Source organism: Chiloscyllium plagiosum, unplaced genomic scaffold, assembly GCF_037043375.1.
Source record: "Chiloscyllium plagiosum isolate Xiang-an unplaced genomic scaffold, Cpla_swu_hap1 HiC_scaffold_29, whole genome shotgun sequence".
Taxonomy (NCBI): Eukaryota; Metazoa; Chordata; class Chondrichthyes; order Orectolobiformes; family Hemiscylliidae; genus Chiloscyllium; species Chiloscyllium plagiosum.
In genome coordinates this window covers 95,788,623-95,914,526 of record NW_028270167.1, presented here as the reverse complement: position 1 = coordinate 95,914,526, position 125,904 = coordinate 95,788,623, and the positions used below count along the sequence as shown (strand labels likewise).

General features: G+C 42.1%; 2 protein-coding genes across 2 annotated transcripts; both read left to right on the top strand.

The window, feature by feature from the left end:
- The first annotated feature begins 4,530 nt into the window (after positions 1–4,530).
- LOC122547008 (uncharacterized) lies at positions 4,531–62,269 on the top strand. Its single transcript, XM_087976554.1, has 15 exons — positions 4,531–4,638; positions 13,057–13,106; positions 19,170–19,314; positions 21,475–21,551; positions 21,637–21,798; positions 30,345–30,489; positions 34,173–34,249; positions 34,338–34,499; positions 39,495–39,590; positions 44,636–44,731; positions 48,746–48,841; positions 52,415–52,447; positions 60,221–60,289; positions 61,592–61,707; positions 62,119–62,269. The coding sequence occupies exons 2-15, from the start codon at positions 13,073–13,075 to the stop codon at positions 62,200–62,202; spliced, it is 1,392 nt and encodes a 463-aa protein (XP_087832680.1). The 5' UTR covers positions 4,531–4,638; positions 13,057–13,072; the 3' UTR covers positions 62,203–62,269.
- A 44,840-nt stretch (positions 62,270–107,109) lies between these two features.
- LOC148142450 (putative G protein-coupled receptor 139) lies at positions 107,110–108,299 on the top strand. The gene is made up of 2 exons (XM_087976588.1): positions 107,110–107,179; positions 107,371–108,299. The coding sequence occupies exons 1-2, from the start codon at positions 107,110–107,112 to the stop codon at positions 108,297–108,299; spliced, it is 999 nt and encodes a 332-aa protein (XP_087832714.1).
- Positions 108,300–125,904: the final 17,605 nt, after the last annotated feature.

The following is a 125,904-nucleotide window of genomic DNA, read 5'->3' as shown; positions in this document are numbered from 1 at the left end:
GCCTGGTATGGTAGAAAGATCGTATGAGGAAAGGCTGAGGCACTTGGGGTTGTTTGCATTGGAGAAAAGAAGGTTTAGGGGTGACTTGATAGAGGTGTACAAGATGATTAGGGGTTTAGATAGGGTCGACAGCGAGAATTGTTTTCCTCGTATGTAGTCAGATATTATAAGGGGGCATAGCTTTAAATTAAGGGGGCGGGGGGAGGTATAGGACAGATGTTAGGGGTAGGTTCTTTTCTCAGCGAGTCGTGAATTCATGGAATGCCCTGCCAGTAGCAGTGGTGGACTCTCCCTCATTATGGGCATTTCAGCAAGCATTGGATAGGCATATGGAGGATAGTGGGCTAGTGTAGGTTAAGTGGGCTTGGATCGGCGCAACATCGAGGGCCGAAGGGCCTGTACTGCGCTGTATTCTTCTATGTTCTATGTTCTATGGTGACTGAGGGGATTGTGATGTATTGACTATGGGGGTGGGACACAGACATTGAAGTGGCTGAGACATGGTGACTTCAGGGAATTGTGATGTAATGACTAAGGGGGTGTGACACAGACATTGAAGTGACTGAGACATGGTGACTGAGGGGATTGTGATGTATCGACTAAGGGGGTGGGACACAGACATTGAAGTGGCTGAGACATGGTGACTGAGGGGATTGTGATGTATTGACTAAGGGGGTTGGACACAGACATTGAAGTGACTGAGACATGGTGACTGAGGGGATTGTTATGTATCGACTAAGGGGGTGGGACGCAGACATTGAAGTGACTGAGACATGGTGACTGAGGGCATTGTGATGTATTGACTAAGGGGATGGGACACAGACATTGAAGTGGTTGCGACATGGTGACTGAGAGGATTGTGATGTATTGACTAAGGGGATGGGACACAGACATTGAAGTGGTTGAGACATGGTGACTGAGGGGATTGTGATGTATTGACTAAGGGGGTGGGACACAGACATTGAAGTGGCTGAGACATGGTGACTGAGGGGATTGTGATGTATTGACTAAGCGGGTGGGACACAGACATTGAAGTGGCTGAGACATGGTGACTGAGGGGATTGTGATGTATTGACCAAGGGGATTGGACACAGACATTGAAGTGGCTGAGACATGGTGACTGAGGGGATTGTGATGTATTGACCAAGGGGGTGTGACACAGACATTGAAGCGACTGAGACATGGTGTCTGAGGGGATTGTGATGTATCGATTAAGGGGGTGGGACACAGACATTGAAGTGGCTGAGACATGGTGACTGAGGGGATTGTGATGTATTGACTAAGGGGGTGGGACATGGACATTGAAGAGACTGAGACATGGTGACTGAGGGGATTGTGATGTATTGACTAAGGGGGTGGGACACAGACATTGAACTGGCTGAGACATGGTGACTGAGGGGATTGTGATGTATCGACTAAGTGGGTGGGACACAGACATTGAAGTGACTGAGACATGGTGACTGAGGGCATTGTGATGTATTGACTAAGGGGATGGGACACAGACATTGAAGTGGCTGAGACATGGTGACTGAGGGGATTGTGATGTATTGACTAAGGGGGTGGGACACAGACATTGAAGTGACTGAGACATGGTGACTGAGGGGATTGTGATGTATTGACTAAGGGGGTGGGACACAGACATTGAAGTGACTGAGACATGGTGACTGAGGGGATTGTGATGTATTGACTAAGGGGATGGGACACAGACATTGAAGTGGTTGCGACATGGTGACTGAGAGGATTGTGATGTATTGACTAAGGGGATGGGACACAGACATTGAAGTGGTTGCGACATGGTGACTGAGAGGATTGTGATGTATTGACGAAGGGGATGGGACACAGACATTGAAGTGGTTGAGACATGGTGACTGAGGGGATTGTGATGTATTGACTAAGGGGGTGGGACACAGACATTGAAGTGGCTGAGACATGGTGACTGAGGGGATTGTGATGTATTGACTAAGGGGGTGGGACACAGACATTGAAGTGGTTGAGACAGAGTGACTGAGAGGATTGTGATGTATTGACTAAGGGGGTGGGACACAGACATTGAAGTGGCTGAGACATAGTGACTGAGAGGAGAGGCATATTGTGAATGTTGGGAGTGTGATGTGGTGAAGTACGCAAGTGAGATTGAATTACTGACTCTAGTGAGATGTCTGAAACTAATACAGATTCTGAAATTATGGAAAATAGATACAAAGATTGTTAGATATTAATAACGCAGAAAAAAATATTCTTTGGCTGATCAGACTCCGTTATTCACTTCATTATTCTGATCCCATTACGAGCTTTTGGTTCAGAGCGCTGCATCCCTTGGTAACCAAAGTTCACACCGAAATACTTCTGTAAAGTTTTGTAGGTTTCTATTTCTAACACCCTTACATTCATTGAGTTCCAGATTCCCACCAACCACTTGGTGAAATGATCCTGACAGTACCTTAGGCGACAAATTAATACCGCCCCTTAAACTAACACATACTCTAAAAAAAAATCATTACCATGAGTGACGACACTGAAATTAAAGCAAACCCTGAAACCAGCACAGATACAGAGACAATATATTTATCCAAATTAATGCAGCTCTTGTAAAGTTAATTGCACTACAGCTGGCGAATTGAATGTTGATACTGAACCTACATTGTGGAGGGATTTGATTGCAGCAGTTAGGGTGCAGAGACGATTTACTGCAATCTTCCCTGGGCTGAAGATTCTCACATATGAAGAGGATTTGAACAGATTAGGTGTATTTTACTCATAGCTGAGGATATTGAGATGGGAAAATTGTGTAAATGAATAAAATTATGGAGGATACAGACAGAGTAAACAGAATAATTAAATTGTCATTGGATAGGCATATGAACGAGAATGGAAGAGTATAGCTTAGATGGGCTTCAGATTGTTCTCACAGGTCGGCACATCATCCAGGGCCGAAGGGCCTGTGCTGCGATGTCTTGTTCTACGTTCTAAAGAGGAAAAGCAACTTTTCACGTTGATGGAGGCATCAAAATCACGGATGGGAACATAGATTTGAGGTAATGGACAGAAGATGTGGAGGATGTGTGAGGCAAAATTTCTTAAAGAATTGAGGTGGGATTCTGAATCCCTCATATAATTGGAAACAAATAGTTAGATATGCCTTTGAACTACGAAGGCAAACAAGGTTCTGGGTTAAATTTTGTAAAATGGGTTTCGAATTATTCGGCTTTTGTTTTTGTCTGGCCGTAAGTTGATCAGTTGAAGGTCCTTTTCTTTGCGGCAGGTTTTCTATGACTCAGTAACTGCATGGTTTCTGTGTTACCTGTGTATTAAACAAGGTAAACATTGTGGTTGATCGTTCACTTGGTATGATTGTCGATTTGCAGTGGGGTCTCAGCCGAATGGCTTCACTTCCCACAACGGCATAGATTGCCAGGACGGCACTTTTCTCACCCTCTTCCTCCAGCTGAGGTGTATTGACCCTCCAGTGAAACTGCCACTAATTGTCTCTTTCATCGCCTCCTGCAGTTGGAAGCGAACCTTCAAACTGTGGAGTCTCTCCTGCAAACAATACACGATATGCAAAACACCTACTATCCCGGAAGAGACGCATAACATTGGATACTATGTGACTTCAACTGTTTTTCCAAGTGTTGTCTAAAGATTGTGACATTTCCCGTGTCAACATCCCTCCAAGACTGTGCAATCCAGACTGTTACTATTCATTTCTCTCAAATCTTCCCCAAATGTCCTGTCTCTCACTTTAAAACGATGCTGCACTATTTCGACCCTTGCTGACTTACAGCCTTCTGGCCTTAGTAGAAGAACATGCCTGTGGTCCTGCATGACTTTGGCGATTTTACGTATCTTAATACAACAAAGCTTGACATTTCCATTGTATCACAATCTTTAGACTGTCATACAATAGAAAAAGAAGCGAAGGAAACAAAGGATTGTGGACGCTCGGAATCTGAAACAAAAACTGAAATGTCTGGATAAATTGCAACAGGACTGACAGAATCCATGGAGATTTAACGTTTCAGGTTTTAAATTGTGAAGAAGATTCTCTGGACCCGAAATGCCAGCTCTGTTTCTCTTTCCACAGATGGTGCAAGATCTGCTGAATGTTTATTTTGCCTTATAATAGCATTGTTTTCATGTCCATCTTCCCATTCTGTCCAATTTGCATTTAAATTGAGATAATATCACATTTTGTCCCATTATATTCTATGTTCCAAATTTCTATCCTGCAAATAAAACCTGCCCATATCTCTTCTCAGGTTATTTCTGTCGCTTATTCTGAAGCTAATCTCAGTTACCATGCATCCTTCATCATGGAAGACTGTTACGAGACTAAAAATCAAACTCGTGAGATGTTTCTTTGTTTCAGGTATGTAAATTCTTCCAATGCAAACTCCTTATGCTATTTTTATAAGCCAAAGATTTACATTAATGTACGTTCCATGCAAACTCCTACATTGATGTAAATCTTTGGCTTATAAAAATAGCATAAATAACCATTGTCATTGCATGTGTAACATAGTGAGCAGTGCTGAATGTGCCATTCGGAATATCAAGACATTCTGCCTGACTGAAGATGAATGACGTGAACATATAACCCGCTGTATCTCAACAGCAGCATCACCTTTGGAGACTCTGGTAAGCGTCCCCATGTGAACTAATGATCGAAGTCAGCTCATCAATGATTGACTTGGTGATTATTCTACCGATGCAATGCTCCTTTCATGGACATTTTGTTTCGAATATTGACAGCGTTTCAAAACATCAGGACTGGAAGTGGAGCCGAAGAAGAGAATGCCTGTACCAGGAATGCATAGGTTTTAATGATTGGGTGTTTGGGGATTGTTCATGTGGAAAAATAATTGTTGGGCACAAAGGTTTACCCGTCGAAAATGGCGTTTGTAATTAATGCATAGTGTTTTGTTGGTTTGGGTCTCTTTCAAGGAAAGAGCCGGATATGACTCTATCTGGTTCACAGTGAACGAGAAACATAGACGTAAAGTCAATTGGGTTGTCATTAACAGGACGAGTTGAATTGCCCTCTGCCTCTCAACGCACCATTTGAAGTTGGGAGGTCGATGTCAATCTTGTGGGGACGGAAAGAGAGAAATTGGTTGATCCCACGCTGCATTTTGTGACCACAGTGACGACGAATTGTAAATATCATGCTGGCACTTTAGATTGGAATGAGTGAGTGAGGGAAAGCTCAATCTGTGTCTGTGGAGAGGAAGTCTGTATGGGGAAAGAATGGCCTATTATTTGTGCTCTACAAACTCTAGAACAATAAGTAGCATGTGTTACTTGAAATACCAAACGAAATGTTGGATGTATGTGACAATACAAAGGCAACGATCATGAATATCCTCAATCTGCAAATTATTTCGAGAAAAGAAATCAGATCCTTTTCAGAAACCTATGTTTTAAAGTCCTGAGATTTTTCTCAGACTAGTTTGTCCAGCAAACCTGACATTTTTGTTTTTTATTCATTTTTGTTTGCTTTCTGGAGCTACCGAGTAATGCATTATTCTCCATTGGAGCAGTTGACTGAAATGTAGACACAGAGAAGGTGATAGACGTTGAAAAAAGAATACTAAATATTTCATAACGATGTCTGATTTAATCCTGCACAGTTATAACACGACCAAAAACACAGTAATATCAACACTCATCCCAATTTCCTGCACTGGGCCTATAGACTTGAAGATTGCAATACGTGAAATGCCCACGCAATTGACGTGTTTTAAACGTTTGTCTTGATTCCCGACTCAAGCATTTTTTTTAATGGTCGCAGTGCAGGAGAGAGATAACGTTCCCACTATGAACGTGCATGTATACTACATTTTCTGGGAATGTTTCTGAGTGCAAAGATGTAAGTAAATCTGTGCGTTGTGTTTCCAGTGAGTGAGAGAGACAGAGCATTACCAGTGTAAGGTGAAATCCTCTCTGCGCATTACATTTCCCTTCTATTACCGCTAAAATTTGTTTTCTCGAAACTAAATTCTGTTTTTCACTTTCTCTCATATTGTGCATGGGGACGGTCCTCTGTTGCTGTTTCTCAGTTTCCTATGAAGTCATTTTCATATCATTCAAAATGTATGAGACTTTTAAAAATCACTATGGTCGGAAAAGAAAACTCGCTAGTGATTGTCATTTGAGACCATATGGGGGTTGACAACACTGGTATGACCTGGCCAAAAAGATAAACTCCATTTTAATGAATACATAAAATGAAACGTTACAAAGCGAGATTTTGTTAAAAAAAGTGAATGACAGACCTGTGACAAACAGGCCTCCTTTTCCCCAAATGATAAACTAATTGTCTTTGGACTGGACAAAGGACTGAAACAGGCTACTTTTTTTTATTCTGGAAGCTAAAACTGTTGGAATCAGTGGGGGCAGGTCAAAGTGACGGAGGCTCCCATCTGACAAATTACAGTAATTTACAGAGTGACAACAGCAGTGAGTAACGTCATTCCACCCTGCATATTCATGAGGATTATCAAAAGGTGCATCTCGCCTAATCCACCAAATTGTCCTCGTTTCACTGTCGTTTCTGTTCAACTTCAGTTGCAAATGTACCTACGTGCACAGTGTTAATTGTTTCAATGGAAACACTTTCTGACTGTCCTCTCAGGAAAACCACTAGATGATTCTGAACTGGTCTGCAGATTTTCCTCTGAACGCTGTTTACAAGACTGATAAACGTACTAAATTCACCAGTCTTTATAAATGTTCTATCAAAAGAGTTAGGACACTCAGCCCATCATGCCTGATCAGAACTTCAGTGAGATGATCATAGAACTCAAGATTGAAAGCTTCCCTCATTCACTTATGTTAATGCTGAAGCCAGCTCCCTTCTGTCACATTGAATATCCTGGTCAATGTCCTGTGCACACTCTGCAGGACAGTTATATCCCTCCTGTAATATGCGGTTTCCAGAACAACATACGGTAGTCTGGGTGTGGCACAAAATATGCAACAGAAGGGAGAATTATTTAGAAATCACCCATAGTTTGATTAACGGGTTTTGCATGACCAACAGAATTTAATGTTTCACAAACCATTAATGCTCATCCGTGAAGAAAGTAGTAAATGTCAGAAACACATTGTGACCTTTTCACTACAATGAAATCGATACCAATCGTGTCCTGTTTTCACTGTTATTCATACTCTGTCTGCGAGAGTGGTAACAGTAGTGCGGCAGCCCAAAGGTGTTCCGGGGAAGAGTAGATGGAGAAGGACATGGGCGGGACATGTGGGATTAAGAAATCACTGACTCGTGTGATACAGTAACTGAGTGGAAGGGGCTGTATTGACTGAGTGGAATGAGAAGTAGTGACTGAGGTGAATGGGATAGTCTGACTTAAGGGAATCGGATGCAGTGACTGAGGTGAATGGGTTGAACTGATAGTGGGGTGCACTGACTGAATGGAGTGGCATGTGGTGACTGAGGCAAATAAGGTACAGTGACTGAAAGTAGTGGGAGGGAATTACTGAGGTGGGGTTGGATTTATGAGTGAGGGGAATGGAACATAGTGAGTGGGATGCAGTCACTGAGGACAATGGTAATCATTGACTGAGGGGATGGAATTTAGCTTCTGATGGGAATTAGATATTGTGACTGACGCGAGTGGGATGTAGCGATTGATGAAAATCGAAATTGGAGACTGAGGGCAGAAGGGTTACAAGACTGATGGTAGTGGAACGTGGTGGCTGGCAGGTGTAGGATGCTGCGACTGAGGAAGGGTTGTATGTTGGAGCAACATTCGTAAAACTAATAGGGATCACAAATTAATACAGGCAGAGTCATACAGCATTTGATGTTAACAACAGAGAAAATTAAAATCCTTTGGCTTACTGCACCATGCCATGCAACTTACTATTCTAACCAATTTCGACATCTTGTGTGCCCTGTAGTCTGAAGTCGACACCTGACTATTTCTTCAAAGTTATGAGGATTTCTGCTTCTCTCAGTCTTCGAGACAGTGAGTTCCAGGTTCCCACCACTCTCTCGATGAAAAAGATCCCAACAGTACAGTCAGCATAGACGAATACAGGCCCTAACATTAAGAGATAACCTGCAAGCAATGCAGGAACTGAAATTAATGAAGAGACTTAAAGTAGGAAAAAATCTGACTTCAAGACAGACCCTGAAGACAGTACAATTCTCCAAGTTAAATAGCTGTTGTCACATTGTTTGTGCTGCACCCAGACAATTGCATGTTGTTAAGGAAGCCGCACATTATAGGATGGACATAATTGCCCAGCAGTGGGTGCAGAGGAGATTTGCCAGGATACTATGTGACTGCAAATTTTCAGTGATGAAGAAAGCTTGAACAGGCTGTGCTTTTTATCCTATGAGCATAGCATGTGGACACAGGTGGCTGCGGGCATTGGGTAAAGGTGGGGAAAGTCAGGAGAGTGGGACCGATGCAGATGCAACAAAACTAAGAGAGGTATGGACAAAGAACGTTTCCAGATTTAAGTTTGTTCACTGAATTGGAAGGTTCATTTTCAGACGTTTCGTCAGCATACGAGGTAACATTGTAGGATTGCTTGTACAATGCCATGCTTGTAGGATTTCTCGTGCATGTCTCTGTTTGGCTTGTCCGAGGATGGATGTGTTGCCCCAATCGAAGTGGTGTCCTTCCTCATCCATATATAGAACATAGAACATAGAACAACTCAACGTAGAACAGGCCCTTCAGCCCTCGATGTTGCACCAACCTGTGAACTATTCTCAGCCCTTCCCCTACTCTCTCCCAAAATCATCCATGTGCTTATCTAAGGATTGTTTAAATCTCCCTAATGTGGCTGAGTTGACTACATTAGCAGGTAGGGCATTCTACACCCTTACCACTGTCTGTGTAAAGAACCTGCCTCTGACATCTGTCTTAAATCTATAACCCCTCAATTTGTAGTTATGCCACCTCGTACAAGCTGACATCATTGTCATAGGAGAAAGACTTTCACGGTCTGCCTATCTGATCCTCTGATCAGCTTGTTTGTCTCTACCAAATCCCCTCTTAGCCTTCTTCTTTCCAATGAGAACAGACTCAAGTCTTTCAGCCTTTCCTCATAAGACCTTCACTCCAGACCAGGCAACAAACTGGCAAATCTCCTCTGCACCTATTTCACTGTTTCCACGTCCTTCCCAAAATTTTCAGGGGACCAGACCTGTACACAATATTCCAAGTGTGGCCACACCAGCGTTTTGTATAGTTGCAACATGATATTGCAGCTCCGGAACTCAATCCCTCTACCAATGAAATCTAACACACCTTATGCCTTCTTAACGGCACTATCCACCTTTCAGGGATCTATGTAGATGGACTCCTAGGTCCCTCTGCACATCTACGCTACCAAGAATCTTTCCATTACCCAGTACTCTGCCATCCTGTTATTCTTCCCAAAGTGCATCACCTCATATTTAGCTGCATTGAACTCCATTTGCCACCTCTAAGCCCAATTCTGCAGTTTATCCAAAGTCCCCCTGCAACCTGTAACATTCTACAAAACTGTCCACTACTCCACCGACTTTAGTGTCGCCTGCAAACTTACTAATCCATCCGCCTACGCCTGAGTCGAAGTCATTTCGAAATATGACAAACAGCAGTGTTCCCAAATCAGATCCTTGCGGCACACCACTAGTAACTGGACACCAGGCTGAATATTTTTCATCAACCACCACTCGCTGCCTTCTTTCAGAAAGCTAATTTCTAATCCAAACTGCTAAATCACCCTCAATTCCATGCCTCTGTCAGGATACTCGTGAGAGGGTTGCGAAGAAGTATTTAGATGCACCTTAGCGATGTCAAGTGATGTCAGTGTACGTGTCACTGTGAAAGTATTGGAATTGTTAGTGTTGGATTCTGTGTAGCGGAGGGTTTTGTGATGTTGATAGTTACATCTCAATGTCTGTGGTTCACCTTTGACTTCCATGTGATATACAAACCAAATGGACTCCGACAGCTCAACTGGTAGATTGGCTGATTTGTGATGAAGAATGATCCAAACAGAGGAGATTCCTTTCCCACAACGGCTGGCTTCGCCATGGAGGACTCTTCTTTTCAATCCTACAATCCTACAATCCACCCGTGGTTTGTTGACTCTCAGGGTAATCCACCAATTGTCTACTTCACAGAATCCTCTAATATATAAGAGACACTTTCAACCTATTGACTCTGAACCATTAAAATACTCTGGTCATGTCAAATTGACGTCCTCAGCCCATAACCTTGAATAATAAGGCACAACTGTTCATCCAAGTATTCAGTAAACGATTCGACTTTCGCCACCTCCAACTTCCTTGTTGACAGTGCAATCCCTACCACCACTACAATTTGCATGGATTTTCTTTTTACTTCGCCACCCCCCCGCCCCCAAATGCCCATAAATGTCTGCCTCTCATCGTAAAATGCTGTCATCTTGTTATTCCACCTGATGCTTCCTTTCTGGAAAGTGAGACCAGCCCAACTGCGAATGTTGGCAATCTGAAAAAGAAACAAAACGCTGTGTCGACCTCAGCAGGTCTGGCGTGATCTGAGGAGAGAGAAACAGATGTAACATTTCTGGTTTCATGATGAACGGTTTCGAGAGCTCAAACAGAAACTGATTATTCCTCCACAGATACTTACATGACCTGTAGAGCTACAGCAATCTCTGATTTTGGTTTAAACTGTCATCACAGTTCATTTCATAAAATATTTTCTTCCACTCCCTCTCCAAAAGTCGATAATGTCGCACATTGCCTCACTATACCGCATCTATAACCTGATAGCCTTCACATAAAACCTGCTAAGATCTATGCTCAACTTCACGTCATCCCAGATGTTTCCAGGGGCATGGATAAAAGGTCAGTATGTCGGCCAAGGTTAATTACACAGCACTCTTCATGACAGACTAATCATTCTGGGATATGTTAATCAATGCCATCAAAACAATGCAGTTTGCAACAACAACATGAAAAAATGGAGAAATAAATATTTCTTAATTTGGTTCTGTGGATTATTCAATTAGAATGGCACAGTTTACCATAGTCATTACGTGTGTCATATTGTAGACAGTCCTACATACGTCACTGTAGACATTTCAAGTTTAAAACAAGTGTAAACAATTCAATTGTAGTTCGTTCGTTTGGGCCCATTTGAAGAATGAAACACAGAGTTGATGTTAATCTGTCTGGATCCCAGATTGAGGGATGAACATGAACGTTAAATGTCCATTGGGGTATCAGTGAGAAAAGCAGACGTAGCTCATTCTGTCTTTCGATGTCTTATTGAAAGTGGATACTAAATTTCAAGTCAAACGAGAGATAGCGGGATATAGCAATCAATGTTTCACAGCTCCAATAATGGAGAGAGATTGCTTCGGGTCTGGGTGAGTGAGTGAGCAAGGGAGATTTTGATCTGTCTCCCTGAAGAGGTAAAATTGTAGGCAAAGTAATGGAGTATTAGCTGTGGCTGGCAGCTTCTTGAACAATAAGCTCATTGCGGCTGGTGATATATGAACCAAATTTGCCGATGCTTGGGATAATACAAAATAAGTGGTCATGGAGATCTTTAATCTACACATGATTTCGAAAACAAAAATAGAGAATGCTTTTAATAGCCACCATGAAGAGTTCATGGGAAAATCTTGCGATATTTTCTTAGACCAATATTGTCATGAAAATATGACATCTTCATTGTATAACTTCCTTTTTGCCTTATGGAACCACCAAGGAAAATGTCGTTCTCTCCAGAGCAGTGGAGGTCATGAGTGATGAAAAAGATGATAGGGATACTAAATTTCAAGTCAAACGAGAGATAGTGTGATACAGCAATCAATATTTCACAGCTCCAATAATGGAGAGAGATTGATTCGGGTCTGGGTGAGTGAGTGAGCAAGGGAGGAGAGGAGAGGTTGACTGAGCTCGGACTTTTTTCATTGTAGAAAAGGAGGATAAGAGTGGACATAATTGAGGAATACAAGATAATGAGAGGCATAGATAGAGTCGATAGCCAGGGCAGAAATGACTACCACAAGGGGTCATAGTTTTAAGCTGGTTGGCGGAAAGTATAAAGGGGATGTCAGAGGCGGGTTCTTTGCACAGAGAGTTGTGAGAGATTGGAATGCATTGCCAGCAGCAGTTGTGGAGGCAAGGTCATTGGGGACATTTAAGAGACTGCTGGACATGCATATGGTCACAGAAATTTGAGGGTGCATACATGAGGATCAGTTGTCGGCACAACATCGTGGGCTGAAGGGCCTGTTCTGTGCTGTACTGTTCTATGTTCTATGTTCTATGAGCAAATGTCTGACATCGTTTTGATTGACTCCTGAACAGAAGCAATCATACAGAACAGAAAAAGAAGCTAATGGCTGCACTCAAAGCAGTTTCTCAATTGATGCTCACAGCCTTCAATGTTATGAAACGCGATCCAAACACTTTTCAGTGTTTCCAGCGTCAACATTTACAAATATTGCAGTGCAGGAGACAGATAAACTTCCGTCCGCTGGGTCCCCAGTGAGGAAAGTGTGTAGATTACACTCCATAGGTGAATTATTGAGTTAAAGTGATGGGGTGAGATCATAGAAATAGAGAAACCCAACAGTGTTAAAGAAGCCTATTCGGCCCATTGAGTCCATAGAGACCATCCAAAGAGCATCTCACCCACACCCTCGCCCCGACCATATTCCTCTAAGCCCGCATTGCCCCTAACTAACCCACCGAACCTGCATATCCATATATAGTATGTGCAATTCCGCATAAGTAATTCACCTAATTTGCACATCTTTGAACAGTAGGAGAAAACCAGAGCACTCAGAGTAAACCATGCAGACAAGGGGAAATTCCACACAGGAATTTATCCAACAGTGGAATCGACCCGAGCACTGTGAGGCAGCAGTGCTAACTATTATGTCTCTGTGTCACACTGACAGACGTCAACAGCTGTAAAATTAAATTCTCTGCAGTTAATACCCCACCCCCCGCCGCCCCTACCACGATACATTTCCTCCTATTCTCGCTTGAACTCCCCTTCTCTCACATAAATTTTCTGTTTCACTTTCTAGAATATCACATATTGAGATGAGGACACTGCTGCTGATCCTCGGGTTGCTGAGTAAGTCATTTGCATAGTAGTCAAACCTCATTGTGGTTTATTTAAATTTAAATTAAATGGGAGCAACAGCTCACCTGGTACCATTCATCCGTGACTTTATGGATATTCCTGCGATTTGCGTGTTGCAAAGAATGATGCCATTTTTGCAGTAAACACAGAACATAAATGGAAATTTTAAAACTAAGTTGAATGGTAGGTCTTTGTTAAATCGACTTCCTCGTTCCCATGGTGAGCTCATTCCTACTGGACTGATAAAGGATTAACCAGCCTTTTTTTTTCAAATGGGGAATATCTGGAATCAGTAGAAGCTGAAGTGACTGATTTTCTACCCACAGTTCTTACCACATTAGAGTGGCAACAACAGTTAGAAATGCCACTAAAGCCATCTGCTGATTATTGAATGGAGCAAGTCACCAAATTCAGTTTGGAACCTCTTCATCACTATTTTAATTGATACTGTACCGAGTCGGATTCTTGTTGCTCCAGTGTACACACAATGCAGCATTCATATGATTCTTAATTCGTCTGTGAAATCTGTTATTAACCCCGCCTATAGCATGGGGGAGAAATGAACCAGACCTCTCCAGTCTTTCATTGCAACATTCAGGCCCTCAAGCCCTTTTGAGCATTCAATGAGATCGTGGCTGATCTGTGATCATAGAAATCAAGATTTCTTTCCTTTTAATTATTTGTTTCATTTCTACATAAGGCAAGGGTGGCTGTCCCCACAATATTGCTTATTATACAGGCACAGAGCTGTTTACTAATCACATACAGTGTGATTCTCTGCATCATACATTCTGAACAGATTTGCGATTGTGAGACGTAACCCTCAAATTTGTAAGTGAAGAAGGCGATAAAAGCAGATGTATAATATTAACCGTTCAAGCAGTGAAATAAGTGAACGGCGCTTTCAGCTCTTCCTCTCACTCACACGTTCTGTGAAAGAGATTGCAGTAGTGGGAGAGCATAACAATGAGACTGATAAGAGGACAGACCATGCCAAAGGGGTGGAGGACTTGAGCAGGGTGTGTGGAGTGAGGCTTGTGGGAAGTAATCCCTGAGGTGAGTGTGATATTGTAACTGAGGGGATTAGAACATCGTAACAGGGTTGTCAGATTTAGCGACTATGTGGAATGCATTGAAGTGAATGACCAGAGTGGGAATGCAATAATTGGTGGAGTGTGATATGAAGCCTGAGGTGAGTGGGATGTGTTGACTGAGGTTAGTAGGTTCGTATGAGTGAGATGGCATGGGATTTAGCCATTGTGCGGTTTGGGATACAGTGACTCAGGTAAATGGGAAGCAATGAATGAGAACCGTGAGTATCAGTAACTCAGAGCGGTGAGATTTAGTGACTGAGGGAAATGGGATACAGAAACTGAGGGACGTGGAATATGGAGACTGTTGTGAGCATGGTATGGTGACTGAGGGGAGTTGAGGGGAGTGACCGAGTGACCGAGTGACCGAGAGGAACACGATGGAGTGACTTATTGGAGTGAGATGCAGATACAGAGGGAAGTAAGAAGTGGTGACGGAGGGAAGTGAAATATAGTCACTGAGGGGAGTGGATTGCAGTGATTCCGAAGAGTGGAATGCAATCCCTTCGGATAGTGTTATGCTGTCACTGAGGGGAGTGGAATGCAGTCAATAACTGAAGTTGGATATAGTAATCGAGGCATGAGAAATGCAGAGATTGTGATGAGTCGGGTTCTGTTAAAAATGGGAAAATGATGTTGTGACTTTTCTGAGTGGAGTTTCGTGAACGGGGAAACAGGACACAAAGAGTGAGAATGTGACATAGTGACTGAGGGGAATATATTGAAGTAATAAAATAATGGAGATGTAGTGACTTTGGGGAGTGGGATGTGTTGACTGAAGGTAACAACTGGGATAAATGCGATACAGTGACTGAGGATAATTCCATGTTGCAAGACAGAATAATATCACGCAGTGACCAAAAGGTGTGGAATGAAGTGTCTGATGGGAAAGGATTGTATTAAGTCAGAAGGTCGGTGTGGACTTGTTGGGCTGAAGGCCCTGGTTCTGTACTGTAGGGAGTCTAATCTAATCTAAGGAATGGAGAAATACAAATGCTAGTTTTGGAGAATTAAAGTTTCTGAACAACAGTATTCCACCCCAGAATACAGCACACTGCACTTACTGCACGAACTGGACGCTGATTACAGACCACACTGGGCTTCATCTCGAGTTTCAGGTGGCTGGGAGATCGCTCTGGAATTGCTTCGAGGCCAAGAAACTACGCTGAGACCTTTTCAGGCCAAGGGATTACCACGTACCACAAGAAGACCACCACGCTGATGCAGAAATTGAGGGGTTTGGAGTGTACTGAGTGAGAGAATGGAAGGTGCAGTGACTGAGGGGAGTGGAATGATGTGCCTGAGGTATGCTGTCTTCCCTGAATAAGGAGAGGGAGATGGTGTGACTGAGCCGGGTTGGGTGCTGTGTCGGAGTGGATTATGAATGCATTGACTGAGGAAAGTGCTTTAAGTGACGAAGGGGAATATGATGCGGCTTAGCATTTGTGTGTAGTGACAGAGATGACTGAGATTCCATAACTTAGGGGAGGGGATGTGTGTGATGCAATGAATGAGGACGCGGTCCCGAATGCAGTGACTGAGGTGAGTGTGATACAGTGACTGAGGGGAGTGAGATGGGGTGTGTGAGGACGTGACGTGTGACTGATGGCAGTATCTTCCAATAACACATCAAAGTGAGAGAAGGTAAGTACCAGAGGTCAGGTAAATTAGCTGAATGGTGTGGCTCCTTTTGAAATATCTATCACATCATTTTCAAACTAACTTAATCATAGATTTGGATAGCATAGAAACAGATTCTTTGATTCAATTGGTCCATGCTGACCAGATATCCTAATCGAGTCTAATTTGCCATTACTAGTCCAATATCCCTCTTAACGTTTCCTAATAATATTCCCATCCAGATACCTTTTAAAATTTACAATTGTATTAACCTCCATCACTTCCCCTGGCAAATGAATCCATTCACCCACCATTCTCTGCATGAAAATGTTACTCTTTAGATCCCTTGTAGATGTTTTCGCCTCTCACTCTAAAACTATATCCAGACTCCGCCATTCCAGGGAAAATATCTTGTCGATTTACTCTAACCATGAATCACATCAATTTTTAACCTCTACACAGTCACCCCTCAGCTGCGGATGCACCAGCGAGAACAGCATCAGCTTATTCAGCCTTTCCTTTTAGCTCAAATCCTCCAACCCTGGCAACATGCTTGCAAATCTTTTCTGAATCGTTTAAAGTTTTCAAATCTCCTTCTGCTCGGACGCAGGCCAGAATTGCATAAAATATTCCAAAAGTGGCCTAACTAACGTCCTGTACAGCCACATCATGACCTCCCAACTGCAGTACTCAATGCTCTGTCCAATAAAGGAAAGCATACCAAATGCCTTGTTCACCATTCTATCTACCTGTGACTCCACTTTCAAGGAACTATGAACTGCACTCCACGGTCTCTTCGGTCAGCAACACTCCCTTGAACGTGACCATTAAGTGTATACGTCCTGCTCTGATTCGCCTTTCCGAAATACAGCATCTCACATTTATCTCAATTAAACTCCATCTGACACTCCTCAGCCCATTGGCCCATCTGACTAAGATCCAGTTGTGCTCTGAGGTAACCTCCTTCGTGTACCACGACAGCTCCAATTTTGGTGTCATCTGCAAATGTATTCAGCATTCCTCCTATGCTCACATCCAAATCATTTATATCAGTGACCAAAAGCAGTGGAAAGATCACCCCTCCTTGTGGCACACCACTGTTCACAGGCCTCAAGTTTGAAAAGCAACCTTCCACTAACATCCTCTGTCTTCTATCTTCAAGCCAGTTCCGTATCCAAATGGCTAGTTCTCCCTGCATTCCATGAGATTTATCCTTGCTTACCAGTCGACCATGAGGATACATTTCAAATGTCTTACTGCAGTCCATGTAAAGCATATCCACTGCTGGGCCTTCATCAATGCTCTTTGTTACTTCTGATAAATCAAACTGCATGTATTTCAATGAATGAGGCCTAATATTGAAGGTAGATGTAGTCAGAACATGGTTAGGGACACGGGACTGGGATATGATAGCAATTACAGAGACATGGCTGAGAGATGGATAGGACTGGCACCTTAATTTTCCAGGATGCAAATGCTATAGGAAGCATAAAAAGGGGGGAAGAAACGAGGATGAGCAGCGTATTTGATAAGGGATAGCGTAATGGCTGAACTTTAGAAGGAAATTCCGATGAATGCATCCAGGGAAATTATTTTGTTGGTACTGCGAAATAGAACAAGGATGAACACCTTGCTGAGATTGTATTCTAGATCCCGCCTGATAGTCAACGTGAAATTGCGATGCAAATTTGTAAGGAGATCTCAGTTATCTGTGAGAATAATAGGGTGGTATTGGTAGAGGGCTTTAATTTGACTGGGAATGCCATAGTGTTAAGGTTTTAGATGGAGTCGAAGAGTGTGGTGCTGGAAAAGCCCAGCCAGTCAGGCAGCACTGGAGGAGCAGGAGAATCGATGTTTCAGGCATACGTCCTTCATCAGGGCTTATGCCTGAATCGTCGATTTTCCTGCTTTTCAGTTGCTGCCTGACTGGCTGGGCTTTTCCAGCGCCACATTTTCGACTCTAATTTCCAACATCTGCGGTCCTCAATTTCTCTCGGGTTTGGATGGAGACGAATTTGTTAAGTGTGAAGAAGGACATTTTCTGATTCAGTATGTCGATGTACCTATCAGATAAGCAGCAAAACGTGACCTACTCTTTGGAAATAAGGCGGGGCAGGTGACTGAGATGTCATTGGGGCAGCACTTTGGGGCCAGCGACCATAATTGCTCCCCTGGAACATTGGGGAGACAGGCCGCCTACTTGCGCAATGTTTCAGGGAACACCTCTGGGACACCCGGACCAACCAACCCAACCACCCCGTGGCTGAACACTTTAACTCCCCCTCCCACTCCGCCAATGACATGCAGGTCCTTGGCCTCCTCCATCGTCAGACCCTGACGACACGACGCCTGGAGGAAGAGCGCCTCATCTTCCACCTAGAAACCCTCCAACCACACAGGATGAATGTAGATTTCTCCAGCTTCCTCATCTCCCCCCCACCTTAAGTCAGTCCCAAACCCCGGATTCAGCACCGCCCTCTTGACCTGCAATCTTCTTCCCGACTTCTCCGCCCCCACCCCCTCTCTGGCCTAACACCCTCACCCTCACCGCCTTCCACCTATCGTATTCCCAGCGCCTCTCCCCCAAATTCCCCCCCCACCCCTATCTTTTATCTCAGCCCGCTTGGCACACCAGCCTTTTTCCTGAAGTAGGGCTTATGCCCGAAACGTCGATTCTCCTGCTTCTCGGATGCTGCCTGGTCTGCTGTGTTTTTCCAGCACCACATTTTTCAACTCTGAGGACAAAAAGGTAACCAGGAAGACAATATAGCACCTCAAATATCAGCAAGGCAACCTATGTGTGGAGCCACATGAGATGGTGGATATCAGAAACGAGTATTTTTCATCAGTTTTTTCTGTGGAGAAGGACATGTAAGATACAGTATGTGTCGAAAACATGGTGATATTTTTTTAAAATATCCATATTACAGAAGAGGAGATGTTGGATCTCTTAAATGTGGATGAATCTGTTTCAGTACTTTCCGGCAGTGCTGTTTTGAATTCAAACAACTATTGCGTCAAACTAAATTTGTTATTTTTTCTTAATTTCTTCTTTCACCATCCATCTTTCCACCTTGACCTCTCGTTCTTCGTTCTCTCTTCTCTGAGAACAGTTCATTCAATCCTATACTTTCCAAATGCATTGGAATATCGCTTTCTATGATATAACCTCTATTCCTCAATTTTGTTCCTTTACTCGGGAACTGGCAGTGATGTTTCTTCTTTCCAGGTCGCTATGGCAACTTGAGATTGCAGTTATGGCTGTGTGAATGTATGTGCAGCTCACTTTGTGATATTGGTGATAATTTGCACAATCGTGTTAAAACATCTTTCTATCATATAGGACTCTCGACAGCAGAGACTGGCCCGTGTGTAAATCACAAAGTCCTAAATGATGCTTGGAGGAGCATTGACTGCACTCATACTCAACGTTCCAATGAGGTGAAAGGCGACAATAAACTCGAGAATGGATGGTACAGGTTTAACAGGTAACAGGGAAAGCCGAATCTACGTTCCATAATCTATCAATACAGTATTAGGAGTGTGTTACAGCAGAGTAAACATTTGTAATATCATATGCTTTAGATTTGGACAAGGATGTGGAAACACATGGTTGTGTAAACTAGAGCAGCCAGAGGAAACCAATGCCAATGCGGGAAGTATAAGCAAATTTCATACAGACGCTCCTCCGAGACTGAAACTGAACGTGGAACGCTGGCGATTTGAGGCAGCAGTGGAAACCACTGAGCTACCTTGTCACTAACGCTGTGGATTCGAATATGATGGTAGTGCGCGGGGGGGAGGGGGGGGGAGGGAGAGGGGGAAGATTTTGTCACTGAGGCAAATCAGTGGCAGATGGGAGATAATTCCATTAAGTGCGAGGTAATTCAAACTGGAAAAAGGAACATGTCAAACGAATGTTCAATACCAAGAAAATAGGGAGCTTGGCAAAAAAAAGGGACTTGTGATGATCCTGCGCATATCGCTGAAAGTGGGAAGAGAGTACAATGGGATAGTTAATGAGGTGTGCTTAATTCTTGCCTTTTTCAGTCCAGGCATAAATTATAAGAGCAAGGAGAACAAGTTGGAGGAGTGCAGAACTTTGGTTATTCACTGCGGCAGTATTGTGTGATGCTGTGGTTGCATTGCATTGGATAGGGTGCAAAGGAGGTTCACCAGGTTGTTGCCTATGATACAGCATTTCAGCAATGAAAAAAAAAATGCATCTGTGTGTCTATTTCTTTGAAGCAGAGAACTTTGAAAGAAGACTTGATGGAAGTGTACAATAGTATGAGGAAAATTGTCAAGAGTTTCTCGAAAGTTTTTGCACTGATAATCAAGGGGAACCTTCCCCCTCCAACCTCCGTCCCAACCAGTCGAAATAAGAACAAGGTGGCGTAATTTTTAAGTGGTTTTGATTGAAATCGAGAAAGAACCATTTCACCAAACGGATGAATGATGGTGCTTCCATCAATGCTTAAAATGTCATAACATACAAGGCAGTGGGCCGAGTGTGTGATTGAATGAGTCGAGTCATTCGTGTTTTCTGGCAGTGAAGACGCAATCGCCCGAATGACTCTTCTGGCCTGTTTTATTCCCTGAACCTACAGTTCTATGAACTGGATAAATAATCATCATAAGACTGGCAAGAACACGTCCAGTCTGGAATTTAGCAGAAGCATGTTTGCTCAGACAATGGAAGCAAATAATGTGCAAAAGTTTAAAGCTGGTCATTATAGATGGAAGGACATCAGAACAGAGTACGAGAATGTTGTGAATCTTTGGAAAATTTTGCCCAAAGAATAATAGGGTCCTTGTGTTTATTTAAACTGAGATGACAGATTTCTAATCATGACGGAATTCAAAGATCATGGAAAAAGGCAAGTAAGTGTAATTAGCCAGGATTGTAGTGAGTGGCGGAGCTCGCAAAGCGTCCAAATGGCTGATTGCTGTTCTTCATGTTTGTGTGGTCCTGTCACTTTAATAACTCACTACATAAAATATGGGTCAGGAAAATCACACCTGATTTCCCAATAAAGGAGGAAAGTTGGATTTAAGCATGAGGTAGAAATAAAGAGGTGTGGACTGATCAGAGAGATAGAAGACAGAACATAGAACATTACAGCGCAGGACAGGCCCTTCGGCCCTCGATGTTGCACCGCCCTTTGAAACCAATCTGAATCTCATCTAACCTTTCCTATTCCATTCTTGTCTGTGCGCCTATCTAAAGACCACTTAAATGCCCTTAAATTTGGCGAGTCTACTACTGTTGCCGCCAGTGCGTTCCACCTCTGACTATTCTCTGAGTAAAGAAACTAGCTCTGACATCTGTCCTATATCTGTCACACCTGAGTTTATAACCATGTCCCCTCATGCTAGTCATCGCCATGAATGGCAATACGTGGAGGCTTATGTACAATGCAACTGTCAGTTTATTACTGCTGCATGAATATCATGCAGCATTAGAAGCATTAGAAATATATGTCATGATAGGGAATGGAGACAGAAGATAAAGTGTCAACTCTTGAGAGAAAAGAGCAAGTTGAAGGTGGCCATTGTGAGAAACCGTTGGAACACAGTGTGCATTTCTCTCGAATGGGACAGTCAATTAACAATTGTGATGAGTTCGCTCTTTCTCTTTTGTTCAGTTCCGGTGGATGGAAAATGCCAGAGACTGCTGTTCCAGCACATCATTGCTCCACAGAAGCTTCAGGATGGTTAAATGGTACGTTCACTCTTTCTACAGAACATGTATTTGCATTCGTTGCCCCTAAAAGCAAGATAATCAAATTGTGAACTCGTTATTGCAGCTACTCATCCCACCGAGTCCCAGGGAAAAACGAATGGCACAGTATGTTTCAACTGGGATGGCAAGCTCTGCCATTGGACCAAACAGATAACGATTCAAAACTGTTCCAATTACTTTGTGTATTGTTTGAAGAAAACAATGGCAAAAGGCGCTTACTGCACAGGTACAATTCTGTTATGTTATAGAATGAGTGAAAACGAAGTGTCCATTTAACATCAAAGTCACACCAAAAAATTTACACACATTGTGCTTCGTAAATAAACAATGCAAGGAGTTACAGCAAAGCAAACTGAGCATTATTTTTAGTTCTTCTTCAGTTTGCTGTCTGAAGGGACACCCTATCTCCAGCTGCTTGGTAGGTAGGTGCAGGAATGAAGCACAGAACGACGGCAGTTGAAACAGGGATCGCACTTATGTTGCTCTTCCCTAACCTATAAGCTTTTGGACTTCAAACATTCTGCAAGAATCTGAACACATATTAATAGCCGTCGAAGTAGATGGGAGGGAGATGATGGAATGCACAGAATTGGATGGGGGCTTGGAGCCAAGTGGAAAGTCGTGCTGCAGAATGTTGATGCATGGTACTCATAGGAGCTTCCAGAAGAGATTGAATAAAGCCCCATTTTTAGATTTTAAACTAAATTATAATCCCACAGAATTGAGAGCAAGTTGCTAACATAGCTGTAAAATGTGAGTACAAAGCGACAAAATATGGGGACAACCCACAGTGCTCCGATTGCCAGCATGTGACTAGTGGTGTCCCACAAACACCTGCAATAGGTCTTAATTATTCACATTATTTCTTAACTTGGATGTTGCATCGACAGGATCGCATCCGAGTTTTCTCATGACATTAAGTTACACAGAATAATATACAGTTTGGAAGATTGCATAGAGTTACAAAAGATTTTAAAAGACTAAATAAATGGGAATAACTGTGGCAGATTGACTTCAATACAAGAAAGTGTGTGTTTATCTATTTTGGAACGGAAATGATCAATCAGGTAACTTTCTGACCAATATAAAGATAAATATAGTGGATGTACAGACTGACTCAGGGGATCAGTTACTTGGCCCTTTAAAATATCACAAATGAGTTCAGAAAATAACTAAGAAAGCTAACGCAATGCTACCTTTATATCTATAGGACTGGAGTATAAGTGAGCCAATGTATTCTTGCAGCTATACAAAACCCTAGTTAGACCACTCTGACAGTAATGTGAGTAGATCTGGGATTCACGTCTTTGAAAAGGTATATTGTCTATGGAGGGATAATGATGTAGGGTTAATGGAATGACATATAGACTTCAATGATTACATTTCTGGACTGAATCGACAAATTAGGTCTATTTCTCTGATCGGAGTCTTCAAGATATGAACAGAAGAAAAAAGATATAAACTATTCCCATTGGAAATTCTAGAAATAAGGAGCACATTCTGAGAATTTGGATTGACGGTTCTGGAGAAAAGTTAGGGAGCACTTCCAGTCACTAACCAGCTGGTAGATGTTTTGAAATATTTTCCGTAAGTGGCAGTATATGATGGATCAGTGTTTCTTATTAAATTTGAGACAATGTTTCTTCCGTGCATGCGTGAAGTAAAGGATGAAGGAATTTGGGCTAATGGCTGGTCGATGAGTTTCATGAGGCTGGGAGATCGCTCTGGAATTGCCTCGAGGCCAGGAAAGGGACTATCACGTACCACAAGAAGACCACCACGTTGGTGCAGAAATTGAGGGATGTAGAGTGCACTGAGTTAGGGCAGTGAGGATGCAGTGACTGACGGGAGTGGAATGACATACCTGAGGTATGCCGTCTTCGTAAAATAAGGAGAGGGAGATGCTGTGACTGAGCCGAGTGGGTGCTGTGTCAGAGTGGATTACAGACACATTGACTGAGAAGAGTGTCTTGACGTGACGTAGGGAATGGGATGCGACATGGCATTTAGTTGTAGTGACTGAGGAGACTGCGATTCTGTAACTGAAGAGAGGGGTATGTCGCTATTAAGATGTGTGTGATGTAATGAATGATGACACGGTCACTAATGCAGTAACTGAAGTGAGTGTGACATATTAACTGAAGTGAGATGCGATGATTGTGGGATTTGAGGTATAATGACTCAGGTGAGTGTGACATAGTGACTGAGGGGAGGGAGATGTGGTGTATGATGCCATGAGATACTGTGACTAATGGTAATGGCTTCCAATAACAAAGTAAAGCGAGAGAAGGTGAGTACCAGAGGTGAGATGAAGTAACTGAATGGTGTGACTCACAGCGACTGTATATTTTATTGAGCTTTTCTCCTTTTCAAATTCTATCACATCATATCCGAAATAATGTAGTCACAAAGTCATAGAGTTCTACAGCATGGAAACAGACTCTTTGGTCCAACTCATCCATGCGGACCAGATAGGCTAAGCTAATCTAATCTCATTTGCCAGCACTTGGTCCATATCCCGCTTAACATTTCCTGTTCATTTTTCCATCCAGATATCTTTTAAAAGTTGTAATTGTATTAGCCTCCACCACTTCCCCGGCAGCTCATTGCATACACCCACTGCCCTCTGCATGAAAAAGTTATCCTTGAGATCCCTTGTAAATGTTTTCCCTCACACTCGAAACATATGTTCTCTAGTTCCGGACTCCGCCATCCCAGGGAAAATGTCTTGTTTATTTGCCCTAACCATGCATCTCATCAATTTTAAACCTCTTCATAGTCACTCCTCAGCGTCGGATGCACCAGGAAATACAGCCTCAACTTATTCAGCCTTTCAATGTAGCTCAAATCCTCCAACCCTGGCAACATCCTTGCAAATCTTATCTGAATCCTTCAAAGTTTCCCAATATCCTTCTGCTAGGAGGTAGATCAGAGTTGCATAAAATATTCCAAAAGTGCCCGAACTAATGTCCTGTGCAGCTGCATCATGACCTCCCCACTCCTGTATGCAATGCTCTGTCCAAAAAAGGACAGCATACTAAATGCCGTCTGCAATATCCTGTCTCCCTGCAACTCCACTTTCAAGGAACTATGAACCTGCACTCCAACGTCTCATTTTTCATCAACATGCTCCAGGACCTTACCAGTTGATGAATACGTCCTTCTCTGATTTGCCTTTCTGAAATGCAGCACCTCACATTTATCTAAATTAAACTCCATCTGCCACTCCTCATTTGTACTCTAAGGTAGCCATCTTCACTGTCCACATCAGCTCCAATTTTGGTGTCATCTGCAAACTTAGTAACTATACCTCCTATGTTCACATCGAAATCATTTATATAAGTAACCAAAAACAGTGGACCCATTACCCGTCCTTGTAGCATATCGCTGGTCACAGGCCTCCAGTTTGAAAAGCAATCCTCCACCAACACCTTCCGTGTTCTACTATCAAGCCAGTTCCATATCCAAATGGCCAGTTCTCCCTGCATTCCATGAGATCTAACCTCGCTAACCTGTTGATGATGAGGGCAATTCTCAAACGCCTAAATGCAGTCCATATAGTTCACATGCACCTTTCTGCCTTCATCAATCTCTTTGTTCCCTTTGATAAATTAACCTGCATTTATTTCAATGCAGGATGCTCAACATTGAAGTGTAGTTATTGAAAGCTGTTGCTTGACAGGATCCAGTTGTGCCATGACATACGGCATGGATCAGTACTGACTCCTTGATTGTCTATTATGTTTTTTTTTTAAAATAATCGAATCCCTTCAGTTTGGAAGCATGCCATTCGAGTCCACACTGACACACCAAAGAGTTTCACACCCAGACTCTATTCCTGTAAACTGGCATTTCCCATTACTAACCCAACACTATTGAATACTCTGGAGCAATTTAACAAGGCCAATCCACCTAAAAGACACACCATTAGACCGTTGGAGTAAACCAGAGCACCCAGAGGAAACCCACGCAGTTGTGAGAAGAATGAGCAGACTTCACCAGACAGGTCTCCGAGGCTGAAACTGAACGCGAGTCCCTGGTGCTTTGAGGCAGCAGTGCTAGCTGATGTTGTTGTGGTCGTTGGGGGGTGGGGGTAATGGTTGGATTTGGTCACGTAAACACGTCAGTGGCATATTGGAGATAACTCTGTGAAGCGCAAGGACATTCAAATTGGAAAAAGAAGGGCAATGTCAAACAAATACTGAATGCAAAAAAAGAGATAACTCGGAGAAATAAAGGGACTTATGGTGCTCCTAAGCAGGTCGCTAAAAGTGGAAAGAGAACGCATTGGGATAGTTAAGGAGGTATGCATAATTCTTGCCTTTTTAAATCCTGGCATAGTTTATAAGAGCAAGGGTTGCACATTGGAGAAGGGCAGGACTTTGGTTCGTCACAGCGGGAATATTGCACGACGTTCTGGTTACCACACTTAAAATGCGATGTGATTGTATTGGATAGGGTGCAAAGGAGATTCACCTGCCTGTTGCCTATGGTGCAGCATCTTAGCAATGAATAAAAGCTGCATGTGTTTGTCTATTTCTTTGAAGCAGAGAAATTTGAAAAAAGACCTGATAGAGGTCCAAAAGATTCTGAGGAAAATTGTCAAGAGTTTCGAGTAAGTATTTACGCTGATATACATGGGAAACCTTCCCCCTCCTACCTCCGTCTCCACCAGTCGAAATAATAATGAGATGTCATAATTTTAAAGTGGCTTTGATTGGATTCGAGGAAGAACCATTTCACCAAGATGGTGGATGATGGTGCTTGCATGATCACTTAAAATGTCATAACATTCACGGCGATGAGTCGAGTGTGGGATAGGTGTCATTGGTGTATTGTGGCAATACAATCTCAATGGCCCGAAGGACTCTTCTGGGCTGCTTTATTCCCTGATTATATGGTTCTTTCTTATAATCATAAGATTAGCAAGAACAAATCCAGCCTGGAATTTAGCAGAAAGATCTTTGCTCTGACAGTGGGAGCAGTGTTTGCAAATGGATTCGGTGTGAAAATGTGAAGTTGCTCATTTTAGAATGAAGGACAACAGAACAGAGTACGCGAATCTTGTGCAACTTTGAAAATGTTTGCCCAAAGGATTATAGGGTGCTTGTGTTTATTTAAAGCTGAGATGACAGATTCCTAATCATGAGAGAATACAAGGATCATGGGAAAAAGCAAGTAAGTGGAAATATCTGATCAGCCGAGATTGTAGTGAACGGCAGAGATCGCAAAGTGTCCAATTGGCTGATTGGTGTGCTTCATTTTTTTATGACACTAACATTTTAATGTCTCACTAAATAAGATACGGGTCAGGAGGAAAACTCATTCCAAAAAAGGAGGGAAGCTGGATTTAAGCATGTAATAGAAATAGAGGAGGTGTGGACTGTTCGGAGAGATAGAATATAGAACTTAGAACATAGAAGATTACAGTGCACTACAGGCCCTTCAGCCCTTGATGTGGCGCGGACCTGTGAAACCAGTCTGAAGCCCATCTAACCTACACTAGGTTATCTCTTGCGCATATCTATCCAACGATCCCTTAAAGTTGGCGAATCTGCTCAATTTTCCACGCTCCAACTACTTTCTGAGTAAAGAATCACACACTGACAGTAATATGAGTAGATCTAGGATTCACGTCTTTGTAAAGGTGTACTGTCCTTGGAGGGATAATGATGTCGGTTATAGGTTATAGGAATGACACATAGACTTCTGGAGTGAATGGACAAATTAGGCCTGTTTCTCTGATCCGAGTCTTCAAATATTAACAGAAGAAAGAAAATAAAGAAATATCATTTATTTCCACTGGAGATTCTAGAAATAGGGAGCATAGTCTCAGAATTGGGACTAAACAGTTCTGGCGAAAAGTTAGGAAGCACTTCCAGGCAGAAGGGCTGGTGGATTTTTTGAAATCTTTTCCATAAACAGCAGTATATGCTGGATCAATGTTTTGTTTTTAAATCGGAGACAGCTTTTCTTCCGTGTCTGAATGATGTAAAGGATGAAGGAATTTGAGCAAATGGCTGGTCGATGGATTTATTCCTCAGATCAGCCATGCGTTTATTGTGGGCAATTCACAAGAAAATACCTTTAATTCGGCTACTTGTTCCGAAATCTAGCGGGCAATCAAATACTGAAACAACAGTTCAGAATTTATTCCACGTAGTACCAAATATTAGACCTCTCAAGTAAGTAAGCACAAGCCTGCCACCCAACTTCGCTATTAACTGATTAATGTTAGGACAGGACCTCAACCAACTGACATTTCCAGGATTCGCTGCATCTTCGAAGCTGTCCTATTGTTTGATCTTTTCAGATTTTCATATTTTGGTCTCAGAAGTGACAAACTGATGACTTTTTGTTTTAAAGTCCTTTCATCGAAATGACAGCAAATCTGCAAAGTGCCTTCGTATAAAAAGCATTCTCGTTGTTTCTTGTTACATTTGGCCTTGACTACCTGTTAGCAGGCACAGTTCTCCTGTAATTAACTCTGTAAAGTGGGATTTATGAAATGTTATACGAATTGACTGTGTGCATTGACTGCCTGCAGGTCGTGTGCTTTTTGAGCAAAACCACAATGTATTTGCAGGCACATTGAATTTTTGCTGAAAAATCACATGGCCTGCAGGCAAGAGAAAGTGGACACTGCAGATGCTGGAGATCAGAGACGAGAGTGAGGTGCTGGAAATGCACAGCAGGTCAGGCAGCATCTGAGGAGAAGGAGAATCGATATTTCGGGCATAAGGCTTCACCGAATGTAGTTCGGGGCGGGAGTCTGAGAGATAAACACGGGGGAGGGTCGGCCTGAGGTGAGGAATCTGGGATTGTGACAGGTGGGTGAACGTGGGGAGTGTGAGTGAGAGGTCGGGGAGGAAGCTGGGGCAGACAGATAGGAAGGAAGATGTACAGATCAAGAGGGCAGTGCTGGGTTGGAGGTTTGGGACTTGATTAAGGTGAGGAGAGGGGAACTGAGGAAAATAGTGAAATCTACATTGATCCCGTGCAGCTGCAGTTTCACATTTTGGAAGAGGAGTCGTTCTTCTTTCAGGTGTCGGAAGATTAGGGTTTGGTGATGGAGAATTCCGAGGACCTGCAGTCCTTGGCGGAGTGGGAGGGGAAGTTAAACTATTCAGCCACGGGGCAGTGGGGTTGCTTCGCGTGGGTGTCACAGAGATGTTCTCTGAAACGTTCCGCAAGTGGGTGCAGGGTTTGCACTTCGCAAGGTCACCTCCCCCCACCCCCGCACTTCCATCCAAAGCCTTAAAGGATCCTTACACATCTGTCAGAAATTTATTTGTACTTCCACACACATCATCTACTGTATCCCTAACAGACAATGTTGTTGACTTTCCAATGAGGACACAGGAGGCCAATTTGTGGATCATTTCAGGGAACATCTCTAGGTCACTGGCACCAACCAACCTCATCAACCCGTCGCTGAACACTTTAACTCCCGTCTCACTCCACCACAGACACGTAAGAGCTGGACCTCCTCCATCACCAAACACTCACCACTCTACGTCTCATCTTCCACCTTGAGACACAGCAACCACACTGGATCAATGTGGACATCATCAGTTTCTTCGTTTCCCCTCCCCCACCCTATCCCCGTCCCAAGCTTCCAGCACAGCACCGCCACCTTGACCTGTCCATCTTCCTTCCCACCTGTATGCTTTACCCTCCTCTCCGACTATCACTTTCACTCACAACTTCATCCACCTGAACCTTTCTCATCTACCTTCCTCCCAGCCCCACTTCCCTGCTATTTACCTCTCAGCACTTCCAGCCCATAAGTCTCATTCATGATGACGGGCTTATGCTCGAAATGGCGATTCTCCTGCTCCTTGGATGCTGCCTGACTTGCTGTACTTTTCCAGCAACACACTCACAGCTTGCAGGCAATCAATCCATGTAACAGTTGATAAATTCCTACTTTGGAAATAGAACATCTGACTCAAGAGTGTGGCAGAGATATACTCTAACCTCAGACCTTTAATATATTCTCTGAACTGAGATGCCATATTTTCTTTCGATGAAACATTAGATTATCTCGAGAATATGACTTAATAGAAGTTCTGGGACTTACATATTAACGAACCGAACCAATCAAAGATGAAAATTTTAACAGCAATCTAGGTTTGCTCAATATATCGTTTTAATTGCATGACACTGCGACCTTTTGCTGTAAATTCTGTGTCTTATGATCCTGCCCTACTAGTTTCCTGATAAAGGAGCAGCGCTTTGAAAGCTGGTGCTTTGAAGTAAACCTTTTGGACCATGATTCTAGCACTGTGTGATTTTTACCTTCGTCCACCCCTGTCCTCCAGCGGCACCTACACATCATCTGATGCAACTGTACACAGTTATGAGGGCAATTCCAGTGTGGAATGTAAATCAGTTGTACTCTTGGTTTGACGGCTCAAAAGCAAGGGGACACGCTTTTTAATGCTGAAGTGCAGGAGGTTTCATGGGAACTTCACCCATCGTCTCATGTAGATGGTGTCTGAAATGGACTGTCTGGGAAAGTATTGCAAATGGGTAAACTCACAACTTTCATAAGTTCATTCGATGAACATTTGTGTCGTCATTGAACTCAATGCTTTGGCCTATTCATGGGAAATGGGATCAGTGTTTTCTTCTTTGCCATGCAATTTCACAGACTGAGGGGCCTCTTTGATGCTGAACTATTTTATGATTCTGTGATTCAGAGAATAAAACGTCCCTCTTGTTTTGTAACAGTGCTGAATATCACTATTGAATGTTTTTGTCACACAGTTGCAGAATCTGGAGACACTGACCCGTGTGTGTTTCACAACGTGTTGGTAGAGCCCTGGAGAAGTTTGAATTGCCGTAATTATGAATGTACTGGTAAAGCAGAATGCGATGTGCACCTTAAACACGGATGGTATCGATTCAAAAGGTAATACAGATTTCTACCTGGCAATAATCTATTAAAGATGGATAATGTGCTTTTCATCATGAGACTACCTTTGTTTGTCTGCATGGATGGGAACTGGGTGAAGTCGGAACCATCAGGTGGAAAAATAACTGATTAAACATTGTGACAGGATGGCCTCTAAGAAGGATTTGTTCCATCTTGTTTCTCGAGGAAACAAGTGTTGTTAGCGTTACCACGACAATCTATTCCATGTAAAGAAGACTCAATAGTTTTGGTTCTTTCATAAAAGTGGACAAAAGAAGCATGAGCGTGAGAGTCTGGCTCACACAATAATAGTGTTTTAGTTTTTGCTGTCAGTTGTTGGAGTTGGGCTTTTCGGAATTGGAACTGAAGACACAACCCTCTCTCTGCTGCAGAAAAAAAAAGAATGAGGTCTCATTCTGCTGCTATATTTGTGCTTTGTCCTGCACTGGAAAAATTCACAAACACGGGAAGTCCGCTTCCTGACTTTGCTTTTTTTTCAAGGATGTGTTTCTGAAATGGTACTACGTTGGAACAGTTGATGAGTCATCGTTAATATATAATTATTTTCTCAAGTATTTAGATAGAATTAAAGTCATGCCAAGTTTTTGTATTTTAATGCTGGTGTGGGGAAAAAATGTATATTTTGCTCAAACCATGACAATTTGACCAATATAATCACATCTGCCACGCCACACTTTACACTTACCTTTAAATAAGGTAAAGGATATGTCAAGGCTATCTCATGACAGGTATTGATGGATTTGGTCGGATGTGTAACAATGTAAATAGGCTCCGATCAAGAGGGCTCAGAGAGACACAGGAGAAACGATAACTGCTTCTGGATGTCGAACAAAATAGCGCCATAGTAAGGCCAAGGGTGATAAATCTAGATAGAAGAAGACATTTTAAACAGAAGGAGGTTAACATATTGAGCCTCACAGGTTGTGAAGGGGATGCAACGAGTTTACAGAATGATATTGATAGGTTAATGGGTGGCACGATGGCACAGTGGTTAGCACTGCTGCCTCATAGCGCCAGAAACCTGGGTTCAATTCCCACCTTCGAGCGACTGTCTGTGTGGAGTTTGCACGTTCTACTTGTGTCTGCGTGGGTTTCCTCCGGGTGCTCTGGTTTCCTCCCACTGTCCAAACATGTGCAGGTTAGGTGAATTGGCCGTGCTAAATTGTCCATAGTGTTAGGTACAAGGGTAAATGTAGGGGAATGGGTCTAGGTGGGTTACTCTTCGAAGGGACTTGTTGGGCTGAAGGGCCTGTTTCCACATTGCAAGTAATCTATCTAATCTGTCAGGTTAAAGAAGTGGATAATAATGCATAAATTGAGTGTAATGAGAAGTTGAGCACTTTGGAAGTTAGATCATATAATAATGTAAATGGGGGAGGGATAGGTGCAGTAAGCTGCAACACAATCGGCCTTGCGTTTTCTTATGAACGAGACAAAGAAAGCAAGCAAACAGAGACAGCAGGTAATCAGAAAGTCTGGTCAGAAAGTCTGTCATTATATCAAGGGTTTATCGTATAAATGAAGGAAAGACTTATTGCAATTGTACAAGTTGCTGGTCAGAGAACATCAGTAGTACTGTGAGCAGTTTTGATTCCATTCTTTCTGGAGATGTATCCTTTCATTCGAGGCAGTGTAGAGTCGTTTAACAAGATTATCTGATATGAGGAGGGATTTTCTAATGAGCAAATGTTAAACGAATTGGGACAGGACTCGCCATAGTTTCGAAGATTGAGAGGTAATCTCATTGAAATGCATGTAGTTCTTATTCAGCTTGACAGGGTAAATGCTTTGAGGATATTGCCAACCATGGGCGAATCTAATGTCACAACAAATACAAAAAGATTAAAGGGGAATCCATTTGACACTTAAAACAGGACAGAATTATTTTCTCAGATGTGTGTGAATAGCTTGTTAAAGTGATCTTTGGGGGAAGAGTCTTGTATCATTTTAAAGTTGAGATGGATAGATGTTTAATGAGTATGAGAATCTTGAGTTTCAAGAAAAGGCAGGAAAAGCGGACATGACGAATGTCAAACAAATCATGATCATATTGAATGACGAGGAACGATCCTTGGGAGTGATTACATCTTATCATCCCTTATGGCCACACGCCCTATTTCCTGCACTATGTTTTTTTCAGACTTTCCATTGATCAGCGAGAAACTGCAGTTCGGTAATTGTTTACAAGAACGTAAGAGGGCCGAGGATATCTAACAGCATCCGTGTCAAAAGACATGCAGTGTACAAGAATTCAGACTTACATCCGAATTTGGAAATATGGCAGATTAGCAGACAGATGAAATTTGAAGTAAAGATAGATCGACTGAGGTCTCGATGCTCCTCCCGATGTTGGTTGCCATAAGCATCAGTGGCTGAGGGGTAAACTGATAGAATTTATAACGTTACGAGGGGCATGCAGAGCTTCAATTGTCAAGGTCTTTTTTTTATTTCTGGGGCGAGGAGTCCAAACCTAGACGGCATAGGTTTAAGGTGAAGAGTGAAGAGATTGAAAACAGACCTAATGGGCAACTTCTTCGCGCAGAGGGTGGTATTTGTTTGGAATGAACTGCCAGAGGAAGTAATCGATTCTGGTACAATTACAACATTTCAAAACCATCAGGTTATACAAATGAAAAGGATTTGTCAGAATATGGGCCAAATGTTGGCAAATAGGATTAGATTAGATTAGTATATCTGGTCGGCATGGATGAGTTGGACCAAAGTATCTGTTTCTGACTTGTACATCTCTATGCCACTCCGACTCTATGTCTGATTGTCATCTTTCCCATCCAGACTCTGTATCTTTTGAACTTGTTGTCAGTCACGAGTATATTAAATGCAAACTCAAATAAATCCAAAATGCTTTTCACCACTCCTTCCTGGAACGGACATTTCAAAGGCTAATACAGGCGGGGCAATAGTTGGGCGACATTTTTTACACGCCTCACACCAAGTACTGTGGGAAATTCTGGAATATGCAATATCGAAAGATTGTGATAGTACAGGAGATGGTTTGGAAGAAATTTCCAAGAAAATGTAGCTTGAGTTGGAAAGATTTAAAATGCCGTTGACAGGGCTATAGATTTTAATTTCCGAAAACCGATGTAAACAACCGTTTCAGTTTTCCTTGTAGCAGAGGTGATTGAAAGGCGACATGATTAAAATGCATAAAGAAGTTATGATTTTCAGAGATAGGCTCAAAAGGAATATCCTTTCTTCTTCCCCCTTGATGGAGACATGAATGGCCAGGAGGCATAAAATTAGGGTAATGGGTTTAGACAGCATATGAGGAAAAATGATTTTGCCTAGAGATAATGGTAATCTGGCGCTTACTGTCCATGAGGATGACGAAGTGAAAACCTCTCACGTTATTACAAAGATACTTAGATGGGTACTTACGATGCTAAAGCAAAGAAGGTTGATGGAAAAGCCGTTGAAAATTTGGTTTTCAAACTGTTTTTGACTGGTGTAACACAATGAGATAAAGGACTTTTTTTTACATATGCTCTCAACCTCTATGGGTCCATGACTATGATGAGACTCTGAGGAAGGTTAACCGGCTTTGGGATGGGAAGTATGGTTACATCAAGGAACTTTTCTTGGGTATGATGTTATGGCAGATTGCCATTCATTAGCTTTCTCTGTGATTGCTGTTTCAGCTCCGGTGGATGGAAGATGCCAGAGGTGGTTGTCCAACCATATCACTGCTCGACACGTGGAACAGCGTGGTTACAGGGTAATTTCATAATTTATTAGACAGATGTTCACTGTCCAGCACTGTTCACATTGATTACGTTCTTCAATACTGATAAACCTTATTACAGGTTCTCATCCCACCATGGCCGATGGGGAAGTGACCAGGAGAGTTTGTATAAACTGGAAAAGAAATCAATGTCACTGGGTCCATGAGATAAAGATCAAAAACTGCAGCAGTTACTTTGTTTATGAATTGAAGGCGTTGCATCATTGTGCTGCCTACTGCACAGGTACAGTTCTCTTTTTACGTTACTCACAAGGGCAACTTTGAGGTGTCTCACTCCACCAAGAAAATATCATTCCAATGACTTTGGAAATAGTTTGAACTTCCAATCACTGAGTCATTGAAACTTTTGAAATAAAATATACGAAAGTGAGCCGAGTTAATTGAAAAGAGGAAGAGAACATTATGTAGTTGGGAAGTCACTGCTCTCAGACAAGACGTAAATAAAATGTTACAATCAGCCACTGCAGCACGGAATGATTGGCAATGTGAAAGCTCCTCCCTGTCTTAAGTATGAAAGGAAACAATCCAAAGAAACAGGATGCTGGTTTCCAAGGCATAAAATCCAACTTCTTTCAGTCGAAGCACTCCTCTCCCTTAAGCCATGAAATTCAATTCGCTTTAGTTCCTACATTCTACCACATCTTACTCAATGACTCACACTCCCCTGGTGAACATTTCTAACTTCCCTCAACAACAGTATCATGCTCACTGTAGTAACTACATCACTCTGCAATCTGTTCTGATGTCTCTCTCATGTCAGAAAACACATCCCAGTCCATTAATCACTGCATCCCACTGTCCCAAGATATTATATTACATTTTTCACTGTCACTGCATTGCACTCACTTGAGTCACCATGTTCTACTCCCATCCTCACTGCATCCATTTCATAAATGCAAGTTGGACGTGTTGGGCTGAGCTGTTTCTTTATGTGGTGTTAAATTCATTTTCCCAGTTACAGTACACTGTCAAAGTTTCAGCCTCTCATTTCTTGGTCTTAACACAGTACTGCCATTTACTCAAAGGACACATCGAATCCTAATCTCCGAATCATAGTCTCATTCCCACATTCATTTGAGAACATTTCACAAATGCCACAGAGAATGTAGGATCTGAAAATAAAATGACCGCCTCACAAGCAGGGATTTAAATGAATTTGATCCAATCGTTTAGTACAATTACTGCAGAGGCAAAAGATCTGATGGTGAAGTGTTTTTCTTTCAGTTATAGCGAGCAGCAGCAATCACTGCTGTCAATGTTTCTTCAGGAAAATCACAAAGGACATAGATTCGTATCTGGTATTAAATCCGGGAAAGGCACTGTGCCTCAGCATTATATTTGTATCAGTTATTCGTGGGAAACTGGGTGGCTGACTGAGCCAGCATTTACTGGCCGGGCTTAATTGCCCTTGAGAAAGTGGAGATGCAACAGCTTCTTGATTAGTTCCAGTGTGTATGTAGGTGGATGACCCACAATGTCCACAGCGAGGGACTTCCAGCATTTTGACAGTAAAGGCGCAGTGATACATTTCGAAGTAATGATGGTGATTGTCTGGGACATATTCTTGCACGTTGTCTTGTCCCCATATGTTTGTTCCCCTGGTCGTGTAGATGGAAGCAGCCGTGGGTTTGAAAGGTGCTGTCTGAAGATCTTTAGTGAATTCTGCAGTGCATTTTGTAAGTAGTACAAACCGTGCTCCTGAATGTTGGTGGTGGAGAGACAGATGTTTGTGGATGTAATGCAAATCAAGAGGAATACTTGAGCGTTGTTGATGCTGCTTCCATCCTGTGTACCGCCTTGGAGGTGTTAAGCAGTCTTCTGGGAGTCAGAACGTGAGTCCCTGCCGCAGAATTCCTAGCCTGGATTTACTGTTGCCACCTTTTAGTGACAAATCTATTTGAGTCAAACCAAGGATGCTAATAACGTTAAATTCAGTCATGGTAACGGAATTGAATCACAGGGAAAATGATGACGGTGTTACTTTTTGATGACTATCATTGAATCCCTACGGTGTGGAAGCCCATTGAGTCCACACCGCCTCTCCGAAGGTATCCCACACAAACCACACATCCCCCACCCCCCAACCCAATGCCTCTAGTCCTAAATTTCCCATGGCTACTCTATCTGACCTTCACAGTTTTGGACTGTGGGAGGAAACCACGCAGACAGGGGACAATGCGCAATCACCACGCAAACAATTTCATGAAGCTGGAATTGAATCCAAGTCCCAGGCACTGTGAGGTAGCAGTGCGAAACACTGAACCACCATTCCACCCTGATTCCTTGGTCATCTCTTGTCACTTGTGTGACTGTTACTTACTACATTTCAGTCAAAACAGGGATATTATTTAGATCTTCTTGCATTTGAATATGGGCTGTTTCAATGTCTGAGGGGTCGCAAACAGAGCTGACCATTATGCAGTCATCTGTGAATATCCCAGTTCCTGACCTTAAAACGGTGGGAACGTAATTGATGAACATGTTGAGGATAGTTTTACCGAAAATTCTAACGCCAGGAAGCCCTGCAGTGACGCCATGAAGCTAAGATGTTTGACCCCAAACCATAGTATCAAATTCTATATGAAGGTTTGATTCAAAGCAGTAGAATATTTGACCTTGACACCCATAAATCCCATTTTTGTTCATGCTTCTGATGCCTCACTCATTCGAATGCAGCTTCAGTGTCAAGGTTTGACACTTGCGCCTCATCTCTGGAATTTTCCTCTTGTCCAGTCTTGAACCAAAGCTGTAATGAGTGCAGGAGCTGAGTCTTTGTGGTGGAACTTAACTGGGCGTCACTGAGCGGGTTATTGCTGAGCAGGTGCTGCTTTATCTCTCTGTTGATGACACCTTCTATCACTTTGCTGAAGATCGAGAGTTGACTGGTGCGATAGAAAATGAATATTTTGGATTTGTCCTGCATATCGTGGATGAGACATAGCTAGGAAATTTTGTACACTGCAGTGTTCATGCCAGATTTGGAATTGTTTTGAAAGAGCATGGCTAGAGTACGGCAAGTTCTTCCTTACTATTGCCGGAATAGTCTCAGAGCTCAGTAGCTTTGCAATATCCAATGTCTTCAACAGTATCTTTTCACTGCGCTGAGTAAATAAGAAGCCTGAAAACTTCTGTCTGTGATGCTGGGAATAATTGGAGGAGGCCAAGATGGCTAATTCACTTGGGAATGCTGATATGAGTTTCCCTACAGTATGGAAACAGGCCCTTCTGCCCAACAAATCCACACCAACTCTCCGAAGAGTATCCCACCACAACCCTACATTTACCCCTGATGAATACACCTCACACGATGGACAATCCAACATGGCCAATTCACCTTACCTGTATATGTTTGGATTGTGGGCAGCAACTCACAGTTTCCTGAGAGAATGTGCAAACTCGACACAGACATGAGGCAAGAATTGAACCCAGGTTCCTGGCGCTGTGAAGCAGCAGTGCTAACGACTGAGCCACCACGCCTCAAACGTTTCATACTAGTGTTTTCAACTGTGTTGTGCTTTTCCATCATTTAGGATGGGGGTATTTGTGGCTCCTCCTGCAATGAGTTGTTACATAAAAACACCATTCACTGCATGTGGTACTTCTGATCCATTGTTTATGGGATTGCTTCCCTTGCCACTGTGGTTGCCTCAACCTACCTATACCATTGTTCGTTTTCCTCAGTTTGAATCTCTGCTGTGTCTCCTGAATTACTCCCAGAATCTCTCGCCATTGTTGTTTCACTGCCTTTCATGCTGGGCTCATCTACCAGTCAATTCTACCTCGCTCATCCCTCCCTTGAAGTAGCCGTGTTTTGCAGCTTCATTTTGTTGATGCGGCATTTTTGTGTATGCTTGGTGCTACTCCTGCTGTACACTCCTGCACATTCCACGAAATAAGTTTGATTCCATCATTTTATTATAAGGTTTGAGTGGGGAGTATGCTCAACAATATGTTGCCGATTTTGATGGAAGACAATTTTGTTGCTGTTGGTCTCCGACCGGGCTTCATCGAACCTGGAATTGCTAGATCTGCTTGAAGTCTGTCCCATTTAGCATGGTGACAGTGCCAGATAACACATTTGGATGGTTTTTAAGTTCGTCTCGCCAAGAACTATGCGGTAGTCACTCTTGACAATATTTTCTTGTGCAGATGCATCTGCAGTCGGCATAGTGATAAGGATGAAAGCAAGTGTATTTCACCCCCTCACCACCTGTCATGGCCCCATTCTAGCAGCTTTATGTATAGGACCCGAACAGGTCGATCAACAGTGCTACTGCTGACACACTGTCGGTGATGAATATTGCAATTCCCCACACATCCATTGTACATTTTGCATACTTGCCTGGCTTGATGCTTATCCCATACATTGTGCAGCATGTAGCAGTCCTGATTCCTCAGTTGTGGTAATCAGCATAAGTTTTCTTAACCATGTTTAATCTGACGTCACAAGATGGTAAGGGACTCGTGTCCATGCAGAGGACTTCTAGGTGAACTTCATTCTGATTTTAGTCCACCGTGCCGCCACCTCTGCTAGGACTGTCCTGCAAGTGGGACTGGACATATCTATGATGGCGGTGGTGACATCTGGTTAACTGTCTCCACGGTCGCCGATGTAAGCAAGATTAGACTAATAACGGGCTAATCTGTGAAATAACTTTCGCAAATTTATCACTATTGTCAGGTGTTAGTAAGGAGCACTTTGCAGGGTGACAGGGCTTATTGGACCATCATCTTTCCCAGTGCTTCGTTCGATGCCAGGCGATCCATCTGGATTTGTTTCTTTGTGAAACGCCGAAGCGATTGGTGCAACAGGATAGATTGTTAGGCCATTTCAGAGGGTATGAACGTCAAGAACGTTGCTATAGGTCTGTACTCACTTGCAGTTCAGAGCAGATGAGGTTTCCTTCCCTGAAAGAGATTACCTAGTCAGTGGCGTCATTTTGTTTTCAGCAAATGCACATGGATTCATGGCAATCAGTAGATTCTTCAGGCCAGATATGTTACTTTGCATCGAATTCCAATTTCACCATTTGCAGTTTGAAGATTTGAAAACAGGTCCCCAGAGTGTTCGCTGAGTCTCTGGATTTCTAACTCAGTGAAAATACGACTGGGTTCTTGCCTCCATGAAATACATGGCACGCTGGGAATTATTGGGAAATATCTGAATTAAAGAGTTCCATCTTTGAATCATTCTTATACTATGTCTCCATTCCTTCAGATCCAAACACTGCTGAACATGACAACAACGTGACAAATTCAACTCAGAAACCGACAGAAAGTTCTTCACCAAACAGAGCAGTGACGGCAGAAACAGGTAACAGTGACGCTGAGAAGTATTCTTTACACAAAAGCAATTAATACACGCAGAGTTATGTGCCAGGTGGTTTAGGCGGGACAGGAATGGTGGATAAAATGGAGTGGGATTTGCATTTTTGTATAAGGCGAATATCATCGCAGTAATCAGAGATTAAATAACTGAGGGATCACACAGTGAGGCTTTGTGGGTGGAGTAGAGAAATAAGACGGGGATGGTGACATTACTGGGGTTGTATTTAAGGTCCCCAATTACTCAATGGCAATTAGAGGAACAAATATGCCGGGATATTGTGGTACTTGCAGGAGCAATTGCATTGTTGTAGTAGGAGATTTTAATTTTTCTGACATACACTGGGACTCCCATAGTGTTTAGTGTTAGATGGGGTGGAATTTGTTAAGTGCGTTCAGAAAACATTTCAAAATCTGTATACAGAGGTCAGACTCGGGAAGGGTCAAATCTTGACCGACTCTTGGGAAATAAGGCAGGACAGCGTAACTAAAGTGACAGAGGTGGAACCCTTTGGAACCAGTAACCATCGTTCTATTGACCTTAAAACTGTTTATTAAGAATGATGAAACAGGTCCCCAGAATCAAGTTCTAAATTGGGGCAAGGCGAATTTTGCTGGAATTACACAGGAGTTGCATAATTTAATTCGAGTAGATTGTTTGCGGGGAAAGGCAAGCGGAAGTCCTTTCAAGTGTGATAGTTAGAGTACAAGATCTATACGTTTCTTTGAAGGTGAAGGGCAAGATTTGTAGGAATAGGAACCCTGGAAGCCAAGATACATTGAGGCTTTGACCAGAAAAAAGGAGACATGGCTCAGTTGCAAGCAGCTGGAATCAAGGGAATTCCTAGAAGGATATAGGAGAAACAGGAGTTTACTGAGGAGAGAAATCATGAGGGCGAAAGTGGACACGAAATAGCCGTGGGTGAGTCGGTTACGGAGAAACCAAAGAGGTTCCTTAAGTATATTAAAGGAAAAAGAATAACTAGAGAGAGAATAGGACTCATCGAGGAGCATAGTGGACATGTATATTTGGAAGTGCCAGAGATGGACAACGTCCTCAATGAATACATCTTCTTTATGTTTATGGTGGAGAAAGAGTTTGGAACTGAGCGAAATTAGCGGTCATATCTTGGGGACATTCCTTCTCAGCACAGAGGTAATATTGTACGCGGTATAATGTGTGAAGGCGGATCAAACTTCTGGTACTGACAAAATATACGCAAGAAGAATTCAAGAGACCAGAGAAGAAATTTCGGGCGACCCAGCTGGCAGTCCCAGTCTATGTCAGTCATGGGTGAGGTCACGGATGACTCGAGGGTAACGAATGTCATACTCTGTTTCAACAAGGACTGCAAATAAAAACCTGGGAACTATAGACCAACAATCCTAACATCTGGTGTACATAAGTTACTTGAGAAAATTCTGGGAGGTAATGTATACATGAATTTGGAAAGGCAGGGTTTGATTAGGCGTCATCAGCATGGTGTTATGCGTGGGAGATCATGCCTCACAAATTTGTTAGAGTTCTTTGATAAATTAACCAGGAAGGTTGACGATGATAAGGCATATAACCTTGTCAATATTGATTTCAGTCAGGTCTTTCATAAGGTCTCACTTGCTAGGCTGCTCTGGAAAGTTAGATTGCAAGAACCTCGAGGAAGCTGGCAATTTGATGCACACTTGTCTTCATGATAGGAAGCAGACCATAATAGTGGAAGGATGCCCTTCCGACTGGAGGCCCGTGAATCGTGGAAGGCCTCAGGGGTTGGTGCTGGGCCCAATCCTGACTGTTATCTATATTAATGCTTTGGATGAGAATGTACCAACCATGATTAGTAAGTTTCCAGATGACACTAAAACGGACAATGAGGATGTTTAGCAACAGAACCTGAAACATCCGCGGAAGTGGGCTCAGAAATGGAAAATGGAGTTTAATATAGAGAAGTGTGTGGTGTTGCATTTTGGAAAATCAAATCAATGTTGGATTTTCGTGGTGAATGGTAGGGCCTTAAGGAGTGCAGTGAAACAGAGGGACCTTGGGGTTCAAGTGCACGATTCTCTGAAAGTTTACTCACAGGTAGACAGGGCGTTGAACAATGTTTTGGGCACATTGGTGTTCATCAGTCAGGGTATTGAGTACAGAAGTTGGAAGCTCTGTTGCTGTTGCACGGGACGTTTTCGAGGCTGCACTTTTGGGATTGTGTTTAGTATTGAGCCAAAGTGCACTGTGAGATTCTATTCCAAATCTGCTGCATCTTATGCACCAGGTTGGGGCATCTCTATGACTTATATATCTCTGATAATGCGTCAAATTTCCTTGAAACATTCCCTCTCAGTCGAAAGAGCACGTTAATTCTCCGACTGACACTGTCATGAAGATCAGAGCAATCACACTTTTGGTTAGCTCCACAAGTAGCTGCAGGATTGAAATCAGAGCACTGAGCGTAAGATGCACGCCAGAAAAGGAGTGTGATTTTTTTTAAATGAAGGTTTGAGGTAAAGTTACTTGGAAAGGTTCAATGAAGTCACTGAAATGAATATATTGCACTGACTGCCGAGAATATGTTCTAATGATTACAGTGAATAGAATTTTGTTTGGTGTGACTTGTACAATTTGACTGAAGCAAAATGCATTTGGAGATGTCGCTAATTAGAGTGCCTTGAAACAGAATCCTGTTCCTTTGATGTTCTTATCATGAAGCAGGACTGGGTGATGCTTGCATTTTGTTAGCATGACTGTGATATATTGACAGGGAAAAGACCAATTGTTCAGAATTGGTCTGTATATTGAGACAGACAGCTGTGATGTCTTGACCGCTAATTAGTTTTGTTCTTCTTTCATGTGACTCCGAGATGTATTCGCATTTCTTTCTTGCAGTGGGAAGACTTTCATCAGCTCTGGGACCTGTAGGTATAAAAACTCCAAACTCCCCTGAGAAATCGTCTTCCTTATCCATTCCATATTTATGACATATAGTCCACCATTCTGATCACATCTCTCCAACTATACTTTAAACTTAATTGTTAAATTTCCTTTAAGTCGGAATTACACTTTCCATCTCCGATTGATTCTTTCATGACGTTAAAAATGCAAATACTACTTCAGATACATTCCACAAATATCTGTAACATTACATCAAGGACTGTCTGTGTACTTTAGAAAGGTTTCAGTACAGAGGAAGTGCGGGGTAATGTGACTTTTTTCAATTAATTCTGTGGAAAGATTTTTGTGAGATTCGTAATTAAGGCACCACAGGGAACGGAATGCAAGGATTCAGTTGTATTATCGGCAATGATTATTGGGCGGAGGGGTTTGCATGTTGATTGCTGTGACTTGTACGCGTAGATTGTTTCAATATAAGTTGATGGCACATGTCTAACGTTACGTCCCTTGGAATTTGATCCTATTTTTCTATGATGTCATCATGCAGAAAGGACTTGGTGATGCTTACATTTTGTCATTCTCATTTTGAGGTAGTGACTGGGATTCTTCTCTATATTGAGACTGGTAGATGTCATGCCCTCAATTGTCTGGTTCTCCTCTGTTCCGTCTGTCCGAGACATACTTGCATTATTTTATTGCATTTCCAAAACTTCCAGCAAGTCATGGAACTGTCGGTAAAACAACTCCAACGTCCTCTGAAATATCGTCTTCCAAACCCGTTTCATCTTCTGCACTACAAAGCACTGATATTCAGGTTATGCCTCAATTTTGATTTTTAAATTCTCTCTTAGTCGGGCTGGATGTTTTCTGATCGATATTTTCGTGACATTGAAAACAATAACACCTTCTGATAGGTTTGACAGTTGCTTATAAGATTTAGTCAAGGACTATGTCCTTTAGTAAGTTGCTGTGCAGTGTGGACACTGTGTAAAAGGCGTGATACACTCTGACACCATTTACTGGAACTCTTGCTCTGAATTGTGAACCGCAGCACATACCACTCAGAACAACAGGCCAAACTTAGAGTTCGTGGACTGCAATCGTGTGACGGATGTGACAGAGTGACTGAGGGAAGTGCGATGCATGGACTGAGAGAAGTGAAATGTATTGACTGACGGGCGAGTGATGTATTGATTGAGGGGAGAATGACGTATTGACTAAGAAAAGAGGTATGCATTGACCAGGTTAGTGGTGTTCAGCAGTGTGATGCTGTGATTGAGCGTAATTGGAAACAATGAATGAGGGGAGTGAGATTAAGTGACTGAGGAGTGTGAACTTGAGAAAACGCTGGTGGTGAAATGTAGTCACTGAGAGCAGTGGAAAATTGTGACAGAGGAAGCTGTCATGTCATTTGAGGTGGAGAGTGGGATGTAGTGACTGATGTAAATCGGATTAGTGGCTCATCTGTGTAGAATATCATATCAGAAATGGGTTTTACGATGTTATTGAGCATAATGCCATTTAGAGATTGAGGGAAGCGATATGCAGTGACTGAATGAATTGCGTGTTCGTGAGTGATGGTAGTGTGATTGAATAACTGAAGTGAACAGAAGGTGATGCATCAAGCGAATCGATTAAATTACTGCAGTGAATGTGTTGGTACCGAGAGGAATGGACTTTTATGGGTTAATGCAGTGGGATGTCATAACTAAGCAGACTGAGATACAGTGACTGACACGTGTGTGGACCTTGTGACTGAGAAAAGTGTGATGAAGTGACTGAGCGAAGTGGGATGTCAAGAACTATGCTATAGATCTGAACGCACTTGCAGTTCAGAGCAGATGAGGTTTCTTTCCCTGAAAGAGATTAATTAGCCAGTGGCGTCATTTTTCCAGCAAATTAACATGGTTGCATGACCATCAATAGATTCTTCATGCCAAATATGTTATTTTGCATCGAATTAAAATTCCACAATCTGCAGTTTGAAGGTTTGAAACCAGGTATCCAGAGTATCTGAATTAATAATAGTGAAACTACTACTGGGCTCTTGCCTCCATGAAATACATGGCACGCTAGGAATTATTGAGAAATATCTGAATTAAAGAGTTCCAACTTTGAATCATTCTTATACTGTATCTCCATTCTTTCAGATCCAAACACAGCTGAACATGACAACAACGTGACAAATTCAACTCAGAATCCGACGGAAAGATCTTCATCAAACAGAGCAGTGACGGCAGAAACAGGTAACAGCCAGAGCTGAATCGCTGAAAAATATTCTTTACACAATATCAATGAATAAAAGCAGTGTAATGTGCCAGAGCGCAAATGGTTTAGGCGGGACGGAAGTGGGAAGGGAATGGGATTTGCATTTTTGTATAAGGCGAGTATCATTGCAGTAATCAGAGATGAAATAACTGAGGGATCACACAGTGAGGCTTTGTGGGTGGAGTAGAGAAATAAGAAGGGGATGGTGACATTACTGGGGTTGTATGTTAGGCCCCCAAATAGTCAATGGGAATTAGAGGAACAAATATGCCGGGATATTGGGGAGACTTGCAGAAGCAATTGGATTGTTGTAGTCGGAGATTTTGATTTTTCTGACATAGACTGGGAATCCCATAGTGTTTAGTGTTTGATGGGGTGGAATTTGTTAAGTGCGTTCAGAAAACATTTCAAAATCTGAATATAGAGTTCCGACTCGACGAGGGACAAATCTTGACCGACTCTTGGGAAATAAGGCAGGACAGCGTAACTAAAGTGACAGAGGTGGAACCCTTTGGGATCAGTAACCATCATTCTATTGACCTTAAAACTGCTTATTAAGAAGGACGAAACTGGTCCCCAGAATCTAGTTCTAAATTGGGGGGAGGCGAATTTTGATGGAATTGCACAGGATTTTCAGCAGTTTATTTGCAGGGAACGGCAAGTGGAAGTCCATTAAAAGCCAGCTAGTTAGAGTCTATATGTTTCTTTGAAAGTGAAGGGCAAGATTGGCAGGAATAAGCAACCCTGGAATTCGAGATACATTGAGACGTTGACCAGAAAAAAAGGAGACATGGCTCAGTTGCAGGCAGCTGGAATCAAGGGAATTCCTAGAAGGATATAGGGAAAACAGGAGTTTACTGTGGAGAGAAATCATGAGGGCGAAAAGGGGCACGAAATATCCATGAGGATTATGGAGAATCCAAAGAGGTTCCTTAGGTGTATTAAAGGAAAAAGAATAACTAGAGAAAGAATATGACTCCTCAAGGAGCGGACATGCTTGTTTGGAAGTGCCAGAGACGGGCAGGGCCTCAATGAATACTTCTCTATTTTTACTGTGGAGAAAGAGTTTGGAACTGGGCGAAATTTGCGGTCATATCTTGGGGACATTCCTTCTCAGCGCAGCGGTGATATTGTATTCACTGTAATGTGTGAAGGTGGATAAGTCTTCTGGTCCTGACAAAATATATGCAAGAAGACTTTAGGAGACCGGAGAAGAAATTGCGAAGGACCCAGCTGATACCTTTTGCATCATCATTAGCCACGGGTGAGGACCCGGAAGACTCGAAGATAAAGAATGTCGTACTCTGTTTCAATAAGGAATGCAAAGAAAATCTGGGAAATATAGACCAAAATGCTAACATCTGGAGTCGATAGGTTCCTTCAGAAAATTCTGGGAGATAATGTATACGTGAATTTGGAAAGGCAGGGCTTGATTAGGAGTAGTCAGCATTGTTTTGTGTGTGGGAGATCATGCCTCACAAATTTGTTAGAGTTCTTTGATGAATTGACCAGGAGGATTGACGATGGCAAGACAGTTGAATTCGTCTATATTGATTTCAGTCAGGTCTTTCATAAGGTCCCACTTGGGAGGCTGCTCTGGAAAGTTAGATTGCATGGAACCTCGAGGAAGCTGGCAATTTGATGCACACTTGTCTTCATGATAGGAAGCAGACCATAATAGTGGAAGGATGCTCTTCTGACTGGAGGCCTTTGAATCGCTGAAGGCCTCGGGGTCGGTGCTGGGCCCAATCCTGATTGTTATCTATATTAATGATTTGGATGAGAATGTACAAATCATGATTAGTAAGTTTCCAGATGACACTAAAAGAGTCAGTGAGGATGTTTGGCAGCAGAACCTTAAACATCCGCGGAAGTGGGCTCAGAAATGGAAAATGGAGTTAAATATAGAGAAGTGTGTGGTGTTGCATTTTGGAAAATCAAATCAATGTTGGATTTTCACGGTGAATGGTAGGGCCTTAAGGAGTGCAGTGAAACAGAGGGACCTTGGGGTTCAAATGCACAATTCTCTGAAAGTGTAGTCACAGGTAGACAGGACGTTAAACAATGCTTTGGGCACGTTGGTGTTCATCCGTCAGGGTATTGAGTATAGACGTTGGAAGCTATGTTGCAGTTGCACGGGACGTTTTCGAGTCTGCACTTTTGGGCTTGTGTTCAGTATTGAGCCAAAGTCCACTGTGAGATTCCATTCCAAATCTGCTGCATCTTATGCACCAGGTTGGGGCATCTCTATGATTTATATGTCTCTGAAAATGCCTCAAATTTCCTTGATACATTCCCTCTCAGTCGAAGTACACGTTAATTCTGCGATTGCCACTGTCATGAAGGTCAAAGCAATCACACTTTCAGTTAGATCCAAAAGTAGATGCAGGATTGAATTCAGGGCACTGAGTGTAAGATGCATGCCCGAAAGGGAGTGTGATTTTTTTTAATGAAAGTTTGAGTCAAAGTTACTTTGAAAGGTACAATGAAGTCACTGAAACGAATATATTGCATCGACTGCTGAGAATATGTTCTAATGATTATTGGGAATAGAATTTTCTTTGGTGTGACTTGTGCAGTTTGACTGTTTGAAATGGAATGCAATTGCAGATGTCGCTAATTAGAGTGACTTGAACAGAATTCTGGATCAGTGGTGCTGGAAGAGCACAGCAATTCAGGCAGCATCCGAGGACAGGCAAAATCTGAACAGAGTCCTATTCCTTTGATGTTCTTATCATGTAGTCTGAATGGGTGATGCTTGCATTTTGTTAGCCTGTGATATATTGACAGGGAAAAGACCAATTGTTCAGGATTGGTCTTTATATTGGGTCAGACAGCTGTGATGTCTTGACCGCTAATTTGTTGTGTTTCTCTCTCATGTGACTCCAAGATGTATCAGCATTCCTTTCCTGCAGTGACAAGACTTTCACTGCTCTGGAACCTGTAGGTATAAAAACTCCAAAGTCCACTGAGAAATCGTCTTCCAAATCCATTCCATATTTTTAACATATAGCCCACCATTCTGATCACATCTCTCCAATTACACAGCATGCAGTGACCCAGTTAGTGGTGTTCAGTAGTCTGATGTTGTGACTCAGCATAGTTGGAAACAATGAATAAGGGAGGGTGATTGAGTGTCTGAGGAGAGAGAGGTGGATTAACTGATGCTGTTGAAATATAGTGATGGACAGCAGTGGAATATTGTGACAGTGGAAACTGTCATGTCCTTTGAGAAGGAGAGTGGGAGCCGTGACTGAGGTAAATTAGATTAGTTGTTCCTGTGTCTGGAATCTCATGTCTGAAATTAGTTTTACGATGTGATTGAGGGTAGTGCCATTTAGACATTGGGGGAAGCGTTATGCAGTGTCTGAGGGATGGAAAATGCTGTGACTGAGGGAATTGCGTGTTTGTGAGTAATGGTAGTGTGATTAAATAACTGAGGCGAGTGGAAGGTGGTGTGTCAATTAAATGGATCAAATGATTGCAGCGAATCTCTCGGTTCAGAGGGGGAATAGACTTTCGTGAGCTAATGCAGTGGGATGTAATGACTAAGCAGACTGCGATTCAATGACTGTCACGTGTGGGACGCTGTGACTGAGGTAAGTGTGATAGAGTGACTGAGCGAAGTGGGATGTCAGTAACGTTCCTGTAGATCTGATCTCACTTGTAGGCGAGAGCAGATGAGGGTTTCTTCCCAGAAAGAGATTAAATAGCCAGTAGTGTAATCCTTTTTCCAGCAAATGAACATGGTTTCATGGCCATCAGTTGATTCTTCATTACAAATATATTATTTTTCATTGATTTAAAATTCCACCATCTGCAGTGTGAAGATTGAAAACAGATCTCCAAAGCATTCACAGATTCTCTGGATTAATAACTCAGTGAAGATACTATTGCATTTTTGCCTCCATGTGATACATGGCATGCTGGGAATCATTGAAAAATGTCTGAATTAAAGAGTTCCATCTTTGAATCATTCTCCATTCCTTCAGATCCAAACACTGCTGAACATGGGGACGACACGACATATTCAACTCAGAAGCCGATGGAAAGTTCATCATCAAACAGAGCAGTGACGGCAGAAACAGGTAACAGCATGAGCTGAATCGCTGAAATGTATTCTTTATGCCATAGCAATTAACACAAGCAGCGTATTGTGACAGGGTACAGGTGGTTTGGGCGGAACAGAAGTGGTGGAAAGAAGGGAATGGGATTTGCATTTTTGTTAACATAGAACATAGAACATAGAACATAGAAGAATACAGCGCAGTACAGGCCCTTGGGCCCTCGATGTTGCGCCGATCCAAGCCCACCTAAACTACACTAACCCACTATCCTCCATATACCTATCCAATGCCCTCTTAAATGCCCATAAAGAGGGAGAGTCCACCACTGTTACTGGCAGGGCATTCCATGAACTAACGACTCGCTGAGTGAAGAACCTACCCCTAACATCAGTCCTATATCTACTCCCCCTTAATTTAAAGCTATGCCCCCTTGTAATACCCGACTCAATACGCGGGAAAAGGTTCATACTGTCGACCCTATCTAACCCCCTAATCATCTTGTACACCTCAATCAAGTCACCCCTAAACCTTCTTTTCTCTAGTGAAAACAGCCCCAAGTGCCTCAGTCTTTCCTCATACGATTTTCCTTCCATACCAGGCAACATCCTGGTAAACCTCCTCTGCACCCGTTCCAATGCCTCCACATCCTTCCTATAGTATGGCGACCAAAACTGCACACAATATTCCAGATGCGGCCGTACCAGAGTCTTATACAACTGCATCATGACCTCAGGACTCCGGAACTCAATTCCTCTACCAATAAAAGCCAGTACGCCATATGCCTTCCTCACCGCACTATTTACCTGGGTGGCAACTTTCAGAGATCTGTGTACATGGACACCAAGATCCCTCTGCTCATCCACACTACCAAGTATCCGACCATTAGCCCAGTACCCCATCTTTTTGTTATTCTTCCCAAAGTGAATCACCTCGCACTTAGCTACATTGAATTCCATCTGCCACCTTTCTGCCCAGCTCTGCAGCTTCTCTATATCCTGCTGTAACCTGCCACATGCTTCCTCACTGTCAACAACTCCTCCGACTTTCGTGTCATCCGCAAACTTGCTCACCCAACCTTCTAACCCCTCTTCCAGGTCATTTATAAAAATGACAAACAGCAATGGTCCCAAAACAGATCCTTGCGGAACACCGCTAGTGACGGCACTCCATGAAGAAACTTTGCCATCAACTACTACCCTCTGTCTTCTTCCATCCAGCCAATTCCTAATCCAAACCTCCAACTTCCCCTCAATGCCATATCTCCGTATTTTCTGCAGTAGCCTACCATGGGGAACCTTATCAAACGCCTTACTAAAATCCATATATACCACATCTACCGCTTTCCCCTCATCAACCTCCTTCGTCACCTTTTCAAAGAATTCAATAAGGTTTGTGAGGCACGACTTGCCCTTCACAAAACCATGCTGACTATCCTTGATCACATTATTCCTATCTAGATGTGCATAAATCCTATCCCTTACAATTCTCTCTAAGACTTTGCCCACAACAGAAGTGAGACTCACCGGCCTATAGTTACTAGGGCTATCCCTACTCCCCTTTTTGAACAAGGGAACCACATTTGCTATCCTCCAGTCTTCTGGGACTACTCCTGTAGACAAAGAGGACATAAAAATCAAGACCAATGGCTCTGCAATCTCCTCCCTTGCTTCCCAGAGAATCCTAGGATAAATGCCATCAGGCCCAGGGGACTTATCTATTTTCACCTTTTCCAGGATTTCCAACACCTCTTCTCTACATACCTCAAAGCCATCCATTCTACTTATTTGTGCCTCAGTATTCTCATCGACAACAATGCCCTGTTCCTGAGTGAATACTGAAGAAAAGTATTCATTCAGTGTCTCCCCAATCTCTTCCGCCTCCACACGCAACATCCCCCTACTATCCTTGACTGGACCTATTCCTACCCTAGTCATTCTTTTATTCCTAACATACCTATAGAAAGCCTTAGGGTTTTCCCTAATCCTATCTACTAAGGACCTTTCATGTCCCCTCCTTGCTGCTTTTAGCTCTCTCTTCAGGTCCTTCCTGGCTACCCTATAACTCTCAATCGCCCCAATTGAACCTTCACGTCTCATCTTGAGATAGGCCGCCCTCTTCCATTTAACAAGGGATTCCAATTCCTTATTAAACCACGGCTCCCTCGCACGACCCTTTCCTACCTGCCTGACCGGTACATAATTATCAAGGACACTCAATAGTTGCCCCTTGAACAAGTTCCACATATCATTTACACTCTTGCCTTGGAGTCTACTTTTCCAAGCCACACATCCTAAGTCATGCCTCACCGCATCATAATTTCCCTTACCCCAGCTATAATTCTTGCCCTGTAGTACACACTTATCCCTCTCCATCACGAGTGTAAAAATCACCGAATTATGGTCACTATCCCCAAAGTGCTCACCTACCTCTAATTCTAACACCTGGCCTGGTTCGTTACCCAGAACCAAATCCAGTATGGCCTCACCTCTTGTTGGCCTGTCTACATATTGTGTCAGGAAACTCTCCTGCACACATTGAACAAACACTGACCCATCTAACGAACGTGAGCTATAGCTTTCCCAATCAATATCAGGAAAGTTAAAGTCCCCCATAACAACCACCCTATTACTGTCACTCATCTCCTGAATCACCTTCCCAATCCTTTCTTCAATGATTCTAAGGCAAGTTAAGGCAAGTATCACTGCAGTAATCAGAGATGAAATACCTGAAGGATCACCCAGTGAGGCTTTGTGGGTGAAGCTAAGAAGTAAGAAGGAGATAGTGACATTACTGGAGTTGAAATGTGGGCCCCCAAATAGCCAACGGGCAATAGAGAAACAAATATGCATGGACTCTGGGGAGACTTGCACGAGCAATTGGATTGTTATAGTAGGAGATTTTAAGTTTTATGACATAGACTGGGACTGCCATAGCGTTTAGTGCTTAGATGAGGCGGAATATGTTAAGTGCTGAATCAGGTGGAGAAACCGCATGATTTATATCTTTCTGATAATGCCTCAAATTTCCTTGATATATTCCCTCTCAGTCGAAAGTACACATTAACTCTCTAATTGACACTCTCATGAAGTTAAAAGCAATCTCACTTTCAGTTAGATCCACAAATAGCTGCAGGATTGAATTCAGGGCACTGACTGTAAGATGCATGCCCGAAAGGGATTGTGATTTTTTTTTGAATGAATGTGTGAGGTAAAGTTACTAGGAAGGGTGCAATGAAGTCACTGAAATGAATATGTTGCCCAACTGCCGGAAGTATGATCCAATGACTATTGCGAGTAGAATTTCATTTTGGTGTGACTTGTGAAATTTGACTCTTTGAAATGGGATGCAATTGCAGATGTCATGAATTAGAGTGCCTTAAAACAGAATCCTATTCCTTTTGATGTTCTTATTATGCAGCAGGACTGGGTGATGCTTGCACTTTGTCAGCCAAGATGTGATGTATTGACAGGGAGAAGACATTTTTTTCAGGATTGGTCTTTATATTGAAATGGACAGCTGTGACGTCTTGAGCACTAAATTAATATGTTCGTTTTTCATGTGACTCCTAGATATATTTGCATTTCTTTCTTGCAGTGAGAAGACTTCCAACAACTCTGGGAACTGAAGGTATAAAATCCCCAAAGTTCACTGAGAAATCGTCTTCCAAATTCATTCCATCTTTTGTAACACATAATCCACCACTCTGATCACATCTCTCCGATTACACTTCAAAATTAATTGCTTAATTGCCTCTTAGTTGGAATTACACTATACATCTCCGATTGATACTTTCATGACGTTAAAAATGCAAACACTACTTCAGCTACATTCGACAAATATCTGTAATATTACGTCAAACACTGTCTCTTTTCCTCACGAACATTTCAGTACGGAGTAAGTGCGGGGTATTGTGACTTTTTTCAATGACTTATGTGGATTGTGGTTTCTGGGAGATGCGTAATTAAGGCTTCACAGGGAACGGAATGAAAGGATTCACTGGAATCATCGGCTATGAATATTGTATGTTGATTACTGTGACTTGTCCGCGTTGATTGTTTGAAATAGAAGTTAATGGCACATGTCTAACGTTACGAGCCTTGGAATTTGAACGTTTTGTTTGGATGTTGTCATCATGCAGATAGGACTGGGTGATGCTTGCATTTTGTTGTTCTAATTTTGATGAAGTGCCTGGAATTAGGCCAGGTATCCAGGACACTTCTCTATATTCAGACTGATGCTGCCAGGGCTGGAGGATTTGATCTATAGGGAGAGGCTGAACAGGCTGGGGCTGTTTTTCCTGGAGCGCCGGAGGCTGAGGGGTGACCTTTATAGAGGTTTACAAAATTATGAGATACATGTATAGGATAAATAGACAAAGTCTTTTTCCTGCGGTCGTGGAGTCCTGAACTGGAGGGCATAGGTTTAGTGTGAAAGGGGAAAAGATATAAAAGAGACCTACGGGGTAACCTTTTCATTCAGAGGGTGGTGCGTGTATGGAATAAGCTGCCAGAGGAATTGGTGGAGGCTGTAACATTAAAGAGGCATTTGGATGGGTATATGAATAGGAAGGGTTTGGAGGGATATGGGCCGGGTGCTGGCAGGTGCGACCAGATTGGGTTGGGACATCTTGTCAGTATGGACGGGTTGGACCGAAGGGTCTGTTTCCATGCTGTACATCTCTATGACTCTATGGTAGATATGATATCATGCCCACCATTATGTGGTGCTCCTCTTTTCTGTAACTCCCAGAGATTCTTGCATTCTTTTATTGTAGTTCCAAATTTCCAACAAGTTATGGAACTGCATGTAAAATAATTCCATCATCCTCTGAAAGATTGTCATCCAAACCGTTGCATCTTCTGCACCAGGGAGTACTGATATTCGGATTATACCCCAAATTTGATTTTTAAATCCTCTCTTAGTCGGACTGGATGTTTTCCAATGGGTATTTTTGTGACATTGAAAGCAATATCACCAATAAGTCTGACAGTTGGCTGTAATGTTGTGCCAAGGACTCTGTCTGTCCTTCAGTAAGTTGGTATGCAGTGTGGAAAAGGTGTGATGTACTCTGATACAATGTATGAGAACAAGAGCTCTGAATTGTGAACCACGGCACATATCACTCAGAAGAACAGGTCAGACTGAGAGTTCAAGAACTGCAAACTTGTGACTTCCGTGACGGAAGTGAAATGTATTGACTGAGGGGAGAGTGAGTATTAACTAAGAAGAGAGGTATGCAGTGACTAAGGGAGTGATGTTCAGTAGTGTGAATGAGCGTAGCTGGAAACAATAAATGAGGGGAGAGAGCGATGGATTAACTGATGGTGGTGAAATGTAGTGACTGAGAGCCCTGGAATATTGTGACAGAGGAAGTTGTCATGTCATTTGAGGTGGATATTGGGATTAATGACTGAGGTGTGTAGGATTAGTGGCTCCTGTGTGTAAGATATCATGTCTGAAATTAGTTTTGTGGCGTGATTAAGGGTAGTGCCATTTAGAAATTGAAGGAAGTGATTGCAGTGACTGAGGGATGAAGGATGCAGTGACAGAGGGAATTGCGTGTTCTTGAATGGTGGTAGTGCGATTGAATAACTGTGATGAACAGAAGATGTATCAAGCAAATTGATTAAATTACTGTGGTGAATCGATAGGTACTGAGGGGAATACAATTCATGAGTTATGGCAGTGGGATGTACTAACTGAGCAGACTGTGCTACAGTGTCTGAGACGTGTGGGACATTTTGACTGAGATGTGTAATAGAGTGACTGAGCAAAGTGGGATGTTGTGACAGACGTGAATGGGATTTGGTAGCTGGGACAATGTGATTTAGTGACTGAGGCGATATGGATGTAGAGACTGAGATGTGTAAAACGTAGGGCTGAGGTGCAGTGGATCGGAGTGACTCAGTGTGAATTGAGACATTGTGACTGAAGCATGTAGTGGCTGCAGGCAGTGGGAACATATTAAATGAGATCCCTACTATGCTTTTACTGAGTGAAGGTGATGGCTTTGGTGAGCCTTGTAGTTTCTTGGGAAACTGTGATCCTGTTCTTTCAGAATGCCATATTTGTAATTAGGGCAGCGTGAGTTTTTCACTTTCTCAATCTTGTCTGTGACGTAGTGACTGCGATCAGGCCGATTATTCACAATTGTTCATGTTGAGAACGACCTTCGTGATTTCCCACACTCCTTTATGTTGTGTTTCTCCTTGGTATTGCTTCTAGCCATGTGTTTTCATTCCTTCATTGCACTTTCAAATGTTTCAACAACTCGGGGATCTAAAATTCTAAAAGTTCCAAAGACCACTCAGAAATGTTATTTCAAATCTTCTTCTACGACAGATATTACAACACCATTGTTATCTCTCAGATTATTCCCCAACATTGATTCTTAAGAAAGGAAAGAGAAGTACGTAACAGGAACAGGCCCTTCAGACTTCCAATCCTTTGCCAATCATCATGCCCTCTCTGAACTAAAAAAACAAATCGTCATCCCTTATTTGGTCCGTATTTCTCTATTTCCCTCCAGTTCCTATAACCATCCAAATGCCTCTGAAATGTGGCCCATGTGACTGCTTCAGTAACCTTTTCTGGCAGTGCATAGCCATCTCCTACTTCTCTCTGCATCAAAAACTCCTTCGTACATCTCACCATCTCACATTGAGCCTGTGCCCCCCGCCCTTGTAATTGAACCAAAGAATAAAGAAAATTTGCAGCCCAGGAACAGGGCATTCGGCCCTCCAAGCCTGAGCCTATCCAAATGTACTGTCTAAACCTGTGGGTCAATTCCTAAGCATCTATATCCCTCTGCTCCCCACCTACTCATGCATCTGTCCAGGCACATTTTAAATGAGTCTACCGTACCTGCCTCTACCACCTCTGCTGGCAACGCGTTCCAAACACCCACCACCCTCTGTGTGAAGTACTTGCCCCGTGTATCCCCCTTAAACTTTCCACCTCTCACCTTGAAAGCGTGACCTCTCGTTATGGAATCCTTCATCCTGGGAAAAAGCTTGTCTCTATCAACCTTGTCTATACCCTTCATGATTTTCTTGACCTCAATCAGGTTCCCCATAATCTCCTTTTTTTCTCATGAAAATAAACCTAACCTACTCAAACTCTCTTCATAGCTAGCTCCTTCCATATCAGGCAACATCCTCGTAAACCTTCTCTGCACCCTCTCCAAATCGTTCACATCCTTTTGGTAATGTGGCGACCAGAACTGTAACACAGTATTCCAAATACAGCTGAATGAACGTGCTGTACAATTTTAACATGACTCTGAGGAGAGGAGCATGAATCGTGAGATTAGAGATAGAAGTTTGATTAGTCTGGATCACGTTGACATAAGTCGGAAAGAGATGTTGGGTAGGCTAGAGGCTAGTTGAGCTCTTATACTCAACACACCGCACAATGAAGGAAAGCATACTATATGCCTTCTTGACCACTCTGTCCACCTGTGCAGCAACATTCAAGGTACAATGGACCTGCACTCCCAGATCTCTCTGCCCATCAACTTTTCCCAAGGCTCTTCCATTCATCATATTATTCTCTCTGGAATTAGTCTTGTCTAAATGCATCACCTCACATTTGTCTGGATTGAAATTCATCTGCCATTTTTCGGCCCAACTCTCCAGTCTATCTATATCCTCCTGTATTTTTTCACAGTCCCTTATGCTTTCTGCTTCTCCACCAATCTTCGTGTCATCTGCAAACCTGCTGATAATACCAACAGTGCCCTCTTCCGGATCATCTATGTATATCACAAAAAACAGTGGCTCCAACACTGACCCTGCGGAACAACACTGATGATCTTCCTCCATTTCAAGAAACTCCCTCTAGCTACTACACTCTGTCTCCTGTTGGTCAACCAGTTCTTTATCCTCCTAGCTGGAACACCCTGCACACCATGTGATTTCACTTTCTCCATTAGTCTACCATGGGGAACCTTATCAAATGCCATACTACAATCCATGTATATGACATCAACAGCCCTTCCTTCCTCTATCAATTTGGTCACTTCCTCAAAGAACTCTATTAAGTTGGTAAGGCACGTCCTCCCCCGCACAAAACCATGTTACCTATCACTGATAAGCCCGTTCTTTTCTAAATATAAACAGATCCAATCCCTCAGTACCCTCTCCAGCAACCTTCCCACCACCGAAATTAGGCTCACTGGTCTGTAGCTATATATTCCTACTACCCTACTTGTACAGGGGGAGAACACGCGCAACCTTCCAGTCCTCCGGCACCTCACCTGCATTCACGGATGCCACAAATATATCTGTCAGGGCCCCAGGTATTTCCTCTCTCGCCTCTCCTCAGCAACCTGGGATAGAGCCCATCTGGTCCTGCTAATTTGTCCACATTAATAACCCCTAGCCTACCCAACATCTCTTTCCTACTTATGTCAACGTGATCCAGACTAATCAAACTTCTATCTCTAATCTCAAGATTCATGCTCCTCTCCTCAGTGAACACTGATGCAAAGTAATCATTCAGAATCTGACCCATTCTCTCAGGTTCGACACACAGCCTTCCTTCACTATTCTTTAGTGGACCAATCCTTTCTCTAGTTACACACTTGCTTCTTATATAACAATAAGATGCTTGGGATTTGCCTTAAATTTGTATTTCATGACCGTTTTAGAGCACTTGATTCATCGTTTAAGACCAGTCTTACTCTTCCTATATTCCTGCAGCGCCTGCTCTGTTCTTAGCTGCCCAGATCTTAGAGACGCTTCCCTTTTCCTTTTGGCTAGTCGTGCAATTTTTCCTGTCATCAACGGTTCATGAATCTTGCCCTTCCTATCCTTCAACGGGATATGCCTTTCTGACACTATCTTTAACCTATCTTTGAAAGTCTCCCACATATCAAATGTGGACCGCCCTACAACTAACTGTGTTCAAACCACATTTCAGAGCTCCGGCCTAATTTTGATATAACTCGTCTTGGCCCAGTTTAGTACTCTTCCCTTAGGACCACTCTCATCATTATCTACGAGTATTCTAAAACTTACAGAATTGTGGTCACTGTTCCGAAAGTAATCCCCCATTGAAACTTTTACCACCTGTCTTGGCTCGTTCCGCAGTACCAGGTCCAATATGGCTGTTGAAACTTTATTGCTGGAACAGCACAGCAGGTCAGGCAGCATCCAGGGAACAGGAGATTCGACGTTTCGGGCACAGGCCCTTCTTCAGGAATCAAAACGTCGAATCTCCTGTGCCCGAAACGTCGAATCTCCTGTTCCCTGGATGCTGCCTGACCTGCTGTGCTGTTCCAGCAATAAAGTTTCAACTTTGATCTCCAGCATCTGCAGACCTCACTTTCTCCAGGTCCAATATGGCCCCTTCCCTCATCGGACTATTGACATACTGCTCTAGAAAACTCTCCTACACCCTTACAAATTCTTCTTACAAATTCTACCCCATCCAGACCTCTGACACTAAGTGTTTCCCAGTCAATGTTCAGAAAATTAATATCTCCCATCACCACTAAACTAATGCCTCTACATCTTTCCATAATCTGTTTACTATTTGTTCTTTTATCTCACGCTCACTGTTGGGAGGGCTGTAATATAGGCCCAACAATGTAATTGCACACTTCTTATTTCTCAGTTCCACCCATAATGCCTCGCTACCCACTATCTCCATAGTGTCCTTCTTTAGCACAGCCGTGATATCATCCCTGACCAGCAATGCAACTCCACCGGCCCCTTTTATTTCCCTCCCTGTCCTGTATGAAGCGTCTATAACGTGGAACATTTAGTTACCAATCATCATGCCCTTCCTTCAAACAAGTCTCTGTGTTTGCAATAACGTCATACTTCCAGGCACCAATCCAAGCCCTAAGTTCATCTGCCTTATACACTAGACTTCTTGCATGAAAGTAGATGCATTTCAGGCCACCAGTTCCCTTGAGCTTATCCATTCCCTGGCTACTCTTCCCTTTATTAATGCTATCTTCATGATTCTTCCAGTCTCGAGTTTCCACCTCGCTCCCTACTTGTTTTCTCTTCTCGTTCCCAGGCCCCTGCCACATTTGTTGAAAACCTCCCCAACAGCAGTAGCAAAAACTCCTCCAAGGCATTGGTTCCGAACTGGTTCAGATGTCCGTCCACTTTATAATAGTCCCACATTCCCCAGAACCGGTCCCAATGTCCAACAAATCTGAAGCCCTTCAAAGTGGGGAAAAAAAAACCCTGACTAGTAAATACTCTTTGAATCGAAATTACCTGTTCTTAGTACTGTATAGCAGTCTATCTCTGATAATCACCAGAATTCCATTTAAACTACTCCTCTGATTTAAGTTTTCATGTGATTAAGAGATGAGAAGTGTCACGATAAATCCTCAAAAACTTGAGTGATTGAGACTATGACTCAGTGCAGATTTCACTAAGAGGTCAAAGAGGGTTAGACACTAACAACGTTTACTTGACCTGGTTTTGTGATTCGTATATCATAGGAACAGACCAGTCAGTTGAAATTTAAAACCTGCAAGGGCTTCCTGTTATTCTCCTTCTTCTAGCCCTTATCTTCTGCTCTTTCTCACTCAGGTCCTTAACCGGATTATGCATATTATCAATTATTTCAGATAATTCATAGCTTTAAAGGAGATTCCAGGCTCTGTGTAATGTTTTTATTTTATATGTTGTCAAAATTATACTGATAACGTCAATCTACGTTCTCTCCTCTCTCTCGCCTCTTCTTCACCCACTCCATACTGTTCATGTCCTACTTTGACTCCATTGCACTGACACTTGTTCCTGATTACATGATCGTTTAACGACCTGTTGAATGCTTCAACTGAGCCGAAAGCCTTCATTCTTCTCGACGGTGCATCCCAAGTTCTAACTCCTCCTTTTGTACTTTCTTTGAACCTTTGAAACCATGTTTAAAACAGTGTCCGCTGGTTTTACAGTCAGTTATCAGGAGTAAGAGTTTCACTCCATCTACTTCAACCAAATTGTGATTGTAAAAATCTTTACTCATCCTCTTTTGCAGCTTGTCCTGTTCAATGAAGTACATGGAAGGCTCCAGTTTTACAGTCGTTGCCAGTTGTTTGATTTGAAGTCACATCCACAGTGATGTAATTGGATCATTTGAACTTGTTGCCTCGTGTCATAACCATCTTGTTTTTTTATGGTGTAGATCTCGTTCCTGTATGCGTTTAGGAAACATGATAAACATAACTTTACATTGCTCTGTGCAAAGCTCTAACCCTCTGTTCCATCATATCTAATTCTCCAACACCCTGTTCCAACATGTCATTTTCCTACTCTGTCGGTATTTCTATTCTCTGTCCGTATTCAAAGCTTTACACGCATCATAATCTCGACAGCTCTCCTTACATTAGTTATTTCCTCAATCCACATCTCACATGTTTGACTTTCCTTCCAGAATCGACAAGCCCTGCAACAGAACCAACTACTGAGTGTAAACGAGCAGATGATGAACATTTAACACCAGGTATCCAAAAGCTTCAGAGAGGAGAAATTCAACTTAATTGTTTCAGGCATTAACTTTAGAAAAACTCCGTCTCTCACATAATCATTGGTGCTTCGTGATTGAAACTCTGCTTGCGCCTGCGAAACACATGTCCACTCCAAGGAGGTACACTTAGGTCTCCGAATATAAGACATAGTTGAAGAATTTCTGCAGCACAGCCTTTCGTCCTGTATTGTCTGCATAATTTCTTCGAAAAAACAAATCAATCCAAGACTTCTCTTAAATGTTCTACTTGCCACACTGAATATTTTTATGGATACTTAACAGTCCCCAACAGTGCAAGAAATATGCTCTTGAATCGCTATATTATCCAATGCCATCGATCCCCAACCTACCCTCTTGAATTGCTTTTCGTTCTTTTCCAGTAACTACACGTTTTCAGTTTGAGACTGTTGTGGCATGAGATGGAAAAGTGCTCCTGTCCATTCCCCGGATCAATACTGTCGACATCCATAATGACTTTGAAAGTGTCTTGATCTTCACCTCTCCAAAAAGAACAGTCCTAAATTAACAAAGTTATCTATGTTATTGAAGTCCAATGGCAGCAGATCCATTCTTGCAACTCTTTCCCTGTTCCTATCTAATGTCACGTCTCACTCTGGATGTCCATCACCCACAATTGGATGCAATCATCCACTGAAGGCTGAAAGCATGTCTTACACAGTTTCATCACAACTTCTTTGATCTTCCGCTCTATGCCACCATAGATCAAGTCAAGATAGAATCATAGAACCCCTACAGTGCAGAAACAGGCCAGTTGGCACAACAATTCCACACCAACCCTCTGATGGGTATCACACCCATAATCTATTATTCACATTTCCCCTGAATAGTGCACCTAACCTACACATTCTTGAACAAAATGGGTAATTACCAAGGCCAGTTCACTTAACCGGCACATCTTTGGACTGTGGGAGGAAACGTGACAGGTACAGAGGAAACGCACACAGACAGGGGGTGATTGTGCAAATCGCACACAGACAGTCGCCTGAACCTGGAATTGAACCTGGCACTCTGGCATTATACAGTAGTAGTGCTAACCATTGAACCATTGTGCCATGCAACTAAGCACCTGTGCCAAACAAAGTATGCGAATTGCTCCAGGCATACTTTAGATTTGTGAACTAGCACACATTATTCTCTGTACTTCTGATACTTTTTAAAATGTTTCTGGAGCCTTACGTTGAGAATATTTCTTAGCTATTACTCATATTCGGGGCTTTGACGTGTTGAAGCTGAGTCCATATCCTCTCAACATTTTAGTAATGCTGGATTTGTCAGAGGAAGATTGTGAACATATCAATGCCCATGTTCAAGTGATGTACATTGGCAGGAACAAACTGGACTCTCCTGAGAAGCAAACCGACTATCTTGAAAAGGTAAGGGGTTTGGTCTGCTGTTATACCCAGTTACTTCAACCCCTGATTAAATTATCATAGTCAGCATTAACTGATCATCCGTAGTTGTAAATTATAGCACATCCTGAGCTGCATCATCAACATATCCCGTGATGGTTTTGGTAAAATGACACTGATGAGTCTTCACTTTCTGATTCAGTGATGGAACTGTCATTGATGGATTGGGAGACAGCTCCTCATACCGCAGCATCTTCTGAAGGGATTCCTCAGTCATTGATGGGACAGGAGTTCTCCTTATTTTAGACAAAATGGATATCAATGGTGATAGGGGTTTAGTGATGTGTTCTGAATTCATTCGGTCAGTTGCAATATAACTGCAATTCCTCATTTTCATACCCGACTCCTCACCGAAAAAATTGCATCTCTCCCCAGGTACAGATGATGCTGAAAGATCATCTCCCATGCAAGAATCTGCTGCCAAAACTCGACAAACAAAAGGAAAAAAAGCCCCAATGACCACTAAAATGAAGAATATTCAGTGGTTGCCTGGCAACTGAGAACTAGATCAATGAATAGGATGTTGTCGGGGTAGGGCATTGGTGGACGGAAATTGTTTGGTGAAGGTGTTTTTGATATTGTGTGGTGTGTGTGTGATTGCATTGGTAAAGGGGGGGGGGGTGGGGTTATGTACTGTGAAACATGCATTTTTGTATCCATGAAAACACTTTTCATATAACGTGGAGGGTGGACTGTTGTGTTTGTAAACAGGCTTTTAATATTGTGTGAGGTATGGCTTATTGTATTGGTGAAGGGATATGTGATATGGTGTTGGGTGTGCATCGGTCGTGTTTATTGGAGTATTTCGCTTATTAGGCTATTACAAGGGAAGAAGGAAGATGTGAACAATGTGAAAACTCAGGACCTGCAGAGAAAAACAAAGTCAATCTCGATTCTTTTCTTTTACTTTACCGGCAACAGGGCAATCACAAGGGGTCCCTTCCAATAAAAAAAGACGAATTCTTAATTCATGTTGCCTTTGGATAGTACACAGGAATAGACAAATGTCATTCCTGTCAAAGGACTGTAGAAACAGATTGAAAAGTGGGGTTAAATGGTAGATTATTTTAAAAAGAAACAGTTGTGATTGCACTTAATGTCGTTCTTCAGAGAACGATTTTCTTATCCCTTCTTCCAATTCAAAGAGGAAGAAACTTTATTTTACTAACAGGTTTGAAGGCGTGAATTTAATTCAAGCATTCCGAGAGTTTTTGTTCTGTATGGGCTCACTGAGACTATTAGTATGGAAGATTTGACATGTCTGCATTTGCACGTTGCCAGTATATTGGAAAACGTTCAGTAGGGACTAGGGCTTGCCTCATGAAGAATGCAGGATGGCAGTACACAACTGGAAGGAATAGCTCTGAATGGAGGCTGCAGAAGCCCGTGTTGCTTACTGTGAGCAACCAGGTCGAGCAATATATATGATTGAGAGAGGCATGGTCATGGAGATGAGGAAACAGGTGTCTCCCTTCGACTAAGGGATACCAAAAAATGGGCACATTGTTTTACAGTGAAGTACAGGATAGTCACAGGGGAATTTCTGACAAAAATGAAAACCCAGAAGTGGTGGTATTCTGAAACGCTTTGCCTTGGAGAGTAATCGACTTTTAGCCAATACTTGCATGAACACTAGTGTCATAATTTTCAAGGTTATTGGCTGAGTGCACAAGTGGGACCCCTTTCGATATGGCATAGCTAAGTTAGCAGAGATTCAATTGTTTAAAGTGCCTCTTCTGCATTGTGTTATTCTGAGATTCTATGAAAGAGGTTGGGAGACATGGGACTTTGGCACGAGTAAGGAATCATATAAGATCACCAGAGATTGCAACATATTTGAAGAATGTCTGGTCGCAGCCGTAACGTAAATGATATTTGAATGGAAAATAAAGCAGATTTGAGAGTGAATTAAAAAACAATATGTTTGTAACAGAGGAACGAACATCAACACTTGGGCTCATAGACATTAAAATATTATCACAAAAATGTTGCACACAACAGTCACTTGCGAATTTCTCTTCCATTCAGTTCAATGTTTCATTTGTTAAAAGCTGGTCTCTGGAAATGTAAGTAACCTTATAAAAAAACTATTCTTTTAAAAGTTGCTGAGACAATACACGGCAAAAAAGTCTGAAAAGTCATTCAGAGGAGCAAGCATAATTAATCAGATATTGTATCGATTTTTAAAATTCTTTCCTCAGCATTATCCTTACCAAAACTGTTCATCAATTTGACAACTTCCTGCTGTACGTTTGAAGATTTTACCTGGATTTGATAAATTAACTAAATATCTCTAACATTACTCAGCAAATTAAGTGAACACTCATCGAACCATGTTGAAGTATCAATTCAAATTTCATAGTTTTAAGAGTTTTGGTTTGTTTGTGTATTTCGTTAAGTTTGCTTAATAAATGAATGAAATCTCACCTTCACTTCAGCAACTCACTGTGTTTTGGAACTGCATTATTTGGATCTCGTGTATACTGATTTTGGTAATGCATTTCATAAGTTTTCCCATGGCAGGCTCATTCAGGAAGTAAGAAGAAGGGATGCAGGGAAGCCTGTCTGTGTGGATGGTGAATTCACTGGCCCATAGAACACAAATGTGGTGGTAGATAGAAAATATTCAGGCTGGAGCTCATAGATCAGTGGTGTTACACAGGGATCGGTTCTGGGACCTCTGCTTTTGATGATGTTTTAGAAATGACTTGGGCGAGGAAGTGGAAGGGTGGGTGAGTAAGTTTGTCCATGACACGAATGTTGGTGAATTTGTGACCAGTGTGGAGGGATGTTGTAGGTTGCAACGGGACTTTGACATGATGCAGAAAGGGGCTGATAAGTGGCAGATGGAGTTTGCACTAGAAAAATGTGAAGTCCTTCACTTTGGAAGGTTGAATGTGAATGCAGAATATAGGGTCAAAGGCAGGATGCTTTGCAGTGTGGAGAAACAGAGGGATCTGGGGATCCATGTGCATAGGTCCTCAAAGTTGCCACCCAAGATGATAGAGTTCGGAAGAAGGCATATGGTGTGCTGGCTTTCGTTCGGAGGGAAATTGTCTTTAAGAGCTGCGAAGCTCTGCTGCAGCTCGAAAGATTTCTGGTTAGACTGCATTTGTAATATTGTGTTCAGTTCTGGTCGCCTCATTATAGGAACGATGTGGAAGTTTTAGAGATGGTCCTGGGGAGATTTACCAACATGCTGCCTGCCTGGAACGCATGTCCTATGATGGAAGGTTGATGGCTTTTCTCACTGGAGTGAAGACGGAGGAGCCGTGACTTGATCGAGTTGGACAAGTTGTCGAGAGACTTGGATACAGTGGATGGACAGAGACTTCTTCCAAGGCCAGAAGATTGTAGTATGATAGGGCATAATTATAGGGTTATTGGGAGAAGCTTTATGGAGATGTCAGAGGTAGGTTCTTTACTGGAAGAGTGGTGGGTGTGAGATGCACACCCAGCAGTTGTACTACAGTCAGATACATAAGGGAGAATTAAGCGACTCACGGATAGACACACGGAAGTTAAATACAATGAAGGTATGTAGCTTAGGCTGATCATAGAATAAGATAAAATGTCGGCACCACATCAAGGGCCGATGGACCTGTGCCGTGCTATACTCTTCTGTGTTCTATGTTCTAACAATTTAAAAACAGAAAATAGAAAATCATTCACTGCTTCTCGTTGGCAAGATGCAGATATTGGCATACCAAAGGTTCAGGTCTCAGGAGCCATCTGTTTGCAATCAATATTGCTGAATTGGATGAGCCGCATTAAATAAACAAGACATTTGTAGATGAGTTTGGATTGCTGCAGTGATTGGTCTAAAAACTCGCTGATGGATTATACCACGGATAAATGTGAAGTTATATCTTTATGAAGTCAACGTACTATTTAAATCTGGGAAGAAACAAATTTAAGATTCCTTTCGTGCAGACAAATGAGAGTTATGCCAACCCTTTCTGAGTTGAGACTTGTGGATTCTGGAAAGCCTTCGAGAATCCGGATCCGACGTGTGTATCCTCGTGCATATGTATGCAGGTACAGCAATACATATGTGAGCTAAATATAATTCTGGCATTCGATGCTGAGTTACTTACCCTGGACAATGCTTTAGTGTGGCTGCATCTGAAGTATTAAGTGCAGTTGTGGGAATTGAGGAGTTGTGCAGGTTTATTGGAGGCAAATCAGGGAATGATCACGAAATTGATTCCAGAGATGTGTGGGTTTGTCTTACGAAGAGAGATTTAACAGTTTAGCCAACTACTCTCTGGATGAACAAGGTATGCGTAGAGATGATAGTACTTCATGTACAAAGAGAGGCCATAGATTTTTGATGGGAGCAGTGAAGTTAAAATAAAACCATGTGCAGCAGTGGCTTCTCTCAAAGCAACATGAACATGTGGAATTATGCACAATGTTCATGCCTGTGCAAATGAACGGCGAGAATTGTAAGCCACAGAAATGCAAACTTCCAATAATTATGTTCAATCGCGATTACTGAGATCAATTTGGAGGCTGGTCCAAGTCTTTTCATTTTCGATTTTATTTTTCGATTTTGAAATATCTTACAAATGCTGCAAAAGGACATTTCAGGGCGCTTTTCAATTGTTCTCTGAATTTTGACTGTGTTACAGCTTAACGAGCTATGTTTTTGCAACAACTCATGATTGGTAACATCAAGCCCATTTCTAACACAAAGAAAGGCAACTTTATCGAATGATATTGCTTTCATTTCCTGATATTATGAAATATAATCTCTGACCATAACAGAATGAAATTTCACTAATAACAAATAGCAAAATGATCAATTCCTTAGGTTCTTCATTTCTGAGTCATTTCTATTCTCCCCACTGTAATTTCTTGCAGGATCTACTGGTCACCAAGATGTGTCTGACAGTGAAAACATTTTCCAACAGAATCAGGATAAATCGAGCACACTGTGTTAGAATATGATGTATGAATTCAATTGTTCTTCAGATCACAGATACCTAAATAAGAAATTACATTTTATAAAACCATGGGTTGTTCGTCAAATAATACATATCTCGTTACAAGAAATACCAGAAATTATTCTTCAAAAGACTCAGAACAGTTACTGCCCCCAGAATCAAAATTGTCAACAGGTAACTTTGAGCAAGTAAAACAAAGAGAAAAGTTATGTATGAATGATTGTGGCATTTTCTGTTTAATTCCAATCATCAACACGCACAGCTCTTTACTAACAATATCAAAATTCTTGAGTACTTGTGAGACTTGAAACATTAATTAATATTTTATTACAGTATGGTACTGATGGATTGTTTTTATTTGGTCATGCAATGTAAACTCATGAATACATATTAGAAATTGCAAATGTGTTTCAAGTGGAATAACCTAAGATTATAATCGTTTTAATGGATCAGAAAACAAAACACTTTTAAGATATTACTGTAGAACACGACTAAGAAAATGACATTAATTCAGTTGAACAACTCACAATAAGGAGCAGAAATAAGACAGACCTGCTGATTGTGGAAGTATGAAAGACAAACAGAAGTGGCTGGAGAAACTCAGCAGGTCTAGCAGTATCTGTTGAGAAAAAAACGCTGTTAAGTTTCGAGTATAGTGTCATGTTTTCAAATCAAAGTTGATTAATTAAACTTCAATTAAAACCGTAAGGATGATGAACAGTAGTACGCTTTTTGATTCCACCAGCTTACACTGTCAATGTTGAAGGTCATGACTGGTCAGACAATCCTCACGTCCACATTACAGCCAGTTTCTCATCAGTGTGTATTTCCCCTACTGATTAAGAATCTATCTATCTCAGCCCCATATGGTCTCAAATGACAGTCACTAGCGAGTTTTCTTTTCCGACCATAGTGATTTTTAAAAGTCTCATAAATTTTGAATGATATGAAAATGACTTCATAGGAAACTGAGAAACAGCAACAGAGGACCGTCCCCATGCACAATATTAGAGAAAGTGAAAAACAGAATTTAGTTTCGAGAAAACAAATTTCAGTGGGAATAGAAGTGAAATGTAATGCGCAGAGAGGGCACTTGATTAAAGAGGATTTCACCTTACACTGGTAATGCTCTGTCTCTATCACTCACTGGAAACACAACGGACAGATTTACTTACATCCTTGCACTCAGAAACATTCCCAGAAAATGTAATATACATGCACGTCCATAGTGGGAACGTTATCTCTCTCCTGCACTGCGACCATTAAAAAAAATGCTTGAGTCGGGAATCAAGACAAATGTTTAAAACACGTCAATTGCGTGGGCATTTCAAGTATTGCAATCTTCAAGTCCATCGGCCCAATGCAGGAAATTGGGATGAGTGTTGAGATTACTGTGTTTTTGGTCGTGTTATAACTGTGCAGGATTAAATCAGACATCGTTATGAAATATTTAGTATTCTTTTTTCAACGTCTATCACCTTCTCTGTGTCTACATTTCAGTCAACTGCTCCAATGGAGAATAATGCATTACTCGGTAGCTCCAGAAAGCAAACAAAAATGAATAAAAAACAAAAATGTTAGGTTTGCTGGACAAACTAGTCTGAGAAAAATCTCAGGACTTTAAAACATAGGTTTCTGAAAAATTTCTGATTTCTTTTCTCGAAATAATTTGCAGACTGAGGATATTCATGATCGTTGCCTTTGTATTGTCACATACATCCAACATTTCGTTTGGTATTTAAAGTAACAGATGCTACTTATTGTTCTAGAGTTTGTAGAGCACAAATAATAGGCCATTCTTTCCCCATGCAGACTTCCTCTCCACAGACACAGATTGAGCTTTCCCTCACTCACCCATTCCAATCTAAAGTGCCAGCATGATATTTACAATTTGTCATCACTGTGGTCACAAAATGCAGCGTGGGATCAACCAATTTCTCTCTTTCTGTCCCCACAACATTGACATCGACCTCCAAACTTCAAATGGAGCGTTGAGAGGCAGAGGGCAATTCAAATCGTCCTGTCAATGACAACCTAATTGACTTTACGTCTATGTTTCTCGTTCACTGTGAACCAGATAGAGTCATATCCGAGTCTTTCCTTGAAAGAGACCCAAACCAATTCACTAATGAGAATAAGGATGTGATCAACTCTCGAAATTCTGTTGGTATTGGATGACACAGAGAACTATATTGTAAACGCTATAGAACACAATTTCTATATTTATAAAATAGTCACCGTTAAAGAAAGGAGCAGTCTTCATCTTATGCACAGATAAACGGGAGCAGTTTCTAATCTTGGCTTCTGTGGTGATAGATCAGAAATTATCTCACCGAATGGTGAAATAGGATTGACGGGTTGCATGACCTACCCATTTTCTTAAATTCTTTGAGAGACTGAAGTGGTCTGATCATTTTGTTTTCCGTGTGGTGGGCAGGGGTGAGAGGAGATTAAACAGACGAGTTCGAAATCACGTGGTGGTTTAACGTGCAGACATGGAAAAGCTATCTCCATGGATGTAATGAGGAACCAGCATACTGTTTCAACTCATCGATGACAGAAATAATATTGAAAGTTGACAAACGTGCTAATTTGGAGGACGGTTCCTTTTTTATTATCAGCATAAACGATCGAATCGCCTTCCTTCCTGCTGTTGCCACACTAATTCTCCGGAAACTGTCCTTGGAAACATTAGACCCTTTTCACTCCACTGATACAAGCTTGCCAACCTATTATAAAAGATTCTGCTCAAACCTCTTTCTGGTCCAAATCCAATTAGCTAACAATTGAAGTAACACGGAAGTTCAGTTGTCACAGGCCTGCCATTCTGATTTCTTTTTTTAAGATTTTCGCACTCACATTGCATGCAACCTGTGACCAAATTCTTCTAGCTTTTTGACCCAGTCATGACAGTGACATCAACTGCCTTAATGTTTTAATTGGCAGTGCGGTTTGAGAATTTGCTGCCATACTGAAATAATATATTGCAATGGAGTATGGCCCAAATAACTGATAAGAATTCAGCAGCAGAGTCCTCATCTCTCCGTGGAATTTTCCAGGGAGTGAAACACATTTAAGTTTGAAAAATTGAACTCTTCAAATTATTGGAGAGAAGTTTGACGTGCCAGCAATTGGCCGCTAGCCCTTTGAACCTTTCCTATTCGCACACCTATCCAGATCCCTTTTACATGTTGTAATTGCCACCACCAGCTCATCTGGCATACATGTCCCAACCTCTGCATGAAAACTTTGTACTTAGTTCCCTTTTATATTTTTCCCCTCTCACCCTAAAACTATGTCCTCTTGTTCTGGACAACCCCACCCAAGGGCAAAGACCTTGTCTATTTATCATATGTAGGCCCCTCGTTAAAGTAAACCTCGATAAAGTTATCCCTCAGCCTCTGTCGCTCCAGGGAAAACAGCCTCAGTCTATTCAGCCTCTCCCTATAGCTCAAATCCTCCAACCCTGGCAACATCCTTGTAAATATTTTCTGAAATCTTTCAAGTTTTACAACATCCTTCCGATAGAAAGGAGACAAGAATTGCACGCAATATTCCAAAAGTGGCCTAAACAATGTATTGTACAGTTACAACATGATCTCCAATCTCCTATACTCATTGCTGTGACCAATAAAGGAAAGCATACCAAGCACCTTCTTCACGATCCTCTCTACCTGTGACTCTATTTTGAAGGAGCTATGAACCTGCACTCCAAGGTCTCTTTGTTCAGCAACACTCCCCAGGCCCTCACCATTAAGTGTACAAGTCCTGCTCTGGTTTGTTTTTCCAAAATGCAGCACCTCATTAATATCTAAATTAAACTCCATCTGCGATTACTTGGTCCATTCGCCTATGTAGTAAAAATCTCATTATATTCTGAGTTAAGTGCACCACCAGTTTTGATGTCACCTGCAAATGTTATATACTGTGGTACATAAGACTTATCAATGATCAACTAGCCACAGTTTCAATTAGAACCTTCTTACTGATATGAATCGATTTTATGTCTTCAGTTCCACAAATCCTATTTGATCACCTGACATTTCTCGGAGATTTCCTAGATCTTCCTCCATGAAGATTCGTGCAAAGTAACTGGTTAGTTTCTCTGTCATTTCCTTGTTCTCTACGATAAATTTACCTATCACTTACAAATTTTCACATTTGAATTTGCTTTGATTTTCTTTGATATACAGATCATAGATTTAGGAAGTCTTCGTGTTTCCTGTTTGCTTGTAATCAAGTTCGTTTTCATTTCCTCATGAGTTTCTTGGCTTTCAATTTCTGGAACATAAATTTTTCCGAATTCTCAGGTCCCCACAAGATCTGGAATTCTCTGAAGCTGCTTCCTTTGACTTTGTGCAATCTTTAATTTCTTATGTTAACCATCATCGAGTTACCTTCCCTTTCTTTGATGTTTGTAACACAGAGATATATATGTATGTGTCAGACTTTACAATAATTCTATCAACAACAAACATTGCTTTTCTAATACTCAATGTGATATCGCATCCTTCCCCATCCTATGCATCCTAAATCGTGCCTAATCTCATCGTAATTGCCTTTCCAACAGCCATAACTCTTGCCCTGTGGTGTATACCTATCCCTTTCCATCGCTAAAGTAAACACAACTGAATTTGGTCACTATCACCAAATTACGCACTCACCTTCTAATTTAACACCTGGCCTGGTTAATAAACCAGTACTAAATCCAATGTGGCCTTAGCCCTTGTTAGACTGTCCACACACTGAGTCACGAAACCCTCCTGCACACATTGGACCAAACCTGACCCATCCAAAGTACTTGAACTACACTATTTCCAGTCAGTATTTGGAAAGTTAAAGTCTCCCATAACAACTAACCTATCTCTCTCCCTCCTATCGAGAATCATCTTTGCTATTCTTTCCTCTACATCTCTGGAACTATTCGGAGGCCTATGGAAAACTTCCAACAGGGTGACCTCTCCTTTCCTGTTTCTGACCTCATCCCATACTAACTTAGTAGATAAGTCCTCCAACGTCCTTTTTTGCAACTGTAATACTGTCCGTGACTGATAATGCCACACAACGCCCCACCCCACTTTACCATCTTCTCTGTTCTTACTGGGCAATATAATTTCTGGAACGTGCAACAACCATTTCTGTCCTTGCTCTACCCATGTCTCCAAAATGACCACAACATCGAAATCCCAGGTACGATCCCATGCTGCACGTTCACCCACCTTCTTCCAGATGCTCTCTGCGTTGAAGTAGACATACTTCAAACCGACTTCTTGCTTGCTAGTACCCTCTTGCGACCTTGAAACCTTGTTTCAGACCTGTCTTCTCTCAATCTTCTGTACACTCGAACTGCAATTTAGGTTTCCATCCATCTGCTAAATTAGTTCAAACCCACCTGAAGAGTGTTATCAAATTTCCAGAAGCACCCCCCAGAATATTTGTGCCCCCTCTGGCTCAGTTTTAGAGGTCCCAAGTATTCAGAACTCCAAAAAGAGCCCCAAGTATTCAGAAATCCAAAACCATCCCTCCTACACTATCACTTAGCCATATATCCAACTCCTTCCTCGAGGTCAAAGTGGGTACTGAAGACGCTGGAGATTGGAGTCAAGATTAGAGTGGTGCTGGAAAAGCACATTAGAGCAGGTAGCATCAGGGAGCAAGGAAAATCGACGTTTCAGGCAAAAACTCTTCATCAGGAGTGAGGCCTATCTCCTCTCTCTCTCTATTCCTCAACTCACCACCACTGACATGGAAAACAAACCAGAGATAACAACTCCACCTGTCCTAGCTCTAAGCTTCCATCCTCGCTCACTGAATCTCTGCCTTAAATCCCCATCTCTCGTCATACCTATGTCGTTGGTGCCTTTGTGGACCACGACTTGGCGCTGCTCCCCCTCCCCCTCAAGGATTCCGTAAACATCACGATCCCAGGCACCTGGGAGGCAACACACCACAAAACCTCCTATCTGTCCCCCGAATTATACAGTTCCCAATTACTTATGCTCTGCTCCTCTTCTCCCTTCCCTTCTGAGCAACAGGAATAGACTTTGTGCCATATACAGGTCCCATTGCTTACCCCGGGCATTGAGAAGATTAAGCCTGTAGGGGTGTTGTCTTATTGGGAATAAAAACATTCCCTACTTCCAGCTCATATTGGACAATAGAATTAGTCCTCCCCATTTTGTTCCTGCGGATGTCCTCAGACTCTTGCAACTAAACTTTTATTTCGTTCTTTCCTCCTGGGACAGATATCTCACTATCCTATCCCATTCTTCAAGGAATTCCTCGTTATTTTACATATTTTGATGCACATCAAAATCCAAGCCATCTGGATTGCTTCTCTATACAGGGCAGCAACTAAGACCTGTTTCTTCAGTCCCCTGTCCCTTTTGTTGTAAGGTTTCAACATACTCGCATTACATCCGATAGAGTTTTTATTTTGTCTGTCATCTTTACCAGATTGTTTGTCTGACTCAACTTCTTCTCAATTTGTTAGGGACCACTCAATCTGGCTTTGAAGCGCTCTCCTTTCACTTGTAACAATACCCATGGGAAAACGTACGCAGTTTCGACCTTTTTTTGTCTGCCTCCTGCTTCCGTCTGTGCTTTCCCCTCTTCAGGTAATTCACTTACTCGATTTAATTTCTTCCTTCACTTCAGATATACAATCCAAATGTGAAATCTCTGACGGCGGTCCTGTCAATTGTTTTCTTTATTAGTTCCAAAGGCCTTCTCACTTCATACCCCAATATTGACTCAAAGGGAGTAAACTAAGTAGATTCGTTAGGAGCATCTCTAATGGTAAACAAGATGAAGGGGATACATTTATCCCCATCATTCGGGAAAGCCTGGCAGTACACTCTTAACATTGTCCTCAGGTTCTGAAGCCACATTTCCAGGTCTACATGGTGGTACAAGCTTGGTTTAACATGCTGCATGTCTAAACTGTCCATGATTTTCATACATAGTTTAGCAGTAAAATTAGACCGTTGGAGTGACTGAATCTCCCTGTGTAGCCCATACCACGTAAACAAAATGCTCTTTGCCTCAACAGTAGGTAATGGAATTGCCTCCGAAAAACGGGGAGACCCAGCCAATACGGTTGGTAAGTACTGAGTCCCACTTTTAGTTTGAGAGAGGGTATATCCGCAATTAACCGCATAACCCATGTGAAATGTTCTGCAAAAGTGTCAATAAGCAACAAAGGTGCTGGCTTTGTTATTACCTGTGGCTTCCCTACCATTTGGCACATATGAACTTATGGCATATTTTGCCAACCTTTTTGTGCAGTGCAGGCCAACGGACGGAGCCTGCATCTTCCTCACACTGCGATTAACTCCTACAGGTGATTCGTGCATTACTCGCAATGTTTCCTCAACATATGCTAATTGCGACACAATCTGGTGCACTTCCGCCCATTTCTTCACTGCATGAACCTGCTGTTATGTCCATTTTCACCTTCGGATTCTGTCCTTAAGATAATAATACTCGGGAATATATTCTGATTCCTTTTCTGAGTATGCACCGTCTCATTTTTCGGTTGTAAGTCCATTTGCTTTTCAGGACAAGGCAACTCTGCCTGATCCTCTACCTGTTCTGGTGTTTGCTGTACCTTGACAGCAAGCAGGGTGTCACCTAACCGAAGATCAACTCCTTAATCTGTTTCTTTAGCTTTACATTCTTGCTGTAACTTACGATAATGGGATCTTCTTACTACACGGCCTGGAATAATTCCAATAATTTTGCTTTGAACTACATAGTTCCCTGGTTTTCCTTCGGTTTTCTGCATGACAAGGAACATTACCACCACCTTGAATCCTGTTGGGTCTTTCCCAAAACAAGCTGCATTCCTGGAACTAGCAGTCTGCCAATCACTCCCAAAAAGTTACTTCCCCAGTCTTGATTTGGCACTCCAATATGACCTGTTAGAGGGACATGTTAAATTTCTGTCCCTGTATTCCACAGTGGCTGAGCAGTTAGCACTGCTGACTCGCAGTACTAGGCTCGAGTGACTGTCTGTGTGGAGTTTGCACATTCTCCCTGTGTCTATGTGGATTTCCATCGGGTGCTCCAGTTTCCTCCCACAGTCCAAAGATGCGCGGGTCAGGTGAATTGGCCATGCTAAATTGCCCATGGTGTTCGGTGCATTAGTGGGGAATAGGTGAATGGTTCTGGGTGGATTACTCTTTGGAGAGTGATGTGGACTTGTTGGGCCAAAGGGCCTGTTTCCGCACTGTAGGGAGTGGAATCCAATCCAATTGCGTAACATGTCAGAAAGAGTGCTGATACTTTCATTTTACTATTGGAGACTGGCCAGGTACCGTAAATCTCAACATTGTCACTTCTTTCCTGTCCCCACACACCCCCCTACACCCCACCCCCCTTTCTTCCTGAGTAAACTTTACCCACAGAGGTGAAGTCTTTATAGAGATCAGGCACTATCTCAATACACAGCCCCTGCCTAGGCTCTGCACTCTCTTGTAGCTCCTCGACTTTACTTCGGGTTTCCTTGACGACTTCTACTAAACCCACTGGTTTAGCTTATTTTACACCATCTATTTCTCTCGTGGCTTTCTTTAACGAAAAGCACTGGTACTTAACATTTTCTACTTTAACACCTGGTGACTTTCACCTCCTTTTCAATTCCTTGGGATTCTTTTTTACCTGTGATAAATATTTCCACGGTAATTCGCTCTTCTCCTGATTAATATCCCTCCCGGGATGAAATTCCTGTTGGAAACTAAATTTCACCTTCTGCACAAATGAATATTCATCTGCCATCCGAGACACTCTTCTCACTTTTTGAACCTTCACTTCATCCACATAAGTTCTTATCACCTCTGGAAGTGAGCTCTTAAACTCCTCCCACCGAACAATCTCTCTTACAGCCTTATATGTCTTGTCTATTGTTCCGTTGCACATCTATCGGAATTCCCATGTTTAACTCTTGAGATCTCAAAGTAAATCCGACCTTGTTCCTTCTTTATATTTATACACTGTTGTCTATATGGTTCTGGTTCCAATTCATAGGCACTCAAAATAACATGTTTGGCATATGCATAATCTCTGGACCCCCGTGACAGACTTGCGCATATCTCCCTAGCCCTGCCTACAGCATTAATCAGTCTGAGGCGAAAGTGAGTACTGTAGATGCTGGAGATTAGAGTCAACATTCGAGTAGTGCTGGAAAAGCACAGCAGGTCAGGCAGCATCAAAGGAGCAGGAAAATCGATTTTTCGGGCAAATTCCCTTCATCAAGAATTCTGATGAAGGGCTTTTGTCTGAAATGCCGATTTTCTTGTAAATCAGCATTACACATGCGTTCTCTGGGCACCACATCTGCCTAGCCAATTTTATAAATATGATATCCCTACCATGTTTTTGCCTAAGATGGGTTTGTTCATCGTCACTCTCCACTGCCCTCAGCTTGCCGTATCGTTTCATCGTTCTAAACTGACTTTCGTGTTCACTTTGCTATTTCCGAAGTTCAAATTCTTTCTTTCTCCCTCTCTTTCACTTTTTGCCCAGCGAGGAAACTTCTCTCTCTTTCTTGATCTTCTAACATGGCTGTTCTTTCATTTTGAAAATTTCTTCTCTCTTTCTCTCTCTGGATCTTTGCTTTGCTAAGATTTTTACTGTGGAGAGTGTGGTGCTAGAAAAGCACAGCACGTCAGGTAGCATCCGAGGAGTAGGAGAATTGACATTTTGGGCATAAGCCCTTCATTGCCTGGAACGTCGATTCTCCTGCTCCTTCGAAGCTCCCTGACCTCCTGTGCTTTTCCAGCACCACTTTCTCGGCTCTAATCTCCAGGATCTGCATTCCTCACTTTTGCCTAAGAATCTTGTCTCCCTATCTTTCTCCTCTATCTCAAGCTGTTTCATCTGCCATTGAATTTTAGCCATTTCCAAAGCTGCAAATGACCTTTCCAGCAGATGTAAATGTTGAGCTATTTCGGCAATACCCACATCGTTTTTTTTTCCCGAGACACAGGCGAGTCCAGCTCCAGCTGTTTGCTTACTGTAGCAGCTTTTCCTTGCTCACGGCTTATAAAACTCCCTAAGTCACTGCTTCAAACCCCAGAATACACTTAGTAACTGAAAGTGTCATTTCTCTCACTTTTAATCTCACCACCGGAAGCATCTGAAATTAAACAATTTTTTCTCGCCTACATTTTATTTTCCATTCCAGCACAGTAATCGAACAGTGTGATTAAATTTGCTGGGAGCTTTCACATCTCAAAGCTGTTCATTAATCTGTCGAAATCGGCCCACATCCGCCTAAATATATCTCACCCTGTCCAAATCCCAGATTGGATCGCTCCAAACCTGCCCAAACCCCGGATGATGAGCTCAAACTGTCCCGACACAGAGGATGAACCCCTGTATTAATTTAAACCAAGCAACCCCCAGAGAAGCTTACCTCGCCTCGTTAAATGTTAACATGCGTGCATGAGTGAAAGAGAACTCATAATTTCCACTATTTAAAGAAAAATAATCAGTTATTTGCTTAACTCTGACAGTGAACCTGAACCAAGAACTATAATCAATTCCAAGCTGCCGTTTCTTAACTAAACACCTCCTGACCACAACTCGAAAAAAATGCTGTTCTAATAACACAAATATTACAGGTTACATTAACTTAATGTCTCAGAGTTCATGCAGATGGTCTTCTCATCTCCCTTCACCCTTCTCTCCTTGAGATAGAGAGATAGACAGATAGATAGATAGATAGATAGATAGATAGATAGATAGATAGACAGACAGACAGACAGACAGACAGACAGACAGACAGATAGATAGATAGATAGATAGATAGATAGATAGATAGATAGATAGATAGATAGATAGATAGATAGATAGATAGATAGATAGATAGATAGATAGATAGATAGATAGACAGATAGACAAACAGATAGACAAACAGATAGATAGATAGATAGATAGATAGATAGATAGATAGATAGATAGATAGATAGATAGATAGATAGATAGATAGATAGATAGATAGATAGATAGATAGATAGATAGATAGATAGATATACAGACAGACAGATAGATAGATAGATAGATAGATAGATAGATAGATAGATAGATAGATAGATAGATAGATAGATAGATAGATAGATAGATAGATAGATAGATAGATAGATAGACAGACAGACAGATAGATAGATAGGCAGGTAGGTAGATAGATAGATAGATAGATAGATAGATAGATAGATAGATAGATAGATAGATAGATAGATAGATAGATAGATAGATAGATAGATAGATAGATAGATAGATAGATAGATAGATAGATAGATAGATAGATAGATAGATAGATAGATAGATAGATAGATAGATAGATAGATAGATAGATAGATAGATAGATAGACAGACAGACAGGCAGGTAGGTAGATAGATAGATAGATAGATAGATAGATAGATAGATAGATAGATAGATAGATAGATAGGCAGGTAGGTAGAGAGATAGATAGATAGATAGATAGATAGATAGATAGATAGATAGATAGATAGATAGATAGATAGATAGATAGATAGATAGATAGATAGATAGATAGATAGATAGATAGATAGATAGATAGATAGATAGATAGATAGATAGATAGATAGACAGACAGATAGATAGACAGATAGAAGTTTATTACCACGATATTTCTGTTGAAATCTTCTTTACCATTATGGTTGGCAGAACTTTCAAAGCAGAATCATGAAATATTTCGAATGAATGCAACATAGTTGAAAATGAAAGACTATTCCTGCCAGCACGCGCTTAATTTTTTTAAATCTTGCATCTAACAGAGATAGGCGATTGCTAAAATGTAATTCCCTGACTTCAGCTCGCCCTTGCAGTGTAGAATTTGGTATTACTTGCACCGGAAAACTGGGATTTGCTCTCTAATTATATCGTTGGCTTGTCTAAATCACATGAACTGCAGAGAATCAGACAATCAGCTTGTCGCGACCTTCTGAGCAGTACAAAGTGCGTGAGAAAATTGCTGGCCGAGTCAGTGACTCTTACCACCTGTGAGGAATGTCACAATACACAGAAACGATGCACATGACTGGAAAGTTGCATAAACTGATGCAACATGAATGAGAAGGCAAGAAAGGTGCGGCAAGAGACAGCATATGGAGTCAAATATCCAGGAGATTTATGGCAGGGTAACAGGTATGGTATATCTTCAACCCAGCCATCCCGTGGCTCGACACTTCAACTCCCCCTCCCACTCTACCAAGGACATGCAGGTCCTTGGACTCCTCTATCGCCAGACCATAGCAACACGAAGGCTGGAGGAAGAGCGCCTCATCTTCCGCCTAAGAACCCTCTAACCACAAGGGGTGAACTCAGATTTCTCCAGTCTCCTCATTTCCCCTCCCCCCACCTTGTCTCAGTTCCAACCCTCGAACTCAGCACCACCTTCCTAACCTGCAATCTTCTTCCTGACCTCTCTGCGCCCACCCCCACTCCGGCCTATCACCCTCACCTTATCACCCTCACCTTAACCTCCTTCTACCGATCGTATTTCCAACGCCCCTCCCCCAAGTCCCTCCTCCCTACCTTCTATCTTAGCCTGCTTGGCACACTTTCCTCATTCCTGAAGAAGGGCTCATGTCCGAAACGTCGATTGTCCTGCTCCTTGGATGCTGCCTGACCTGCTGCGCTTTTCCAGCAACACATTTAGTTACAACTTTTCGAATTCCAGGGTGTAATTTATATGGAAAAGCGCAGCTGGACAGGCAGCATCCAAGGAGCAGGAGAATCGACGTTTTGGGAATGAACCCTTCTTCAGGAACCTTCGGGCTCATGCACGAAACGTCGATTCTCCTGCTCCTTGGATGCTGCCTGACCTGCTGCGCTTTTCCAGCAACACATTTTCAGCTCTGATCTCCAGCATCTGCAGTCCTCACTTTCTCCTGTCCTGTAACATCGGTCAGCCACAAAAGTATGAAACTGCCACGCATGGTGAAGAGGAAGACTACAGATTTCCTTCTGCTCTCCAACTCTGGGTCTCTGTGACATCGGCTCTTGCTCTGGCCCTTCAGTCCCTCCTGAACCTGACTAGTCAATAAACTATGCCTTACAGTAAGAGCATTAAGGAATATAGTTGGAGAAAATGGGCAAATTCGTATTAAAATCGTATTAAAAATCGCATCTAGCCAGTCAACACTACTCGTCAATCCAGGGTTAATACAAAAAGCTTGCATTTCTCTAACAAAACAATGATACATTATCAACATTCTTTCCAGGTTCTTACACAAAGTAGAGGGGAATATTCGTTTAAAAAAACACGTTTTGGAGAAAAGCAGAACTGCAGTTGCCAGAACTTCAATGTGGCAATTCTAAGCTTCTGGCAACAAATGGCCATAAATCGATCAATGTTAAAAGTAACGGCCAACCAGACGGAACAGTCTGTTGCTTCACGAGCTAGAAAATGTCCAGAAAAAAATAATTAAAATAACATTTTTGAACTGTTTCAATATGACCTCAGTGATGATGACCATTCCATTTGCCGCAGCCATGGCCGCTAGGAAATATGTTGTGCAAGTGGTGAGGTCACAGTTTCCCTCAAGGTACCATCGCAATGCCTAACAGATTAACGGAAAAAGATGAATAAGCAAAGAGTAAGAAAATTGTTGGTCAGAGTAATTTTCGAGTACGAACGCCAGGTTTCGATTTGGAATGCAAGAGCTAAAACAATATGTGATCAGGTCAGTCAAAATCTCATCAAGTTCACAACATACCTACATCCATGATTAACACCTTCTCACATACTAATTCGGAGTTATGAAGAGCAAGCATCAGAAAGCTCCCAACTGCGTCAGAGTGTGAACTGTTTATAATGAGGGTGACAAAATTTGACTTTAGTTGAATTTCTAATTGAACTACTTGGCTGGAGTTTTGCAATCTAATGAGACTCCAGTGCTGAGGAATGATCAGCACTGCATGAGCGACGCCTTTATTGGACTGTTTCTCGTTTATCTGGTAGCTTTGGAACAGGATTTATAGCAAACGAATACAGTGTTATGTAACTGAAATGATACATTGAACAAAGATAGGTTGCTGCGCAGTCTTTCATCTTTTATAATGGATTGCGGGTTTCTGTTCATTAATTTGTAAAGAGTAGAACTTTTAAGTCACATTCACGACATAACTCTGAGTTTTACTTAAAAAAAGTGACATCTCGGCTTAGACAGGATCTGTTCAGATGACAAAGAATGCAACGGACGTCTGAAGGTGGGCAAGGATTTCCTCATAAGAACAGGGTACGATGCTTACTCATCGATCGCCAATTCTGACGTGACACACCGAGACATTGTAATGACCTCATCAGGAAATAGACACAGGATGCAACTGAAAGCCTGTCCAGTACTTCTCAGGAGCAGATAAACTACGCTACGCTTTTTTGCAGCCTGGAACACATTATCGACGAGGATCAGTACCTCATCAAGACTTTCCCTATGCCTCCACTTCTCGATTTTAAGCACCTGCTGCACCAAAACCATTGTTTGCAGCAAACTGACCAGCCTTCAAGACAACATCGACCACAACACCGTACAACCCTGTCATGGCAAGCACTGCAAGATGTGTCAGAATGTTACATCTAAATACCAGCATCACACGTGAGGAAACTGCTCCCATGTACGAGGTATGCACTCACGTGACTCGGCTAACATTGCTTATTTCATACGCTACTAACATGGATGGCCCAAAGCATGGTGCATTGGCGAGACCAAACAGATGCTGTGACAACTGCTGAAGAGGCAACAACCGCCATACAGGGGTGTTCCCTCCCAGTCAGGGAATTCTTTAGTAGACAGGGACATTCGGTTTCGGATATTCGGGTGACCATCTTCCAAGGGGGACTTTGGGATATGCTACAACGCAGTGTGGCCGAGCAAAGGCTGATAGCAAAGTTTGATACCTCTGAAGATAGCCTCAACCTGGACCTTGGGTTCATGTCACACTACACTATGCACTCTCTCACACACACACAAACAAGCACACACACACACACACTCACGCAGACTAGCTGTCAGACAGAAACTCTCTGTGGGCGGCACGGTGGCACAGTGGCACAGTGGTTAGCACTGCTGCCTCACAGCGCCTGAGACCCGGGTTCAATTCCCGCCTCAGGCGACTGACTGTGTGGAGTTTGCACGTTCTCCCCGTGTCTGCGTGGGTTTCCTCCGGGTGCTCCGGTTTCCTCCCACAGTCCAAAGATGTGCAGGGTCAGGTGAATTGGCCATGCTAAATTGCCCGTAGTGTTAGGTAAGGGGTAAATGTAGGGGTATGGGTGGGTTCGCTTCGGCGGGTCGGTGTGGACTTGTTGGGCCGAAGGGCCTGTTTCCACACTGTAATGTAATCTAATCTAATGTAATCTAATCTAATCTAATCTCACTCAGCGAGTTGTTAGTTCATGGAATGCCCTGCCAGTAACAGTGGTGGACTCTCCCTCTTTATGGGCATTTAAGAGGGCATTGGATAGGTATATGGAGGATAGTGGGTTAGTGTAGTTTAGGTGGGCTTGGATCGGCGCAACATCGAGGGCCCAAGGGCCTGTACTGCGCTGTATTCTTCTATATCTATATACACACACATACACGCCTCACGCTTAAACCCATGTGCACACCCTCTCACAGGCTTGTACTCCATCACACACATACACACACACACTTTACCTGGCATACACGCATGCAAACACAAACTCTCTCAAGTCACTCACGCATACACACCAACATGCACACACTCACAGTCTCCATCTCTTATGGACAGGCGCACACATACTACGTGGATGAGGTGAATTTGCATTTGCAGAATTATACATGCAGATATTATTCTATTTTGCTCAAAACGGGCACATTCTGTGGGCAGTAAATGCAGGCAGTCAATCTATGAAATATTATAGACAATAGACAATAGATGCAGGAGTAGGCCATTCTGCTCTTCGAACCAGCACCAACATTCATTATGGTCATGGCTGATCATCCTCAATCAGTATCTGTTCCTGCCCTATCCCCATAACCCTTGATTCCACTATCCTTAAGAGATCTACCCAACGCTTTCCTGAAAGTATCCAGAGACTGGGTCTCCACTGCCCTCTGGGGCAGTGTATTCCACACACCCACCACTCTCTGGGTGAAGAAGTTTCTCCTTAACTCTGTTCTAAGTGGCCTACCCCTTATTATTTAAACTGTGCCCTCTGGTTTGGGACTCACCCATCAGCATAAACATGTTTCCTGCCTCCAGAGTGTACAATCCTTTAATAATCTTATATGTCTCAATTAGATCCCCTCTCAGCCTTCTAAACTCAAGCGTATGCAAGCCCAGTCGCTCCAGTCTTTCAGTGGAAGATTGTCCTGCCATTCCGGGAATTGACCTCGTGAACCTACGCTGCACTCCCTCAATGGCCAGAATGTCTTTCCTTAAATTTGGAGACCAAAACTGCACACAATACTCCAGGTCCAGTCTCACCAGGGCCCTGTACAGCTGCAGAAGGACCTCTTTGCTCCTATACTCAATCCCTCTTGTTATGAAGGCCAGCATGCCATTAGCTTTCTTCACTACCTGCTGTTACCTGCGTGCTTGCTTTCATTGACTGATGTACAAAAACACGTATATCTCGTTGTACAAACTCCACGTGTGGAAATATAATCAGTCTGACTCAAGTTTGGGAGAAAGACAGATTCTAACCTTGCAGCTTTAATGCATTGTCTGAGCTGAGATGTCACCTTTTCTAAATAAAATATCTTAAGTTATCTCGAGAGTGTGACTAACTAGAAGTTTTGGGATTTCCATATTAATGAACTGACACCTGCAACCCATTCCAAAAGATGGAAGACTGGACAGAACAGAAATAAAGGTTTGTTCAGTATATCATTTCAGTTACATGACACTGTAATCTTTTGTTGTAAATTCAGTGTCTTATGATCCTCTCCCAAAGCTATCTGATGAAGGAACAGCTCTCCAAAAGCTAGTGCTCCCAAATAAACCCGTTCGACTATAATCTGGTGTTGTGTGATTTTTAAGTTCGTCCACCACAATCCAAATCTGGCACCTCCACATCATCGTTACCTGAGGGCGCATAGGCCAGTCGGAGAAAGAGTATTTCAATAGACCCAATACTGAAAACTGTCAGAGACCTGAGGCAATGCATCAAAATCCAGCTCGGGCGATTGGGGACACAATTTTCTGAATAGGAAGATCCTGCTACCAGAAATGATCAACTTGATTTGCTAAATCTGGGAAAATGTCAGAACTGGAGTACACTGTTCGATCTGAATAGGTTGATCACCCTCCATGAATTGCATTGTGGTATTAATCTGAAGTCCACCTATCATTGGGAAGGGGAACATAAACATAAACTTGGATTTTTTTTTAAAAAAAACGCTCTAAGTGCAACTTACATGCTCTCCTTATATCCAGGTTTCATTATTGTTCAGAAATTGAAAACTGGAATTACTGTCCATTTCATGAAAAAAGTAAGTTCAGGGAAAAAAAATATATTGATGCACACGCAGGCAGATCTGCACTTGGAATGCAAGTCCTGTAACCCCAAATGACGTCCATTGTTTTATTACCACAAGTCAGGTCTGCGATATCATACTGCCCACTTCTTTGGATGAGTGAAGCAACAATCAATGTCAGGAGACATGACACACGATAGGATTAAACAGGCCATCAGAGAGACAGTACATCTACCAGGCTATGCATTCTCTCAGTTTGCCACTGGTGTAATGACAGCATTGATTAGCATCAATAGAATGCACAGAAGTAACCGCTTATAACTTGTTCAGCAAGACTTTTGAAACTGCTTTCTAGAATACCTGGATGAGGAAGGACACCGGAAGCGTGGGAAAACCACATTCCCAAACATGGTAAAGGCAGTTCTCACTTAAAACATCTTTTACCGTTCCTCCACTGTCAAGCGAACAATTTTATGAAACGTCCTTCCTAACAGCACTCTTTCTGTCGTTGCACCGACCAGGCTCCTTTTGTTCAAGAAGGCATCGTTTCTTCATCTTTGTCAGTTTCACATCAGCATTGGCTGCACATTTCTAACTCAATGTTGCCGTTTCGATGCACTTTCTGACAACGATATCCGTGGAAATAGTAACTCATCACAATCCGAAGCATTTGAACTCTGCATGAGTCTGAAGAGGCTGGATGGTCCTAATCTGAATGGAAACAGAAAATCCTATAGCTCATGCAGCAACATCAGTAAGCGTGAAGGAAATGTCATTATGATTCGCTCATCAGACGTGAATAATGATGAATGAGCCAGCATTAATTTTCAGTCACTGCTTGACCTTCAGAAGGTAATTATTTCAAAATGATTACTTTTAATCTCGTTGTTAGGTCTATAAAAAAGACTATCAATAAAATATTGATAGTCTGGTGTTGATATTAGAACGTTAACATTTTAACCGTATGATGCCAGAAATTGCAAAATATGATCAGAATTAAATGTTGACATTATCAGCTCTTCGTGGTTGTCATTCCAGATGTAAGACACAAAAGGAATGTCATGACTAAGTCCTTCTGCAAAACTCTCCAGCGTAGAATGTTATCAGTATGGACACCGATTGCAGATCATTGATTGCATGATGCACAAGAAAATCATTGTTTCAGGTATCTGCAGAAGAAATGTGCAGTACAAAGAAAAATTAAAATAGAAAATTTTGCAGGAACTCACTGGTGTGGGAACATTTGTAGAGAGAAAATTACGTTATCGTTTCATGATCAGTAACTGGTATTTTTGTTGAACAAAGACGTTACGTCATCTGAGTTAGTTCCCTTTAAAATCCTCTGTTGTAATACTGAAGACACAGGGTTGCTTGTCACAACGAATGAGGAAAATGGCCACATCAAATTCTGATTGGCTGTTGTAAAGAATCATTTGATCCAGTGAAAATAACCTCTGATCCTCCAATAAAATACCCCTCAAGTGCTCATCCATAGCTTCCAGCTCTACTGTGCTCATTGACAGTGAGTTGACTATTGTTTCGGTCATATTTCCATAAAGGACATCTGTCACAACCAATGCAGATCTTTGTCTGAGAAATGTGTAATGGGAAAAATCCATCAATAGCTTCCAAATTAAACTTCGTGAAATCCTCAAATCTGCTCTCAGCCTGAATTCTGCATATGGTAGCATACATTTACTACTGTTCTGGACTGGTTGCCTTTTCATCTGTGATCATTCGTTTCATTTTCAGGAACAAAATTGCTAAAAAGAATATAAAAACAGTCAAATCCTGAAAGCATTGCATTCTCTGAATCAAATACAAATCTCTAAACAAGGAAAAGTCTACAAAATTAATCAAACTGCCAAACAATTCCTGCCCTGAAACATTTGAGCCACTCTGACGAATATTCCAATAAAACTACACAGTCCACCAAACGAACACACCGAATCAAGGCAATGCAGTGTCTCAAACTATTTCAGCCTCGTCACCTGAAAGCTGGCTACAGACAAAACGACTGCAGTTGCTGGAGTTCGTGAAGAAGGGTTACACTCGAGCCATTGACTTATTCTCCTCCTGATTCTGCCTGGCTTGCTGTTTTCTTCTAGCCTTCTGCTTGTCTACCTCGTCACCTGAAACTGCCATTTACGATTTAGAATGAAGGGTCTGCAAATGTGTTGGAGGATTCTGGGATATATAGGTAAACATGTAAATGGTGACAAATTTTTGGAATTGGAAGATGTCGTGGGTTGTTATGGAAAGTATCAATGAATGGTTATGTCAGAAATATCAACTCTCCTGCTATTCAGATGCTACCTGACCTGCTGTGTGTTATCCAGCACCACTTTTTTACCACTCAGCTTTTACACTGTCCAAAAATATGTTAGAAACGTCTGCATGAGATACCAGGATCTCATCATTATGTGCAGGATATTGGCAATGGTGTCATTGGTTACCATTAAAATCTTGAATTCGAAGTCGGCCACGTGACATGGTTTGAATCTCGGTTAAACACAGAAGATAAACCCAGTGTCTGGATTAATAGTTTCGTGTTAATACCACAACGAAATTGCTTCCTCTCAATTGTCTCCTATCAATTCCAAGGCATAAAGAGAAAACCGGACTTTGACAGTAACGCTCTGAACATGCACCAATTATAATCCACAAAGTGCTGTGCACAGTGCTTGCCTTCATTCTTTGCACGTTAAAATATTGAGCAGAAATGGAAAACTGGAATGACTGTAATTCTCATGAGAAAAGTAGACAGATATTTTTTAAAGATCAACTCTACAGATAATGGACTGTTCTACAACTGGAAATCGCCTCTAATGTTCCCAAATTCTGTCAGATTGTCCTAGACGCAAGTAAATAATTCAATGGCATGCTCCATAATTGCCTGGTTGTAAATCCCTTATAATAGTTTAATGCCCTTCTTGACATGATTATTACACTGTTTAAATTTAAAGCATGTGTATAACTTTGTACGTGGTTATTACTTTTGTGTATCATTTACTGATTATTTATCTGCAACTAATTGCTTAATTATTGTTTGTGCATGTCTGTGACATATAATGAAATGATGCATGTTCAAATTGAGCATAGTGCAGCAATTCATTTCGGATATGAACCAAAATGGTGGGATCTATTCATCATGTGTAAACTAGCGAATTAGGAGAAAAGACTGTTATTTATAAACTTCAGAACTTCAATAATGGCTCAGACTCGAAATAATCACATGGAATAACCTGTTTCGGGACAAAGCCAAGAAAGTGCATAGGGATTAAAAATAATTGTCCTCCCGAGCAAAATAGTGAGTCGAAATTAGGTGAACAAAATTACCTCAACATTTGCTTGATAACTGACTGCCTTGGACAACAAGGACAACCGGTTGCTCCGCAGAAGAACTAAGAATTATGTGAAGTAAGCTGTGACTTCAAACAGGTAGTCTTATGCCGAATGTGAGGTGACGTGAGAGTGATAGCCCTTAACATCAAGGCTGTATTCGAACAAGTGTGACATCTAAAAGCTCCAGAAAAATTGCAATGGATGTGTAGCAGGGCGCAAACTGTCCTCTAGTTGGAGTCAAATCTGGGACATCGGAAGATGACCATGTTTGTTGAATGGCCGTCATCTGAGGTTCAGGACATCTCTGCAGGAGTCCCTTGGGTTAGTGTCCTAGGTCCATTCATCGTCAGCTGCTTCATGAATGGCCTTCCCTTCATTGTGCTGTGAAGGTGTCGGAGGGTACTGTGCCTTTAAGAGAGTGTAGGACGAAGCAGGCACACAGAGTGATGGAGCATTTACAATGTAGCATTTTCGTCCAGCAGCTCACACTGGCTGAGTTGGTATGAGAAAAACAGCAACTTCGAATTCGGACAATTAGTTTGAATTATACCCCCAAATACCAACCTCCAATCAAGTCTGAATTGGACTAATATTATAAAAGGGAAAGTAAAAGATAACTTGGAGGAAGGAGTTGTAAATACCTGTTGGTTAATTATCCTCTGTTATACTTAAATAAATACAGTTGTTATTTTTTACTTTAAATAGTTCTTGGCCTCTGCACGGGATAAAGCTTTTCTGGCTTAAACTAATCAGGTGGGTTTACCCATATTGGAGCAATTATAAGGTCAAATGTGGGTATGTTCACTGATGATTCCGCAATGTTTAGCACCATTCAGGCCGCTCTATCTTCTGCAAGGCAAAAATTAGGAATCCAAAAGAAAACGCTCCACTTGCCTGTATATGTGAAACTCCAAAGACTGTCAAGGCATTGGTCACTCTCAAGGAGAAAGCAGCGCACTCCCTCCCCCATAAACTCACACATACTATCTACAAGAAATTCACCAAAGGTCCTCAGCCAGAACGTTCCATGACCATTTTCATGAATGAAGATAAGGGCAGCACATGTATGGGAGTACCACCATCTTCTACTTCCCACTTCAAACCACTCACACTCCAGACTTGGAAATATAATACTATTCCTTCACGCTCTCTGCGTGAAAATCCTGGAATTCCCTCTTTAATAGAATGGTGATCAACCTACTACAGATGAGATGCAAATGTTCAAAAGAGCAGCAAAACACCACCTTCTCAAGGGCAACGAGAGCTGTTCAATAAGTGCTGGCCAAACAGAAATACCAACATCCCACAAATGAATAAGAACATGAAGTAAGGAGCAGGGAACTTGTTTCTTATGAGGAAGCAAACTGCAGACTTGAGGATGCTGAAAAAATAATTAACCATTGGAATGAAAGACTCTAAATAATTATCAATGCCGTGTCTCTGCAGACCTGAAGTACGGATTTCTGTATAATAGGGCAGCAACCGATTTTTTTGACAACTGAACTCTGGCGGCAACACTACACAGGGATCTATCAATGGACACCAAAAGACAGTGTTGGTTAGAACAGTTGCTTTAATCCAGTATAAATCGGGAAATAGATAAGGTAGGTTCTGAGGCTTAACGTGCTCAATTCTGGATTCTCAGCTTAGTTTAAATAGTTGAAGTAAATGTCTCCGTATTTTATGGACTGTGAGGCCTCTTAATAAGTAGCCAAATTACGTGTACTTATATTTTTTTGAAAAATTCAGTAGTTTGCAATCACTAGGATACCAAGGAAGGACATGTTGTTTGTTTTCCTTTAGCCATATATAACGTCTCAATGAGTTATTTTGTCAGATAGTCCAGTGCATTTCCTGCAGTATTGACATAAAATATGCCGATCACAAGTTTGCGGCAGCAATTTGATTGATTATTTTTCCAGACATAAATAAACTTGACCGGGATTTTAAACTGGAGCATTGGATCTGAGTATCTGCAATGGATTCATTTATTTACACGTCAAATGTCACCTCTAATGCTGTCTTTTCAAAACAAACATTGACCTTTGAAAATACGGATAGCTTTTCCATGCAATGCAAAACTTCCAAACAAAAATAATATTTTAAAAATATGCAAAATCAAGATCAAATATCCAATCAAACATCGAAGGAATATCTGCTGAAAGCATGTTTCTGCACAGACCGAGGGACCAAAATAATTCTCTGTTGGTAACATTGTGAAATTCCGGGTCAGCTACAAAGAGAGTCGACTAAAATACATTTGTAATATCCACTGTTCATTTCTTCAAATAATATATTTTGTTTTCTTCCATAGAGATTTCCCCACGTTGTTGAGCTCTTCTCTGAATTTGTTCTGGGTTGCTGCATAAATGCATGGGTTCAGGAAACAACTCAACAACTTCAACATATTTCCTGTTTCAGTCGCGATGTATTCAGGGGTGTTAAAGTCACCGCGATAGTAATTACCGTGTGACAGTCTGGTCAAGACCAAACTCACAGAATGTGTCGACCAAGCAATATGAAACTGCCTGATACCGAGAATAACAAAATTATGGTATTCATCCGTTTGTCCATTCTTGAATTGCTTTGCCTCTCAGTTCTGTGACCCTGGAGTCCAACGCGAGTTCTATTCGCCACGACAACACGGTGGATGGTTAAAGAATTAAACAAGAAAATTAGGAGAAATGGAAGCCAAGCAACCCAGGTGCTGTAGAACCAAACAAACGTCATCCCTGGAGATGAAGCAAAGAAAGTTACACTTGACTGGCAGCCCCATTCAATTTTATTAATGATTTGCACTGGTTCATATGCAAACAAAACTGGGATGTTCTTTAACAAGGTCAGAACGGAGACGATTATTAATATTGTGATTGCAGTTTTTTCAGTGCAATATTTTGCCTTAAAAGTCTGACAACAGATCACCACAAATCTGTCAAATGTGAAGGAAACGGTGAACCAAACAGTTAGATCCAGACCGGTGGTTATCATGTATACAATGAGCTTGCACACAGGTGTGTGGGACAAGAAAGAAAATGGGAAGTGATAACTCAAAATACGATACACTATAATACTATTGATAATAACCAATAGATCCGATGTTGCCATGGCCACCATGTAAGCCGAGATGCATTTGGAAAGACCACAGTTTCCTCGGAAGAGAATTAAAATAGTCATCACGTTCGCTGTCAGAGAAACAGAAATGACCATTAATATTGCAATGCATTGTTGAAACAGAGGTGAAGATACTTTGAACACATTCTGAGTGATTTACAAAATTTGAAAATGTACCCAAACATTTAATACACTGATCCAGTCATCAATCTATGTGGTATTGTCGGACTCTCTAAAGATCAGCAAATATATTTTCAGACGACTCTTATGTTGAATTGTTATTGTTAAACCAGTACTGCTTCCAGAAAAAGGGAATAGGAAAAAGTGTCCTGACATGATTCTCGATATTGTTCTGGTAACACTGAGACATTCAGTAAGTACCATTAACAAGGAAAAACCTAAAATCAATTAAATACAAACGGGTTGAATGGCTTACCTGGAAGACTAACAGCTGCGAGAAGTGGATAGTAAATCTCTTTCAACAGCACAATCGGTGGTTTCGTCATTTCTGAGAATGAATGCCTTCTGCAGAGGCTGGTGTGTGGCCAAGGTATGGAAAGGCAATGTGTATTTATACATGCATCAGACCTCAAGAGAGTTAATTACCTCAAATCATCACTGACATTACTCACAATCACCTTGGCAATGAAAACAAAGTTTTCTTTTGCACAATGTCTCAAATAAAATATGAACTGAACCTGGCACCGTTGACTCCAATTCCTTGCCTTCTCCATTCATTGGATTCTGATGTCATGTGGATTACCTCATGTCTGAATTTAGACAGTTTTCCTTTGAATGACATACTCCTGCCTCATGAATTGGTATCTAAGTTTCTGTCATTAATCCCTTCATCAATTATACCCTTATCTGGCTAATTGCCAATTGTTCCATCCTCAATGCATGTGGCGGCTCATCACAGCCTAACCATTCCCCAGTTTCTGAAATCGCATACTCAATCGCGATTAATGGAGAAGTGAATTCTGAACAATTGATTACTCTATTGGAGGTTCACTCGTTTACACATCCTATTCAATAAAACCAGTAATTTTCCTCCTTACCTTTAAGAGTGTCACCAGCCGAGCCACTAATATATTCTATTCAAGCTGGAAATCAAATAGTTCATGTACGAGCCTTGGTATGAACACCGAGCACTGAATGAATCTGATTGTTTCTCTTACAAAACACAAGGCAGCTTGTACTATTTTCAAAGAACATACTAATGTTTAAGAATAGAGAAGAGGAATTGAGCATGAACACATCACGAGAGAAATTGTGTCAGAGGAATTTATTGAGCTATATATCTCCTGGTCCTTATCAATTGCACGCTGGGATCAGAAAAGATGTAGCTACAGATGCAGTAGATGAATTGGTTTTAATTTTCCAAAAAATACAATGAATTTGGGAAGAGAAGCAGAGGATTCTAAAACGGCCAACGTGTAATACGTTTTGTTAACAGAAAGGGAACGTGGTCATTTTTTTTTAACTATGAACCAATCAGCTGAACATCTCTGGTTGAAATTTAAAAAGTCGCAGACTCAACTGTTCAGTAACCGAATACCAGTCCACTTGGAAAATCACAGGTTAATCTAGCAGAACCGGAATGGCTCCAAAATAGGAAATTCCTTCTACCTTTTCGAGTAGATCTGAACCATAATCGAAAGAAAGAGAAGCAGTCAAAGCAGAGTGATCAAACTACAAGAAGGCGTTTCACAAGGAACCGTGCAAAAGGTTAAGACACGAGAGTCCATGGTATTAGAGGTTGCACATCAGCATAGTTTCAGAATTTAGCATTTGGCAGGAAATAGCAAATACTGTTCAGGAGTTACTTTTACAAATGACGATCTGAATGGTTGGGGGTTCAACAAGGGTCAGTCCTGGTACCACAAATGTTTTATAACCTTTATTAATGATTTGCAGGAAGGAAGAAAATGCACCTTTTTGCCACATTTTCAGACAACACAACCACAGATGAGAAACGCAGAGAGAGGTGCAAGGGGTAATCAGGAAAACTATTTGAATTTTTGCCCAAATTTCAAAGGGTTTGGATGAAAAGAATGCGTAATAGTTATTGCAAAGTGTTGGTGAGATCACATCCGGAGTACTCTGAACAGTTTCCGTCTCCTTATGTAAGACAATATATGACTTCGTTCAAGCCAGTTCACGAAATTTCAAACACTCGAACCCAGAGTGTGAATTTTCCGTATGTGTAAAAGCTAAACTAGTTCGGAATCTACTCCTAGATATTTAGAATTATGAGAGGTGAAGTCACCGAAATATATAGAATTCTGAAATGACTTGACCAACTAAATGCTGAGAACAGGTTTCCCTTCATCGGAGAGTCTAGAATCAAATGATACTGGATCAGAAGGAAGGCAATTCAATTTGAGACTCAGAGAAGATGCAAGTTCATCTTCGATTTGATTACTTACAGCGTGGGAACAGGCCCTTCGGCCCAACAAGTCCACACCAACCCACCTAACATTACGGGCAATTTTGCATAACCGATACACCTGACCTGCACATCTTTGGACTGTGGGAGGAAACCGGAGCACCCGGAGGAAAGCCACGCACTAACGGGGAGAACGTGCAAACTCCACACAGTCAGTCGCCTGAGGCGGGAATTGAACCCGGGTCTCTGGCGCTGTGAGGCAGCAGTGCTAACCACTGTGCCACCGTGCCGCCCAAAGGATTATGGCTCGGGACCCCTTGCCACAGACAGCTGTGGGTCAGAACCCATTGCTCTATTTCAGGCTGAGATAGATATATTCTGATCACGAAGGGAATCATTAATTATGAGAAAACGCAGGAATGGAACAACATTGGGTCGATCATGTTCCTGTTGCATGTCAGAGTCGGCTTTAGAAACAGCATCGTCTATTCTAGTTTATATTTCCTGCAAACCTATGGACTTAGTATGTACGAATTATCAGCTCAAACCGTTGTAGTAAATATTTGGTTGCTGTGCCGATTGCCAGACAGAGAATTATTTTGTTGTTTTTGCAGCATGAACTGGTCAACTATTGCCTTCATGATCCTGTCCGCAATCACTATGAGATTACTGGGTGTAACTTTGCTCGCTTTGTTGGTTTTTAAACGTTTCATCACCATATCAGGTAACATCATCAGTGAGCCTCTAGTGAAGCACAGGCATTATGGCCTGCATTCTACTTATGTGCTTGGGTTTCCGTGGGCAGGTAATGTCATTTCCTCTGGTGATGCCATTTCCTATGCTTTTTCTCAAAAAATGTTCTAATGCAGCTTCGCATGGATGTTGGGATGATTGCTCCTGCAGTTCTGTATTTGTTCCATGTGTGTTGTTTTCCTGTAGACCTTGGTTTGAAGTTCTCCATTGACTGTTCATTCTACTGTGACATCAAGGAATGGCACATTATTGTGGTTTTCCAACACTATTTCTTCTTCTCCCATAAACGAAGCTGCATTGGAACATTATTTTAACGAACCGCCACACACTGCAGTACAGAAGATCTACGAAGATTAAAAGAAAACTACTTATACAGCGCATATAAAAAAATGGTTAGCCAATGAACGCTGACCGTCAATTTCTCAGTAAAAAACAAGCAGCACACAAAACCCTCCCTGAAACCTTAGCCACTCTCCCTTTCATCATAAACATCTCAGGAACGACTGCCAGACTACTCAAACCTCTTGGTATTATGGTAGCCCACAAACCCCCCACCACCCCCCAACACACTAAAATGAACTTGAAACACCCGGTGCAGACAATAAGCAAGACGTACGTCATTTACAAAATACTACTTTGGACAAACAGGCAGACAATTAGCCTCCAGGATACATGAACATCAACTTGCCACGAAAAGACATGACCCACTATCGCTAGTATCCTTACATACAGATGAGGAATGTCACCACATCGACTCTGACAACATATCCATCCTTGGACAAGCCAAACTGAGAGACTCACGAGATTCCTAGAAGCATGGCATTCCAACAGGAACTCTATCAACAAAAACATCGATTTCTATCCAAATATCATCCTCTGAGAAAAAGAACAGGAAATGATATCCCCAACACAAGAAATGGCATCACAAGCATGGAACAAATCAACTTCTCTTATTTTCCGTCGATAATCATTATATCGTCAGTCAGATCTTTGGCCAAACTGAGTCTGTATGGTGGTTTTCTGCTCTCCAGGTTGAGCAGTCTACACTTTAAGGGGTTCAATGTTCAGTTTCAGACATCGATGCATCGACAACGTTCAGAAGTCAGATAGCCTGAAACTGGAATAATCGACCAGTGATTTTTCATTCCTTTATTTGAAAATTGGCAGATCTGGGATGCCCATATCTCTGATTGCACCAGTGAAAAAGAACGTGCTGCTCCATGGATCGGTGACATTGTAGGTGAGCAGTGGACATGGTCCTGATCAACGTGTACACCAAAACTACACTGTGCAGACTGAAAATGCCAGATCCTGCAACACAATAACGATCCAACATTTCAGCAATGTAAGGTGAGAACTTGATCATAAATAAGTTGTGCTTGAAAGGAGCAAACAACCAAAATTTGACCGGTGGATAAGGACAAAAAAAACTGGATCAAACACATGGACCTCTTCGAGAAACGTTCATTTTGGAGGAGTCCAAAAATTCAGTTTCTGAGGTCGTCAGAGCTCATGTGAAAGAGCAGACGGTTGAAATGGCAAGAATCGCAGCTGAAATGGCTGATCATTATGAATTGGCTCATAAAGCAAAGTTCGGCCTCCAACATCAAGTTCTTTTGTCTGTGTGATAACAAGGTCACAAACCCACCAGGTGAAACGGGAGCGGAAATTACAGAACACAGATAAGGAAGTTGAAGTAGAATTATAAGAGGCCATGTTTTATCGAGTGATTCAATCAGAAATGGGATCAGTGGAGGATAAAGCGGATATTTTTCGTGCAAATCAATTAACTTCGTCACAACAGGAAGTTGGATAATTGAAGCAAATGTATCAGATAGTGTACACAGACAAATACAAATCTCAGTATATTCCAGAATGTTGCAATCTTAAAAACGATATCTGGATAAGGAAGTAGAGGCCATCATATATCGGGCAGATGAGAAATAGGCAGAGGTTCATCAAGTTGTATTAGCATGGGATCATGGAAAGGCGGTGTTGCATGGAGCACATGAATTGCTAATGCAAGGTCATTCAATTTTAAGGAAACTTCAAGCTAAAACTTATAAAGCATTTTTCATGGCTTGGACTGCATATGATGGGGTTGGCCTTTTTCTCGACATGCCATACATCTCAGGCAGTAATAAAACAAACAACTTTAATACTCATTCGTGCATTTGAGAAAACGTCGATTGTGTAGGATACCTACAGATGATAAAAAAAATAAGAATTAGTTTTTGTTGACAACAATGCACGTGTCTTCTAGATTTCCAACGGCCTTTCCATTCCGTCATATCACAGCTAAAAGGACTGCAGACGTGGTACACAAGCTTTTCACTCGATACAAACTACCCACAAAGAAATAATCAGATCAAGAGTGAAATGTATATCCAAATTATTCCGGCAAATTATGGAAAATTACAGACACAACATTTCAAATCTAGTGCAGACCATCAGTAATCACAAAATTGCAGTAGAAAGCTGGCATCAGGCTTTTAAGGCAAGTTGAGGGTTTATGGTCAGGACTATCCAGACGATCAGGATACAGGAATTCTATGTGTACCTTCTTTTGGATTCGCTTTGCAGCAAACGGACCCCGCAAATTCTGTCCATTTGAATTCACTTTGGACCATGATGTGAGAGGAGCACTGAAAGTAATTAAGGAGAAAATGCTGACTCAGAAATTCAGAGACCACATACTTGGACTTTTGTCAAACTTTAGGAAATCAGTAAATAGACACGTACCCTGGCTGCAATTTGGAGAGAGTCAACTGTATACTTTTATTGCATGTGTGGGAATTGTATTTCTTAGAACAGCATACCATTTCAGTCTTCTGCTTTTCTCGTGAATAGTAGTTATGCAGGAATGGTTTGGGATGATAATACTTGAGTTAATTTGTTCAATTTTCGAGTCAGATATATAAAATATTATTTGTGTATTGTAAAATGAGTGTCAGGGATTTCTTTCACTTAACTACTGGAAATTGCTGAAAAACGTGATGACACCTCTTTTCATGGTCCTTTTAACAGATTATAGGGCCTCGCGCTGTCCATTGGGTGATTCAGTTTTTGTTCTAAGAAGGGTGATCCTTCTCCTCTATATAACACAAAGACAGCAGATGTGGATCTTGGAACACATTTCCTGCAAGGAAAAAAAAGACAGGAGTCCAATGAAAGCCCTTCAATTGCCTGGATGTGTAAAGCTCCAAAGACAGTTTAGAAGTTGGCCACTCTCCAGGACAATGCAGCCCACGCATTTGGTATTTGATGCACAAGCATCCACGTCCTCCCCCACCAGCTCGCAGTCACAGCAGTACATACTATCGACAAGACGAACTGCAGAAATTCACCAAAACTCCTCAGCCATCACGTTCCATGATCATTTTCATGTAGAAAGATAAGGGCAGCACATGTATGGGAGTACCACCACCTTCAGAGTCCTCTCCAAGCTACTCACAACGCTGACTTGGAAATATATCACCATTCCTTCACGTTCGCTGTGTGAAAATCCTGGAATTCCCTCCTTAATAGCATCGTGTTCAACCCACTGTAGATGAGATGCAAATGTTCAAACGAGCAGCAAGCCACCACCTTCTCAAGGTCAACTACAGCTGTTCAATAAGTGCTGGCCAAACAGAAATGCTGACATCCCACAAATGAATAAAAGCATGCTTTAAGGAACAGGGCTCTTACTTCTTATGAGGAAACAAAGAGCAGACTTGAGGACGTTGAAAAAGTAATTAATCATTTGAATGAAACCATCGAAATGATTATCAGTGATATGTCTCTATAGACCTTACGTACGGATTTCTGTACAATAGGGCCACAACAGAATTCTTTGATAGCTGAACTCTGGAGAACAACACTGCACATGGGTCTATCAATGGACACAAAAAGCAAGACAATCTTGGTTGGAATCATAGCCTGAATCCACCATTAATCGGGTAATAGCAAAGGTAGCTTCTGGGGATTAACCTGCTCTCATCAGGACTCTCGGCTTAGTGTAAATATCCAATGACGTTGAAGTAATAGTCTCAGCATTTGTTCGGCTGTGAGGCTTCTTAATAAACAGCCAAATGAAATGTAGATTTGGGTAATTCACTCGAAGGGACTTTTTTTCCAAAGTAACTTGTTCAGGGACGTTGACAAACTGTCGTACAGGAATTGAAAGCAATTATCTGTTTCTGGGATGCAACCTTTGTTTGTTGTTTTCTGTGACACAGGAGATGGCATTGCTTGATAACCCGCTGGCTCATGACAATCAGTTCAATAAGATCGTCTGGAGAATGAATGTCGTGAGAAAAAGGGAATAACAAAAGCATAAGCTGCGCTTCAAAGAAATATTCAATGCCAAAGGTAAAATGTAACAGAGGAGCTACTTCTGATATGAAAGCAAGCTGTATACGTGGTGGCTCCATCGCAGTGATCAATGAAGTGAATGAACGTGTCGAAAAGACCATCCATAGATTCACACCATAAACTTGATGGACAGAAACGTGCATAAGAATTCAATCTCAGGATGTCTCAGTCTCAGACGTTCACAGAACAATACCGTTTAACAATCAAACAGTCGGCACATTCAAAGGTAGGCGGTATTACTTAAGATCTGAGCTAAATTCTTCCATTAACTTGGTGAGAGTGAAATTCCATTCTCAGACTGAACTTGCAAACTTGAGAGGTGTCATTTTGTTTGCTATGTGCTATAAAGTTGAAATGGTTGTTTCAGTATTTGATTGTCTGTGAGATTTCTTAAAGAAACTGTCAAATCGAAGGCAGCTTCGATAATTCGCATTGAACAAATACTGACTGGGAGAAGGTCTGCTAATGGCGTGCAGAAGCATATCAGCCATGGGCGAATGGTGGATGAGCCGAATTTCCTAATTCTGTTTCTATTTCTTGTAGTCTAACGGTTGTCTGGCAGACAACTCTTCCCTGGGTCTTCAATCGTTTCTGATGATTGACTTCCACTTGCCTGATGATGATCGGCAAAAACTCATTGGACCGAACATTCTGCTTCCGTGCTGTGTGACTCTGTGGGTCTGTTACATGTTTATGTCATCTAATTAACTGAGAGCATAAATGCACTGAAATTGTACCTGTGTGAGGAAAGGTAGGTGAACAAACCTAAATACCCTTCCTCTGGTAACATGTATGAAGACAGCACTGAACAATTTCAGTCAGACAACAACAAGTGGGCATTAAATACTGGCTTGGACTGTGACTCAACTCTCCCCTCGTTGAATCTAATAGAAATATTCGGATTTGATTGAGAAAAAAAATGCTCAGATTTCCCCCAGTGTCACTGCGAGTTGGAACCAGGGGTCACAGTCTACGAACACAGGGTAGAGCGTTCAGCACTGAGATGATGAGAGAGTTTTCAAACAGAGACTGTGTAGTACACTGAAACGGTAAATTCTCCACCACCTGACACTGCCTGCCATGCTGTGTTCTTCCACCTTTCCTGTTTGTTTCTCTGTGCAGTTCTCTGGCACAATACAGAATCGATGTCAAATCAATGAATGCTCTCAAGAAGGAAACAACTCAACAACTTCATTTCCAGTGCGAGCAGCAGCGAAGGTAAGACCGTTTGGTTTTAAAAGTACTTACCGGTAGCGGGCAGCGGTGTTTTTTTTCTCTTTCTCTCTCTCTTCACAGAAAGAGCGGGAGCACCAGGGGGAAGTGACGACGACCAGAGGGGCAGCCGGGAAGGAAAGCGGTGAGTATTTATACTCACCCTTCGAAGCCGTCGGTCATTTCCAGTGCGAGCAGCAGCGAAGGGAAGACCATTTAGTTTTAAAAGTGCTTACCGGTAGCGGGCAGCGGTGTTTTTTTTCTCTTTCTCTCTCTCTTCACAGAAAGAGCGGGAGCACCAGGGGGAAGTGACGACGACCAGAGGGGCAGCCGGGAAGGAAAGCGGTGAGTATTTATACTCACCCTTCGAAGCCGTCGGTCATTTCCAGTGCGAGCAGCAGCGAAGGGAAGACCGTTTAGTTTTAAAAGTGCTTACCGGTAGCGGGCAGCGGTGTTTTTCTTTCTCTTTCACTCTCTCTTCACAGAAAGAGCGGGAGCACCAGCGGGAAGTGACGACGACCAGAGGGGCAGCCGAGACCCGGAAGCAGTTAGTGTAAGCTTACCTGGGTAGGTTTTTTCCCCCTTTAAAAGCGCGAAGGAGAGGAACCCGAGGCACTACACGGGTAGTGCCTCCCACCCGCCCTCCTCCTCTAACCTAATAATAACATCTGTTGTGGTAAGTAGGTAAGTGATGAATTTTGCTTGTTGTATTCTTTAGACCCAGATTTTTTTTTTTAAATAAAGGTTAGCTTTAGAGGGATGGCAGTGAAAGCAGTGCAATGTTCCTCCTGCAACATGTATGAGGTGAGGGATGCCATCGACGTCCCTGCCGATTACACTTGCAGGAAGTGCACCCATCTCCAGCTCCTCCAAGACCGTGTTAGGGAACTGGAGCTGGAGTTGGATGAACTTCGGATCATTCGGGAGGCAGAGGGGGTCATAGATCAGAGTTATAGGGAAGTAGTAACTCCAAAGATGGCAGATAGATGGGTGACAGTGAGGGGGACTGGGAGGAAGCAGCCAGTGCAGGGACCCCCTGCGGCCGTTCCCCTCAAGAACAAGAATACCGTTTTGGATACTTGTGGGGGGGGATGACTTACCAGGGGTAAGTAACGGGGCTCAGGTCTCTGGCACGGAGCCTGTCCCCGTTACTCAGAAGGGAAGGGTGAAGAAGAGCAGAGCAGTAGTAATTGGGGACTCGATAGTTCGGGGCACAGATAGGCGGTTTTGTGGGAACGAGAGAGACTCACGTTTGGTATGTTGCTTCCCAGGTGCAAGGGTACGTGATGTCTCTGATCGTGTTTTCCGGGTCCTGGAGGGAGAGAGGGAGCAGCCCGAAGTCGCGGTCCATATTGGCACCAACGACATATAAAGGAGGAGTGCCGAGGGTGTTAGACAGGCTTTCAGGGAGCTAGGTTGGAAGCTCAGAGTTAGAACGAACAGAGTTGTTGTCTCTGGTTTGTTACCCGTGCCACGTGATAGAGATTCGAGGAATAGGGAAAGAGAACACTTAAATGCGTGGCTACAGGGATGGTGCAGGAGGGAGGGATTCCGGTTTTTGGATAACTGGGGTTCTTTCTGGGGACGGTGGGACCTCTATAAACAGGATGGTCTACACCTGAACCTGAGGGGCACTAGTATCCTTGGGGGGAGGTTTGCTAGTGCTCTTGGGGGGGGGGTTAAACTAACTCTGCAGGGGCATGGGAACCCAGATTGTAGCTTCAGGGTGCAGGGCCTGGAGTGTAGGGAGGTTAGGAACATGGCATCAATTTCAAAGGAGGGTGCCTGTAAACAGGAAAGTGGCTTGAAGTGTGTATACTTCAATGCAAGAAGTATACGAAATAAGGTAGGTGAACTTGCAGCGTGGGTTGGTACCTGGGACTTCGATGTTGTGGCTATTACGGAGACATGGGTAGAACAGGGACAGGATTGGTTGTTGCAGGTTCCTGGATTTAAATGTTTTAGTAGGGTCAGAGGTGGGGGTAAAAGAGGGGGAGGTATGGCATTGCTCGTCAAACATAGTATTACATTGGTGGAAAGGACGATGGATGAGGACTTGCCATCTGAGGTAGTTTGGGCTGAGGTTAGGAATAGGAAAGGTGAGGTCACCCTGTTAGGAGTCTTTTACAGGCCTCCTAATAGTCCTAGAATCATTGAAGAAAGGATAGGGAAGGTGATTCAGGAGATGAGTGACAGTAATAGGGTGGTTGTTATGGGGGACTTTAACTTTCCTGATATTGATTGGGAAAGCTATAGGGGAGAAAGTGAGGTCTGCAGATGCTGGAGATCAAAGTTGAAACTTTATTGCTGGAACAGCACAGCAGGTCAGGCAGCATCCAGGGAACAGGAGATTCGACGTTTCGGGCACAGGCCCTTCTTCAGGAATTCCTGAAGAAGGGCCTGTGCCCGAAACGTCGAATCTCCTGTTCCCTGGATGCTGCCTGACCTGCTGTGCTGTTCCAGCAATAAAGTTTCAACTGGGAAAGCTATAGCTCAAGTTCGTTAGATGGGTCAGTGTTTGTTCAATGTGTGCAGGAGAGTTTCCTGACACAATATGTCGACAGGCCAACAAGAGTTGAGGCCAGACTGGATTTGGTTCTGGGTAACGAACCAGGCCAGGTGTTAGAATTAGAGGTAGGTGAGCACTTTGGGGATAGTGACCATAATTCGGTGATTTTTACTCTCGTGATGGAGAGGGATAAGTGTGTACTACAGGGCAAGAGTTATAGCTGGGGTCAGTGAAATTATGATGCGGTGAGGCATGACTTAGGATGTGTGGCTTGGAAAAGTAGACTCCAAGGCAAGAGTGTAAATGATATGTGGAGCTTGTTCAAGGAGCAACTATTGAGTATCCTTGATAATTATGTACCTGTCAGGCAGGGAGGAAAGGGTCGTGCGAGGGAGCCGTGGTTTAATAAGGAATTGGAATCCCTTGTTAAATGGAAGAGGGCGGCCTATCTCAAGATGAGACGTGAAGGTTCAATTGGGGCGATTGAGAGTTATAGGGTAGCCAGGAAGGACCTGAAAAGAGAGCTAAGAACAGCAAGGAGGGGGCATGAAAGGTCCTTAGTCGGTAGGATTAGGAAAAACCCTAAGGCTTTCTATAGGTATGTTAGGAATAAAAGAATGACTAGGGTAGGAATAGGTCCAGTCAAGGATAGTAGTGGGAAGTTGCGTGTGGAGGCGGAAGAGATTGGGGAGACACTGAATGAATACTTTTCTTCAGTATTTACTCAGGAACAGGGCATTGTCGTCGATGTGAATACTGAGTCACAAATAAGTAGAATGGGTGGCTTTGAGGTATGTAGAGAAGAGGTGTTGGAAATCCTGGAAAAGGTGAAAATAGATAAGTCCCCTGGGCCTGATGGCATTTATCCTAGGATTCTCTGGGAAGCAAGGGAGGAGATTGCAGAGCCATTGGCCTTGATTTTTATGTCCTCTTTGTCTACAGGAGTAGTGCCAGAAGACTGGAGGATAGCAAATGTGGTTCCCTTGTTCAAAAAGGGGACTAGGGATAATCCTAGTAACTATAGGCCGGTGAGTCTCACTTCTGTTGTGGGCAAAGTCTTAGAGAGAACTGTAAGGGATAGGATTTATGCACATCTGGATAGGAATAATGTGATCAAGGACAGTCAGCATGGTTTTGTGAAGGGCAGGTCGTGCCTCACAAACCTTATTGAATTCTTTGAAAAGGTGACGAAGGAGGTTGATGAGGGGAAAGCGGTAGATGTGGTAGATATGGATTTTAGTAAGGCGTTTGATAAGGTTCCCCATGGTAGGCTACTTCAAAAAATACAGAGATATGGCATTGAGGGTGAGTTGGAGGTTTGGATTAGGAATTGGCTGGATGGAAGAAGACAGAGGGTAGTAGTTGATGGTAAAGGTTCATCTTGGAGTGCAGTTACTAGCGGTGTTCCGCAAGGATCTGTTTTGGGACCATTGCTGTTTGTCATTTTTATAAATGACCTGGAAGAGGGGTTGGAAGGTTGGGTGAGCAAGTTTGCGGATGATACGAAAGTCGGAGGAGTTGTTGACAGTGAGGAAGGATGTGGCAGGTTACAGCAGGATATAGAGAAGCTGCAGAGCTGGGCAGAAAGGTGGCAAATGGAATTCAATGTAACTAAGTGTGAGGTGATTCACTTTGGGAAGAATAACAAAAAGATGGGGTACTGGGCTAATGGTCGGATACTTGGTAGTGTGGATGAGCAGAGGGATCTTGGTGTCCATGTACACAGATCTCTGAAAGTTGCCACCCAGGTAAATAGTGCGGTGAGGAAGGCATATGGCGTACTGGCTTTTATTGGTAGAGGAATTGAGTTCCGGAGTCCTGAGGTCATGATGCAGTTGTATAAGACTCTGGTGCGGCCGCATCTGGAATATTGTGTGCAGTTTTGGTCGCCACACTATAGGAAGGATGTGGAGGCACTGGAACGGGTGCAGAGGAGGTTTACCAGGATGTTGCCTGGTATGGAAGGAAGATCGTATGAGGAAAGACTGAGACACTTGGGGCTGTTTTCATTAGAGAAAAGAAGGTTTAGGGGTGACTTGATTGAGGTGTACAAGATGATTAGGAGGTTAGATAGGGTTGACAGTGTGAACCTTTTCCCGCGTATGGAGTCGGGTATTACAAGGGGGCATAGCTTTAAATTAAGGGGGGGTAGATATAGGACTGAAGTTAGGGGTAGGTTCTTCACTCAGCGAGTCGTAAGTTCATGGAATGCCCTGCCAGTAGCAGTGGTGGACTCTCCCTCTTTATGGGCATTTAAGCGGGCATTGGATAGGTATATGGAGGATAGTGGGTTAGTATAGGTTAGGTGGGCTTGGATCGGCGCAACATCGAGGGCCAAAGGGCCTGTACTGCGCTGTATTCTTCTATATTCTATGTTCTATCAGTAGAATGCGGGCCACAATGCCAGTGCTTCACTGGAGGCTCACTGATGATGTTACCTCATATGGTAAGGAAACGTTTAAAAACCAACAAAGTAAGCAAAGTTACATCCAGTAATCTCATAGTGATTGCGGACATGATCATGAAGGCAATAGTTGACCAGTTCATGCTGCAAAAACAACAAAATAATTCTCTGTCTGGCAATCGACACAGCATCCCAAATATTTGCTACAACGGTTTGAGCTGATAATTCGTACATACTAAGTCCATAGGTTTGCAGGAAATATAAACTAGAATAGACGATGCTGTTTCTAAAGCCGACTCAGACATGCAACAGGAACATGACCGACCCAATGTTGTTCCATTCCTGCGTCTTCCCAAAATGAATGATTCCCTTCGGGATCAGAATATATCTATCTCAGCCTGAAATAGAGCAATGGGCTCTGACCCACAGCTGTCTGTGGCAAGGTGTCCCGAGCCATAATCCTTTGGGCGGCACGGTGGCACAGTGGTTAGCACACTGTTGCCTCACAGCATCATGAAGCCCGGGTTCGATTCCCGCCTCAGGCGACTGACTATGTGGAGTTTGCACATTCTCCCAGTGTCTGCGTGGGTTTCCTCCAGGTGCTCCGGTTTCCTCCCACAGTCCAAAGATGTGCAGGTCAGGTGAATCGGTTATGCGAAATTGCCCGTAATGTTAGGCGGGTCGGTGTGGACTTGTTGGGCCGAAGGGCCTGGTCCCACGCTGGAAGTAATCTAATCTAAGATAAACTTGCATCTTCTCTGAGTCTCAAATTGAATTGCCTTCCTTCTGATCCAGTATCATGTGATTCGAGAGTCTCCGATGAAGGGAAACCTGTTCTCAGCATTTAGTTCGACAAGTCCCTTCAGAATTCTGCATATTTCGGTGACTTCACTTCTCATAATTCTAAATATCTCGGAGTAGATTCCGAACTAGTTTAGCTTTTACACTTACGGAAAATTCACACTCTGGGTTTGAGTGTTTGAAATTTCGTGAACTGACTTGAAAGAAGTCATATATTTTCTTAAATAAGGAGACGGAAAATGTTCAGAGGACTCCGGATGTGGTCTCACCAAAACTTTGCAATAACTATTATGCATTCTTTTAATCCAAACCCTTTGAAATTTGGGCAAAAATTCAATTAGTTTTCCTGATTACCCCTTGCACCTCCCTCTGCGATTCTCTGTTTCATGCAGAAGTACTCACAAGCATTTATGTGCTGCAGCCTTTTCCCGTTATTTTCATTGAAATAATGCTGCGTTTTCTTCCTCTCCCTTTCAACATGAAGAACTTCTCATTGCTTTCGCGTTTTATTACGTTGGGCATTTTCTTTGCCCACTTACTTAATCGATCAGCACCTCACCGTCGATTGGTTGTACACCTTTTCGGATTTACCTTGTCATCTGTGGTTGTGTTGTCTGAAAATTTGGCAAAAAGGTGCATTTCCTTCTTTCCTGCAAATCATTAATAAAGGTTATAAAACATTTGTGGAACCAGGACTGACCCTTCTTGAACCCCTAACGATTCAGATCGTCATTTGTAAAAGTAACTCCTGAACAGTATTTGCTATTTCCTGCCAAATGCTAAATTCTGAAACTATGCTGACGTGCAACCTCTAATACCATGGACCTCCTTTTGCACGGTTCCTTGTGAAACGCCTTCTTGTAGTTTGATCACTCTGCTTTGACTGCTTCTCTTTCTTTCGATTATGGCTCAGATCAACTCGAAAAGGTCCGAAGGAATTTCTCAGCAACTGTTTTCCTATTTTGGAGCCATGCCGATTCTGCTAGATTAATCTGTGATTTTCCAAGTGGACTGGTATTCGGTTACTGAACAGCTGAGTCTGCTACTTTTTAAATTTCAACCAGAGATGTTCAGCTGATTGGTTCATAGTTAAAAAAAAAATGACCACGTTCCCTTTTTGTTAACAAAAAGTATTACACGTTGGCCGTTTTAGAATCCTCTGCTACTCTTCCCAAATTCATTGAGTTTTTTGGAAAATTAAAACCAATTCATCTACTGCATCTGTAGCTGCATCCTTTCTGATCCCAGCGTGCAATTGATAAGGACCAGGAGATATATAGCTCAAGAAATTCCTCTGACACAATTTCTTTCGTGATGTGTTAATGCTCAATTCCTCTTCTCTATTCTTAAACATTAGTATCTTCTTTGAAAATAGTACAAGCTGCCTTGTGTTTTGTAAGAGAAACAACCAGATTCATTCAGTGCTCGGTGTTCATACCAAGGCTCGTACATGAACTATTTGGTTTCCAGCTTGAATAGAATATGTTACTGGCTCGGCTGGTGACACTCTTAAAGGTAAGAAGGAAAATTACTGGTTTTATTGAATAGGATGTGTAAATGAGTGAACCTCCAAGAGAGTAATCAATTGTTCAGAATTCCCTTGTCCATTAATCGTGACTGAGTATGTGTTTTCAGAAACTGAGGAATGGTTCGGCTGTGATGAGCTGCTATGTGCATTAATGATGGAACAATTGGCAATTAGCCAGATAAGGGTATAATCGATGAAGGGATTAATGACAGAAACTTAGATACCAATTCATGAGGCAGGATGATGCCATTCAAAGGAAAACTGTCTAAATTCAGACATGAGGTAATCCACATGACATCAGAATCCAATGAATGGAGAAAGGCAAGGAAGTGGAGTTAACAGTGCCAGGTTCAATTCATTTTTTATTTGAGACATTATTCAAAAGAAAACTTTGTTTTCATTGCCAAGGTGATTGTGAGTAATGTCAGTGATGATTTGAGGTAATTAACTCTCTTGAGGTCTGATGCATGTTTAAATACACATTGCCTTTCCATACCTTGGCCACACACCAGCCTCTGCAGAAGACATTCATTCTCAGAAATGACGAAACCACCGATTTTGCTTTTGAAAGAGATTTACTATCCACTTCTCGCAGCTGTTAATCTTCCAGGTAAGTCTGAAAATATATTTGCTGATCTTTAGAGCGTCTAACAATACCACATTGATTGATGACTGGATCAGTGTATTAAATGTTTGGGTGAATTTTGGATTTTGTAAATCACTCAGAATGTGTTCAAAAGCTTTCACCTCTGTTTCAACAATGCATTGCCATATTAACGATAATTTCTGTTTCTCTGACAGCGAACATGATGACTATTTTAATTCTTTTTCGAGGAAACTGTGGTCTTTCCAAATGCATCTCGGCTTACATGGTGGCCATGGCAACGTCGGATCTATTGGTTATTATCAATAGTATTATAGTGTATCGTATTTTGAGTTATCACTTCCCATTTTCCTTCTTGTCCCACACACCTGTGTGCAAGCTCATTGTATACATGATAACCATCGGTCTGGATCTAACTGTTTGGTTCACCGTTTCCTTCACATTTGACAGATTTGTGGTGATCTGCTGTCAGAAGTTTAAGACAAAACACTGCACCAAGAAAACTGCAATCACAATATTAATAATCATCTCCGTTCTGATCTTATTAAAGAACATCCCGGTTTTGTTTGCATATGAACCAGAGCAAATTATTAATCAAATTGAATGGGGCTGCCGGTCAAGTGTAACTTTCTTTGCTTCATCTCCCGGAATGGCGTTTGTCTGGTTCTACAGCACCTGGGTTGCTTGGCTTCCATTTCTCCTAATTTTCTTGTTTAATTCTTTAACCATCCACCGTGTTGTCGTGGCGAATAGGACTCGCATTGGACTCCAGGGCCATCGAGCTGAGAAGCCAAACCAATCAGGGATGGAAAACCGGAGGAAGTCCATTATTTTATTGTTCTCGGTATCAGGCAGTTTCATATTGCTTTGGTTGACACATTCTGTGTGTTTGGTCTTGACCAGACTGTCACACCGTAACTATTACCGGGGTGACATTAGCAATCCTGAATACATCGCGACTGAAACAGGAAATATGTTGAAGTTTTTGAGTTGTTTCCTGAACCCATGCATTTATGCAGCAACCCAGAACAAATTCAGAGAAGAGCTAAAAAACGTGGGGAAATCTCTATGGAAGAAAATAAATCATATCATGTCGAAATGCCGTGGACAAGACAATATATTTTAGCCGAATCTCTTTGTAGCTGAAACTGAATATCACGTCATCTTTCTTCGTCTCTTGGGATGGAGCAGACCTTCTGGAGTTAGTCTTAAACCGCTTTGTTGTGTTTAAATCATCGAAGCTGCCTTCGATTCAAAACTTTTTTTGTGCAAAAAAACATGCTTTACGCAGATATTCCTTCGATGTTTGGTTGGACATTTAATGTCGATTTTACATACTGCTTTTCACAAAACAAAGAACAAAGAAAATTTACAGCCCAGGAACAGGCCCTTCGGCCCTCCAAGCCTGAGCCGATCCAAATGTACTGTCTAAACCTGTTGGTCAATTCCTAAGTATCTGTATCCCTCTGCTCCCCACCTACTCATGGATCTGTCCAGACACATCTTAAATGAATCTACCGTGCTTGCCTCTACCACCTCTGCTGGCAACGCGTTCCAAACGCCCACCACCTTCTGTGTGAAGTACTTACTGCGAGTATTCCCCCCTTAAACTTTCCACCTCTCACCTTGAAAGTGTGACGTATCGTTATTGAATCCCTCACCTTGGGACAAAGCTTGTCTCTATCCACCCTGTCTATACCCTTCATGATTTTGTAAGCCTCAATCAGGTCTCCCCTCAATCTCCTTTTTATTAATGAAAATAAACCTAACCTACTCAACCTCTCTTCATAGCTAGCAACATCCCAGGCAACATCCTCATGAACCTTCTCTGCACCCTCTCCAAATCGTCCACATCCTTTTGGTAATGTGGCGACCAGAACTGTACACCGTATTCTAAATGCAGCCGAACCAAACTCTGTAAAACTTTAACATGACTTTGCAGCTCTTATACTCAATACCCCGTCCGATGAAGGCAAGCATACCATATGCCTTCTTGACCACTCTATCCACCTGTGCAGCCACCTGCAGGGTACAATGGACCTGCACTCCCAGATCTCTCTGCTCATCAACTTTTCCCAAGGCTCTTCCATTCATTGTATAATTTTCATTTTTTTTAGTTGAAAGTTTTGCATTTGCATGCATATACTGTCTGTAATCTCAAAGAGCAATGCTTTGTTTTTAAAAAAAGGCATTAGAGGCGACATTTGATGTGTTAATAAATTAATCCATTGCAGATACTCAGATCCAATGTTCCAGTTTAAAATCCCGGTCAAGTTTATTTACGTCTTGCTGCCGCAAACTTGTGTACTGCACATTTTATGTGAATACTACATGAAAGGAACTCGACTGTCTGATAAAATAGCTCATTGAACCGGTGTATACGGCTAAAAAAAACAACAAACCAAATGCCCTTTCTTGGTAGCCTAGTGATTGCATAATAATGAGATTTTAAAAATATTAAATTGACGGAGCCGACAATTTCTAAAAGTTATCTCACAGTACACATGGCATATGATTAAAGCATTCAGTGATGAGTGCGCTTAGGAATTGTCGATTAATGGAAATATCGAAAATACGAGTGATCTTTCACCTCAGTGCTTTTTTTCCCGCATTCTTCCGATGCCGTTTCAATCCGTTGTCCCTCAGAAATACCCATGACTACTTCTTGAACGCATTGAGTGTCTTGATATAACACTTAATGCCCACCCCTTAATGTCTGACTGAAATTGTACAGTGCTGGCTTCTTTATATGTGACCAGAGGAAGGATATTTAGGTTCTCTTCTTGCAGGTATAATTTTCAATACACTTATGGTTTCAGTTAATTGGATGATCTGAATATGTAAGAGAGTAACAGAGTCACACAGTGCGGAAGCAGAATCTCTGTCCAACCAGTCTTTGCTGATTATGATCGGGCAAATGGAAGTCAATGATCAGAAGTGTTGGAGACGCAGGGAAGAGTTGTCTGCCAGACAACCGTTATACCACAAGACAGAATTAAGAAATTCGGCTCATCCACCACACAATCATGGCTGATATGTTTCTGCACGCCATTAGCAGACCCTCTCCCAGTCAGTCATGAATCCCTTTGTTAGATGCAAATTATCGAAGCTACCTTCGATTGGTCAGTTTCTTTAAGAAATTTCACAGACAACCAAATACTGAAAAAAGTATTTCAACTTTATAGGCCGTAGCAAACAAAATAAAACCTTCTAAGTCCGCAAGTTCAGCCTGAGAGTGGAATTTTACTCTTAGAACAGAGAAAGGTACAGCACAGAACAGGGCCTTTGCCCAAGATGTTGTGCCGAGGTTATTCCTAATGTAAAACATAGTAACCTAACCTATGCACCCCTCAACTCACTGCTATCCATGTGCATATCCAGCAGTCGCTTAAATGTCCCCAACAACCACAGCTGGCAACACATTCCATGCATTCACAACCCTCTGCATAAATAACCTACCTCTGACCTCTCCTTTATACTTTCCTCCTAATATCTTCAAACGATGACACTTCATAACAGTCAGTCCTGCCCTGGGGAAAAGTCTCTGTCTATTGACTCTCTCTATTCCACCCATTATCTTGTATACCTCGATCAGGTCTCCTCTCTTATATCCTTCTCTCCAGAGAGAAAAGTCCAAGCTTATTCAACCTATCTTTATAAGGCAAGCCCTCCAGTCCAGGCAGCATCCTGGAAAACCTTCTTTGCATCCTCTGCAAAGCCTGTTTTTCTTTCCTATAGTGGGGTGACCAGAACTGGACACAATATTCCAAGTGCGGTCTCACCAGGGACTTGTAGAGCTATAGCAAAATCTCGATGCTCTTAAATTCGATACCCCTGTTAATGAAAGCCAAAACCTCATATGCTTTCTTAACAACCCTATCCACTTTGGTGGCAACGTTGGGGGATCTATGTACTAGCACTCCCAGATCCCTATGTTCCTCCACACTGCCAAGAATCCTGTCTTCAATCCTATAATCAGCATTCAAGTTCAATCTTCCAAAATGCATCATTTCGCATTTATCCAGGTTGAACTCCAGCTACCATTTCTCAGCCCAGCACTGCATCCTGTCTATGTCGTGCTGCAGCCTGCAGTAGCCCTCTATACTATCGACGACACCTCCAAACTTTATGTCATCTGCACATTTACTCACCCACCCCTCAATCTCCTCATCCAAATCATTTATAAAAACTACAAAGTGCAGAGTCCCAAGAACAGAGCCCTGCGGTACCCCACTCAACACTGAACTCCAGGCAGAATACTTTCCATCTACAACCACTGTCTGGCTTCAGCCAGCCAATTCGGTATCCAGATCGCCAAATCTCCGTGTATCCCATACTTGCGGGCTTTATGAATGACCCTACCATGGTGAACCTTATCATATGCCTAACTGAAGTCAATATATGCCACATCCACCGCTCGATCTTCTTCGATCTGTCTTGTCACCTCCTCGAGGAACTCAATAAGATTTGTGATGCATGACCTGCCCCTCACAAAACCATACTGACTGCCTTTAATCACACTATGCTTTGCCAAATAGTCATAAATCCAAATCCTGAAAATTCTTTCCAAAACTTTGCTGACCACAGTCGAAAGACTGACTGGTCTGTAATTGCTAGGGATTTCCCTATTACCCTTCTTGAAAAGAGGAACAGCATTCGCCTCCTTCCAATCCTCCGGTATGACTCCCGTGGAGAGTGAAGGGGCAAATATCCATGCCAGCGGCTTAACAACCTCATTTCTCCCTTCCCGGAGCAGCCTGGGATAAATCTGGTCTTGCCCTGGGGTCTTATCAATCTTCATGTTTTCCAAAATTTCCAGCACCTCAACCTCATCAATCTTGATCTGGTCAAGACTGTATCGCAGCTCCTCAAAGTTTTCATTTACAGCAAGTTCGCTTTCCTTGGTGAAAACTGAAGCAAAAAACTCATTTAGGGCTTCCCCTGTCTGCTCAGACTCCACACACAAGTTCCCTCCGCTATCCCTGATCGGCTCTACATTCTTCCCAAATTGTGGAGGAATCTAGCTCCGATTCCAAGTAATGCTGCCTGCCTTTGAATTTACCGACTGTTTGATTGTTAAACCATATTGTTCTGGGAATGTCTGAGACCGAGGCTTCCTGAAATTATATTCATATGCAATTTTCTATCCATCACGTCTCTCGTGTGAAACTGTGGATGGTCATTTCAACACGTTCATTCATTTTATTGTTCAGTCCGATGGAGCCACCAAGTTTGCAGCTTGATTTCATATCAGACGAAGCTCCCCTGTTACATTGTACCTTCGGTATTGAATTTCACTTTGAAGCACAGGTCTCGATTCACTTAATCCCTTTGCGTCAGAACATTTCTTCCCCAGACGATCTTATATAACCAATACTAATGAGCCAGCAGGTTATCAAGCAACGTTATTGCGTCTTGCAGAAAGCAGCAACCATATGTTGCATCCCAGAAACAGCTAATTGCTTTCAATTCCTGTAGGTCAGTTTGTCATTGCCCCTTAACAATTTATTTTGGAAAAAGACCCTTGATGTAAATTACCCCAATCTGCATTTACTTTGTCTACTTATTCAGAAACCTCACAGTCATTCAAATGCTGAGACAATTACTTCAACTTTATTGCATATAGCAACAAAGCTGAGAGTCCTGAAGTGAGCAAGTTCAGACTCAGAACCTACCTTAGCTACTTATGTTGGATTAAAGTATGATGCTAACCAACACTGTCTGTCTTTGGTGTCTATTGATAGATCCCTGTGCAATGCTGCTCTCCAGAGTTCAGCTATCGATGAATTCTGTTGTTGTCCTATTATACAGAAATCCGTACTTCAGTCTATAGAGACATAGTGTTGATAATCATTTAGATTCTTTCATTCAAATGTTTAATTACTTTATCAGCGATCTCAAGTCTGCAGCTTGCTTTCGCATCAGAAATAAGGCCCCTGTCCTTAATGCATGTCTTTTTTCATTTGTGGGATATCGGCATTTCAGTTCAGCCAGCATGTATTAAACAGCTCTAGCTGTCCTTGAGAAGGTGGTGGTCTGCTGCTCCTTTGAACATTTGCATCTCATCTACAGTGGGTTGATCACAATGCTATTGAGGAGGGAATCCCACGATTTTCACAGAGCGAACGTGAAGGAATGGTTTGTGAGGGTTGTGAGTGGCTTGTAGGGGAGGTTGAAGATGTTGGCACTCCCAAACATGTGCTTCCCTGGTATTTTTCTCCTTGAAAACGGTCATGGAACGTGATGGAACGTGATGACTGAGGATATTTGGTGAATGTCTGCAGTGTGTCTTGTAGGTGGTATGGACTGCTGCGATTACGAGTTGATGGAGGAGGGAGTGGATGCATGTGCATGTCATACCAAATAAGTGGGCTGCTTTTTCCTGGAGACTGGTGAACGTCTTGACTGGCTTTGGAGCTTCACACATCCAGGCAATTGGAAAGTTTTCTTTCTGACTCCTGATTTTGTTCATTGCAGTAAAGGTGTTCCAAGATCCACAACTGCGGCCTTTGTGGTATGTAAAGGAGAATGACGGTCCTTCCGGGAATAAAAACTGAATCACCCTCAGGGGAGTGCCATGCCCTATAATGTTTTAAAAGGACTATGAAAAGTGGTGTCATCCTTTTTTTCAGCAACTTCTAATAGTTAAGTGAAATTAATCCCTGACACACATTTTGCGATACACAAATAACAACTTATTTACCTGACACGAATAGTGAGAACACCATTCCCCTATATCTACTATTCACGAGAAAAACACAAGATTGAAATGGTATGCTGGTTTTATTACTGCCTGAGTTTTTCCAAATAACTGAAATGTATGCCAAGTACAGTAAAAGGTCAACCACACCCTGTAGTCCAGGCCTGGAGAAATGCTTTTTTTCTTTAACTTGAGATTTTCTTAAATACTGAATGAACTTGTATTGTTAATTCATGTGCTGCATGCAACACCACCTGTCTATAACCCCATGGTAATACAACTTGATGAATCTCTGCCTATTTCTCATCCGCCTGATATTTGATAGTTTGCATTTCCTGATCAGGATATCATTTTTAAGATCGCAACATTCGGGAATATACTCAGATGTTTGTCTGTCAACGCTGTTTGATATAATTGCTTCAGTTTTTTCAACTTCGTGTTGTGACTGAGTTAATTGCTTTACACGAAAACTATCCGCTTTTTTCTTCTCTTATTCTTTTTCTGATTGAGTCACTGGGTCAAGCATGGCCTCTTATAATTCAACTTCAACTTCCTTATCTGTATTCTGTGATTTCTGCTCCTGTTTCATCTGGTGGGTTTGTGACCTTGTTATCACACAGACAGGAGAAATCCCAGTATATACTTCCTGTAATTCTTCAGTTGTCTGATTCTGTGCTGGCTATTCCACCACCGTGGGGAACACTCCTACTTCCTGTGGTGATTCCATTTCCTGTGTTGGTGATGTCATTTCCTGTTCTGTTTCTCAGAGGATAATAAGTGGGATAACAATCGTTGATTTTGTTGACAGAGTTCCTGTTGGAATGCCACGCTTCCAGGAATCTCGTGAGTGTCTGTGTTTGGCTTATATTGTCCCAGTCGAAGTGGTGTCTTTCCTTATCTGTATGTATAGACACTAGTGATAGTTGGGTATGTTTTTGGTGGCAAGTTGATGTGCATGTATCCTGGAGGCTAGCTTTCCGCTTGTTTGTCCAAAACAGTCTTTCGCAAATGACGTTCATTTTGCTTGTTGACTGTATCCAGCCTTTCAAGTTCATTAGCTGCTGTTTTAGTGTGTTGGTGGGTTTTTGGGCTGCCATGATGCCAAATGAAGAATCTGGCAGTCATTTCTAAGATGTGTTTAATGAAGGGTAGTGTGCCCAAGATTTCTGGGAGTGTTTTTCTGCTTCTTTGGTTTAGCTGCTGAGACATTGGGTACACATTATTTTTGAATACGGTGGAAGTGCGGTTTTCTCCTGCTAGTCGCAGTTCCTCTGTGCTGCAGTGTGTGGTGGCTGGTTGGAATAACGTACTAATGCAGCTTCATTTGTGGAAGAAGAGGAAAACGTTTGGGAAAACCACAATAATGTACCATTCCTATATGTCACAGTAGAATGAACAGTCTAAGGGGGAACTTCAAACCAACATTGGCAGGAAAACAACATATACGGACCAAATACAGAACGGAAGGAGCAATCATCCCAACATTAACAAGAAGCTGCATTCGAACATTTTCTGAGAAAAAGCACAGGAAATGGCATCACCATAAGAAATGACATCACCAGCCCAAGGAAACCGAAGCACATAAATAGAATGCGGTCCACAACTCCAGCGCTTCACCGGAGGCTCACTGATGATGTTACCTCGTATGGTGACCGAACGTCTGAAAGCGAACTTTGCCGCTCAGTGAGCAAACTTACATCCAGTAATCTCATGGGGATTGGAGAGTTGTTTATGAAGGGAATACTTAACCAGTTTATGCTGCAAAAACAAGAAAGTAACTCACTTCCTGGCAATGGGCAAAACAACCAAATATTTACTACAACGGTTTGAGGCTATACTTCATACATATTAAGATCATTAGGTCGCAGGAAGTGTAAACAACAATGGACAATACTGGTTCTAGAGTTGACTCTGACATACATCAGGAGCATGAACGACCCAATACTGTTCAACTTCTGTTCCTTGCCTTTGCAGTTGTATAAGACTCTGGTACGGCCGCATCTGGAATATTGTGTGCAGTTTTGGTCGCCATACTATAGGAAGGATGTGGAGGCATTGGAACGGGTGCAGAGGAGGTTTACCAGGATGTTGCCTGGTATGGAAGGAAAATCGTATGAGGAAAGACTGAGGCACTTGGGGCTGTTCTCACTAGAGAAAAGAAGGTTTAGGGGTGACTTGATTGAGGTGTACAAGATGATTAGGGGGTTAGATAGGGTCGACAGTATGAACCTTTTCCCGCGTATGGAGTCGGGAATTACAAGGGGGCATAGCTTTAAATTAAGGGGGGGTAGATATAGGACTGATGTTAGGGGTAGGTTCTTCACTCAGCGAGTCGTTAGTTCATGGAATGCCCTGCCAGTAACAGTGGTGGACACTCCCTCTTTATGGGCATTTAAGAGGGCATTGGATAGGTATATGGAGGATAGTGGGTTAGTGTAGTTTAGGTGGGCTTGGATCGGCGCAACATCGAGGGCCCAAGGGCCTGTACTGCGTTGTAATGTTCTATGTTCTATGTTCTATAATGAATGATTCCCTTCGTGAACAGAATCTATCTGCTTCAGCCTTAAATAGAAGCGTGGTCTCTGTCCTGCAGCTTTCTGTGGCAAGGGGTGCCGAGTCACAATCGTTTGTGAGAAGAATTTCCATCTTATCTGAGTCTTAAAATGAATTACCTTTATTTTGATCCAAAATCATTTGATGCGAGACTCTGCGATGACAGAAAACGCATTCTCAGCATTTACCTCGTCAAGTCCCTTCAGAATTCTACAAATTTCAATGACTTCACCTCTCATAATTATAAACATCTCGGAGTAGGTTCCCACTGGTTTAGTTTTTGCACATTCACCAAATTCTTACACCGGTGTTGAGTATCTGAAATTTTGTGAACTGTCTCGAAAGAACTAACATATTTTCTGAATATAAGGAGGCGGAAGTTGTTCACAGTAATCCGGATGTGGTCCCTCCAGCACTTTGTCGTAAATATTACATATTCTTCTCACAAAACCCTTTCGAAATTTGGGCTAAAATTTAATTAGTTTTCCTGATTATATTTTGGACCTCTCTGTGCATTTCTATTTTTCATGCAGATGTATTCTCAAGCCTTTATGAGCCCCTTTTCTGTTATTTTCGTTTCAATAATTCGGCGTTTTCTTTTTCTCCCTTTCAACATGAAAACCTTCTCTTTTATTTATCATTTTTTATTCATTTGGACATTTTTTGACCACTTACTTAATCCATGATTGCCTCTCTGTAGATGAGCTGTGAATTAGAATTTGCCTTGTCACCTGTTGTGTTGTCCGAAAATTTGGCAAAAGTGCATTCCTTTTCCTTCCTACAAATCATTAATAAAGATTCCAAAACACGTGTAGTACCAGGGCTGACCCCTGTTGAACCCGTATCAATAAAGATCGCCATTTCTAAAAATAACTCCTGAAGACCATTTGCTATTTCCTGCCAAATACCAAATTCTCAAACTATGCCGATATACCTATCTCTGAGACCTGTGTCTCGCCTTTTTAGCATGGTTCCCTGTGAAACACATTCTGGTAGTTTGAACGCTCTGCTTTGACTATTTCTCTTTCTTTCGATTATGATTTAGGCTTTATCGAAAAGGTCGAAGGAAGTTTTCAGAAATTGATTTATTTTTCTGGAGACACATTAATTTTGCTTGATTAACCTGTGATTTTCCAAGTGGACCGCTATTCTTTAATGAACAGTTGAGTCTGCTGCATTTGTTTTCAACAAGAGATGGTCAGCACATTGGCTCACGGATAACAAGGTTTGGTCACGGTCCCTTTTTTTTTCCAAAAAGTATGACACATTGGCAGTTTTTGAATCCTCTGGTACTCTTTCCGAATTCTGGAACATAGAACACAGAGCTTAGAACAGTACAGCGCAGAACAGGCCCTTCATCCCTCGATGTTGAGCCGACCTGTGAACTATTCTCAGCTCGTCCCCCTCCACTATCCCAAAATCATCCATGTGCTTATCTTTGATTTTCTGTTTGAAAAATTAAAACCAATGCACATACTACATCTGTAGTTACATCTTTTCGAATTCCAGGGTGTAATTTATGAGGAAAAGCGCAGCAGGTCAGGCAGCATCCAAGGAGCAGGAGAATCGACGTTTCGGGCATGAGCCCTTCTTCAGGAAGAAGGGCTCATGCCAGAAACGTCGATTCTCCTGCTCCTTGGATGCTGCCTGACCTGCTGCGCTTTTCCAGCAACACATTTTCAGCTCTGATTTCCAGCATCTGCAGTCCTTGCTTTCTCCTGTAATTTATTAGGACCAGGAGATTATATGGCCCAATTAATTTCTCTGGCACGACTTCTCTCATGATGTGTTAATTTTCAATTCCTCCTCTATATTCTTAAACATTAGTAGCTTCATTGTGTTTTCTGAAAAAATCACTGAGATTCATTCAGGTGCTCGATATTCATATGCAGGCTACCAGATGGACTAAATCAATTTTCAGCTTGAATAGAATGTGTTACTGGTTGGGAGGGTGGCATTCTTAGAGTTAATGAAAATTACTGGTATTGTTGAATAGTCACGTGGAGAGCAGTCAATCTCCAGGATGGTAATCAATCGTTTAGAATTCCCTTGTCCATTAATCACGACTGAGTATTCGATTTCAGAAACTGGACAATGGTTAGACTTGATGAGCTATGGTGTGCATTATTGGCATTACAATTAGCAATTGGTCAGAGACGAGCTCAGTCGATAAAGGGATCGATGACAAAAAACTTAGATGCCAATTTCCAAGTCAAGATTATTTCACACAAAGGAAAACCGTCTAAATTCAGAAATGAGGTAAACGACATGACAATAGAATCCAATGAACAGAGAAGGCAATGGAAGTGAAGTCAACGATGCCAGGTGCAGATAATATTCTCTTTAGGATATTATGCGAAAGTAAAGTTTGTTTTGGTTTCACAGGTGAATGTGAGTAGAATCAATGATGATTTGAGATAATTGCATCTCTAGAGGTCTGATGCATGTATAAATGCACATTACCTTTCCATATCTTGGCCACACACCAGTCAGCGACCTTCAGGCTCTGCTGAGGTAATTCATTCTCAGAAATGGCAAAACCATAGATTTTGCAGTTGAAAGAGATTTACTATCCACTTCTCGCAGCTGTTAGTCTTCCAGGTAAGCCATTCAACACGTTTGTATTTAATTGATTTTAATTTTTCCTTGTTAATGCCACATACTGTATGCCTCAGTGCTTCCAGATCAACATCGAGTATCGTGTCAGTGCACTTTTACCTTTTCCCTTTTTTTCTGGAAGCTTTAGTGGTTTAATAATAATAATAATTCAAATGAATGTCCTCGGAAAATATGTTTGTTGATCTTCAGGCAGACCGAGCATCCCATGTAGAATTTAACTGGAACAGCATGTTAAATGTTTGGGTAAATTTTGTAGTTTATAACTCACTCAGAATGAGTTCAAATGCTCTTAATAAGTACCTTCACCTCTGCTTCAATCATGCATTGAAACATTAATGATCATTTGTGTTTCTCTGACAGCGAACATGATGACTATTTTAATTCTTTTCCGAGGAAACTGTGGTCTTTCCAAATGCATCTCATCTCACATGGTGGCCATGGCAACATCGGATCTATTGGTTATTATCAATGGTATTATAGTGTATCGTGTTTTGAGTTATCACTTCCCATTTTCCTTCTTGTCCCACACACCTGTGTGCAAGCTCATGATATACATGATAACCATCGGTCTGGATCTAACTGTTTGGTTCACCGTTTCCTTCACATTTGACAGATTTGTGGTGATCTGCTGTCAGAAGATTAAGACAAAACATTGCACTGAAAAAACTGCAATCACAATATTAATAATCGTCTCCGTTCTGACCTTGTTAAAGAACATCCCAGTTTTGTTTGCATTTGAGCCAGTGCAAATCATTAATAAAATTGAATGGGACTGCCAGTCAAGTGTAACTTTCATTGCTTCATCTCCAGGGATAACTTTTGTCTGGTTCTACAGCACCTGGGTTGCTTGGCTTCCATTTCTCCTAATTTTCTTGTTTAATTCTTTAACCATCCACCGTGTTGTCGTGGCAAATAGAACTCGCATTGGATTCCAGGGTCACAGAACTGAGAGGCAAAGCAATTCAAGAATGGACAAACGGAGGAATACCATAATTTTGTTATTCTCGGTATCAGGCAGTTTCATATTGCTTTGGTCGGCACAATCTGTGAGTTTGGTCATTACCAGACTGCCACACGGTAATTACTATCGCGGTGACTTTAACATTCCTGAATACATCGCGACTGAAACAGGAGATATGTTGAAGTTGTTGAGTTGTTTCCTGAACCCATGCAGTTCTGCAGCAACCCAGAACAAATTCAGAGAAGAGCTAAAGATGGTGGGGAAATCTTTGTGGAAGAAAACAAACATATTATTTGAAGAAAAGAACAGTGGACATGGCAAATGTATTTTAGCCGACTCTCTTTGTAGCTGACCCGGAATTTCACAATGTTACCAACGGAGAATTATATTGGTCCCTCGGTCTGTGCAGAAACATGCTTTCAGCAGATATTCCTTCGATGTTTGATTGGACATTTGATCTCGATTTTGCATATTTTTAATATTATTTTTGGATGAACGTTTTGCATTGCATGGAAAAAACTATCCGTATTTTCAAAGGTTAATGTTTATTAAAAAATACCATTAGAGGTGACATTTGACGTTTAAATAAATACATCCATTGCGGATTCCCAGATCCAATGCTCCAGTGTAAAATCCCGGTTATGTCTGGAAAAAATACTCAATGATATTGCTGCCGCAAACTCTTGAACTGCCCCGGACTATCTGACAAAGTGACTCATTAACACGTTATGTATGGTTAAAGAAACACAAAGAAAATGTCCTTCCTTGGTATCCGAGTGATTGTAAAATACTGAACTTTGTTTTTAAACAACTTGAACACACGTAACCCACAACTTCAATAAATTTATCTCACAGTACACACGGGTATGATGACTAAAATATTCAGAGATGAGTGCACTTAGGAACCGTAGATTCGTGGTAATATCAAAAAATATGAGTGATCTTCAACCTCAATGCTTTTTTTTCTGCATTATTCCTGTACCCCTTCATCCTTATAGCCCTTACAAATACGCATGTCTTCTTCTTGAGCGCATTGATTGATTTGACATCAATTCTATATTGTGCCAGAGAACTGCACAGAGAAACAAACAGGAAAGGTGGAAGAACACAGCATGGCAGGCAGTGTCAGGTGGTGGAGAATTTAACGTTTCGGTGTACTTCACAGTCTCTGTTTGAAAACTCTCTCATCATCTCAGTGCTGAACGCTCTACCCTGTGATCGTAGACTGTGACCCATGGTTCCAGCTCGCAGTGACATTGGGGGAAATCTGACCAATACTTTTTCTCAATCAAATCCTAATATTTCTGATAGATTCAACGAGGGGAGAGTTGAGTCACTGTCCAAGCCAGTATTTAATGCCCACTTGTTGTTGTCTGACTGAAATTGTCCAGTGTTGTCTTCATTTTTGTTACCAGAGGAAGGGTATTTAGGTTTGTTCACCTACCTTTCCTCATACAGGTACAATTTCAGTGCACTTTTGCTCTCAGTTAACTAGATAACATAAACATGTAAAAGACTCACAGAGTCACACAGCACGGAAGCAGAATGTTCGGTCCAATGAGTTTTTGCCGATCATCATCAGGCAAATGTAAGTCAATCATCAGAAACGATTGAAGACCCAGGGAAGGGTTGTCTACCAGACAACCGTTAGACTACAGGAAATAGAAACAGAATTATGAAATTCGGCTCATCCACCATTCGCCCATGGCTGATATGCTTCTGCACGCCATCAGCAGACCTTCTCCCAGTCAGTATTTCCTCAATGTGAATTATCCAAGCTGCCTTCGATTTGGCAGTTTCTTGAAGAAATCTCACAGACAATCAAATACTGAAACAACTACTTCAACTTTATAGCACATAGCAAACAAAATAACACCTCTCAAGTCTGCAAGTTCAGTCTGAGAATGGAATTTCACTCTCACCAAGTTAGTGGAGGAATTTAGCTCCGATCTTAAGTAATACCGCCTACCTTTGAAAGTGCCTACTGTTTGATTGTTAAACGGTATTGTTCTGTGAATGTCTCAGACTGAGGCCTCCAGAGATTGAATTAGACTAGATTAGGTTAGATTACTTACAGTGTGGAAACAGGCCGTTCGGCCCAACATGTCCACACCGACCCGCCGAAGCATAACCCACCCAGAACCATTCTCCTACATTTCCCCCTGCACCTAACACTATTGCCAATTCACCTAACCTGCACATTTTTGATTGTGGGAGGAAACCGGAGCACCCGGAGGAAACCCACGTAGACACAGGGAGAATGTGCAAACTCCACACAGAGAGTCGCCTGAGGCGGGAATTGAACCCGGGTCTCTGGTGCTGTGAAGCAGCAGGGCTAACCACTGTGCTACTGTGCCGCCCCAATTCTTATGCACGTTTCTGTCCCTCAAGTTTATGGTGTGAATCTATGGATGGTCTTTTCTACACGTTCATTCACTTTATTGATGACTGCGATGGAGCCACCATGTATACAGCTTGCTTTCATATCAGAAGTAGCTCCTCTGTTACATTTTACCTTTGGCATTGAATGTCTCTTTGAAGCGCAGGTTATGCTTCTGTTAATCCCTTTTCATCACGACATTCATTCTCCAGACGATCTTATTGAACTGATAGTCATGGACCAGCGGGTTATCAAGCAATGTCATCTCCTGTGTCACAGAAAACAACAAACAAAGGTTGCATCCCAGACACAGCTAATTGCTTTCAATTCCTGTATGACAGTTTGTCAATGTCTCTTAACAAGTTACTTTGGAAAAAAAGTCCCTTCGTGTAAATTACCCAAATCTACATTTCATTTGGCTACTTATTAAGAAACCCCACAGTCGAACAAATGCTGTGACAATTACTTCAACTTCATTGGATATTTACATGAAGCTGAGAGTCCTGATGAGAGCAAGTTAAGCCCCAGAAGCTACCTTGGCTATTGCCCGATTAATGGTGGATTCAGTCTATGATTCCAACCAAGATTGTCTGGCTTTTTGTGTCCATTGATAGACCCATGTGTAGTATTGTTCTCCAGAGTTCAGCTATCAAAGAATTCTGTTGTGGCCCAATTGTACAGAAATCCGTACTTAAGGTCTATAGAGACATATCACTCTTAATCATTTCGATGGTTTCATTCAAATGATTAATTACTTTTTCAACGACCTCAAGTCTGCTCTTTGTTTCCTCTTAAGAAGTAAGAGCCCTGTTCCTTAAAGCATGTTTTTATTCATTTGTGGGATGTCAGCATTTCTGTTTGGCCAGCACTTATTGAACAGCTGTAGTTGACCTTGAGAAGGTGGTGGCTTGCTGCTCGTTTGAACATTTGCATCTCATCTACAGTGGGTTGACCACGATGCTATTAAGGAGGGAATTCCAGGATTTTCACACAGCGAACGTGAAGGAATGGTGATATATTTCCAAGTCAGCGTTGTGAGTAGCTTGGAGAGGACGCTGAAGGTGGTGGTACTCCCATATATGTGCTGCCCTTGTCTTTCTACATGAAAATGATCATGGAACGTGATGGCTAAGGGGTTTTGGTGAATTTACGCAGTTCGTCTTGTCGATAGTATGCACTGCTGTGACTGTGAGCTGGTGGGGGAGGACGTGGATGCTTGTGCATCAAATATCAAATGCGTGGGCTGCTTTGTCCTGGAGAGTGGCCAACTTCTAAACTGTCTTTGCAGCTTTACACATCCAGGCAATTGAAGGGTTTTCATTGGACTCCTGATCTTTATTCCTTGCAGGAAATGTGTTCCAAGATCCACATCTGCTGTCTTTGTGTTATATAGAGGAGAAGGATCACCCTTCTTAGAACAAAAACTGAATCACCCAATGGACAGCGCGAGGCCCGATAATCTGTTAAAACGACCATGAAAAGAGGTGTCATCACGTTTTTCAGCAACTTCCAGTAGTTAAGTGAAAGAAATCCCTGACACTCTTTTCACAATACACAAATAATATTTTATATATCTGACTCGAAAATTGAACAAATTAACTAAAGTATTATCATCCCAAACCATTCCTGCATAACGACTATTCACGTGAAAAGCACAAGACTGAAATGGTATGCTGTTCTAAGAAATACAATTCCCACACATGCAATAAAAGTATACAGTTTACTCTCTCCAAATTGCAGCCAGGGTACGTGTCTATTTACTGATTTCCTAAAGTTTGACAAAATTCCAAGTATGTGGTCTCTGAATTCTGAGTCAGCATTTTCTCCTTAATTATTTTCAGTGCTCCTCTCACATCATGGTCCAAAGTGAATTCAAATGGACAGAATTTGCTGGGTCCGTTTGTTGCAAAGCGAATGCAAAAGAAGGTACACATGGAATTCCTGTATCCTGATCGTCTGGATCGTCCTGACCATAAACCCTCAACTTGCCTTAAAAGCCTGATGCCAGCTTTCTACTGCAATTTTGTGATTACAGATGGTCTGCACCAGATTTGAAATGTTGTGTCTGTAATTTTCCATAATTTGCCGGAATAATTTGGATGTACATTTCACTCTTGATCTGATTATTTCTTTGTGGGTCGTTTTTATCGAGTGAAAAGCTTGTGTACCACGTCTGCAGTCCTTTTAGCTGTGATATGACGCAATGGAAAGGCCGTTGGAAATCTGGAAGACACGTGCATTGTTGTCAACAAAAGCTGATTCTTATTTTTTTTATCATCTGTAGGTATCCTACACAATCGACGTTTTCTCAAATGCACGAATGAGTATTAAAGTTGTTTGTTTTATTACAGCCTGAGATGTATGGCATGTCGAGAAAAAGGCCAACCCCATCAGATGCAGTAAAAGCCATGAAAAATGCTTTATAAGTTTTAGCTTGAAGTTTCCTTAAAATTGAATGACCTTGCATTAGCAATTCATGTGCTCCATGCAACACCGCCTTTCCATGATCCCATGCTAATACAACTTGATGAACCTCTGCCTATTTCTCATCTGCCCGAAATATGATGGCCTCTCCTTCCTTATCAAGGTATCGTTTTTAAGATTGCAACATTCTGGAATATACTCAGATTTGTATTTGTCTTTGTACACTATCTGATACATTTGCTTCAGTTATCCAACTTCCTGTTGTGACGAAGTTAATTGATTTGCACGAAATATATCCGCTTTATCCTCCACTGATCCTATTTCTGATTGAATCACTCGATCAAACATGGCCTCTGATAATTCTACTTCAATTTCCTTATCTGTGTTCTGTAATTTCCGCTCCCGTTTCACCTGGTGGGTTTGTGACCTTGTTATCACACAGACAAAAGAAATTGATGTTGGAGGCCGAACTTTGCTTTATGAGCCAATTCATAATGATCAGCCATTTCAGCTGCGATTCTTGCCATTTCAACCGTCTGCTCTTTCACATGAGCTCTGACGACCTCAGAAACTGAATTTTTGGACTCCTCCAAAATGATCGTTTCACTCAGAGGTCCATGTGCTTGATCCAGTTTTTTTGTCCTTATCCACCGGTCAAATGTTGGTTCTTTGCTCCTTTCAAGGTCAACTTATTTTTGATCAAGGTCCTACCTTACATTACAGAAATGTTGGATCGTTATTGTGTTGCAGGATCTGGCATTTTCAGTCTGCACAGTGTAGCTTTGGTGTACACGTTGATCAGGACCATGTCCATTGCTCACCTGCAATGTCACCGATCCATGGAACAGCACGTTCGTTTTCACTGGTGCAGACAGATATATGGGCATCCCAGATCTGCCAATTTTCAATTAAAGGAATGAAAAATCACTGGTCGATTATTCCAGTTTCAGGCTATCTGACTTCTAAACGTTGTCGATGCATCGATGTTTGAAACTGAACATTGAACCCCTTAAAGTGCAGACTGCTCAAACTGTGGAGCAGAAAACCACCATACAGACTCAGTTTGGCCAAAGATCTGACTGACGATATAATGA

What these genes read in the sequence shown, in the direction of transcription:
- LOC122547008 (XM_087976554.1), top strand. Translation starts at nt 13,073, where the DNA reads ATGAGGACACTGCTGCTGATCCTCGGGTTGCTGA. An exon ending in GCTGATCCTCGGGTTGCTGA is followed by an intron (nt 13,107 to 19,169) that starts GTAAGTCATTTG and finishes TCTATCATATAG; the next exon opens with GACTCTCGACAGCAGAGACT. An exon ending in AAAAGGCGCTTACTGCACAG is followed by an intron (nt 21,799 to 30,344) that starts GTACAATTCTGT and finishes TTTGTCACACAG; the next exon opens with TTGCAGAATCTGGAGACACT.
- LOC148142450 (XM_087976588.1), top strand. Translation starts at nt 107,110, where the DNA reads ATGACGAAACCACCGATTTTGCTTTTGAAAGAGATTTACTATCCACTT. An exon ending in CGCAGCTGTTAATCTTCCAG is followed by an intron (nt 107,180 to 107,370) that starts GTAAGTCTGAAA and finishes TTTCTCTGACAG; the next exon opens with CGAACATGATGACTATTTTA.